At 37.4% G+C, this 144,179-nt stretch overlaps 1 protein-coding gene and 1 pseudogene across 2 annotated transcripts; one reads left to right on the forward strand and one right to left on the reverse strand.

Annotated features, from left to right (window-relative positions):
* Positions 1-6,596: 6,596 nt before the first annotated feature.
* On the forward strand, positions 6,597-104,433 carry BARD1 (BRCA1 associated RING domain 1). Of its 2 annotated transcripts, XM_058300177.2 has the most exons (11): positions 6,597-6,876; positions 34,938-34,994; positions 38,686-38,834; positions 57,561-58,513; positions 67,767-67,847; positions 69,782-69,954; positions 80,415-80,523; positions 86,420-86,552; positions 87,116-87,208; positions 100,967-101,064; positions 102,089-104,433. In XM_058300177.2, the coding sequence occupies exons 1-11, from the start codon at positions 6,734-6,736 to the stop codon at positions 102,419-102,421; spliced, it is 2,322 nt and encodes a 773-aa protein (XP_058156160.1). In that variant the 5' UTR covers positions 6,597-6,733; the 3' UTR covers positions 102,422-104,433. The 2 variants fall into 2 exon arrangements, with proteins under 2 accessions (XP_058156160.1, XP_058156161.1); XM_058300178.1 differs by lacking the exons at positions 6,597-6,876; positions 34,938-34,994 and adding an exon at positions 41,501-41,577 and having other exon boundaries at positions 38,743-38,834.
* A 37,811-nt stretch (positions 104,434-142,244) lies between these two features.
* Positions 142,245-144,179, reverse strand: part of LOC101431305 (guanine nucleotide-binding protein G(i) subunit alpha-2-like) — a 5,265-nt pseudogene continuing 3,330 nt past the window's right edge.

Genomic DNA, 144,179 nt, shown 5'->3' on the forward strand with positions numbered 1-144,179 from the left:
CAAGATAAGGTTAAGCAACTGGCCCATGGATGCAATCCTAGAAAATGGCAGGGTTGGGTTTATAACCCAGTTCTGCTTGACTCCAGAGCTCTGTGCTATTAATCATTATGCCACATTGGATTCTAGAAAAATAACCCAAAGCAGATGAGTGTAACTTAGGTTAATAGCATTTTCACATAGGAAGGGCATCACAGTTAAATGCAGAGAGCAGAAACCACACTCTTAAAGGAAGTTATGGCTTGTTCCACTCCACCAATTGTCATATTCAATTGCTCCATAACATTGGTTTTCAAGTTACATTTTGGGGAGGAAACCCAAGGCTTCACAGAGGTGCTTGAAAATAAAATTATAATCTGAAAAAGAGAGAGGACTCAAAAAGAGTCAAAGTCGTTGATCCACCTGCATGTGAGAGAGAAGCATGCATTAGGAAAAAAGGTTATCACCTCTATTTCCATTGGCCCTGAAATAAGTTTAAGATGAGAAGACTACTATTGGGGACTGAACCCTGTCCCCAACAAGACACATCCTAACTCCCCTCAGTACTGTATGTGTGAACTCATTTGTAAATGGGTAATTTGAGGATCCTATTAAGATGAGATCAAACAGAATCAGAGTTGGCCTTAATCCAACATGGCTGGAGTCTTTATAAGCAAAGGAAATTTGGACACTTCAGTAGAAGCAACAGGAGACAGGAGGAGACAGATTGACATATGATGGAGGCAGAGACTGCTTGCCAGCAAGCCACCACCAGACCCCTAGCAGTGTCAGAGAGCGCTTGCCTGCTGATACCTTGATTTTGACTTCTAGCCTCCAAAACTGTGAGATAATCAATTTCTGTTGTTTTAGCCAATCAGTTTGCCATATTTATTAGGGCAGCCCTGGCAAACTAAGTCGACTGCTATGCAAGTACAGTTAGTTATCCTTATCTTAGACTAATATAAGAATTGCTGTAAAAGTCTAAATTTTGAGATATCTTCACATTTCCAAGGAGGAGGGTCTGGATATTGTGGATCTCTCCTTTTGCTTGTTATAAATGTTTATCCAAGTAAATATGAGGAAAAATTACTATTTTGTATAGCACTTCATGACACAATAGAAGAAAAAAAGATTTTCAACACACCATTACACTAGGTCTGAAATGAGGAAAGAGGTCTAGTCTAGAGATGTCTTTGGAGTGTAGTAGCAAAAAGACAGCAATTAGGGTAATGGGGGAAGGGGTCATGGAGAGAGGCTGGGTAAGTTGGTTAAAGCAAACTAATTTATATGCCTCAAAATCCCCCGAGGCCTAGTGTTATACTGGGATAGGACTAAGAATTTTGAAGTCCTACAACATTTGGGAAGATTGCTTAGTTGGAAGAGGAGAGTAGACTAGGAATGAAATGGAGCAAAACACCAATTTTTATGTTACAAAGGAGGTCCTTGCATGGGAATTCTGAAAGGGAATTAAGATACCATTTAGCCTTTTTTTAAAGTGTGGAGAGGATATTGCTAATGCTGTGAGAGTTGGTCAAGTCCTATTGGTGGACTGGATTTCCCTAGATACATATTTCTCTGGGAGCAGAGGTCCATGATTTTATACATTGTTGTTTTCCAGGTTGTCCATTTTTCTCTCACACACACAGAGATATGGGAGAAGGATATAGCTCTTGAAATTCAGGAACCAGGGCTGAAAGGAGGAGTTGGTTCAAAAACACATGTTCCTTCTTCACTGAAAGCAAGGTACTAGTGATGTGGGCTATGGGTGGAAGGCTCTTTGTCTCTTCAGAGATAACTAAGTTGTTTGACTTGTGGGTGTGAAACGGTAAGAGGCTGCAGTCCTGCTCTTAGGGACCAGCAGGCTCCAGTCCCAGGAAATGTTTAACAAAGCAAGGGCTATAAACTTTAAGTATTTAGGGGAAATGCAAAAACCAAGGCTTATCTAAAATGTCTGGAGTCCTTGCTAAAAGCTTACCTAAGATGTGGAAGAGATATATGCTAATTGAAGCCTATTGAGAACTGAAACAAAGGGACGATTTGGCCTTTCCTCTCTGTATAAAAGACGTTTGAAAATCTTGTTCCGGGCTCGGGATTCAAACAGAAAGCTCCCGAGTCCGGCTGGCCGTCAATAAACCATTTTTCCTTCTCAAAATCATTCCTGAGTCCTGGCCTCTCTATACTCAAATAATTGAACTTCTCTTAAATTCCACAACACTAGCAACTTAAGGTATGGCAGAGCTGGAATGGGTGGAAGGAAATGGAATGGGAAGTTGTAGATGGCTGAGTAACCTTGCTAATTCTCTTTATGAACGTACTATGGCCACCATGAAATGAGAATTTCATGAGGTTTGGAGAGTTTATTAGTCAGCCAAAGAGGTGCTGTTGTAGAATTTGAGAGAGGTTTAATTATTTGCATATAGAGAGGCCAGGACCCAGGAGTGATTTTGAGAAGGAAAAATGGTTTATTGACGGCTGGCCCGACTCGGGAGCTTTCTATTTCAATCCGGAGCCTGGAACAAGATTTTTGAGTCCCTTTTATACAGAGAGGAAAGGCCAAATGGTCCTTTTGTTTCAGTTCTCAATAGGCTTGAATTAGCATATATATTTTCCACATCTTAGGTAAGCTTTTAGCATGGACCTCAGGCATTCTAGATTAGGTTTTAGCATATTTTGTTTGCATTTCCCCTGAATACTTAGAGTTTATAGACCTTGCATTGTTAAACTGTTTCCTGGGACTGGAGTCCTTGCCGTGGTCACCAAGGGCAGGACTGCAGCCTTTTATCACCCCACACCCACAAGTCACGAATAGTTTAGGTTATCTCTGAAGAGACAAAGACCCTCACACCCATAGCCTACATCAGTGCTGATGCAAAATACCAGAAGTTGGTTGGTTTTCATAAAGGGTATTTATTTGGGGTAGGAGCTTACAAATACCAGGCCATAAAGCATAAGTTACTTCCTTTACCAAAGTCTATTTTCACGTGTTGGAGCAAGATGGCTGCCAGCGTCTGCTACGGTTCAGGCTTCCTGGGTTCCTCTGGGCTCAGCTCCTCTGGTTTCTCCACAAGGTCAGCTGTGGACTATGAGGCTCTCTAGACTTTGCCTTTCTCCACAAGGTCAGCTGTAGACTATCAGGCAAGCGGCTCTGTTTATCTCCCTGGGGCTCCAGCTTCAGCATCAAACTCCAACATCAGAATTCCAACATTAAAAGCCCTCAGTTCTGTCCTTTGCCATGCCTTTTATCTGTGAGTCCACCCACCAAAGGGCAGGGACTCAATGCCCTACTGACACAAGAGGTTTACTTGATTAAGTAATCTATCCAATATAATCTCATATGCCCAGAAGAAAAGATCAGTTTACAAACATTAGCCAATATTTCTTTTTGGAATTCATCAATAATATCAAACTGCTAAGAGGTACTTGGGTAATAGCAGAAACATGGAAAAGAGGAAACTAATAAGAGAAAGAATTAATTGTACTTTTATAATTCATTTAATAGCACTGCATAAATAGGCCAATAAAGTTTTTTTTAGTTCTCAAAACATTGTACCAAGTGAAATTATCATTTCCTTTGATCATAGTTAAATTGTGTTCTCATAAAAAAGCATCTGATAAAAATGTTCAATGTTATTCTTTGCTAAGTAAAGCCCTAACAGTACTGCTACATGCATATTCAATCTATCCATCCATCCATATCCATATACATATACAATTATCATCTTCATATTAGTCACAATTTATTGCATGATTACAATAGCAGGTTATTTTACATTTACCTCATTTAATAATCTCCCAAGCCTAAAAGATAAAATTATTACCCTCACTTTGCAGACAAGGAAACTAAGGCTCAGAAAGTTTATGACTTGACTTCAATCACCATGGAGGAAATAGGATTAGAGTAGGACTCTGGCTCTGGAATCCCTATCTTACGCCATAACACAACACAGAACCTCTCACAGTTTAGTTTAACATAATTCAATTTTTCAAGAATTTGATTTCTCTGAGGCTTTGAAAAGAGTAAATAATGGCTTAATGGAGTTAATATTCCATGACTAACTTATTGGCTCCCCCTGAGTTTTAAAAAAATTTTTGATTTGTTTAAAGTGTTATCAAGTTAAAACACATTGTAAGACCTTTTTCATTTTTACTCATTCTCTTTTTGCTAACCAAGTGTTTGATTTTGGACAAGTTCACAAACTTCTTGAGTCTCCACAATTTAGAACAGCCTTTAAGAATTAAAATTCTGCCTTTCATTATCTGTACCTTCAGACCTTTGGCAAGTAAATTAATTCTGAACCACAGCTGCTTCCTCTTGTAAAGGATACTAATACCCATTTCAAAGGGAACAAGGCTTAGAGAAGGTAATGTAGAAAAGCACTATGAGCAAGGCCTGGCATGAATTGTAAGAAAGAAATCTTCTGGAAGAAAATAAGGCTCACCCAATTGTGGAGAAGAAAAAAAATTTTTCTCAATCTTGCAAGAAGGGGCACACAACCAGAAAACATGGCTGGCGCCGTGAACAAAGAATGACAATTTATACCCCTAAGCCTATCACACAAGCCCTTCCTCTGTTTCTTCATAGATTGGATACTTCAGAGGTTATAACCTATCCGAGAAGATCTAACTTTCCTGCTCAAAAGTTTGTGATTGACGGCTTCCCCCATCACATTCCAACCATTTTAGTTTTTACCTGCTCCCCTTTGCCAAATAAGGAATGGAATTTAGTGCTGAATTGGTATTGACTTAGCTCATTCTTGGACATCTTTTTTTACTGCCTGTAGGACTGGCTTAAGCTGGTTTCCTTTGCTCCTGCTTACCCTGGGAGTAGAAGACTGAGGCAGTAGGCTGCCAGGTTACATTAATTAATATTTTCTTCCTTTATGTGAAAACTAAACTAATCTTCGTTTCTTACAGAATGCAGTCCAATCAGTCAACCAACGTTGAGCACCTGCTTGGGGACAGGCACTGCATGTGTCCCATGCAGGTGCTGCTATAGAGAGTGAGACAGAGGCAGTCTCTAGCCTTGCTGGCTTTTGGTCTTGAGGAGGAAACACATTACTTGTATCCTTATGTATTGTATTTATATGCATATGCACACAAACATATATGTGCATTTACCAACTGTGGTACTATGGCACATTTGGAAAGCCATTATGGGACCAGGAAAACCTTCCCCGAAGGATTTGTGCTGAGATCTGAAGAATGAGTCTTGGTTACAGTGAGGAAGAGGCGATTCCAGTTTCCAAAGGGAACCAACCTTTATACAAAAGCCCTGAGGCAGAAAGATAGAGGCGTTTTGAATAACTGAGAAAGCCTGCGGGGCTTGGGGGAGTGATGACTTAGTCACGCTTTTACAACAGGTTGATGAACATTTTGTAGGCCTAGTTAATCTTTTAGTACTTTATCCCAGAGCAGTGAAAAAGTATAAAAGGGTTTTCGGAGTGCCGTGATGAGTTTTGTTTGAAATATTTTAGACGGCTGTGGAACAGCCTGAAGTTTGCGGGGGAGGGATCCCCGGCGGACACAGGGTAGGAAGGTTACAACAGCAATCCCCGTAAGGATGAGGGCGGCCGGGACTGTGGGGACAGAGAGAAGTGGGCAGATGTGCGAAGAAGTTGGGGCGGAGCGGGGAGGAAACGAAGGATTTGGCAAAGGATGGGAATGGGGTTGAGCGGATGAAGGGGTACAAAATATAGCGATCAGTGAATGATCCTTACGAGGAAAGTAGACACTCTTCAATATTTTTTTTTGTACTTTTATTACAGGCTTATCTTAAAAGTAAACCAGGACTTTAAGATGCCTTTAGGCAGGGATTTGTTAAAATTAGCTAGAAACCTTACTCATTTTTACTAGGCTTTTATACTCCAGAGCTGGAAAACAAAGCAAAGAAAAAACTTTCTTAGGAACGAAGAGCGTGGCACCTTTAAGTGCTTACAATCCGAAGTGACTTGCAAGTCCTGATCGATGCTTTCCCAGGCTTATCAGTAGTCAAGACAGCACTCTTTATAGAAAACGCTCAACTCAAAATTTCTCGGCTTGAGGATTACCGGTCGGTTACGCTCGGCTTCGCTCCTCAAAGCAACCACTGGCTTTTGTCCTTGGCTTTACACCCCGAGGCTACTCCTTGCCGCGACCCCGCGGGCGGGAAGAGGCAAGTCTGAGACCCTCCCCGCTGGCGGCTAGCTGTGAGCTAGCGGCCAAGGCCGCGCCCCGCCCCTAGGCCCGCCCCTAGGCCGCGCCCCGCCCCGCCCCTAGGCCGCGCCCCGCCCCGCCCCTAAGCCCCCGCCCCGCCCCTAGGCCCCCGCCCCCTTCCCAGGCCCGGCGGCCTGGCTCTGCCTAGTGGGCGTGATTCCGCGGCCCCGCCCCGCCCCTAGGCCCGCCCCGCCCCTAGGCCGCGCCCCGCCCCGCCCCTAGGCCGCGCCCCGCCCCGCCCCTAGGCCCCCGCCCCCTTCCCAGGCCCGGCGGCCTGGCTCTGCCTAGTGGGCGCGATTCCGCGGCCCCGCCCCGTCCGGTCCCGCGCGCGGGGATTTGACCGCGCTTCTACGGCTCTGCTCCGCCTATCCAGACCCTCTCCCCGCGGGGCCCGCCCACCCCTTCCCGCGCCCCGTCCGGCGCGCCCTGCCCCCTAAAAGTCCCGCGGGCTGAGAGGCTGGAACCGCTCGGTCCGGGGTCCGGTCGCAGGCCCGCGGCGTCTCGATCGTTGCCGAGCCCACCTGGCCTCTAGTCTCCGAAGAGCCTTTCCCGCGGAGGCGGGGCGATGCCGGGGGACCGGCGGCCGAGGGTCCGCTCGGGCAACCAGCCTGGTCCCGCGCCCGCCATGGAGCCGGCGGGAGGCGGGGCCTGGGCCCACAGCCGCGTTGCCCTGGATCGGCTGGAGAAGCTCCTGCGCTGCTCGCGTTGGTAACGATGGACCCTTGAAGGGGGCTGCCGTGAGGGTAGAGGCGGGGGGCGGAGATCGCCCTGTCTCGGGTGTCGGGGACCCCTTCAAACCTCACGTTTCCTCTTCCCACTCCCACCTCGCAGTCGGCCTGCTTGCAGAGTTAGTTCCTGCCCAGGGGTCTCGTCTAAGTTGTCCCCTTCCTGCCCAGCTTTCTAGTCTCATCTTGCACCATAACCACCTAAAGTGATGTTCTCGAACTTTAGCGGGCAGAAGAATCTCTTAGAAGTATGATTCAAAATACGCCTTCCCGGCACCGCCTCCGGAGTTTGAATCTGTAGGACCAGGTGGGGTTGAGGCATCTGCACTTTTTACTGGGCCCCCGGTAGTTTTGATGAAGGCAATCTCTGAACCCCACGCTGACGGCTACGGTGCTGTCCCAGAGACCATCTTAAGTTTGAGCCCGTTGTCACTCTTTGCTTAGCTGACCCACTATGACCCTGTCCCCGTTTCAGCTTTTTTTGTTGTTGTTGCGAGTTTTGGGTAACTTTGTTGAGTGATTTGTAGGTGTGATGGGCACAGCTATTCTATTTCTCATTCAATTTTTTTATTTTCTGAGTTTGGTCAAAAGACTGTAGGGCCTGGCGTAACAGCTTTGATGAAGAATGTAGGTCTCTGAGAGATGCCATTTATTTTCATATTTTGCTTATTTTCCTCCTTGTTGTTACATCCTGGAAGTCTTCCCAGTTCTGGATTTTCATTTCATCCAGAAAATCTTATTTTCATGACTGTTGTTCCCAAACTTTCCCTGTAGCTCTTATTTCTTTTATAGCTTTCTTGGGCATTTCTTCCAAAAGCATTTATTGAGCAACTTATGTATGCACAACTCAGTATTTCTGCATCAAGATCACTCTGGCAGGTTTTCTCTCTCACAATTATATCTCTTTTCGACTGTGAGTGTGTTTTCTCAGATTTATGATTTTTGCTAAACGTGCATATTTCCCTTTTCAGCTTTTTCTTTAAAAATCAAAAGGACTTAGTGCCACAGAAAGTTTTTTCTTTTTCTTTTGTGTCTTAATTTGCCACGCTACAATGACAGATACCACATAATGATTTGGCCTAACAACAGAAATATATTCACCCATGGCTTGAAAGACTTGAAGTCCAGAATCAAGGTGTGGGCAAGACTGTGTGCTCTCACTCTGAAGTCTGTAACATCCTGGTGCTGGCTTGCTGCAATCCTTGGGGTTTCTGGGCTTGCATCTCTGCCTCCCAACAAATGGCGATGTCCTTGATCTCCTCCTGTGCCTGCTCTTCCCACTTCTGCTGATTTCTGGCTCTTCTCCCTGTGGCTTCCTGGCTATAAAGTCTCCAGTAATGAAGATTAAAGCCCTCCCTACTAGATCAATTGGGCTATACCTAAATAGGATCTTAGAAGACCCTAGGCACAAATGAGTCTACACCTTGACTCGCCTAATTCAAAGAGACTCTTTACAAGTGGTGTTACTGGAACGTGCCCTTTCTTGGGGTACATAATTCAATCCACCACATTATTTGTTTTACAAAAATTTTAAAAGATGTATCAAAACGATGTCACTACACACCTTAGAAAAGTGATGCTTTGCTAGAATGAGTAAATTCTTGAGTGGTATTTTTTTTCCCCTGTAAAATATGGGTCATCCATCTGAAAATATGAACTTTAAACACCTTGCACTGCTAGATGCAATAATAGGAGTGATTATAGCCACACCTTAATAGTCAATTCAGTAAAAGTTAGAAATTCAGGCAGCACACTTCATATGGAAGACACAGCAGCAGCGGGGTAGTGCTTCGCTTCACTGTAGAGTCAGGCAGCTTGAGTACAAGTTCCAGCTCTGACTCTACTGGTTAAGTAATTCAACCTCTCCGTGCTCAGTTTTCCCATCTGTAGAATAGAGGGATAATAGTGTTCAGCTCATCCTTCTGTGCGGATTTATTCATAAACAGAAATTTATTGAGCAATTACAAAATGCTAGGCATTCTTTTAGGCATTTGAGATTCATTAATGAACAAGCAGAAAGAAATCCTAGCTTTTCAGGATCTTATATTCCAGGAGAGGCTTCCCTCTATGTAAAATTATATCTGTAAACTGTTCAGTGTTGTGATTGTCATAGAACAAACATTTATTCTATGATACTTATTCTATGATAAATAATAAAAAAATACAAAAGGTGTAGTCTTTGTTTTCCTCATAGGGAGAGACAAAATGAATAATCGGATGTTCATGTGATGTTAGCAGTGCTGTAAAAATCACATATAGAAAGTGTTAGAGGAATGCAGAGGAGGGTAGCTTGAATAATTGAACTCTAGGTTGTCCTGAAATCTAATAAAGCCTCTTCATTTTTTACCCCCTACCAAATAGTTTTGCTCGTTTCCAGCTGGAGTGAGCAGACAATAAAGGCCAAAGGACTTAAGGTAGACATCAGTAACTAGGCTTGGTATTATTCTAGGTTATCCACTTTGCTATTGAACTCCAGTGATTTTTTTTAAAAGTAAGTACATGAACCAGTGATGGATAAACTAACTTTTTTAAAAAAGATTTATTTATTTATTTTTCTTCCCTCTCCTCCCACCCCGGTTGTCTGTTCTCTGTGTCTATGTGCTGCGTAGTCTTCTTTGTCCGCTTCTGTTGTCAGCAGCACGGGAATCTGTGTTTCTTTCTGTTGTGTCATCTTGTTGTGTCAGTTTCTCCGTGTGTGCGGCGCCATTCCTGGGCAGGCTGCACTTTCTTTCGCGCTGGGCGGCTCGCCTTATGGGGCGCACTCCTTGCGCGTGGGGCTCCCCTACGCAGGGGACACCCCTTCGTGGCCCGGCACTCCTTGCGTGCATCAGCACTGTGCATGGGCCAGCCGCACATGGGTCAAGGAAGCCCGGGGTTTGAACTGCGGACCTCCTATGTGTTAGACTGACGCCCTAACCCCTGGGAGTAATCCGCCTTAAACTAACTCTTAACTGTCTCTTTGAATGCTTATTTTAACAGCTCTGCACTATATCTGTAAAGGTTAAGATAGTAAATACCTTAAGTTGGCCACTGTCTCTGTGTCACATATTCTTTCTGTTTTTAAGCAACACTTTTGATACTTAAAAAACGTGGAAAAAAATTCCTAATAAGGGCCCTACAAAAACACAAAAACAGGCTGTTGACCTGATTTGTTCCCCAGGTTGGAGTTCAACAATTCTCTCTCTCTTTTTTAAAAATTTTTTTGCCAGGTACCCTGGGCCAGGAATTGAACCTGGGATCTTGTATGTGGGTAGCTGGTACTCAACCACTGGCTTCCTTGAGTTGGTTTCATTGTTTGTTTTGCTTCTTTGTTTTTTTAGGAGGCACTGGGAACAGAACCCTCCAATTTGGTAGGACTGTGCCCAGCTCCATCCGCTCCAAACAATTCTCCCTCTTTTTTCCCCCAAACAATTCTCTTTTAATAGGTAAAAGGTCTTATGTTTAAAAAATTCTGGGGAGTGGATGTTTATCAGTGGTCAGTGGTTGAGTGCCTGCTTCCCATATATCAGGTCCTTCATTCAATCCCCTGTACCTCCAAAAAAAAATCCTGTGTGAAATTTTATATTTTATATTACATAGTGTTTAATGTTTAGAAATAATGCTGCTTTCCTCTCTTGGTGTCTCTGCAAGTTTCTCTGCAGTGTCTGTAGTGAATAAGGCATTGCCAGCTATACATTATTCATGGCAAGAAGACCCTTCTTCTAGTAATTGCCTGACATTATTGTTCGAAAGGAGCAACTTGGGATGGCCTGCTTCTTGCTTTTGCTACCTACCATTTAAAGCAATGTCATATTATTTTCAAGTATGTGTCAGTATGTCCTTTTACAAGTTTCAGAGTTCTACCCAGTGGGCTAGTGATTACTCGGATTACCCTCACATTCAGCTTGCAGCTGTCATCTGTCTAGTTTCCCAGCTGTCATCTATCTTGGGTAGCACATTGGATCTATTTTGCAGCAAGTGTTACTTGCTGGTGAGGATGATTGGCTACATTACAAGGCATCCCTTTTGACTTTTAAGATGAGTATGGCTTCAAGGTGAACCTGATGAAACTGTTGAAGAAGTCAGATATGATATTTGTGTTAGGTCTAAGCATCACAACCCCGTAGAAGTGATTTAAAGATTTGGAAAAATGAGACAGGAAGACTGTATCCTTTGAAAGGCTGGCAGAAAGCACAGTAATGTGTTGCTAGAGGAAGCAGGAAATGATAGTAGGAGCTGCCGTGTACAAACCCAGGTGTCATATGACACTGTTTTGTGAATTAAAATGATTAGATACATCTTGGCATAATTTTAGGGGGCTGGGGTTGGCATCTATAGACAGTTGTAACTTGGAGTCACATTGATTGGATGTGTAGTTTTTAGAGATTTCCACGTTGAGTGGTTGATTTGTTTGTGTGTATGTATGTGTGCATGGCTTTGCCTCCTGTAGAAGAAAACCAAATTTTGCATTTCATAGGGTTTTCTTGTAGAGAGCTTAATTCTTTGGCAGAGTTTCCTCTTCAGTGTCCGGTAGCCTATTTTACTGTTAATGTCATGAGAGTGTTAGTGATCTTAGTGCTTAAAGTAAGGCAGGATGTTAACCTTCCAACAAATTGTTGCGGAATCAAGTGATGTTGGTCTTAATATTTCGTTTTTTAGCTTCGACATTGCTTTCCAAAGCTATTTTGAACAAAATGTGTGCCAAATAAACATTTACTTTTGAAGTATTTTCTTCTTCTAAAGAGATAGTAGGATGGGTTAAGGATTAGCTTAAAATTAATAACTTTTTAAAAAAGATTTATTTATTTATTTCTCTCCCCCCACCGCCACCCTGGTTGTCTGTTCTCTGTGTCTGTTTGCTGCGTTGTCTTTGTCCACTTCTGTTGTTGTCAGCGGCATGGGAATCTGTGTTTGTTTTTGTTGCATCACCTTGTTGTGTCAGCTCTCTGTGTGTGTGGCGCCATTTCTTGGCAGGCTGCACTTTCTTTAGCACTGGGCAGCTCTCCTTGTGGGGTGCGCTCCTTGCACGTGGGGCTCCCCTACGCCGGGACACCCCTGCGTGGCCCTGCACTCCTTGCGCGCATTAGCACTGCGCATGGGCCAGCTCCACATGGGCCAAGGAAGCCGGGGGTTTTGAACCGCGGACCTCCTATGTGTTAGACCGATTCCCTAACCACTGGGCCAAGTCCGCCACCAAAATTAATAACTTGTTAGACTTCTCAGTGGTATAATTGCTTGTAATCTGAGTTGCTGGCTCATTTATCCATGTTTTTTTTTTTTTAATTAGTAAACAAGTAAAAATTACAACCTTCTTCTCCCTTAAGACAGCTAGTTCATCCTTTAGAAAAGTATATAAGGGTTAAAGAGGGACAGCAGAATGCCTTTGCTTCTGTCAGAAAATGCAAGTAGCCAGGTAGATTTAGGTGAATAATGCTGTGTATGTAAAATTTTAAGCACTCAAAGGACTATTAGGCCAGAAAAGTATTTTAAACTATAACAGTTCATTGTCCTCATATGATATTGTTATTTTTAAGCTAAAAATCTATTCTCTCTTTACAGTTGCCATTTCTATATTGTTTTTTCTTTATTTTCCCATTTTTTATTTACTTGTAGTACTCGAGTTTCCTTATTCAGTTTACAGGAGGGGCGGGGAGCAATCTATTAGCAAGATAAGACTACTTACATTTTTCTCTTTCTTAGCTTTCATAGCACTCTTAACTGTAAATAACTATGAAAGGAGATAAAGGAAATGCATTTATTGTTTTAGTAAAATTGTTACTGCTTTTATGTTTATTCTCAAGAGAGGGAATAGATAGTGGAGATAAATACAGGGGACCATGCTTTAACAACAGGAGAAGTCTTAGAATTTGATGTTACTTTCACATGGCAGCTCATCATTTTATTTCCTTCAGGAAACTTTCCTTGACCTCAGGTTTTGGTCAATACTCTTGTTAAACTCTCTCATAGCACCACATATCTTACCTTCAAATTATCTGTGTGGTTTTTTATTCATGTGATTTGGGATTCTTTGATTAAGGTCTGTCTTCTTTAACTACACTAAAAATTTCATCATTTTTGTAGCCATGGTGCCAAACACATAGTTTATTAGTTAAATGCATTAGTATTAGCATGGTTAATTTAGGTTAAGTTAAGGGGTGTCTGCAACTGGAAATTTCAGGAGGACCTGGTTAAAAATGTCTCACCTCAATTGCCAAGAATCCTCCGTTGATTCCTAGGGTTAATTATCCATAGTACAAAGTGACTGAGATCTCAAGGCTGATGCAAAAGGTACAAGTCTTTCCCTTTGGGACTTAGAGCTAGAACCATGGCATGCACAGTGCTGTTGTAGACAAACACACTGCTGATGACTGCCAGAGCAGCTTACCGACCCATCAAATACCCGTCAATACTGTCCCCTGTAGAATAAAGGGTAGTGTGCTACACGTGGAATTATGGGTCTACAGGATTGGAGCTTAGAGGTAAGCTTTTAGGCTAGGGCTGGAAATTTGTGTATCAGCTGCTTATAGGTAGTAATTGAAGGCATACTTCTGGAAGGGAGAAGGGAAAAGGATATAAAGAAGAATGCCTAGTTAAGGAGCCTCAAAAGTCAACATTTGAAAGTCAGGTGGAAGAGGTGATACCTTAAAGACAGGAATATCAGCAGTTACATAGATACTGTTTTGCTTTGGAGGAAAGGGAATAGAAGACAGACTAACCAAAAGTCTTTGAGTCGGGTACATGATAATCTCTGGGGCATATCTGACTTATATGGGAGAGTCAATTATAGTCATTAATCAACAGTTCTGTTGCCCATTTGACTTTTATTCAACATTTATTGACCTTAAATAATTAGATGTAATTTCTTGTTTTACTCATGTAGTTTATTTGGATCTGGTACATAAAATAAGCAAATAAAGTGCTTCAAAGTTGTGATCCATTCCCCTCACTTTTTAAAAAATATATTTTTTATTGACATCATTTTTTTAACCTTTAATTTTTTTTATTTTATAAAGGGTATTTATTTGGGGTAGAATCTTACAGTTACCAGGCCATAATGTGTAAGTTCCTTCTCTCACCAAAGTCTGTTGGTATGTATTGGGGCAAGATGGCTGCCGACATCTGCAAGGATTCAGGCTTCCTCTTCCTTTTAAGGCTCCGTGGCCCCAGCTTCTTTCAATAATCAGTGGTAGGCTGGGATAAGTCTTGTCTCTCTTCCAGGGCTCATTTCTCTCTGGGCTCACCTGCTTTACTCGTTCCATAAGGCCAGCTGTAAACTATCAGGCGAATAACTTGATGTTCTTCCTGGGGCCCCTGCTATGTCTGTGGAGCTTTCTCTATTTCTCTGTGTTTTTCTCCTACATGTTTACATCCCAGGGCTCCAGCTCAAAACTCCAACCTCTTTTCTCTGCCATGTGGTTTTCTGTGAGGCCCTGCCCACCAAGGAGGTGGGGACCTGATGTCCTACTGATGTGGCCCAATCAAAGCTTTAATCATTTTATTTTATTTTTTATTTTTTGCCTTTATTTTTTTAATGTTACATTAAAAAAAATACGAGGTCCCCATATACCCCCTTCCCCCCCTCATCCCATTCCTCCCATAACAACAGCCTCCTCCATCATCATGGGACATTCATTGCACTTGGGAATACATCTCTGAGCATTATACATGAACATACAGAAGCAATAAGTGTATAGTAAAGGTTGTGAACTTACTGTGTCAACATGCATAATATCATACAGGAGTCCTATACATCACCGCTCCACCAACACCTTGCATTGTTGTGATACATTTGTGATAAACTTTGCAAGAGCATCATCAAAATATTACTACAATCTATAGTCCGTATCTTATATTTGGTTTATTTTTCCCCCAACCCGCTCTATTTTTTAAAATATATTTTTATAACAGAGATTGTGAACTCAATTGAGCACATGTATAGAATTACCATACACATCTCTTCAACACAACACACCGTGGTGGAACATTTGTTACAGATTATGAGATAATATCATCAAACTATTACCACTGATCATGGTCTGTAGCATAATTAGGCACACTTTTCCCCTACCACACCCATTATCAATGCAATACCTTTTTGGCATTGATGCAAGTACCACCCTGCAATAGTGATGTACATCTGCTCTAGCTCACAGAAGACACTTGAATCTGTACCATCAACCACAGTTCTCATCCACCTCTGGGCTTGCTGTCTTATTCAGTCCCTAGATTATTTAGCTTTTTTTCAATTGACATTTACTTCCAGAGATTACCCTTTTCAGCTACAAATCCCATTTATAAACCAACTGCTACTCACTATAATATGTTACCATTAATTCTCTCCATTTCCACACTTTTACAGTCAAGTTAATTATTACTTCTACATACATTAATCATCAGTAGCTCGTCTCAACCCTCTTTCTATCTCTTAATAACCTTTACTCTAGGTTTTAACCCTTTGTGTTTATTCATCATATTTAGTTCATATTAATGAAACCATGCAATATTTGTTCTTTTGTGTCTGGCTTACTTCACTTAGCATAATGTCTTTAGGATTCATCCATGTATCCCAATTTCATTTCTTCTTATTGCAGCATTGTATTCCGTCATAGGTATATACAACATTTTGTTTATCCATTCATTGGTTGATGGACACTCATTTCCATCTTTTGGCAATTGTGAATAACGTCTGTGTGAACATTGATGTGCAGATGTCTGTTCGTGTCCTAATTTTTAGTTCTTCGGGATATATTCCTAGTATAGAGGAATTGCTGGATCATATGGCAGTTCTATATTTAGCTTCCTGAGGAATCCTCAAACTGTCTTTCACAGAGACTGTTCTGTTTTACACTCCCACCAATAGTGAAGGAGAGTTCCTGTTTCTCCACATCCTCTCCAACACTTGTTTTCTGTCTTTTTTTATAATTGCCATTCTATGTGGTATGATACCTCATTGTTGTTTTGATTTGCATTTCCCTAAAAGCTAGTGATACGGAACATATTTTCATATGCTTTTTGGCCATTTTTATTTCATTTTTGGAGAAATGTCTATTTAAATCTTTTGTCCATTTTTTTATTGGATTGTTTGCTCTTTTATTGTTGAGTTGTGTGATCTCTTTATCCAGAATAGAAATCAAATGCTATCGGATATGTGGTTTCCAAATATTTTTACCCATTGAGTGGTCTGCCTTTTCATCTTCTTGATGTAGTCCTTTGAATCACAGAAGTGTTTGAGGAGTTCTCAGTTATCCGTGTTTTCTTTTGTTGCTTGTGCTTTTGGTATAAGGTTTAAGAATGCACCACCTACTGCCAGGTCTTGAAGATGTTTCTCTACATTTTCTTCAAGGAACTTAACGGTTTTTGCTTTTATATTTAGGTCTTTGATCCATTTTGAGTTAATTTTTAAAAAAAAATTTATCTCTCTCCCCTTCGTCTCCCCGCCATTTGTCTGTTCTCTGTGTCCATTTGCTGCGTGTTCTTCTGTGTCTGCCTTGTTCTTGTCAGCGGCACCTGGAATCTGTGTCTCTTTTTGTTGTGTCATCTTGCTCCGTCAGCTCTCCGTGTGTGTGTGGAGCCATTCCTGGGCAGGCTGCACTTTTTTCACTCTGGGCGGCTCTCCTTACGGGGCGCATTCCTTGTGCGTGGGGTTCCCCTATGCGGGGGACACCCCTGAGTGGCACAGCACTCCTTGCGTGCACCAGCACTGAGTGTGGGCCAGCTCATCACATGGGTCAGGAGGCCCTAGGTATGAACCTTGGACCATTTTGAGTTAATTTTTGTATAATGTATGAAATAGGGGTCCTCTTTCTTTCTTTGGCTATGGATAATCTGTTCTCCCAGTACCATTTGTTGAATAGATTGTTTGCCCCAGCTGGGTGGGTTTGACAGGCTTGTCAAAAATCTCTTGGCCATAGATGTGAGGATCTGTTTCTGAACCCTCAGTTTGGTTCCATTGGTCTATTTGTCTGTCTTTATGCCAAGACCATGCTGTTTTTACCATCGTAGCTAGGTAATATGATTTAAAGACCAGAAGTGAGAGTCCTCCAACTTCACTCTTCCTTTTTAAGATGTTTCTGGATATTGGGGGCCTCTTACCCTTCCAAATTGATAATTGTGTTGTCTGTTTAAAAAAATGCTAGTGAAATTTTTATTGGGATTGCATTGAATCTGTAAATCAGTTTGTGTAGAATTGACATCTTAATGATATTTATTTATTTTTTATAAAGATTTTTATTTTTGATTTCTCTCCCCTTCCCCCACCTCAGTTGTCTGCTCTCTGTGTCCATTTGCTGTGTGTTCTTCTGTAACCGCTTCTATCCTTATCAGTGGCACTGGGAATCTGTTTCTTTTTGTTGCGTCATTTTGTTGTGTCAGCTCTCCGTGTGTGTGGCACCATTCTTGGGCAGGCTGCACTTTCTTTCGTGCTGGGCGGCTCTCCTTACGGGGCGCACTCCTTGCGTGTGGGGCTCCCCTATGTGGGGGACACCTCTGTATGGCACGGCACTCCTTGCGTGCATCAGCACTGCACATGTGCCAGCTCCATACGGGTCAAGGAGGCCTGGAGTTTGAACCACGGACCTCCCATCTGGTACGCAGATGCCCTATCCATTGGGCCAAGTCTTCTTCTCTTAATGATATTTAATTTTCCAATCCATGAGCATGGAATGTTCTTCCAATTATTTAGATCTTTTTTTTTTTTTTTAATTTCTTTTAGCAATGCATTGTAGTTTTCTGAATACAAGTGCTTTACATCCTTGGTTAAGTTTATTCCTAAATTTTTGATTCTTTTAGTTGCTATTGTAAATGGAATTTTTCCCTTGACTTCCTCCTCAGATTGTGCATTACAATTGTATAGAAACACCACTGATTTTTGCATGTTGATCTTGTATCCTGATACTCTACTGAAATTATTAGCTCTAGCAGCTTCGTTGTAGATTTTTCAGGACTTTCTAGATATAGGATCATAATGTCTGAATAGTGAAAATTTCACTTCTTCCTTTCTGATTTGAATGCCTTCTTTTTCTTTTTCTTGCCTGATTGCTCTAGCTAGAACCCTAGCACTATAATGAACAACAGTGGTAATAGTGGGCATCCTTGGTCTTGTCCCTCATCTCAGCAGAAAAACTTTTTTTTAAAATTTTTTATTCATATCATATTTACTGAAACTGATGTACAGATATTGAGACAATAGCTTTCAAACAAGGTGACATTTGTGTTTACATTATGGTTTATACTTTAGGCTATACAGTTTTCTAAATTTTTTAGTTATCCTATGTTTTACATTATGGTTTACATTACTAGTCTGTTTTCCCCTATATGTTTTTGATGTAATATTACATGTTTTATATCCATCCTTGTGTACTCTTGTGAAACATTTCTTTTGCCCTCACATTTACTTTGGTTCCATCTATTCAATATCTATTTCCCCCTCCCCTTGGGGCCCACAGTGACAGTCAATCTTCATTTTTTGAGGAGCCATGTTAAAAGATATTTGCAACAGTGTTGAGGGCTTGACTTGCTCAACTGCCCTAATGCCCTGGGAGCCACCCTTTCTCTTGAGAGATACAGTTCCCTCTATTTGATGGCGTTAGTCCTCCCCAGGATGTGGGTCTACCTTCACTCTCATTATATGGGTCTCTACCCAATGGTATAACCCACTCTGGCAAAATGAGCATTCAGATATTCCCTAGGAGTCTGTCCTGCATCAGATTATCCCCTTTGAGTATCTTAAACAGGTAACTTTCCTAATTATATTTTGAAAAGGTTTTCTCAGCATTATACTCTTAACCAACACCTGAGACTCTCCTATGTTCGTATGTTGCCCCACCCTCCCCCCAATTTCTTGGGCAATATTACCCATCTGCCCATCCCTAGCCCCCCTCAAACCTGCAAAACCCCACCCAAAAGTAACCCTATTCCCCCATTTTATCTCTTCCTTGTGCACATACTTACCTCCAGCTTATCATAGATTTCACCCATGTAGATGTCAGCTTACATCATTCCTCTATCCCCCGATTTCCTATAAGCCTATCTTCCAGTCTCTAGCTCTCTGAGGCAGCTTGCTTATTTCATATCATTGAGGTCGTGCAGTATTTGTCCTTCAATGCCTGGGTTGCTTCACTCAACATAAGGTTCTCAAGATTCATCCATGTTATCACGTATGTTTGTAGTATTTGTTCTTAAAGCCGAGTAGTATTCCATTGTATGTATATACCACATTTTATTGATCCACTCATCTGTTGATGGGCATTTGGGTTGATTCCAACTTTTGGCGATAGTGAACAATGCTGCTATGAACATTGGTGTGCATATATCAGTTTGTGTCCTTATTTTCAGTTCTGCTGGGTATATACCCAGCAGTGGAATTGCTGGGTCATATGGCAAATCTATGGATAGTTTTTTGAGAAACCGCCAAACTGTCCTCCAGAATGGTTGGATCCTTCTGCATTCAGAAAAGCTTTCAATCTTTCACCACTGAGTACAGTGTTAGCTGTGGGTTTTTCATATATGACCTTTATCATGTTGAGAAAGTTTCCTTCAATTCCTATCTTTTGTAGTATTTTTATCAAGAAAGGATGCTATATTTTGTCAAATGCCTATTCTGTGTCCATCTATAGGACCATGCAATTTTTATTCTTTGATTTATTAATTGATGTATTACGCTGATTGATTTTCTTGTGTTGAACTACTTTTGCATGTGTAGTATAAAATCCACTTGATTATGATGAATAATTCTTTTAATGTGTTGTTGAATTCAATTAGCAAGTATTTTATTGAGAACTTTTGCATCCGTATTTCATTAGAGAAATCAGTATGTAATTTTCTTTTTTTGTAATATCTTTATCTGGCTTTAGTGTGAGGGTGATATTGACTTCATAGAATGTGTTGGTAGAATTCCTTCTGTTCAGTTTTTTTGGAAGAGCTTGAGTAAGATTGTTATTAAATCTTTTTTGAGTGCTTGGTAGACTCACCTGTGAAACTGTCTGGTCTGGAGTTTTCATTTTGGGTAGTTAATGACTTTCAATTTCTTTACTTGTGATTGATTTGGTGAGGTCTTCTATTTCTTTTAGGGTCAGTGTAAGTTGTTTGTATGTTCCTAGGAGTTTTTCCATTTCATCTACATTGCCTAGTTTTTTGGCATAAAGTTTTTCATAGTATCCTCTTATAATCTCTTTTATCTCTGTGGGATCGGTAGTAATGTTCCCATTTTCATTTTTTATTTCATTTATTTGCATCTTCTCTCTTTTTTTCTTAGTCTAGGTAAGGGTTTGTTGAGTTTCTTAATCTTCTTGAAGAATCACCTTTTGGTTTGTTACTCTATTTTTATTCTCAATTTCATTTATTTCTGCTTTGATCTTTGTTATTTCATCCCTTTTACTTGCTTTTGGGTTAGTTTGCTGTTCTTTTTTTAGTTCTTCCAGGTGTGTAGTTAGGTTATTGGTTTTTGCTCTTTTTTTTTTAATGGAGTTGTTGAAGGCTATAAATTTTCCTCTCAGCACTGCCTCTGCTGCATCCCATAGGTTCTGATACGTTGTGTTCTTATCATTCGTCTCGAGATATTCATTGGTTTCTCTCTAAATTTCTTCTTTGACCCACTGAGTAAGAGTATGTTGTTTGCTCTCCATATATATGTAAATTTTCCTTTTTTTCTGCATCTTGTTGATTTCCAACTTTATTCTATTATGACCAGAGAAAGTGCTTTGTATAATTTTGATCTTGTTGATTTTATTGAGATTGGCTTTGTGACCCAGCATATGGTCTATTCTGAAGAAAGGTCTATGAGCACTTGAAAAGAATGTATATCCTGCTGTTGTGGGTACAGTGTTCTGCATATGTCTATTAGGTTTAGTCTATTTATCATATTATTCAGTCTCTCTGTTTTTTTGTTGATCCTCTGCCCAGATGTTCTGTCCAATGCTGAGAGTGGTGTATTGAAGTCTCCAATGATTACTGTAGAGAGATCATAACTACTGTCTTCTTGCCTCCATGGTTTGTGATGAGAATTGGGCACTCAGTCTTATTGGGTATCCCTTATATGTTATGCACTCCTTTTCTCTTGTTGCTCTCAGAATTCTCTCCTTGTCTTTGGTATTTGACATTCTGATTAGTGTGTGTCCCAGAGTTGGTCTATTTGGATTTATTTGGATGGGAGTATGATGTATTTCTTGGACATGGTTATCTGTGTCCTTCAATAGGGTTGGGAGATTTTCTATTATTATTTCCTCAGATATTCCTTCTGCCCCTTTTTCCTTCTCTTCTCCTTCTGGGACACCCTTTACACCCATGCTGTCACTTAGTTCCCTGAGATGCTGTTCAATTTTTTCCATTGTTTTCTTCATCTGTTCTTTTGAATGTTCACCTTTGGAGGCCATGCCTTCAAGCTCACTGATCCTTTCCTGTGCCTCCTTAAATCTACTGTTATGTGCCTCCAGTATGTTTTTAATTTCATTTATTGCACCTTTCATTCCCATAAGGTCTGCTCTTTTCCTGTGTTTCAAATCTTCTTTGTGTTCACCCAGTATCTTCTTAATACCCTTAATCTCTTTAGCCATCTCATTGAATTTATTAAGGAGATTTGTTTGAACATCTATGATTAGTTGTCTCAACTCCTTTATGTCATCTGGAGGCTTATCTTGTTCCTTTAACTGGGCTATAGCTTCTTGTTTCTTGGTATGGATTGTTTTTGGTGTTTTTGCATCTGGCTTACTAGATGTATTTATTCTGGGTGCAGTTTCTCCCTTTAGTTTAGGACTTTCTTGTCTTTTCTCCCTTGCTGGTTGTGTAGTAGGATCTGAGGATGGACTTGGCTGAAGCTGTCCATGTTGCTCCAGGAATTGATGAATCTTCTTGCACCCTTCTCCTCTGCCGGGGTAGGGACAGAGCCACAGCCATGTGTAATAATCCAGGTTGTGTAGGACAAGACTATCTGTAGTTGTCTGGAGACATTGATGAAGCTTCATGCCCTTTCCTCCCCTACCTGGGGCAGGGCTAGAGCTGCAATTGTGGGCAGCAGTCTATGCTGTGTGGGCTCAAAATGACCCAGGTAGACTGATGTAGCACCTGCACACACCCCCTGCTGGGGATTGGGATGGACCTTCTGGAGTGCCTAAAAATCTAATCCATGTGGGCTGAATATGCTTGCAGTTTCCTGGAGAGGCTGAGGGAGTACTGTCCCTTCTGCCCTTTAGGGGATGGGAACAGAACCACCAACGCCCAACAGTTCAGTCTGTGTTAGGCCAGAAGTACCTGCTCTTGCCTAGAGAGGCTGAGGGAACACCAGCCCCCTCCTGTCCTTTTAGGTGGTGGGGTTGGATCCACGGGCACCAAAGAGTTCAATCCCTTTAGGTTGAGAGACCCTGTTGTTGCCTGGAGAGGCTGTGAAGATACATACCTCTCCTATTCTGTTGGTGGTGGGGGTGGATTCACAGGTGTCCAGGAATTGAGTCCGTGCAGGCCAGAAGTGCCTGCTGTTACCCAGAAAGGCTGAGGAAACCCAGCTCCCCTCCTATTCTACTTAGGGGTGGGAATGGAGTCCCAGGTGTCCCACTATTCAGTTTGTGCCAGCCAAAAGTACCTGCAGTTTACTGGAGAGCCTGGTGTATATTCTGCCAGCTTCCTCCCTGCCTTAGGTGGGGCTAGAGCCTAGGCTATGGCTGCAATCCTATCTTGGTTGAAAGAAGCCAGTCCCTAACTTCACTGTGATTTTCAGTCAGCCCTGTTTCCCCTCATGCTGGGGGCGGAGTCAAAATGGTGACTACCGGCCCCTTTCCAACTTGGACAGGTTCAAACCCTACCTGTTCCTAGGATTATATTAATACTTTAGCCAGCTGAGCCCAACAGTCAGTAGCTGAAGTTGGTGGCCAACTGTGTCTTCCTCCCCACTTTATGGGAAATGAGCTTATAACCCAGCCATGGAATAGCTTGCACTGTTAGAGTTGGATGGGCACTGGCCTCTGTGGCATGGTTTGCAGTTTCTTGGAGAGGTTGGTGTGGATTCCTCCAGCTTCTTCCCTGTCAGAAGGTGGGACTGGGGTTTAGGCTTGAGCTGCAGTCTGATCTGAGTGGACAAAAGCTGGTCCCTACCAGTACTGTGATTTTTAATCAGCTCTGCCTCCCCTCATGCCTGGGGTGGAGTTAAAATGGCAGTTACTGGCCTCTTTCTGACACGGGCAGTTTGAATCTATAGCTGTTCTTAAGATTATACTTTAGCCAGCTGAATTTACTAATCAGTAGCTGAAGTGTTTGCCAAATCATGTCTTCCTCCCCCATTTTTGGGAAATGGAGTTTCCAGCTCTAGCCACAGACTAGCTCCTGGGGCGGTGGCACTGGCCTCTGTAGCCTGGAGTGCTGTACTCAGGAATCTTCTCTGCAGATGGGTGGTCTCCTCCTTCCATACTTTAAAGGATGTTACAGGATGTTCTTCTGGTCTCCTGAGGCCCCCAAACAGGTGCTTTAGATAACTCTGGGTGATTACTAACTTCCCTGTAGCGAGCTGACTCTTGGAGCTCCTTACTCTGCCACCATCCTGCCCCAGCTCCTCCCCAACAACTTTGTTTTTTTTCCCCTAAAGATAAACACAATAGATTGTTTAATTGAATTAGAGAGGCTTTGCATTTTGGGGATAAATGTGTTGGTCCACAACTTAAAAATACCTTAGGGATTCTCTAAAATGTAAGAGAACCATGATAACTTTCTTGCCTAATATTAAATTGCAGTTGTTGTCTCATAGAAGCTTAGAGCCATTCAGTTAAGAAATAGGGTCTGCTTCAGTATTGTAATCTCAATTGAATTTTCTTCCTTGCAAAGAAAGTTTTATATCAGTAGAACCTTTTAAAAAAAAAAATTGTTTGTTCTCACTACTTCTTCCTGAAATTATAATCCTTTGTACCAGTATTTCCAAATCAACTACATATGAAGTCACAGAAATGTGATTGCAGATAGAGGAAAAATAGTTGAATTTTCAAGGTACAGAAACCCTTTTATCTTGCAAATGTCTTATTCTTCTGGATCGTTTTTCTTTCTAACTGTATATATATCAAACTGAAAATAGGGTAAGGATGAAATGAAATTGTTAATACAAATGCATTTTAATATGTAATCTTCCATTTGATTCATTCATTAAAATTTATTGAAATCATGTTGCTCATATAGCACCATGTTAGGTAGGTAATGCTGATTTGGGAAGTTGAGAGAAAAGGAAATCTCTCACCTGTAGGGTTACAGTCTATTTGGAGACAAGAAAAATAGAGAACCAGGCAGTTAAGATATAAAATATTTATTTTTCACCATTGATTGCCAAAGCCCTGACTAGATGCCATCTCTTCTTCCTAAGAACCTTTAGTAGTTTGTACCTCTCTTAAATCATATGTAATTTCACTTATAAAACTACCCAGCTAGATTATAAACCCCTGAGGAAAGAGTATATATCAAAGTCAACCTTAGTTCCTTGCATATCTGGAGCATGGTACAGATTTTATTTAAGTCACAGCATGGAAGCTAGAATCAAGAATTCCCATACCTCTTTGTTTAGTGTCATTTTCACTATATCATCCTGAACAATATTTGGATAATGAGTTGGGCTTGAATAGTTGTTGGGGAAGAGGAAGTATATTGTAGGCTGGGGAGAATAGACTGAGCAAAGTTGTAGGATTGAAATTGGATATATCATATTTGAGAATCGTTAAAGATGCTGGCTTGACCACATCACAGAATTTGTGTGGAGGAGCAAGTAAGAGGAAAGGTTGCATAGCTTGGATGGTACCAGATTGTGAAGAACTCTTTGTGTTAACATAAAAAGAATTGAAGCTAATATCTGCATATGCCATAGAATTAATATAACACAGCATATGCTCATTAAATATTTGTTAAATGAATGATAAGGCTGAGTCTTTTTCAAGAACTCACTATTATCAATTTCATGTGTATCTTTTTATAGATGTTTATGTAGCATTATATGCCTCAGATGAGAGAATACTATATATCCGATAGATATTTCATAGTTTAACATTTTCTTCTTGGTAGAAATTTAGGTTATTTCCAGTTATTTGCTCTGACAAGCAGTGCTGGAGTGAATATCCTTGCCCGTGTGCTTTTAAATTTTTAATTTTTTAATTAAAATTCTACATGAGCATAAGTGACTAAATTAATAGGACAAAGATTATAATGGAAACATTTGTTTGCCCCATCCTTCATTACCCTTGAATTATAAACCCCAAATACAACCTATTTCTTCTTTTATAGTTACTCTGGCATTTCCAAATAATATGCTTATTTTGCTATTTCTTGAATTTTTTCCATTTTACATAATATTAACTTCCTAACTTCCTACTCTGAAAGATAAATTTTTTATTTTTTATTGCTCTTTAACTTTCTTCTGTGAAAGGTGACTGGAAATAGTAATTCTAAGTTAGAATGATTTTCAGTCATAATTGAAGGCCTTGCTCCACTGTTCTCTGTATTCCTTGTTACCCTTGAAAAGTTATTTGCCATTCTGACTTCTTTTTTTTTTTTAATGTGATATATTTTTATTTTACTTTTATTTGTTAGTATCTGGATTTTTGTCCACATATCCACATATCTTTGGTGTTTTGAAGTGTTACAGTGACATGCTTTTTTGCAAGTATTTGAATATATCTATAGGATGAATTCCTGGCATTGAAATAGTTGAGCTAGAGTATTAGGTGCATTTGAAATTTTGTTAGATGTTGTAATAAAATTCTTGTATTCCAGGGTATCTTGTCGTCTAAGATCTTGCTAGTCTTAGAAAGTATGGCTTTGACACAGATGCCACCCTCTATGTATTATATGTACCCTTTGAGCTGTCCTACTGAAATTCTAGTTGTCACTACCCTCTCCCAGCTTTCCCTATAATACTCTTTTCCTGCTTCCTCCCCCCATACACACACATGCATATGTTTCTCATTCACTTTCTTGTTCCAATATCTTTCCTCATCTGTTAACAACAAAAAATTCTAATTAGAATAGTCAACCAATCATTTATTCATAGATAGTAAATTGCTAATTACATGATAACATTTTATTGCTAGGATAAAGAATCATAACTATAGGTAAAGGGTTCAGTCATCTGAGGAAGGAAATTTAAGGTTGAGAAACAGAATCGAGGGATTCAAGAAATTGTATCTGTGCAAGAAATGTAAGAACTGGACAGGAGGTGTAGAGTGGGAGGAAGGATCAAAAGAAAGTATGTTTTATTGATGGAAGGAGAGATTGATTACCTGTGCATGTTTGGATGTAGTTAGAAGAAGACAACTGTTAACAATGGGAGTAGGATACTTTAGGAGAAAGGAAAGATGTGGGAACTAGGGAAAACCCAGCATCACATCTTGAGAAGGAAGAATGACTACTAGAGATTTTTTTCGTAGAGGGTGGGCTAAGAATATGGTGAAAAGGTAAGGTGTATTTAGTGGGAAAAAAACCTCATACTCTTTGGCTCTAGTTAGGGTAATGGGATTGAGGAACATGGAGACTTTTTTTAAATTAGAGAAGTTGGGTTTACAGAACAATCACGCATAAAATACAGGATTCCCACCAACACCTTGCATTGATGATGAACTTTTGTTACAATTGATGATAACACATTTTTATAATTGTACTATTAATTGAAGTCCATGTTGTTTTATTTTAAAGCAGATTTATTGAGATATATTCACATACTAAACCATCTATCCAATGTGTACAATCAGTGGCTTTTAGTATAATCACAATTGCTTCTCTTCCTTTTGGCTAAGATCAAGTGAAGTACAATCACAGTGTTGTGCAGTCATCATCACAAAAAATTTTAGAACAATTTCATTACTCCAAAAAGAAAAACTTCACGCCCCTTAGCAGTCACCTCTCAATGCCTTTATCCTTCCCCAGCCCTACATAACCAGTAACCTAATTCCATCTTTATAAATTGATGGATACTTACATTTTATATAATTGGAAAGATACACTATGTAGTACTTTGTGTTTGGTTTCTTTCACTTAGCATAATGTTTTGGGATTTTTTGTTTTTTAACCTGTATTAGTGTCTTATAACATTAACATACATTTGTTCAATTTCAAAGAAAAAGTCTTATATATTTAATATTACCCATATTCATATTTCCCATGAGATTTTGCTGTGCTATACAGTTCCATGTTACATTATTTAGCTTTCCTTCTAGTAATATACATGACCTTAGACTTGCCCTTTCAACCACTGTCATACCCATGTTACAGCACTGCTAGTTACAAACACTATGTTGTGATTTCACCTTTTCTATTCATTTCCAAAGATTTACAAACAGCCTTTTTACCAGTTCTGCACAGGTTATCCTCAGCTTTTCATTATTTAACCTCCTTATATTTTCTGGTGACCCATATTCAAGTTTTTAAGTACATGAGTTTACACAGTGTATTTAGTTCATAATAGTGCATAATAGTGTTGAGTGCTTCACTCAACATAATGTCCTTCAGGTTGGTCCATGTTGTCATATGCTTTACAACTTCTTGTCTTCTTACTGCTGCATAATATTCCATGGAGTATATGTACCATAATTTGTTTATCCATTCATCAGTTGATGGACACCTGGATTATTTCCAACTTTTGGGTTACTTCATCTTTTGGCAATTGTGAATAATGCTGCTGTGAACATGGTGTGCAAATATCCGTTCAAATCCCTGCTTTCAGTTCTTCTGGGTATATACCTAGGAGGGGGATTGCCAGGTCATCTGGTAGTTCTATGCTTACCTTTCTGAGGAACTGCGAAAATGTCTTCCACAGTGGTTATACCATTTTATGTGGTTACCAGCAACGAATGAGTGCTCCTGTTTCTCCACATCTTCTCTAACACTTATTTTCCATTTTTTAAATAGCAGCCATTCTAAGGGTTTAAAAATGGTAAATCATTGTGTTTTGCATTTCCCTGATGGTTAATGATGTTTAGCATCTTTTCATGTGCTTTCTAGTCATTTGTTTATCTTCTTTGGAGAGAAGTCTGTTCAAGTCTTTTGCCCATTTTTTCATTGGGTCATTTGTCTTTTTGTTAAGTTGAAGGATTTCTTTTTATATACTGAATATTAACCTTTTATCAGATATGTTTCCAAATATTTTCTCCTATTGTGTAGTTTTTTCTTTTTTACTTTCACGATAAAGTCCTTTGAAGCACAAAAGTTAATACTTTTGATGAAATCCCATTATTTCTTTTGTTGCTTCTGCTTTGGGTGTAAAGTCTAGGAAACCATTGCCAGGGTCCTTTAAAATGCTTCCCTTTGTTTTTTCTAGGAGTTTTATAGTTCTAGCTCTTAAATATTTAGGTCTTTGATCTATTCTGAGTTTATTTATTTATTTTTTTGGAGGTACTGGGGATTGAACCTAGGACCTTGTACTTGGAAAGCAGATGCTTCACCACTGAACTACATCTGCTTCCCAATGAGAGGTGATTTTTTTCATTTGTTGGTTGGTTGGTTGGTTTTTAGGACGTACTGGGGATCGAATCCAGGACCTCCTAAGTGGTAAGCAGGTTCTCAACTACTTGAGTTACATCCACTCCCCTTGAGTAAGGTAATAATCTTCACTTGGAATTGTTTTGTTGAGTTCTTTTTCTTCTTGTGTCAGTGTAGGTAGTTTGTGTATTTCTAAGAGTTTGTCCATTTCTTCAAGGTTATCTAATTTATTGGCATATAGTTGTTCATAGTAAACACTTATAATCCTTTTTCTTTCAGTGGGGTTCATAGTTATGCCCCCTTCTCATTTCTTGTTTACATTGTATTCTCTCTCTCTGTCTTTTTTTGGTCAGTCTAGCTAAAGCTTTGTCCATTTTATTGATCTTTTCAAAGAACCAACTTTTGGTTTTGTTGATTCTCTTTTTTAATATTTCATTTTTCTCTGCTCTAATCTTTGTTATTTCCTTCCTTCTGCTCGTTTTAGGTTTAGTTTGGTCTTCTTTTTCTAGTTCTTCCAGTTAGATCTCTGATTTGAAGCCTTTCTTTTTTTAATGTAAGCATTTGGAGCTAAAATTTCCCTCTCAGTAACACACCCTAGCAGCATCCGTAACTTTTGGTTGTATTTTCACTTTAATTCACCTCAAATTATTTCCTAATTGCACTTCTGATTCCCTCTTAGTTATTTAATTTCCCCATATTTGTGAATTTCCTCTTTCTCCTTCTGTTACTGATTTCTAGCTTCTTTCCTTTGTGGTCTGGAATGTACTTTGAATGATTTCAGTATTTTTGTATTTATTGATACTTGTTTTGTCATCCCACATATGGTCTATCTGGAGAATGATCCATGTGCATGCAAGAGGAATGCGTATTCTATTTTTATTGGGTGCAGTGCTCTATATATGCCAGTTAGCTCTAGCTGGTTTAGTATATTATTCGTGTCTTGTATTTCCTTATTGATCTCTGACTAGATGTTCTATCCATTATTGAGTATGATATGTTAAAATCTCCTACTATTAGCATAGAATTGTAACTTTCTCCTTCAAATTTGTCAGTATTTGCTTCATATATTTTAGGGCTCTGATGTTAGGTGCATATATATTTATAATTTTTATATCTTGCTTTTGAATGGTCCCCTTTATTAGTATGTACTAACCACCTTCCTCTTGTAACTGTTTTGGACTTAAAGTCTATTTTATCTGATATTAGTATAGCCACCCCAGCTGTCTTTTGGTTACTACTTGCATGGTATGTTTTTTTCCATCCCTTCATCCTCAGCCTATTGGTATTTTTGTCTTTGAGATCTCTTGCAGATGGCATATAGTTAAGTCATGCCTTTCTATCCATTCTTCCAATCTCTGCCTTTTGACTGGAGAGTTAATCCATTTACATTTAAAATCACTATTTATAATACAGGACTTTCTTCTGCCATTTTGCTTTTTGGCCTTTGTAAGTCCTATACAGTTTTTGTCTCTCATTTCTATTGAAGTCCACTCTTATATTAGTTGCTTTCTAGTGTTATATCTTATTGTGTGCTTTCTCATATCTATCTAGATATAATTTTCATCTGTTTTCCTTGTAGTTACCATGGAGTTAAAATTTAACATCCTAAATACATAACAATTATATTTGGTTTGATACCAGCCTTACTTCAATAGCAGGCACATATACCTTTCCTATCCTCCTTTTCTTCTCCACCAGTTTTTGGTACTTGTTTCCACTTGTATCTTTGTACGTTGGATGTCCAGAAACCTAGATTTATCATTATTTTTTATGCTTTTGCTGTTAAACTCCCTTTAGCATTGCTTGTAGGGCAGGTCTAGTGGTGATTAAGTCCCTCAGGTTTTGTTTATCTGAGAATGTCTTAATCTCCTTCATTTTTGAAAGAGAGTCTCTCTGGTTATGAATTTCTTAGCTAGTAGTTGTTTCCTTCAGATCTTTATATATTTCAACCCACCACCTTCTTGCCTCCATAGTTTCTGATGAGAAATCAGCACTCAAATCTAATTTATAACTAACTTATAACTCCCTTATAACTAACACATTGCTTTTCTCTTGCAGCTTTCAGAACTCTCTTCTTGTCCAGTGCATTATATAGTATTATCAATATATGATGGGGTGTATTTTTCTTCATTTTTATCCTGTTTCGTGTTCTCTGGGCTTCTTGGATATGCATATTTACTTTTTTTTTTCTCATTTTAGTAGTTTTTAATGGAAGTTGTACATAAGATTCTTTTATTTCTGCATCTTCTCAATTGTTTCTTCCTTATATTTGCCCTTTTCCTTTCCTACTTGGCTAGATTTGGCTTTACATTCAAGGATCTTTTTGCGGTCTTTATCCAATTTTAGCCTAGTGATAACCACCTTGCTGAGGTGAATGCCCACATGGACAGTGGTGCCATTAGCCTTCTACCGCTGCACCCATTCAAGGTAGATGACATATTTCTTGCTGTAAACCTAGACTACTTTGCCAATTTGCTGACCTTTGTAGTGTCCTCGCACATCCTGAACTTCATGATCTTTTCAGATAGGCATGAATCAAACATTATAGTTCTGTCTCAGCTTCTTGGAAAGAGGGGAAGACATAATCTTCCTCTGAATGTGGGAAGGTGCATTGAAATGCCTCTTACGGTTCTTGCTCCGATCACAAGTCAGAAAGGGATTGAACTACATTTTGGCTGCTGCCACTTAAGCGATGGCCGCAAAAGGGAAAAAAAAGCCGTATTTACTTCTTTTGCTATATTTGTGAAGTTCTCTGTCATTATTTCTTTGAATATTCTTTCTGCCCCATTCTGTCTTTCTTTTGCTTCTGGGACTCCCATAATGTGTGCACTGGTGTGCTTGATAGTATCCAGAGGTGTCTTAGGCTCTTTTTGCTTTTAATATTTCTTTTGTCTTTCTGCTCTTCAGTCTGACTTATTTCAAGTGTCTTGTCTTTCAAGTTCACTGATTCTTTCTTCTACCAGCTCTAATCTGCTCTTGAAAGAATTCCTGGATATTTTTCATACCAGTTATTATGGTCTTCAAATCCAGTAGTTCTGTTTAGTTCCTTTTAAAATTTCTCTTATTCAGTCATTATCTTCCTGGTAGCCTTTACTTCTTTCTCTCTGCTTTCCTTCATCTCCTTTGGACATTTTAAAGATCATTTTTTTAAAAAACTTTGTTTGGTATGTCCATATTCTTGTCTTCTTTGAATTTTCTTTACTTGTATCCTCTTCCTTTGGATGGGCCGTCCTTTCCTGTTTGTCTTGTACTCTTTGTTGCACACTGTATATTTTAGTATTCTTAAATGTTAACTCTGGGATTTTCTCCCTGGGATGTCTGTTTATTAGTTTTGTAATCAGCCAGTGATGAGACGAGTTTTTCTTGCGCTTTAGCCCTTCCACGAGGAAGGGTGTGCAGGGTTTTCCCTGTCTTTCTGGGCCTCTGACTTATTCTGGGCTTTTGTTTGTTAGTTGTTTTGGAGACCCTCTTTTTATAGGAGTTTGGTTTTCCCCTGTTTCCCAGGGAACAAACCTTCCTCTCTCAGGTATGTGAAGTCTGCACACTTTTGTCTTAGACCATCTATTTCTGTAGTTTTTACACTTCTTTCATTATCTGAAACTGCTTTTGCCTGGAGGGCAAATTCCAGGAGGAGGGTCACCCCAGGGAGTGCTTTTCCAAGTCGGTCCTTTCCTGCCATAACAGGACCAGGGATCCACAAAGTTTGCACAGAGCAGTTCTAAATTGCCCTGTGGAGGGTCAGGAGGGCTCTCCAAAGTTCTACGACAGTTCCCCAATGCTGAGCTTTCCTGGCCTGCCCTCAAATGCAGCCCTTCAGGTAATTGTACCCTTACATCCATGAGGAAGTGCTGTGTCTTTAAATCTCTACTGCTTTGCCCCTTGTCTGGGGCGAGTTGAAATAATGGCTGCCGCAGACTTTGTCAGGGACAGGTTGAAACAGTAGCTGCCCTCAGCTGGGACCCAGTGATCTGAATTCACTAATCAAAAGCCATGATCAGTGATCAACTGTGCCCACTCCTCTTCTTGGGGAGGAGGATTCTTATGTCCCTTTTTGTAATCATCAGCAAGCCAGGGATGGAGTCCCATGGCAGCCTATTGTGAGAGTAGGGGATGGGTGCTGGTAGCTGCCACTGGGAGACAGCAGTTCCCATTTCTTCACTGTGATTTATCAACTTCTTCCTCCTGCTGTTGCCTGGATGCTATACAGTGTTCTTCTGGCCTCTGGAGTTTTAAAATAGTCTGGAGTTTTAAAATAGTTGTTTCATGTACTTGACTGGTGGAAGGACTGAATCTTCAAGCTGCCTCCTCCATCATCTTCCCCTGAAGTCTACCAGTATCTTCTAGAGATTGTTTGAATAGCCATGTATTCATTTGATCTAATATAGAGATTGTTTGAATAGCCATGTATTCATTTGATCTAATATATCACTTTTGGTAGAGATACAAGTCCGAAGAAGCTACCAAATATATACACAGAGAAATGTTTGTACATCTTGTGTCTATGATGGTTATTCATAGCCTGAGAGCAGGCAAGGAGGAAGTGGACTGTGGAATTTATCTAGGATTATAGATTGGCATCCACAAGTATCTTGGGAGGTCACTGGAATTAGGGTAGTGGTGACTTTATGGTCTGGGGTGGGCAGGGAATCGTAGAAACTGAGGGACTGAATGTAGTACACGCAATGTAGATAGCAGCCTCAAGGAGGAACCTTAGCCTTGGTGATGGAATGGAAGAGACGGAGGAAGCATTATTGTGACAGAAGGAGGAGAAGGCAAGATAACACTACTGTGGGGATCTTAGAGGCACAGTTTGTACTGAAGTAAAATTCAACACATTTGATTGGGAAAGATGAAGTTAAGTTTGGTAGCTCATATAATAAACAAAAATTATAGGAGTAACATCAGCACTGTGAAAGAGATCATCTTATGTAATTGCCAGAATTACAAATGTGCCTGGCACATCAAGAGTCGTAATTTTATAAGTGTGTTTTATGTAGTGTGATAGAAAAATCAGACATTGTGAGTTTTTAAAAACTAATGGTTTTTATAATGTCAGTGAGCAACATTTTCCATATCTTGAGAATAACATTGTAGGTGTGTACTCTGTTATAGCATGCTTTCTGTAAGCTCAATTTCACTTTAATGTTCATATCTATTAAATTGTATGGTGTGATATTTTTGATCTTTCAGGAAATGCAGAAAACTGGTTTTATTGACATATGTAGTATGTGTGCAGAGGTAATTGGATAATAATGGTTTAAATACCTAAAGGTCCTGAGGTTAGTGTAATAAACCAAGCATAAAAAATGTTTATCTTTAAAAGCTGTACTTCTCTTTGCTCTTCCCACATTACTCCCTCTGAGTGTAATGAATTGATGTATTTTTTTTGTTTTTACTAAGTACCATTACTTTCTTAGGATTATCAAATGTTGCAGGTATTTTGATGGACAAAGTTGGGAATATTTGTTTTTATTTTCTTCTACCCCAAGTCAGTGTCTCTTTTAGTCTGCAGGCTGCTAACCTGATGATTGGTTCCTTTTAGCATTTGCTTAAACAACACAGGAGCCAGCTTTCTGTGAACTGAAAGAATGGCTGCATTTTTGACAAGATACCTATAGAAAAATAGATGATAACTTCACGATAGCCAGAAGCAAATGTTTCCTTATGGGAAACCATAAATTCTTTGGGCACAGGGAACAAATGTCCACGTTTGCTTGGGTCCATCCTGGTTTATGTCTCTTGTCCCAGCATCCTATCCAGTTATCACTCCCATCACTCTGAGAAGTGCCCTCATTTGGATGATTAGGTATATTTTCATTCTCCCTGTGACTCTCATTTTGAGATATATGGTCTACACGTGGAAACATTAGGTAAAAATAAACTTTAGGGCTTGAAAGGAGGAATGAATTGTTGGTTTTGGCTATAAGTGGTTTAGAGATACTTGAACAAAATTGCTCTTTTCTCTGACTTCACAGTATATGCATTCTGAAAGTGTTAAAACTTGTATTGAGTTTGATAGTTGTCATTTGAATTCAGCAGGAGTGTTGTGATACAATATTTGATGAGGGAATAACAACCTTTCAAATTACCAGATATTTACTACCTTGTTTTTTCGTGTTTTTTTTTTAAGATTTTTTATTTATCTCCCCCCCCCCACCGGTTGTCTGCTTACTGTGTCCATTCGCTGTGTGATCTTCTGTGTCTGCTTGTATTCTTGTCAGTGGTACCCTAAATCTGTGTCATCATGCTGTGGCAGCTCTCCATGTGTGCGGTGCCATTCTTGGGCAGGCTGCACTTTTTTCGTGCTGGGCGGCTCTCCTTATGGGGCGCACTCCTTGTGCTTGGGGCTCCCCTACGTGGGGGACACCCCTGTATGGCAGGGCACTCCTTGCACGCATCAGCACTGTGCATGGGCCAGCTCATCACAGGGTCAGGAAGCCCTGGGTTTGAACCTTGGACCTCCCATGTGTGGTATAGGTGGATGCCCTAACCTTTGGGCCAAATCCGCTTCCCCACTATCTTGTTTTTTAAGAAAGAGAGAAGGATGGTAGTATTGGGCTTGGGATTTTTGAAGTGTAGAACATGGAATGTTTATCTAACAGTGACCTAACTATTGATTATTTCCCTTTCTTCAAACAGCACCAATATTCTAAAGGAGCCAGTGTGCTTAGGAGGATGTGAGCACATCTTCTGTAGGTAGGTAATTATGGCTTGATAGAAATAGTGTAACTGTATTTTTTATTAGACAATAATCATGTAATCATGTTGATGATAATACCTTATGTTCATATAACTTTCATAGTGTACAAGGTAAATTAGTGTACATTACCTCATTTTGGTCCTTACAACCATCTTAATTTACAATTAAAATTAAAGCTCAAAGGGGTTGACTTGTCAAAAGTTATAAAGCTTAGTAATTAGCTTTGCTAAGCTTGGGGAAAATTCTTCAGTTAGTTTTGAATCTATACTTTCAAAATTGTGAAAGTCTATTTCTTATGGTTACTATGAAATTATATCCATGTTCTAATATGAAAGTCCACGCTTATATGTTAGAAGATTAAATTTTTATCCATTCTATTTCTTGTTCAGGAGAAATCAACTGAGAGACTGAATGTCTTAGTTTAATTGTCTGTAAAACAGGGTTAACAGAGCCTCCTTTCACTCAATCTTTTAGTTCTTTCAGGATATGAGTATGTGACTATCTAGCATCAACAAACGACATTCAGAAGTTTGAGCATACATGAAAATGCTGTAGTATGTGACTTGAATGGGCTGAGGATGCTTGAGTCCCAATCTTATTGATAGAAACATAGTTCTGTTATATGGGGCATATCCAGCAGGAGAATCAGCATAGCTCTTATTTCTTCCTCTTAACCTGTTCCTCCTCCCATAATCTTCATTACCATAAACAGTACTACCAACTGCAAAGTTGCAAGGCAAAACAAAAAACAACAAACAGAAAACAAAACACAAGTCATACCAGATTGCTCCTTTTCTTCCCTATCCCAAATCATTAAGTTGTGTCAGTTCCACCCCATAATCTTGAATTTTCCCACTTTTCTCCATATTGACTGTTGTTTACACTTTTTTCCAAGCAACTATCCTATTATCTCTCCCTGGACTGATGTAATAGCTTCATAACCCATCTCCTGGCTTACCTTTTTGCCATCATCACCCCCATTTTTCACAGTACTGTCAGTGATCTTTTAAAAATGTGAGTCACATCCACATCATTCCCCTATTGAAAATCCTTCAGTGGCCTTCTGCTGTGACTAGAATAACATCCAGACCCTATCCCAAAGGCCACAAGGTCTGGCATAGGACCTCGTGCCTGCTTTTCAGGCCTTCCTGCCTGCTTTTCAGACCTTCCTCTCCCTTGGTGCACACTGTTGCTACATGCTGCCTGTTCAGTTCATTAAACATACAAAGTTAACTCTTGCGTCAGCACTTTTGCACTTGCTCTTTTTATTCTGCATGGAATGTCCTTTTGCGAAATTTTTGTGAGGCTTACTTTACATCAGCTAAGTTTTAGCTCAAATATCACATTCTCATAAAAGCCTTTCTTGACTTGACCCCATTATGAAATGATAATCCATTACCTGCCCCTCTGAAGCCAGCACATTTATCCTATTTCACTTGATACACAGTGGGCTTAATCACTGTGTATAATTGGTCAGTGACAGAGCTGTTAGAGAATAATGAGCCCCTTGAAATTGTTTGCAAAGTATATGTATGGGGCTCATACCTTTAAGTTAGATTTTAAAGGACACTGTGCCTTAAAAAGGCCAAATAATGATTGAGAGGCGTGAGAACATCTTAGAAGAGAAAATGTTCTGTTTATGACATGAGCATAAGAAAGAAATAATGATTCAGGGCCATTTTGGTTCATTTTGGTTTTATGATGCCAGGAATTTGGGTAGCTGATTGTGTTCTTTGTAGATTTGGAATTACCTAAAACTGCTGGGCAGGGCTTCACAGATATCATGCAGCTTTTAAAGATGGTTTTGACATATACCAGTCCAGCTGAAAGATAGGGGAGGCACAGATTTTAATATCATTGACTGTTGTTGTAGTTTCAAGGTACTTTCCTGTCATCCCTGATGAAAGTAGTTCATATACTCTCTCAAAGATGTAATTCATTTAAGATATGGTAGCAGTCTTTTAGTCTCAGATCCCTTTATATACTTAAAAAAATTGAGAATCACAAAGAACTTTTGTTTTAATATAAATATAAGTAAATACTAATGTGTGTGTATAATTGTATTTACCATATATAACTGGGAAATTTAAGAAATATGAGTTCATTTAAAAACAACAGTATTAAACCTATTATGTATCAACATAAAAGAGCATTTTTAAGGAAAAATAACTATTTTAGTTTATTAGTCAGCCAAAGAGGTGCTGATGCAAAATATCAGAACTCTGTTGTCTTTTATAAAGGGTTTTTATTTGGGGTAGAAGCTTACAGTCACAAGAGCCTGAAGAGTCCAACTCAAGGTACCATAAGAGGTACTTGTTCACCCCAAGTCATCAGCCATGTGTCAGAGCAAGATGGTGGGTGGTGTCTGCGAGGGTTCAGACTTCCTTCCTCTTAAGGCTCTGTGGTCCCAGCTTCTTCCTTTCTCATCATAGGTCAGCCTAAGGCTCGTTTCTTTCCCTGGGGTTTCTCTCCGGGCTGCTCTGCTCCCTCTACAAGGCCAGCTATAAACTATCAGGCAAATGTCTCATCGTACTTCTTGGGGCCTCAACCGTGTCTAATGGAGCCTTTTCTCTTTCCTCATGTATCTGCTTCCCTGTATATTTACTTCCTGGGGCTCCAGCATCAAAACTTGAACCCTCTCCTCTGCCATGTCATTTCTCTGTGAGTCCCCTCCCATCAAGGGGGCAGGGACTCAACGTACTACTGACATGGCCCAATCAAAGCCCTAATTATAATTTAATTATGTAAAACCTCTGAAGATGGTACAATCTAATATTCCCAGAGGAAAAGACCAGTTTACAAACATAATCCAGTATCTATTTTTGGAATTCATATACAATATCGAACTGCTACATTTAGCAACCAAAGAAAAAATAAGAGTGGTATTGATTCATGGTTTTGCAAATCTCTTCAATGTCTTGCTGTATTAAAGACAGCGGCATTCTCATATGTGGTTATGTATTCAAGTCTATTGTCATATATTGTTTCGGTTGAACTATATGAAGAAAATTTGGTCTCACAAATATCTATGGTTAGAACAAGAAGGAATATTTTTGGTAAAGGAGTTGGTGTTTGTAACCCCTAAAATTAGGAAATCTCTAGTCCAGCCGTGAGTATATAACACTTGGACAGATAAACTGAGGTAATGGCGGCTACAGGCTTTAAAACTTTCTGAAAGAACCTAAGATCTTTTCTCAAAAATTACTTTAAAGCCTTTAGACACTTGTCCAAATGCAAAAATAAAAGCAACTTTCTTAAGTCACTTTGCAGTAATTTTAGGTATTTCCATGAAGGTAGGGTGTTTAGGTTTAAGGTAGGAAAGGTTGACATACATGTTTGCTATGCATTAGGTACTAATGTATTAGGTACTATTGTTTACACCTCCCCCCCCCCTTAGAAACTATAAACTTATTTGCAGGAGAAAATTGTGCAATCTTATTTCAGCCTAAGTAAAATCTCTTCATATCAAAATCTGTAAGTAAGCTTAAATTTGATTTAGATTTTTTGTGTGTATCAAACTTTCTCAAAAACACTATTTTAAATATTATTTTACAGTTGAACATTGTTTGTTAGAACAGCCTTGCTTCATTTACTTAATGATCAAATGCTGATTGTTTATTGTTAGTATTTTGGATTCAGATCCTGTTGAATGTGTCTTAATTTTTTTTTTTTCCAATCTTTTATAAGTGATTGTGTAAGTGACTGCATTGGAACTGAATGTCCGGTGTGTTTTACCCCAGCCTGGATACAAGATGTGAAAATAAATAGACAATTGGACAGCATGATCCAACTTTGTAGTAAGCTTCGAAATTTGCTACAAGACAATAAGCTTTCAGGTAAGAAATACTACTGTCTTTCTCTTGGTTAAATAACTTATGAGTTCATACTGATTACGTAAAGTACGAAAAAGGAACTATCAGGAATTCTGAATGCCATATTTCAGACTTTAAGAGCTATAGTGTTTAAAACCCTTTTGAGAAATGGCAGGCATCTTAGAGATAATTAACTGTAACTCCCTTTTTTTATCAATGGGAGACCAAGGTCCAGAGAAGTTAAGTGATCTTGCCTAAAGTTATACATGTAGTTACTATCAGAATCAAGAGAAATCTCATGCATTTCTTAAGATGGTCAATCCAGAGACTTTTTTCCCTACTCTATGCTGCCTACTTTTTATGGCTATCATAATTTATGCTTAATATATATGGAATAGTGATTTTGTTCTTAATATATTGTACTCAACATGCTTAAATACATTTTAAAAAGATAGAATACAACAATCCTCCAAGGATTACTTTCTCTATTGAATTAATTAGATGAGCACATTTTGAAAGAGGAAGTCTAATATTCATTTTCTTCTTTTCTACTTAGTGGGGGTTAATGTTTTTCAAATTGTTCTTAGACTATGTATTAACTATATCTTCCCATTGTGCTTTCTGCTGAGAACTAATTAGCTGTGGAAAGAAAGTAAAGTGATTTGAATCTTCCTAATTGGATATTGAAATTGTCTTTTTTATTGACCAGATTGGGTTATTTTAGCTTGTGTTTATAGGAGAACTTTCTCTTGACTGACAGGATGCCAAGAATGAGTGATACTAATGTAAAATTGTTAGATTGCTGTTTTGCTGTTCTGAGATTTCCGACATGGAGTGTTATTGTCAACTAATAAAGATGAAGTTGATTAGACAAAAATAAAGACACAAGGCAAATACTGTCCTATTGATCAGATGTCTATTTCTCAGTCTACCTGTTGAAAGCTTTCTTCATGTAGTTGTCTGGATCATTATATTAGACTCCATTCTTTTATGACAAAATGTGCTATGGTGACAATTGTTTTAATCTTTGTTTTATAATAGTCTGACCACTGACAATAGATTGAATGCATGGGTGCAAGTTTTACCTATTTCAGATGATATATAAAGGCACTTTTTTTACCTTACCATTTTTAAACAAATAATATTGTGGTTGTGAACCTCTTTAGGAGCACGATAAGGAAAATTTTATCATTACTTTATCGTATTCTCTTCCTTCTAATTCAAAGACAATGCTAATAGTGTTTATTTTCTAGTTGTAAAGATTGGAATACTGCCTGGTTTACCCCACCCCCACCCTCCATAGGGGTTCTTAATCAAGAGTCCATACATCTTTGGCAGGGTAGAGTGGTGGAAGATTAGCAAATCTTTGACTCAGTGTGCAGTATGAAAATGTTTATTTCTGCGAGAAAGTGGCCTTCATCAGATTCTTTAAGGTGTGTAGTCTTTAAAGTTAGAATTATTGGCTACGCATTGACATTTGGAACTATTTTGAGATTTGTGATTATCATATTTTGATTTGATCTTCTATTGCTGTAGTTATAGTAAGTAATGTGATATTTTTAATGGTGATAAAGGGGAGCAGAGTAGCCCTTGATAAGTTTACTATAGCCAATTATGGCATATTGGATTGCTGAGTACTGTTGTCTACGTAGGAGAGTAAGATAGAATTCGCCTCAAGACATTTTACTGTAGTTGGTGACTTAGGAAACATTGTGGTTTACATGGAATATGAATTGTCTATTATTTCATCATTAAAAGAGTTTATTTATAAAAATTGAGGTTAGAATAAGTTTCTCTGTAGGACCTGAGGTCTTTTTGAGACTGTCTCATTCAAAAGTAGACATGGAGATTGGGAGAGAATTATGGTAATTCATTTTCCAAAGGCCATTGTGTATTTCTTTTCCTTATTATTATGAAAGAATAACTTTATTCCTTACCATATTTTAGCAGTGCTGGCCTTAGGGTACTTAATTTAAGATGAGTGAAGTTTCCTTGTTTGGATAATCAGAATTTTAAGTGCTGGAAGGTCATCTTTAATCCTTTTATTTTGAAGGTGAGGTTATTGAGGACCTAAGTTACTTAAGGTAGACATATAGTAAGTTCCATGTTTAGTGTTTTGTCATTTAGCACAGAGCTGTGGTTAGGAGTATAGGTATTATATGCTTGTTGAATTGAGTTGATGAAAATTGGCAGGGCTAAGACTAATTCATATCCCAAAGACTAAAGAAAATAATTTAAAAGAAAATTCTTGGCTTTTGGTTTCAACAACTCTTTTATAACGGTAACATCCTACTTTGCTACTTGATAGAAGGTGATAATAAATCCAAAGTATAAACATACAAAAATATAAATTTCTACCCAGATCTGTAACCTTCATGGTACAAAACTTTATTTTTTTTTAAAGATTTATTTTATTTATTTGCCCCTCCATTTCCGCCCTCCTCCACATCCCCCACCTCATTGTTTGAGGTTGCTCTCAGTTTGAGGTTGCTGTCTGTTCTCTTTGTCCATTTGCTCTGTGCTTTTCTGTGTCTGCTCATCTTCTCTTCAGTAAGCACTGGGAACCAACCTGGGACCTCCCATGTGGGAGAGAGGCACCCAATGGCTTGAGCCACCTTAGCTTCCTGGTTTGTCGTGTCTCATTGTCTTTCCTCTTTGTATCTCTCTGTTGCATCATCTTGTTGTATCAGCTTGCCGCGCCTGCCCATTGTGCCAGCTCACCTTCTCCAAGAGGTGCCAGGAATGGAAACCGGGACCTCCCATATGGGTAGGTGGAAGCCCAATTGCTTGAGCCACATCCACTCCCAACATTCTCTGTTTTAATGTAAATTGCAGTGTCACCAATCTTTCTTCCAAAGCCCTCCAAAACAAATTAATCCCAAAGACATTTTAGATTGTTTTTCTAGAGCATTTCCCTTGGTTTCTTTATAGCTTCTTATTTAATATGTGCAGTAACTGTATGCTAGTTTATTGTCTACTAAGTACTTTTGAAATTAAAGGGGTTAAAAGGAAGGTGACCTATATAATAAATAGGTAGAGAGAACCAATATTTGGGGACAAATAATGGTTTACCCTTTTTATAAAGAGAAAATAGGAAAATTTATAAAATAAGCGTATTAGATTAAGTGATATCTAAGGACTAGCCTTAGAACTGTATGATTCTGTTAAATGGTCAGGTGTTGAAGATGATAAATTAAGCAGAATGGTTGAACATCTCCCACATTTCAACATCCATTTTAAAAACCCTGCAGTTCACAATTTATCTTCCAAATGAACCTTGATACTTGCATTTACTATAAAATATATAATTACTGTAATTAAGGTGGGTAATTGGAAAGAACTTGTCAAATCATGGACATAGTATATGGTATACTAGAGATAAAGAAGCCTGATTTATAGTAATACTTTCTAAAATGAGCTTCTAAATACTTGAACAGATTTTTCTCGGTTCAGTGTGCTTTAAAGAGAAGAGACTGTCTATCATAAATTTTCTGACAACCATTTATGGATAATTTTACTTTATTCTTTATAACATAATGTGCTTTCTACTAATGGAGTTAAAACGAAAAGTTTTTATTTTCTCTTAAGATTCCATAATATTAAATCAGACCTTGCAGGTGCTGGTCATGTTCTGTGACGCATATGTTAGTGTTAGTGACAATTAAAAAAACACTTTGATTTTGCTTTCATAGGATCACAATTTCCTTTTCTGTTTTCTGGTATAGGGAGAGAGGATGGACTTTCTCTAGTGATTTACATAGTGTTTCATATATACTGTGACATTTTTTATAATAGATGGAGATGAGTGTTTGAATAGCTGTGTTGCTGTTGTGTATATGTGTGTGTGTGTGTTAAATAGAACTGAGTACTTCTTAACATACAAAATAATCATTCTCCAGTGAAGGCGTTAATGTTGCACAGATGGTAGCAAAGTACTTTCCTTTGATTTCTAATAAGGGACTAGTTTGTCAAAGAGATTTCTCAACTTCTGTTGTGAAACCTATAATAGAGAATAATTTGAAAGGCACACAATGTACATCATTATAATTCTTTGATGTAGATTAATGATGGCTAAATCACATTTTCTAATTGCCTCTGTTTTATAGAAAAACCTGGCTAGGCAGCTCCTTAGCAACATGTGCAGCTCTATTCTTTGATATTTTGGAATCAACTCTAAAATATTTAAATTCAGAGAATTCTTTTAAATGCTATCATTAAGAAATTTACTATGCAGAGGAAGGATCAATATTTTTCCGCATGAAATGAATGAGATAATTTATCATACTTAGAAGCATTCACCTAAAAAAAAACCTGTTGTAGGTGTTAATAGTATGATTTATGTTCCAGCAGCATTGTTTCTGCTTTTTTACAGTCTTATCTTAGAAATGCTGTATAAAATCCCAAATGTTCACTCATGTGTGTTGTTGTGGTCTTTGCTTATTTATGCCAAGATGAATAATTAAAATCTTCTTGAGTAAAGTTATTATTACTAGATGATAAGTGAAAATATTGTGTATGCAAAAATTACTTAAATACGTACTCTTCATTTACTCCTTTATAAGTTAGGGAATATGTACACCTGAGCATGAAATTTGTTGTCCTTTTAGATTTAGTGTTGTTTTTTTTTTAATGGATTGAGTATTTTGCTACCATTCATAGGCCTTAATTTTCCTTCAGTGGCTAATTCTGCATTTTGTAAACATTATAAGCATTTAGGACTTAAGGATTTGACTTGTTTTTAATTGAAAATGTCATCCTCTGTGTTTAAAATAAATAAAAAAAGAAATATCAGTTTTTACAGACTACCAGAGGATTAACCTTTAAGTCTTTGTAATCCTGAGTCTTTCTTAAAAGAGTAATCCTGGTAACATTTTATTTTGACCTTTCCTTTAGATTTGAGATTATATCGGAAATGGCTTAGTTTTGAAATCTACTTACTGCAGAGAAAAGACCTTGTTGAATTTAGACATAAAGTCTCTGAGTGAATAGATACCTCATTCTGGTTATTTGTATTTCTTAGATCTTTTCTTAATAACACTTTGTGGATCAGGTAATGTTTTCCAGTATGGCCTAAAAAGGATGTATGCCCTTATTTAGGTACATTTTCCTGCTCCCAACCAAGTTTATCACTTTACTGTCTTTCCAATGTGGTGCCTTCATTTCCACCAGGAGGAAGTAATGGTTTCTTTGGAATTGAATGTAATTGGACTGATTTCTTTTGATAGGCCAGGTTCATATTTCTGAAATTTCTACTCTGTTAAATACTAATTATTTATTTCTCAAATTCCACTATTTTTCATTTCTTACCTGCTTAAGGTGCAGTCTTTTTTATTTTTCAGTGGCTTAAAACAACAGCTATTTAATTATGTTTGTGGATTTTGTGGGTCAGGAATTGGGAAAGGGCTTAGCAGAGATGGTTTTTCTCTACTGTGTAAGGTCTGGTGCTTCAGTTGGTAAGACCAGAGGCTAGGTGGTGGGTGGTAACTTGACAGTTGGGGCAGGAATCATCTGAAGCCTTGCTTACCCACATGTCTGACAGTTGATGGTGGCTATTGGTTGGGACTTCAGTTGGAACTGTCGGCTAGAACACCTACACATGGCCCCACCTTGTGGTTTCATGGGCTTAACAGCCTGGTGGCTGGATTCCAAATGTGTGGCCCAAGAGAAGCAGGTGAGAGCTGTGTCATTTTTTTTTTACATGAAAAGTTACACAGCATCCCTACCATTGTCATCATAAGCATGCCCACGTTTTGGGGGAGCATAGAAGCCCATCTCTCAATTGGTGGAGTATTAAAAGTCACATTGTAAGAAAAGTATGTGACTTGAAAGATTTTATTGAAAACACAATCTGACATGGTACTTTCGCCAATGGCATATTTGCTCCACTTTCATTTCCAATGTGCCATCTTTGTTTTGTACTCAGGAAACATGAGGTAAAGGAAGAGTAAAGAGAAAGGATTTTAGACGTTAGAGAAGATTTGAGATTTTAGTATGCTAATCCTCTGGTGCATTAATAGTTTTAAGCTGGTAAAGTAATAAAACAAAATGTTCATTGGAATAAAAATTTTTAAAAAGAAATTAAAAAATATTTCATAACTTCCTTTTTTTCTTGCTAATATTTTAAGACATGAGAATGTTGAAAAGAAATTTGGGTGGACCAGAAAGACACGGCACTCTCTTCTCTTCCAGAATAGCTAGAGGAAAGGCCTAAACAGCTCGGAAAAAAATCTTTTAGGGTCTAGGACAGCAGGCAAAGGCTAGACACTGCCCAGAAGAGAGAGGCTCAAAGGAAAAGAATCACAATGGCAAAACTGTGTGTTAAAAGCTGCAGCTGCTACTGCCAGCAGCTTTCTCCACAGTAAAGACAGTTTTGATTTCTCAGGCCAGTGGCCCAGTGGCTACATACAAAGGGGACCCCAGGGATCCAATTCCCAGGAAAGGGGAGAGAGAGGGACACAGTCTAAGGCTGACCCAGCCTTTGACCCACAAATTTGGCTTGTATCTCATCAGCCCTTCTAGGCCGGGTAGAACCATGCCATTGTTTGCCCTGGGAGATCCAACCCTTTCAATCTCCCTCTCTACTAAACCAGACTGGTTGTTTAGGACGCAGAGGGGAATGGAATTATTTCCTACCTGGGAAAAGGGAAGGGCCTGCCAGCAAAGGTTGGAGAACTGTCTCTGAGGAAGTTTGAATAGCAAGGCTTTTATCCTCTAGGCAGGACCCTATATAACATTGATCCAGTCCTTGTAGCAGCAAAAACACTCTGACCAGGCTGCCAAAGAGCACCATCTGCTGGCAGAACAAGGAAGTACATTGAGGAAATTAAAAGTAAATAAATAAGAGAGGCTTTTACTGACCTTTACAGCCTCCCTTCCCAAGGCCTTTGGAAGCAGGTCCACAACCCATTGGTCCAGAGAGCCCAGTTTTAAGCAGCTAACAGGGACAATCCTCAAGACCCAGGCTGAATGAAGAATCAAAGAGCAGCAGTAACATACAGCCTCCCACCACTAAATCCCTATGAAGGAGAGAGAAATTGGGCATCTGAGTAAACTCAACAACCTAATCAGATGCCTAGACATCAGCAAAAAATTATGAGCCATACTAGGAAAATAGAAGACGTGACCCAAGAAAAGGAATATATCAAAGCCCCAGAAGAGACAAGGATTTGCGGCAACTAATAAACAAAATGCTCATAAATTTCCTAAATCAGATTAATGAGTTGAAAGACAATATGGCTGAAGAAATGAAATCAAGAAAACATTGAATGAACACAAAGAATTTGAAACCTGAATAGAAAAGTAACGAGCTCATGTGAATGAAAGACTTGAGAGGTGAGCTCAAAAACACATTAGAAGCATACTATGGCAGGCTTGAAATGATAGAAGAAATAATAACCAATACTGAATAAAACAGCTGAAATAGAAGAGACAAAAGAACAGAGAGGAAATAATGGAAAAATATTGAGCAGGAGTCAAAGAGTTGAATGATAACACAAAACATACCAACGTTATGTATCATGGGAATTCCAGAAGGAGAAGAGAAGGGAAAGGGGTAGAAAAAGTAGATGAGGAAATAATACCTGAAAAATTCCCAATTCTCAGAAAAGAAATGAACTTACATGTCCCAGAAGCACTGTGAACCCCAATCAGAATAAATACGAAGAGAGCTATTCTAAGACACTTACTACTCAGAATGTCAAATGTCAAAAGATAAAGAGAAAATTCTGAGAGCACCAAGGTAGAAGCAAATCATCACATACAAGGGATGCCCTGTAGGACTTAGTATGGATTTCTCATCAGAAATTATGGAGGTGAGAAGGCAGTGGTATGATATAATTAGGATACTGAAAGAGAAAAACTGCCAGCTGAGGATTCTTTATCCAGCAAAATAGTCCATCAAATATGAAGGTGGGTTTAAAATAATCACAAACAGAAACTAAGAGTTCATAAAAAAGAATCCACCTTTGCAGGAAATATTAAAGGAAGCCTTAGAGCCTGAAATAAAAAGACAGGAGAGAGAGGCTTGGAGATTATAGAAGAAAGAATAGCAGAAAGGCTAGCCAAAAGAATAAAAAGACAGGTAAAAATAAGGTATGGTATATGAAAACCAAAGAATAAAATGGCAGAAGTAAATACTACATTTATAATAATATCATTGAATGAGAATGGCTTAAACTCCCTAATCAAAAGATTTAGGCTGACAGAATGGGTAAAAAAACACGAGTCATCCATATGCTATTTACAAGAGATGCATCTTAGACCCAGGAATACACTGATGCTACAAGAAGTACAAGAACTTAATAATCCAGTCACATTTTAAGAAATTGAATCTGTCCTCAGAAATCTTCCAACAAAGATAAGTCCGGTGAATTCTACCAAACATTTTGAGAAGAATTAACAAAATCCTGTTTAAACTCTTACAACAAAATCGAAGAGGAGGGAAAATTACCCAAAACATTTACTGAAGCCAACATCACCCTAATACCAAAGCCAGATAAAGACACTTCAAGAAAAGAAAATTGCAGGCCAATCTCTCTAATCAACATAGAAGCAAAAATTGTCAAAAAATAATTGCAAATTGAATCTAACAGCATGATAAAAGACTTGGAGAAGCAGACTTGGCCCAGTGGATAGGGTGTCAGTCTACCACATGGGAGGTCCATGGTTCAAACCCCAGGCCTCCTTGACCCGTGTGGAGCTGGCCCATGCACAGTGCTGATGCGCGCAAGGAGTGCCCTGCCACGAAGGGTTGTCCCCCGTGTAGGGGAGCCCCATGCACAAGGAGTGCACCCCATAAGGAGAGCCGCCCAGTGCGAAAGAAAGTGCAGCCTGCCCAGGAATGGCGCCAAACACACGGAGAGCTGACACAAGATAACGTAACAGAAAGAGACACAAATTCCTGTGCCGCTGACAATAGCAGAAGCGGACAAAAGGAACAAGCAGCAAATGGACACAGAGAACAGACAACTGGGGCAGGCGTGAGGGGGTGGGAGGAGAGGGGAGAAGGGGAGAGAAATAAATAAAATAAATCTTTAAAAAAAATTAAAAAATAAAAGACTTGGGAAACGGACTTTGGCCCAGTGGTTAGGGTGTCCGTCTACCATATGGGAGGTCCGCGGTTCAAACCCCGGGCCTCCTTGACCCGTGTGGAGCTGGCCATGCACAGTGATGATGTGGCAAGGAGTGCCGTTCCACGCAAGGGTGTCCCCCGCGTGGGGGAGCCCCACGCGCAAGGAGTGCGCCCGTGAGGAAAGCCGCCCAGCGTGAAAAGAAAGAGCAGCCTGCCCAGGAATGGCGCCGCCCACACTTCCCGTGCTGCTGATGACAACAGAAGCGGACAAAGAAACAAGACGCACCAAATAGACACCAAGAACAGACAACCAGGGGAGGGTGGGAAATTAAATAAATAAATCTTTAAAAAAAAAAAAAGACTTGTACCTCACAACTTTTTTTTTTTAAAGATTTCTTTCTTTCTTTCTCTCCCCTTCCCCCCCACCCTGGTTGTCTGTTCTCTGTGTCTGTTTGCTGTGTCTTCTTTGTCCGCTTCTGCTGTTGTCAGCGGCACAGGAATCTGTTTCTTTTTGGTTGCATCATCTTGCTGTGTCAGTTCTCCTTGTTTGTGGCGCCATTCCTTGGCAGGCTGCACTTTCTTTCGTGCTGAGCGGCTCTCCTTATGGGGCGCGCTCTTTGCGCTTGGGGCTCTCCTACGCGGGGGACACCCCTGTGTGGCACGGCACTCCTTGCGTGCATCAGCACTGTGCATGGGCCAGCTCCTCACGGGTCAAGGAGGCCCCGGGTTTGAACCGTGGACCTTCCATGTGGTAGACGGACGCCCTAACCACTGGGCCAAGTCCAACTACAATGTACCTCACAATTTGGTATGCAAGGCTGGTTTAACATAAGAAAATAAGAAAATCAAACTTAATATACCACATTAACAAATTGAAGGGAAGAAACCCCACATAATCTCAATCAATGCAGAAAAAGCATTTGAGAAAATCCAGCATCCTTTCTTGATATCCTCCGAAGGATAGGAATAGAAGGAAAATTCCTTAATACGATAAATGGCATATATGAAAAACCCTCAGCCAACATTGTACTCAATGGGGAAAGATTGAAAGCTTTCCCTCTAAAGTTGGGAATAAGACAAGGATGCCTAGTGTCACTGTTGTTATTTAACATTGTACTGGAAATTCTAGCTAGACCAATTAGACAAAGGAAAAAAAATAAAAGCATCTAAATAGGAAAAGAAGAAATATTTCACTATATGCAGATGACATGATGCTGTATTTAAAAATTTCTGAAATGTCTACTACAGCAAAGCTACTTGTGCTAATGAGTTCAGCAGAGTGGCAGGATACAAGATCAACATGCAAAAATCAGTAATGTTTTTGTACACTAGTATTGAACAATCTAAGGAAGAAATCGGTAAAGAATTCCATTTACAATAACAAAAAGACTCAAATACCTAAGAAGCAATTTAACCCAAGAAATACAGGACCTGTATGCAGAAAACTACAGAACAATCATAAAGGAAATCAATGAAGACCTAAACAAAGGGAAAACATTCCATGTTCATGTTTAGAAGACTAAATTTTGTGATAATGTCAATTTTACCCAAACCGATTTGTAGATTCAGCATGTTACCAATCAAAATTCCAACAGCCTACTTTACAGAAATAGAAAAGGCAACTACCAAGTTCGTTTGGAAGAGAAAGTGCACATAAACAGCCAAAAGCGTTTTAAAAAAGAAGAGCAATATGGGAGGAATTTCACTGCCTGTCCTTGAAACATATTACAGAGTTCTAGTGGTCAAAACAGCATGGTTCTTGCATAAAGACAGACATATAGATAGTGGAATATAATTGACAATCCAGAAATAAAACCTCACCTCTACAACCAACTGGTTTGACAAACCTACCAAGTCCATGTTAATGTGACAAAGCAGTGCCTTCAACAAATAATGCTGGGAGAACTAGACATCTATAACCAAAAGAATGAAAGAGGGCCCCTATTTCACTCCCTATACAAGATCAACACAAAATGTATCAAAGAACTAAATATAAAAGCAGGACCATAAAACTACTAGAGGAAAATGTAGGAAGACATCTTTAAGACCTTATGGTAGGTGGTGGTTTCTTGGATCTTACACCTGAAACACATACCTGAAACACACACCACAAAAGAAAAAATAGATAAATGGGAACTCCTCAAATTAAACCTCACAGTGCTTTGTTAAAAATGTGAAAAGGCAGCCCACTCAATGGGAGAAAATATTTGGAAACCACATGTCTGGTAAGTGTTTAATGCTCTTAATAAAGAGATGTTATAACTCAACACTAAAAAGACAAATGACCTGATTAAAAAAATGGGCAAAAGGGGGAGTGGTTGTGGCTCAAGCAATTGGGTGCCAGCCTCCCACATGAGAGGTTCCAGTTTCACTTCCTGGTGCCTCCTGGGAAAGACAAGTGGACAGGTAAGGGAGCCATCTTGGAGGGGAGGGGTGGGGATAAATATATCTTTTTAAATGGGCAAAAGACTTGAACATTATTCACTGTTGGTAAGAATGTAGAACATAGTAAAAGCCATTGATTACACACTTCGGATAGATCGTGTGTTGTGTGATTAAACCTCAATAAAAGTGCTAAATAAATAAATAAATAATAAATGTGCAAGAATAGCAAGAAATAGCTAGGTACAGCCGGGGAAACAGAGATTGAGAGGTGAAGAATTTTCTTGTTTGTTTATCTGTCTTTTGTCTATTATTATTACTATGGAAATAATGAAAATGCTCTAATAATGATTGAAGTGATGAATACACAACTATGTGATTATACCTAAAACTGCTTATTGTATACTTTGAATGAATTGTATGCTTTATTAATGTATATCAATAAGATTGATTTGTTTTAAAAAAAAGTTTATTCCCCAAAACAATAAAAAAGTGAAATTAAATTCATGCTGTATTTCTTAAGTATTACAACTGATCAAGAATAAGCACAATTGAAAATTTAATTTAAAAGTCATTAGACACTATTGTTTCCTACACATCAGATGTTACAGTCCTTAGGAGTAAGATTCACCAAGATCTTTGGGTTTTTTTCTTGAAGTACCTTAAGTTTAGAATTAACTAAATTCTTTTTAAAATTCTTTTTTAGGTTCTATAATGTAAGAAAAGTTTACACAGAGTTCTCTTCTGCTTGATTGAGGAGTGACTTCTCAGGAGGAAAGCAATTCAGGCAGTTTCCCTTTTCTTTCCCTTTTTTAAATAGGACAAATAAAACATGTTCCAGGTGGTCTGGTTGATCAGAGCTGATGGCTAACTTTGTACTAATTTGGAGAATGATTGTCATGCAGTAGGAAATCGTTTGTTAATCTTCATTGTTAATCTTGTCTTGTTTTTCAAGTTTTCCTGCCTTTTGTATGTTCATTTTTATGCCAAAATGACCTCTTGATCGGGTGTGGAGAGAAGACCCCAGGCTGAGTGTGAGGAGACTCCTTCCTCACCGCTCTTTCCCTTTGCCCTGTCCTTCCTCGCCCTCTTCACTTTAGTTCCTTATCTTTAGAATAAGAGAATTGGATTCAAGTATCAAGTATCAAGTTTTTTTAGCCCTTCAAATTAATTCTCACATTCCTTGTATAAATAACTGTCAAGATTTGAAGGAGAATATGGAGGAATTAATTCATCAGTACTTCTGTGTACCTTTTATGTGCTCAGTGCTGTACTGGGCTCATCTAGATTGGTTTTACCTGTGTGTGTATAGTCTTGGAGAAGAGAGAAAAGAACATTTTAAGAGACCACTCTTTTAAGAAAATGAAAGAATTAAAAAGCAAAAACAAGGTAAGACAGCTTGAAGAGAGTTGTGTCAGAAAAGTACAGTTCATTCAGTGACTATTTCTTTTTCCTTTTTTTTCTTTTTAAAAGATTTATTTATTCCCCATCCCCCACTGTCTGCTCTCTGTGTTCATTTGCTCTGTGTTCTTCTGTGCGTGCTTGTCTTCTCATTAGGCGGCACTGGGGATCTGTTCTCTTTTTGTTGCGTCATCTCTCCGTGTGTGTGGCACCACTCCTAGGTGGGCTGAGGTTTTGCTCAAGGCGGCTCTCTCTGCACAGGGGCACCCTTAACATGGGGGAATCCCTGGGTGGGTCGGCACTCTTTGTGCGCAGCAGCACTGCATGTGGGCCAGCTCACCACATGAGCCGGGAGGCCCTGGGTATTGAACCCTTGGACCTCCTATATGGTGGGCGGACGATCTATTTGTTGAGCAATGTCCGCTTCCCCAGTGACTATTTCTTGAGCATCTGTTAATGAGCAAGATTGTTAGGTCTACAAAGTATAACACTTGCAAAGATTATACTATATATCATGTTTAATTACTTTAGTGAAAAGTTTTATTGTTTACTTAGTGAAAGGAGACTTGAGTTCATATATCACTCTATCAGCAGCTATGTATATAATCTTATACAACATTTGCTTTTTTGTTTAATTTACACAAGAAATAAGAGAACATTCTCTTTGCAGATGATTGAACTGAATAAAAATGAGTATGTATAGTAAAATGTGAAAATCTCCCTTTATCCTTTTCACCCAAGATAAAGGAAAAAAAAAAAAACAACTTTGTTTTTGATAATGATATATACTCTTCTTTTTTAACCTTCTAGTCCCTTTTTTATGAATTTATGAAGCTATTTGGACATATACCCAATAAAATTTTAGGCACATTAATGGGATCGCTACCCTTGCATGTGTCTTGAAGATCTTTGCATTTAGATGAGATGTTTAATAAGATTCCATAATATAAATGTTCCATAGTTAACAGGTCCCCAGTTGATGAACATTGATCTTTTATTTCATTTTATCCATTACAGATCTTGAGGTAAGTAATATTCTTTTACATCAATGCTTGCATGTACGTGTGCAAGCATTTCGTATGTTTTGTAAGATAGATTATTAGAGCTGAAATTGCTTTGTGGAAGGGTATAAACGTTTAAAACTTGCAAATATTTTGTTATATTGCCTTCAAAATTTGTGGATTTTATTTACAACGTTTTGTTGAGCATTTTTGTATCTTTAATGATTGGCCATTATGGTTCTACATGTTACACAAATTGAGGTGAGAAACTTTCCATCTTTTTCTGAGAGTTTGCATAATAATCATCTTTTCTTAAAGGTTTGATAGAACTTTCCTACTAAAGCATTGGGCCTGTTTGTAATGATCTTTAATTTTTCCTGTGGTCATTTATCTCTTTTGGTTGTTTACCTTTTTTTAAGTTCGTTTTGGCAATTCATTTTTACAAGATTTTGAAATTAATTCTTATTCATTTTTACTAGACTTTATATTCTCATAGTTATTTAGTCTGTCAGATTGTGAGGTTTAGAAAATGTATGTGTTTAGTTTTATTCTTTCTTATTCTTAATGTTGTTTAATTGGGCTTTAAATTTGTGTTATTCTTGTTTAGACTTGTTTAGTCTTGCTCAAATTTGGTATACTGATTGTTTTTTCCCCCAAAGAATCAGTTTTTGGTGTTATTGATAATCTCATCCTGAATGTGGTTTTTTTAAATTTATTTTTATTTTTACTTTTTGAAATTTCATTCCTAGTTTATTTTTTATCCTTACCCCAACCCTGCTGTTTTGCTGTCTGTCTGTCTGTGTCCATTCACTGTGTGATCTTATGTGTCTGTTTTTTTTTTTTGTCTTCCCTTCTCATTTTTCTCTTCTAGGCTTTACCAGGATTCAATCTCAGGGACCTCCGATGTGAGAGAGAGGCTCCCTGTCGCTTGTGCCACCTCAGTTCCTGGTTTCAGTTGCATCTTGCCTTGAGTCCCCCTGATGTATCTCTTTTGTTGTGTCGCAGGCATGCCTTTACCAGGGGGCCCAGGGGATCGAATCCCAGTCCTCCTGTATGGTAGATGGAAGCCTCATCACTTGAGCGGCATCTGCTTCCCTCTTATTTCTTTAATAATGACTTTTTTTTTTTCCCAAGCTAAAGAATGTTTATTGCAAAATACTCTGGTTCAAGAAAAATTATATCACCATGGAATTGCATAGTTTGGGTACAATTTATGGTGTAGTTTCCCTTCATTAATCACATCTCAGAGAATTTTCAAAGCATGAGCTTGAATATTATTATCATGTACCTAAAATGACAAAATCTAAAGCTTTAGGATTAAAATAAAGGTTAAATATAAATTGTAGGGCTCTTTATGTGTGTCTGTACACTCAAAATTCCTTAGAAATTAAGCTTTTTTTTAATCAAAGGGAACTAGACCTTACGTAGACCAGCTAGATTAATAAGTATCTCAATCTACTATAACTATTCCCTATTAAAATCAGGTGGAATCCATTTTGCAAGAAAAAGATAGTATTTATTAACTGCATTTTATCATCAAATTTTCCTTCTATTTCCATAGGTTTGTTTTATACCTTTACCAGCTTCTTGAATGGAGAGCTTGGTTTGTTTTCAGTCTTTTTCTAAAGCATTTATGTTTTCCTTTGACTACTGTTTTACCACTTTCAGCAGGTTAGCAGGTTTTGAGATACAGTGCTTGCATTGCCATTTATTTAAAAATAACATAATTTCTACTTCAGTTTAGTTTGTAATCTAAGACTTAGGAGGGCTTTAAATTTTTCAGATAAGTGGGAGGAAGCTAGGGGAACTGGTACTGTAATTCCTAATGTAATTGCATTACATGAAAGAATGTAGCTTCTATGATTTCTGCATTTTGGAATATGAGGCTTTCCTTATGGTGTGATGCTCAGTCACTTAGTTTGGTCCTCTTCTGATTTGTCAAAGACTGTGCAGAGGCTACGATTTTACTCTAACTACAAGTTATCCTGTTTCTGATTAATGTATGCTAGCAGGAGGTAAGACTCCTGGGTTGGAAGAAAAGGATTTCATTATTCAGGGCAAAAGCTTCATATGGGTTTCCGTTGTCCCATGGGGGCAATGCAAAGGGCCTGCCATGGATTCCTTTAGACATAGTGGCTTGCATCACATGAAAGGAACTCTTAACCTTGGGAATTCACTGCTCTTATAATAAGTGGAAAGAAGCCTGCTCTTTGTCCAGAGGAGACACTCCTTAAATCCTCAGAGTTGCTCTTTCTAAATACAGTCCTGGGAAATGGCCTAGGTAAAGAGTCACTGGAGCCTTGTATTTTTAACATACCCTGCAAGAACATGCAGGGATGCTCAGGGCCCCTGGCAGATTGTCTGTCCCAACACAAGTGTTCCTCTAGGTGAATTCAGTGGTAAGTCCAGAAACATGAATTATCCATGTCACCTCCTCTTCCTCTCTTTTTGTATTTGTTGCATCTACAAGTCCCATCATTTTTCCCTCTTAAATACTTTTCAAATCATTGTACTTCTTTTCTTTTTCTTCCACTACCACCTCAGTCTATCATCTGCTTACCTTGGCCTCTGTCTTCGTTTGTTGTGGCTACTTTAAGAAAGTGCCACAATCTGGGTGACTCAGAACAACAGAAATTTATTTTCCCACAGTTCAGGGGAGAGATTTCCAAAACTAAGGTGTTGGTAAGGTCATGCTTCCTTTGGAATTTTTAAGGAAGAATCTGTTCAATAGTCTTTGTCCTACATTTTGGTGGTGGATTGCTGGCAACTCATGGTGTCCTCTGCTTCAGTTGTCACTTGGCTTTCTCCCCTGGATCTGTCTACTTTTCTCTTCTTAAAAGATTCCGGTCTTACCGGATTAGGGCTCATCATAATCCAGTTTGGCCTTATTTTAACTAATGACATCTTCAAATATGCATTTTCCAAATAGAGTCACATTTATGGGACAGGGACTTATGGTTTTAACATATCTTTTTGGGGGACACAATTCAGTCCAGTATAGCCTCTTAACAATTTTTCTTCCATTCTCTCCTGCCTCCTCCAATCTCTTCTCTTACACTGCTTCCAGAGTGATCTTTTACAACAGATCTAGTTATGCCATCTGACTTATCTAAAGCACTTTAGAGGTTTTCTGTTGCTCTTAGCATAATTTTCAAAGTCCTTAACATTGCCCGCAAGATGTTTCATAGTCTGGCTAGTGCCTGTTTTTATAGTTTCATCTTTATACCACTTTCTTCCTTGGGCTTTGCAAGCCAGGTGTACTGGATGATTCTCAGTTTCCTAAATATATATCTTCCTGCTACTGTAACTCTTGGCCTTGTTAGCATACAATCCTTCAGGTTTCATATCTTAACTCTACCCACCGTTTCCACTGCTGCAGTTCTCCTTGAAACTACTTGGAAGGCAGTGGATGTGGCTCAAATGGTTAAGCACCTGCTTCCCACATGGGAGGTCCTGGATTTTGTTCCCGGTGCCTCCTAAAAACAAACAACAAGCAGACAGGTGAAAGAACCAATCCAGGGGAGCTGATGTGGCTCAGTGGTTGAGCACCAGCTTCCCGCATACCAGGTCTTGGGTTCAATCCCTGACCCTGGTACCTCAAAAACAAACAAATATACAAAAACCCAACAAAAAACAAACCAAAAAAACCCCACCGTGATCTTTCTCTTGGATGATAGCCCATAATTGGTCTCACTGTGTCTACTCTTATCTTTCCGATGTTCCTCTTCTGCATAGCAGCCAGAGTGATCATTCTAAAGCATAAAATCTGAGTAAGATACAGGTTTCTTTACCTGAATTATAAGATCCTATTCATTCATTCATTTATTTGTTCATTCATTCAGTTAATATTACTTGAGCATCTGTGTATCAGATACTATTCTGGGCACTGGGGATTCAGCCATATGGGATGGTAGAGGAAAAAAAAGAATTCTTGCTTTCTTAGAGCTTATGTTCTAATGGGGAGAGAAACAGTTTGGAAATTTAAATACAGTGTCAGGGATGGTCTCACAAAATTTGGGCATTCTCCTGAAGTTGGTGCGAGAGTGAGCCATGCAGTTATTTGGGGAAAAGTTTTCTAGGGAAAGAGTCAGCAGGTGCCAAGGCTTTGAGGCCGAAGCTTGCTATATGGCTGGAGTAGAATGAATAAGGAGCAGAGAATAGGAGATGAGATGGGGAAGGTAAAGGAGGATCAGGGGGCTTCTGACCGTGTAGGCAACTGTTAAGATTTTGGATTTTATTCAGAGTCTGGATGGTTTTAAGGGACAAATTGTAGATGTCTTTTGCTAAGTGATAAAGTTCTCTTTTATTTCTTATTGTTGATTTTTTTTCAGTTGTTATTTAATCATGAATGGTTAATAGATTTTGTCAAATGTTTTTTCTATGTCTGTTGAGATAATATGGTTTTTCTTTAGTTTGTTGATATAGTGAATAGCATTGATTTTCAAATATTTTAAAAATTAAGAATCAATGGACTATTATTAGTTTTTTCACTACCGCTTATTAAATCCCATATCTACCTTTTCTTTTTTATTTCTTGGCATTTTTTTTTTCTTTTTTGAGTATATCTTTTCTCTGTAGCTATCACCATATGACATATATTTTTCTTCTTTTTTTGTATATTCTTTGTCTACCTTAACTGGAATATAGCTCTCATATTTTGTTCTCTCCTGTATCCCTGGTCCTTAGAACATTGTGTGGCATAAAGTTGGATTTGGTAAATATTTGTTGAATGGGTGGCTTTCTGCTCAAAGGAGTTCACAGTCTAGGAGGGGACAAATTGGTATACAAACAAAAGGTGATATACCTTTGAAGAACTATAATAAAATTTCTTTGGGAGATCAAAGATGGAAGAGAGTTAAATTCACATACTGTATTTCTTTTCCTTTTTCCTTTCAGATTTGAAAGAAGATACACCTAAGACAAGTTTATTTAGTGATGCAGAAAGCAAGAAGAATTCAATAAAAATGTGGTTTAGTCCTCGAAGTAAGAAGGTCAGATATGTTGTGAGTAAAGTTTCTGTGCAGACTCAGCCTCAAATGATAAATGATGAAAATACTCAGCAGGCCTCAGCATATGAATTCATTTCCACGAATCCTCCAGCAGATTTTCCTGAAAGAGCTAAAAAGACTTCTAAAAGGTCTGGCAAAAAGCATAAAAAGAAAACTTTAGTTAAGATCAACCAAAAATGGAATTTAGAAAAGAAAAAAGAAGACAGTGAACTTGACTCCAAAGGGGAATTTAGAGAAAAGCTGGTATCCTTCTGTAGCCAACCATCAGTTATTACTAGCCCTCAGGTTAATAATGAAATAGACTTACTAGCAAGCGACTCTGTAACAGAATCAGAATGTTTTGGAAGCCTAAGTGAAGTCTGTTTACCACTGGCTGAGCAAATAGTGTCTCCAGAAACTGAGAACAGGGATGAAGTAGTGACTCCTGAGGAGAATCACTGTGAAAATTATCTTATATCTAAGAAATCCTTGCCAGTGGGTCGTGATAGAAAACGTGGGCAAAGCAACAGTCTTTCCAGTCCCATTTCTAAGAGATGTAGAAGCAGCATTCTGAGTACCGGTGGAGATTCTGTCGAGCAAATGGTGCTCTCAGAAAATGTACCATTGCCTGAGTGTTCATCCCCACCTTCAAGCAAACAAAAACGTGGTGACACATTAAGGAGAAAAAATAGTAATATACCAGATGAATCCATTAGTCTTTCACCAGGTACACCACCTTCTGCACTGACTAGTCCAAGTTATAGACGAATGATGTCTAGCCCCTCAGCAATGAAGCTGTCACCCATGGCTGGAAAAAGAAATCATAGAGGAGAAACATTGCTCCATATTGCTTCTATTAAGGTAGGATGCTTGCTTGGGAATACAATTTTGGAATGAGACCAGCTGTGAAGCACTTTTTTTGCGTGTATGAATAATGGCATAAGACTACTAAGATAATTAACCCACTGTAGATGTGATACCTCAGAACCAGGGAAGCAAAATTCACAGGGGCTCTAACCCTTCCTCAGTTAGAACTTTGGTCCCTGGGCCCAAGGAGCAAGTTCTTGCAGGAAAAAAATCAATATTTCAATAACATTTCACTTTTACATTTGTCTATTTCAGCATAGTTTTGTTCAGTTTTCATCATTTTGTTAACCTGTTCTTCACTTGCTTTATGGATATAAATTGTCAAGTTACTGCTAACACATTTTTATCTAGTAATGGAGTTGAGGGAATTTGCTATCTTAGTCCTGCTATGTTATGTGAGAGAAGACAAGCTTCTGTGTATGCTTGACACTCCTAGTGCACTTGCAGAAATTGGAAGGTTGAAAAATGTGGTCTTGAATTTTCCGAATTGGCCTGGTTACATTTTAGTTTTATTTCTGCAAAGCATGACTTACAACATCAAACTATTTTTTGACATCTTTGTTATTTTATATATATGTGTGTGTGTGTGTGTGTATGCATAATATATGCACACATATATACATACATGTACACGTATATATACAAGCTGTTATCTTTTTTTTTTAAAGATTTATTTATTTCTCTCCCCTTCCCTTCCCCCACCCCAGTTGTCTGTTCTCTGTGTCTATTTGCTGCGTCTTCTTTGTCTGCTTCTGTTTTTGTCAGCAGCATGGGAATCTGTGCTTCTTTCAGTTGCGTCATCTTGTTGTGTCAGCTCTCCATGTGTGCGGCACCATTCCTGGGCAGCCTGCACTTTCTTTTGCACTGGGCGGCTCTCCTTACGGGAGTGGCGCGTGGGGCTCCCCTACGCGGGGACACCCCTGCGTGGCATGGCACTCCTTGCGCACATCAGCACTGCGCATGGGCCAGCTCCACATGGGTCAAGGAGGCCCAGGGTTTGAACTGCGGACCTCCCATGTGGTAGACGGACGCCCTAACCACTGGGCCAAGTCTGCTGCCAGTTATAATCTTAATATTTTATTGATATAGGTAGTTAGTGGAATAATTATTGTATTTTGTTGATTTTTCTAACTAATCCATAAGAATGTAGGTTGTTTTAGTTTCTGTGTTTGCATTCTGGGTATTATTTTCATGCTACCAGGCAAGTATCCCCTGAATTTTTCTTCCAACCATAGGGTAATTTATCTTTATTAATGAAGCTCTCTAAGGCTTAGAGTCTAGGCTGGGGTTTGGCAAATTTTTCATGAAGTGCTGAATACAGTAAATATTTTTCAGCTTTGCAGGCTATAAGGTTTGTTCCGCAACTGCTCAACTCTCCCAATAGCACAGGAGCTGGCCACAGACAATATGTAATGAATAGGTGTGGCTGCGCGCCAGTAAGATGGCATAGGAAAACAGGTGGCTAACCCACAGGGCTTAGTTTGCTGATCTATAGTCTAGGCCCTGGGAAAAAGTCAAAATAGAATATTAACACAGGAAAAATACAGTGGCATGATGCTGCCTTGGTGAATTTTCTCCACTCTTAATTTCAAAATTGCTTTCAAACAAGTTTTATCAGATTTTCAGTTTTCTTAGAAAGAGTTTTACCAGGATTAGAATGATCTATTTTGATTCTCTTGAACTTAATTACCAAATAGTATTATTGTCATTAGTTGGTAGATTCTGACACAGTTTTAAGAAAAGTTAATTGATTTTTATTGTCTTATAAGTTACTAATTAATGATAGTGTTTTCTTTTAAGCATTTATTTTGAGTTGAATATATGCCATTCTCCACACATAGCTTAATTTTAATAGAACATTTGCTTTAAAAAAGATCAATGGATTTATCAGGATATGTATCCTTTTAGGAATAATTTTCATTTCATTTCTGCTCTGGTTTTCTTTTTATAGCCAAGAGTGTATAATCCATGTGTACTAGAAAACTAAATATCCCAAGTCTACTTTCTTATTTACATTTTGTACCATTCGACATGAGAAAAGGGTAACTCCAAAATTTAAACTACTATAAAATGGAGTAGGGATCAGGGAAAGAGGAAGAGTTACTGCCACTGAATAATGAATTTAGATTTGATGACATTTAAGACAGCCAAAGCAAATAAGGGGAAGTGCCAGATTTTTTGTTGGTTTTGCTTTGCCGTCAAGGATATATTGTTGTTTTCCTAAAACATATTGATAGATTTTCAGTTTCCATGTTTCCATTTTGCTCCTCTCAGGTTTTAAAGTACATATATTTTCACTGTGTGTGGTTGGTTTATGTCTGAGGGCAGAGAACCCACCAGTAATTTTACTTTCTCTTGGACTAGTTAGCTTTCCTTGCTGCAGTTAGAAAAATCTGGGAACTTGTTAACATTATTAATTACGTCTTTAACATCTTGCCTCAAACCTACCTCTAGTCATCATTGTTGGCCATAACCTCTCCATTACTACCACTCTACCAGAAGCCACCTGTCTTCTCTTGTCATGACCACTTGTATTAGTATTCTCTTGCTGCCATAACAAAATGCCACAAATTTTGTGGTGAAAACAACAGATGTTTTTTATCTTTTAGATTTTTAGGTCAGAAGTCTGGTAGAGATCTTACCAGACTAAAATCAGAGTGGTGACTGTGTTACTTTCTGAAGGTTCTCTGGCAGATCCGATTCCTTGCTAATGTGGATTGTTGGCAGGATCCGAAGAGTTGTAGGTTGTAGGGCTGAGATCCTGCTTCCTTGCTAGCTGTCTGCAGCCACCATTGTTACCAACTTCTAAAGGATGCACATTCCTTAGTTTGTGGTCTTTGGCCTCCATTTTCACAGCAAGCACAGCAGGCTGAGTCCTTCTCAAAACCGTCTCTGATATAGGTTGAAAAGATTCTCTGCTTTTAAGGGCTCATGGATTAGATTGTGCCCGCCTGTAAAATGCATGATAATTTCCCCATCTTCAAGCCCATACATAAGTACATTGCAAAATCCCTTTTGCCATCAAGTTAACACAGTCACAGGTTCTGGGGTTCTTTAGGGGGCCATTATTCTCCCCACCACCACTGTAGAACCTTCCTAATTCCTTGCCCTGCTTCCCCTCTTTACCTCCAGCAGTCATTTCTCTACATTGCAGCCAGAGTGATCTGACCTAAGTCAGAATCTGTCACTTCCCTAGTTTCCTTCCAAGAACTTGGTGACCTACAAGGCCCTCCATGCTCAAGGCTCAAATGTTGTCTCTTCAGAGACCTTTCTTAACCTAACTAAAATAGCAGTCCCTGCCATACCCTTAGCTGTTTTTTTTCTTCCTATTATCATTTATTCAGTGATACCAATTGATATAAACATAATTATCCATCTCTTTGTTTCTTGTCTCTCTCTTTAGAATGAGCCCAGAAACTCTGCTTTGTTCACTGGTATATCTAGAGCTTTGCTTGGCACATAATAGATTGGATACTTGTTGAATTTTCCACTAGGCTACTATCTGAACACTATTCTTACATCACACTGAACTTTAGTCAACCTTCTAAGTGCATCAGGTCCATCTATTGATACTGACAGTACTTTGTGTATGTTCTTTCTGTCTAGTAAATTTCCTTCCTTTACATCTTTTTTTTTCAACCTTCAAAATCTAACTCTCATCCTACCTCCTTAATGAAGTATTTTCAGAAATCCCAGAGTTGGTTTCTTCTCTATGGTCACAATTTGTTTGCATTGATATTCGCTTTCTGTTTGCAGATGGTGCCTTACTTTGTATGTTCATGTATGGTATATTCATTACTCAAAAATTAATTTCAAAATATGAGTCGGTGATAAATTTACCAGTTACAAAAATAAAAGCATTTCCAGTGGAAATCCTCACTCCCATTTCTGCTCCATCTACCCTTTATGCAAATAGAAGCAAATGCTTTCCATGTTAGTATATAAGAAGCATACTTATACATTTTTATAGCAGTATAGCCTTCCATGTATGAATTTTCATTATTTAACTATTCTCTTAGTGATGAATGCCATGTTGTTTTTAGTTTTTTACTATTATAAACAGTGCTGTTGTGAACAATCTTTGTTTTGTATGTGAGGAGGTATATATACCTTTTGGATAAATTCCTAGAAATGAGATTTCTGGGTTAGTGTAAAGCATTTGTGATCTTATTCATCTTGATAACCACCCTAATTGGTACTAGATGGTCCTTATTAAACATCCAGACAGTATCCTGAAGATAGTCACTATACCGTCAGCAAATACTGTTTGGACTATCATATTTTAAGTCTTTTTTTTCTTCTGGAGGATCTTGGAGTTAGAGGTTAGCTGGCTAATTTTTGGACATTCAGCACCATGAGAGCAAATCCTATACAGGATTATTATTGAGTTCCTTATTTGCATGCTTACATTATTGTACTGTGGAACTTCAAGCAGACTTGTTCATTAGTATGATGCTTGGAATATTCTAAATGTTCTCAGTGAAGCAGTACAAAAGTTCAGCTCCACCAGGCCTTCTTTTATACCCGTGTTCCTATTTGAATATCTGTTATCTGTGGTAAAAATGCTATCGAGAACATTATAAATGAGGGATTTTGTAAGGAAGTGTTAATACTAAGTAGAAACTAAAATGAAATATTCATATCGTTTTTTCTTCTGATTTAATGTAAACTACTAAGGACATGGAGAAAAATTTGATTTGTTGTTATATATGTCACCTTTTGCTTAAGAATTTGTAAGAGCTAGAATAAACCCCCCCAAAGCTCCCTAGCACAAATTCTTAAATGGTAATGATTACTCATAATTCATGCCATGTTGATAAATTTGGTATGAAATAGAAGAATGACTTGAAACTGGCATGTCATGCTGTATTAGTGATGCAGAAATAATAGATAATATTTTGAAGGCAAGTGACAAGACTTAAAACTTAACACAGGTGATGAGAACCTCCAGGGTAAAGAGAGGGTCCCTTGTGTCCTCACAAGGTTCCTTCAGAGCTTGACTTTGTAATTCTTTGTACTTTAAGGCAGTCATATTATCTGTAAGGTCTTGTTATTATATTTCCTTCTTGCTGATTTTACGAGTTAGACACACAGGATTTACAAGCAAACTATCATCTGTGATATTTTCTAGATTTTAGTATATAGAATGACTCTTTCCTTATGTCATCTACTACCTATGTATAGACCTGCCTCTGTAATGCCAGTAATAAAAAAACATGTTGAATTATCTCATTCAGTAAACTCCAAATAAAAGCCATGGGGAAGTATTTGATGTATGTTAGAGCTATGTTCCAGGTAACTAAAGTTTTTTTCAACATCTAGTTCCTTAAAAGGAAAGCTTTAGGTGCCTTGTCAGTACACTGTTGTGGAAAAGCTTATCCATACTGGGTAAATAATTATTATTGTACTTACGTGTCTTGTCCTCTACTGTTTTTATAAAGATGTTTATTATTAATGGCATTTTAGAAGAGGTAAGCTTTATAATAAGGAAAAAGAATTTCTGTTTATTTGTGTATGTGCTCTACTGTTGAGAAAGTTAAAAATTTTTGTTGGAATATGTACATATCTAATATACACATTTGTGTGAAAATCTTTGCTTTGAATAAAAAATTAGCAGTAAGAAAATTCAATGCTCATACATATGCTCTTATTTTTGGGCTTTAAGTATCACTTGAACATACCAAATCCATTCAAAATTTCTCATAAATCTTGGTAAATATTTTTCTTACATTTTTGTTTTTTGCTATGATTTAAGAAAATCTCAAAAAAAAAAAAAAAGAAAGAAAACTTCAGTTATGCCTTTTAAGTTAAGAAGCCTGAAAGTGAATACTCATTATTCAGAAAATATTCCATGAAAGAGGAAAGTAATTAAAGAAATTGGAAGCAGGAAAATTTAATTTATTTCCAGGAAAATTCATATTGATTCCAGCTTGCCCAGTTAATGTGGACCCTATCTAATTATCATAATTTTATTTATGTGCATAACATTAACTTTGCATAAGGTAGGAAGAAGAAAATATGACATACTTTTTTAAGTTGAGAGGAAATTGGGTATAAAAAGCAAACAATTTTCTAATCAGTTATACATTGAGGGAAGACTAGGGATGGAATAGTAGTAGAAGACAGCCTGGATGATATGACGAGGTGACATGAAAAAAAAAAATCAACAGTCTAGCAACTTTAAAAAGGATTGTTTTTCCTCCAAATTGTCATTCTTTTCCTATGTGACTCTTCATTTCACAACTATGTTTATAATATTTCATGGGATCCTTAGGTTAATAGGTTTTTTTGTGATTGTCATATAGAATTAGAATGGAGAAATTTTTGACAAAGGATTTAATGTATTTTCTTTTGATACTTTCGTGTTGAAGGTTGGAAATATGTGTGGTTCCTGAAGTTCATCTGCAGAATGTTCGTGAAATTACTTTTAAAATTTAAAATTTCCATCTTGACAGATATTCCTGAGCTCACTTAGAACTGACTTGAATATGGAGCAGAAGTTACTGAATACATGTAAATTTGTACCCCTAGAAATCTTGGACAAATGTTTTTCTATTGGAATTGGGGCAATTGATATAAAACAAATATAATGCTTATTTTTAGGCCCCTTAAATATTTAAAGTCATTTTGTTAATTTAGGAATATAAAAATATATATTGCATGAAGATTTATTTTTTTAGAAAACCTTAAGTAAACCACCATCTAAAGTTTTGCTTTTTTGGAGAAGTAAACCAAAGCATGGCAGTAGAAGAAACAGTCATATAAAAGCAAATGTTAAAATATTTAGGGACTTCGTGATTCTATATTATCATACCAACATACCAACAGAAGAAAAACTCATTTCAGAAAAGATTATTGGGACTGGGGGTGAAGAGGAGAGATTTCCTTCTTCCTAAAAAAGTACTTTAAAAACTCATTGATTACAACATTTGTCATTTGAAACTTTTATTTATTTTGACTTTTTCAGAGTAAGCTCTGTCAGTGGATTTTGCTTTGTTTTTATCTTCATGGACTTAGGTACCCCCTCATATGTTATCCTAAAATAATTGAACTAGTTTTAGTCACAGTGACTGCCTTGGTAATAATACTAGTGCAATTTCAAGGGAATTTTACCTTCATCCCACTGCATAAATCCACTCTTCTTCCTGAAGCTGACATTATTTTAAAAGGGGACAGTATCTTTTAGTTAACCATATTAAAAGTTGACTGACACGTAAACTTAAAAAGTAATCAAATATGAAAGATAGATGTCAGTTAGACCTTTCCACCTTAAACTGAAGGAAAAGATGGCAAGACTACTGTATTAGATAATGGGGGGATATTTCTTTCCTCAGGGAAAAGGAACAGAAAGAAGAGTGAGAGACTACTTGAGACCAGTTCTCCAGACTTCACTCCTTTGCCAGGTTCACATTCATTGGACATTAGCAGCAGAGGACTTTGCTTCCAAAGCTAGTTCCTTCTTTTATTCCTTCAAAAGATAGCATCTAGGGTCCAGTCACTATTAGAATTTAGTTAGATCATGAGAAACAAGATACAGAAAATGCAAAATTGGGAGAAGACTTTAATTTTATTGCCACTTAATAATTGAATTGAAAGTGGTGTTAATATGGACATAGAATTGATCTTGTCTGCCTTTAGTTTGTTTTCTTACCTGATGTCTCATTTTAATTCACTTATCCCCTAAATTATGTTCACCTCCTTCAAAAGAAGGTTGTGAGTTCTAAAATAAAGTTATATTTCTTAGTTCTTTCCATCACCTTTCACTACATCAGTGAGCTGCAATTGTGGAATTATTACATCTTAATATCCAGACTGTTGGAGTAGGAAAAAAAAAGTGAGAGAGATTGAAAACCATCTAGGATTTCTAAGAGTGTAGCATGGATTTTACAGAAACTCCATTTCCTATAATTGTTAGTTGATAAAAGGTGGTGGTTTTAGTCTTGAATCAGAAGGGGAAAAAATTAAATGCTTATTCCAAGGGGCATTTGAAATAGGTTTCTACTGATCTTTTTCCTACCATTTTAAACAAAGAATGACTTCTTCCTAAAAAATACCATAAGTAGATAAGGTGAATATTAACTAAATAAACTAATGTATTAGAGTACACAGGGCAACTGTCAATACAAAAAGTTTTCAGCAGTTTTTTTTTGTTTTTGTTTTTGAAGTACCTGGTCTAGGGATTGAACCTGGAACCTTGTATGTGGGAAGTGGGCTCTCAACCACTGAGCCACATTGGCTCCCCAGAGTTGTTTTTTTATTTGTGTGCTTGTTGTTTTTGTTATTGTTGTTTGTTTTTAGGAGGCACCAGGGACTGAACTTGGGACCTCCCATGTAGGAAGCAGACACTCAACTGCTTAAGCCACACCTGATCCCCAGCAGTTTTAATATTGAGTTTCATTGAGCATCCTTCTTGACTTTAATTTTGTTTTAAATAATGCTCCTAAACCATTTTCATGTATGCTTAGAAAGGATTTTTCCACAAATGTAATCATGACTTTAAAAAGTTCATTATGTTCAGGTGAACTTCAGCGTAATATCCCTTAATTGATAACTTGAGGGAAGCGGGCTTGGCCCAGTGGTTAGGGCGTCCGTCTACCACATGGGAGGTCTGTGATTCAACCCTGGGCCTCCTTGACCCGTGTGGAGCTGGCCGTGCGCAGTGCTGATGCACGCAAGGAGTGCCCTGCCACGCAGGGGTGTCCCCGCATAGGGGAGCCCCACGTGCAAGGAGTGCGCCCCGTAAGGAGAGCTGCCCAGCACGAAAGAAAGAGCAGCCTGCCCAGGAATGGCGCCACACACACGGAGAGCTGACACAACAAGATGACACAACAGAAAGAAATACAGATTCCCGTGCTGCTGACAACAACAGAAGAGGACAAAGAAGAAGATGCAGCAAAAACACACAGAGAAGAGACAACTGGGGTGGGGGTGGGGAGAGAAATAAATAAATAAATATTTTTAAAAAATTGATAACTTGGACTGAATTTTGAATATGTATTGCTATTGACAGTGATTCTGTATTCTGTATTCAGCATATGGCCTATATGACTTACTGACTTGGTACCTGAGAATAATTCATGCATGCATAACTTTTTATTGGCTCATGAGCATTAGGCATAAGGGAAAAGATTTAAGTTTTATTTTATCTTGAAGAAGACAGTCTTAAAAAATAACCTCAGTATCTTTTCTTGATGCTACTCATGTGTACCTATTTTAATTTCTTTTTATTTTTCTCTTGTTCTATTAGGGAGACACAGCTTCTGTTGAATACCTCTTACAAAATGGAAGTGACCCAAACGTTAAAGATCATGCTGGATGGACACCATTGGTACTTTTTTGTTTGTTTGTTTTTATTCTTATTCTGTTTATGTTTTATAGTTTTTTGACCTTAATAGTTATGTAGTTGTCTATATACTTCCTCTGCCACACACACACTCTTTTTAACTTGAAGAATTTATGTTTTCACCAAGAATGCCTAGCTTTTCACATTTCTGTCCAGCTTTTCACATTTTTGTTTTTTAGGAGGTATTGGAAATTGAACGCAGGACCTCATACATGGGAAGCAGGCGCTCAACCACTGAGCTACATCAGCTCCCCAATGAGCATTGGTTTTTTCATTTGTTTTGTTTGTTTGTTTTTAGGAGGTACTGGGGATTGAATCCAGGGCTTCATATGTGAACAGCAGGTGCTCAACCATTACATTTGCTCCCCTAGCTTTTCACTTTTGACAGGCAAGAAATTGGCTATATTGACTGACAACCTTTGAATTTAGGAATACAGTTGCATTATTTTGCTGAATTTACCTAATACACCATGGTAACTGCCACAGTCAACATTAGACTCCATTCTGCAGTGTTGTATGTCATTGAAACCAGATTTCCTGGAACAAAGTGAGGTCAGAGGAACTTGGTATAAGGTGTGTGACAAGGGAGTGATTCTACCATAGGCTCACTTGCATCTTTATCCATTTGCCAAATATATAGAGGCAGTAGAAATTTTATGTTCAACAGATGATATTTCATCCTAATAAAACAATGAAAAATAAAAATTTCGTTATATTAAACATTTTTAAATATCTTTATTATTACTAAAAATGCAGTGTGAAGAATACGCTGGAAAAAGAATGACTTGGAAACAATTGCTATTTGGGCTAATTACATTACAATAATAAGCCTGAGATTTGAATGCAGGTACAGAAGTGTCAACAAATGAGCTAGATGCCTTTATTCTGTAAACTAGAAACTGAGCACAAGAATTAGGAGACTCTCATTAGGCCAGGTGCAGAAAAAGTTTAAAATATATAATGACGTGTCCTTGCCAAATTCTTGTGCTGAGAGGATTTAGTCTGAATCTGAGTGTGTCGTTCCCCCCCCACCTTTCTTTTTTAGCCACTAAGACACATTGTAGTAAAGGCTGTTGAGTGATTTAGAGGACCTGATACCTATTTTGGATTACTTTTCTTCTAGAAAAAGACCCACAGAATGAACACAATGAACATTGTAATAATGCTTATTGTGAATTTAAATAGGTATGCTTTAAAAAATACAATATGCCAGAGAGTTATTAGAATTCAGCAAAGTGACATTATTAGTTCACTAGACATAAGAAAGATTTGCATGTGAGACATCTTTGAATATTCCTTTATCACTTGTGTCATTCATTAAATCTCTTTTTGAATGCCTGCTTCTTGTTACTTCTGTTGTCACTGATACCAGCCATACAGTAATCTGTAGCTTCAGCAAATAGAGAGATTGTCTTATAAAGTCTCTTTTCCATTCTTGGATCTCTAGTTTGTTGTGTGGCAATATATATGTGTGCTGATGCACCACTTAATGCATGGCAAAGTACCTGATTTAGTGATTTCCATTTAGCCCTGGACAGTTTTGGATATTATGCAAGTTAAGATTGCTAAAGACTTTATAAGTTTTTGTTTTGTTTTTTGTTTTACTTTCTTATTGTAGAACAATTTAAGAGCTATAATAGGTACAAAGCTACTAAAAAAATAACACTTGACCCAGTACTCAAATGAATAGCCTCATCTTTTCTATGAATTGTGTAGATCTTGAGCACATGTATCTTATCACAAAAACTATTAATAATGGCTTTTACTCTGTCAACAACTTATTGTCTGAATGAGTATTTAGGTAAGAATAAATTTACTGACTGAGGGCTACATTTTTTTTTTTAGTCGTGTTTTATTATAATATTACTGATTGTCCTTCCCCATCCCTCTTCTCACTTCTCTCTTTTTTTTTAATTTAGCATGAAGCCTGCAATCATGGGCATCTGAAGGTAGTGGAATTACTGCTCCAGCACAAGGCATTGGTGAATACCACTGGGTATCAGAATGACTCACCACTTCACGATGCAGCCAAGAATGGGCATGTGGACATAGTCAAGCTGTTACTTTCTTATGGAGCCTCCAGGAATGCTGTGTAAGTAGTTTAAAACATTTTTAAAAATTGTATTCCTGAATCAAGGTGTGTGATGAAGCCAAGACTTTATTACCCAAATTGATAACTTACTCTCTTCTCTTGCAAAATTAAAATTAGAAGTGACCATTATGTACTGATTTAATATCAGGATTCATGACCTTTTCTTTATGATATGTACATAGTTGGGGAGATTTGCTCTTTTAATTCCGGAACAATTGTCAAATTAATTTTGGATACTTTGATTTTTCTGGACAAATTAATTCACTTAGTTTTTATATTCCATAGATGGATTAATATTTATTAACAAGAAAAGAATTAAAAATAGAGAAATACTAATTTTTTTATGATTCTTAATTCTTTAGAATTACTTGAAATATTCCATCCCTTTTCTACTTTTGTTGCTTAGTTAGTGTAACAATTCTGATGTTGGGCAAATGAAGTGAAATTATTTCTTAGAGTTTTCAAATCATTCAAATGAGGCTGTGGGTAAATTGTTTTGCAGTGTCAGAGTACAGAGAGACATTAGCGAGTGCTGGCGGCTCCATTTTAAAATTGTTAAGAGTGTCAAAAGAAAATGCCATATGTGGATGGCATATTTTTAATCTGTAACTTGATTCCTGTCTCTCTTTTTCTCTTTTCAGCAAATAAGGTGGTTGAAATGAAAATGCAAGAATTGCCTTTCTGTGCCCACATTGTTCCTATAGGTCTGAAAAGGCATACACAAGTCAGCCTTACCCTGGTTTCAGAGGCAAATAAGAATTACAAAATGCATAGTGTCTAGGTTGTAATTTTTTATAGGTAACCATGTAACATAACTGAGAAACAAATTAAAGTGTAAGAGTGTACTTTGGTTACTTTTGGTAAATGTGTCTAAAAGCCTTTATTTTGATTACATAGTTATGGCAAGTTCAGAGGATATCTATTCTTACAATTTTTATTATTCTCTTTTTCTATGGACTTAACAGATATGACCCTCCTTTGGGTGTAGCAAGCCATTTGATAAAGTAGGTCGTTGACTTGGGTCAGGTGAAACTGAATAGTTTCCGCCATAGGGTTCTTAAATCAGCCATGACTACTTTAATGAATGGAGCACTGGTCAGGGTGTAAGGGAATCCAGCTTTTATTTGTGACTCCATTATTGACTTTATAGCCTCGGGCAGGTTAATTTCTGTGCTTTGGTGTCCTCACCTATAAAACATGGGTGATGCCTGCTCCTTTTCTATTTCTTCAGAGTATAGTGAGAATTAATGAGCCAAAACACAGGGGCCTGTCTTGCGGTTTGTACACCATGATTCTTCATGGCACAGTAAGTGCTTATTAATACACAAGGTGTGGCCATAAAATAGGGAACAAGTCTACCTTCACAGGAACCTTTGCAGATGCTTCAGCATTTAGAAAAAAAAAATAGGCTTGCCTAGTGAGGTGGCAGATTTAGGTATATCTGCAGTCCAATACTGTCCAGTAGACCTCTCTGTGATGATGGGAATATTCTCTATCTGTGCTGTGCTTTACAGTAGCCGCTAACCATTTGTAGCTACTGAACACTTGAAATACAGCTAGTGCTACTGGTGAACTATATTTTAAATTTTATTTTATTTTAATAAATGTAAATTGTCACAGATAGTGAGTGACTACCTATATGGGACAGATGGTTGATGGAGTTAGGATAGTGGAAAGGGGCATTTATTTGGCAAAAGAGGAATGACGGATGAAGGTGATTAAACCAGCTGTTGGACAAATGAAGTTTAACCAGGGGTATAGCAGTGTGGTAGCCATTTCTAAACATTGTTGTTCCTTCTTTTCCAGACTGCTGGTCATCACACTTAAGTATTTCTCTGTATTTTTTGCTCGTTACTTGTTTTATTTTGTAGTCGTTGTTGTTATTCAACTGATTAGCCTCAGCAGCTTCCCTATATTGCATGCAGCCTGAGAGCTTTAAAAAAAATTCTCATCTGGCCATCTCACTAAGTTGCTTAAAACCCTTCAATGCCTTTCTGTTATTGTTTGAAAGATAAAGGTCAAACTCCTAAACATGGCTAGTGCGGCCCAGGGTGGCCTGGCACTACTTAGCTCTGCAACTTCCTCTTGCTACAGGTCCTCCAATTTTGTTATTAGCAGCTATCACTCTGAAATATTAAGGTATTGGTAGTAGAATAAAAGTACTGGAAAGAATATGGACATTTTGTTACCCTATTACCTTTATCTAACTGGACTGTAAGAACAAACTTTGCTTATTTTGCAGTTTTATCTGAGGCTGTTAATTTTAGGCAGATATGCATGAAGGGCATAACAATGAAAAAGGGTCTGAGGGAAAATACTGTTCCTGCTATTTCTCAGCATCTGTATTGTATATCAAAGTATTTCAAGCCTATATAACTTCAAATCTTCCTTTATATATTTTTAAATAAAATGCTGTGATAGTTCTTGTGTCCTGAATGATTAAAACTGTTGTCTTTGTTTTCATCTACTTAGGGCCTTGTGAGCTAAAGTTGGCCTATAGTTCTACAGACCAGCATTATATCCATTGATTTTCATTGCACTACAGACATAAGAAAGTGATGGTTCATGGAGTTTCTGTTGAAAGCATATTTTATACAAAACCTATCTCATAGCAAATGCAGATTCCTCTTATTCAGCATTTGGTGTATTTTGTCTTTATATCTTTTCTGCTACTGTAAGAATTTTAGTTTGAATTATTTCAATTGGGAGTAAAGTGCTATATAGAGATATTAGTTGGGGATAAAGATAAATAGAGGGAGGAGTAAAGATTTTTGTAATGAAGACTTGAGAGATAGAAGAAAATATGGCAAAAAGAAAATCCACTGTAGAGCTATGTTTGGATGTCTTTAGTAGAGAAGGAAGCTTGTATAAGAGGGCTTAGGCATCTAGGTTGGAGATTTCTATATTCTGGTATGTTCTGGTATTAAGCCGTCATGAATAGGACCACATAAACTTAAATATTAGAGAGAAGGTTTAAGAACTATCTTTTAAGTAGTAATTGGTAAAATTCAAAATTACAGAACTTTTTTTGTTCCATATGAATTAAGGACAGTCAACCAAGTCACTTAATTAGACCATAAATGTTATGGAAGAGCGAATATAGGAAAAGAAAGAGCCGAGTGTCATCTACTGCAAAGTCAAGTGACTTTAAAAGCATCTTACTGAATACATGTGAGGGGAAATCATGACACCTTAAAAGGCAAGGCATGATAACTAGAAATTAACCACATACTATACTAATTTAAAATACTGTGGATATGCTTTTTTTGCCCTTTTCATTATTTAACTTTTAAAATATGACTTTTGGAGGTTCGCCAATGAAGTCTCCTAACCCTATTTTTTTTTCTGATAAAGGCTATGTTCTCCAACTATCAGTTTCCTTACTGCAAGGTTTTTTGGACCCTAAATCTTTAGAGTTGTGGAAAGAATCATATATGTACTTCATACTTTATCTTTTGTTTTGAATTAATTTTAATATTCTAACACTTTATTATTTTTAAGTCACATTTTACTTAGGATACTGTATATTACATGCTCTAAGCCTTTGCTATGCAAACTCTGGCATTTTAAAAATGCATCTTGTATTTAAATGCAGCATTAATTCATTCAATTCTGAATTTACTTATTTTTGCATGAGAAATTTACCTCCTGTGAGCTAAAAATAGGAATCCATTACTGAAGGGAGAAATTAGTTCTATTTTAACCTCAGATATTGAGAAAAAGGTTTGTGTGTGCCATAATTTTTAGTTGCCTGAGAATATTTGTATTAACTATTAGAAACTTCACTGGCTATCCCTCTCCCCCTACCTTTTGTGCATTCCAGTGGGAACCAAGGCACCGCTTGGTATCAAATACAACAGGATCATTTTTTGTGTGTATATAGAATATTATAGGTTTTTTGGGTAGATATGTAGGGTTTAGGATTTTGTACTAGGTGTGCCATTCGCAGAGTTTTCCTTGAAAGGACAAAGACTGTAAAGTCAAAAACATTTATAGACCATTAGACCTATTAATTGTCCTATTGATTTCATTGATCTTTAAAAATCAATCTCCTACAACAAAGATAATTTATGTTTTATAGCTTTAAAAAGATGTGTTGCATCTCAAGTTCTGTGCTTTTTCCTGCTATACACCAAGCCGAGTGGCTTGAAATATTAAATACATGTGTTTGCAATTTCATTGTTTGTAAAGAATTTCATCCATGAACTATCTTGGTATCCTGTCATGCATGATAGGTTTAGCATTAGTTAAAAAAAATAAAAGCTGTTTTGTACATCTTTGGTTTTGGATGATCTGTATGTGCAAATGAAAATTTAAATTTGTCTATTTCTCTTTCCCCACCCTCCTTTTACTAATGATGCAACTCATTTGGGGTACTCTCTAGCAAGTATCAATCATAACATTCTTGAGGGGAAAAGAACAGTTATCCTATACTGGAACACAGCCATAGTGGTGAAGGTAAACATTTAAATACCACTTCTTAACTGTTTGATAAATATTTTCTTTTCAACTTAGTGATCAAAAAGAGTCCTTTTGAGGCAAAGGATTTTTGGAGTCATCTGGTTGCTACTTTTTATCTTTAGATCGGATCATACAGGAAAATGAAAACCTGCTTCCATTTTATATAAGTTAAGAAAGCAGACTTATGTACTTTCTCTTAGTAAGCTTCCAGATTATCACTCAAAGCCTGTATGAATTATGTCATAAAATTGGGAGGAATAAAGGTAAGAGGTTAACACTGTCTTCAGATTATGTGCCCTCATCTTCATTCCTCATTTTTCTTCCAAAAAATGCAAATCTAATAATACTAATAGCTAACAATTACTGAGCTGTTACTGTATAAGTAATAATTATTGTGCTGTTACTCTCTTCCAGACACTCTTTTAAGTGCTTTTGATTTACCAGTTCATTTATTCCTTGCAACAATCCTATGAAATAGGTTATATCTTTATTTTACGCATGAGGAAACGGGCATGGGAAGGTTAAGTAACTTGTTTAAAGTCATACAACTCTTGAGTGGCAGACCTAGAATTCAAACTTTGGCAGTCTGATTCCATAACCCTTGCTCTTAAAGAACCATGCTATCCTGATACCATCTCCTGCTTACAACCATTACAGAGCCGTCCAGGCTTCTTGTTGCCCTTAGAAGAAAGTCCAGCTCTTGAACATGGCCTACTAGTTCCCACATGATCTACACATAGCTTTACATCTCCCCTCCCCATGCACCCCCCTTACCCGACTCTGGTGTTTCTAATTTGCCGTGATGCTGTCTCACTTCAAGGCCTTCATAAAAACTTTTCTTTCTTCTGACTCATACTTTATTTCTATAGCCCTTCTCCTCTTTCCCCCTTTGGAGACTAGTAGACTTTGCCAGACTTTTAAGTCCTTCCTATGTGCTTCCCTCTGCTTTGTCTCACTGAACTCTCTTAGGACAGAAACTACCTTTATCCCATTGGTTCTTTAGTGTCTAAAGAGAGTGCCTAGTTTGTTAAAAAATAAAAAATAAAAACTTGTTGAATGAATATTTGCCAAAACTGATTACCAAGTGCTGTTTGTAACTTTTCCATTGCATCTATATATACATATTCTGTGTTTGTTTTTTATCTATGTGAATTCAGTGATTATCGCTAGTTTTGATGTATGAATGTTTTGTTTATATATGTTAATGCATATATCCTATTTATATAGAAATGTAGCAACCCATGTCAGTAGCAACAATTCACCAAGGTTTCTCTGTATCTTTTAATTAGCAAAAAAGCAATAATTTATGAACACTTAGATCTTCGGTAATTATTCATTTAAAAGTTTTATGTAACTCATTTTCAAAATTATAATTTAAAATCACAGGTAAAGGAATAATAGGGCAGGAACATGTTAGAGGGGGAAACCTGGTAAAATTTCCTGATAATACACTGTTGTGGAGCAACAGGAGAAAAATCATAATGAAATGTATCCTCTTGGTCAGTGATGACTAAAAGTTTCAGTGATAAATATAAAGTTTTTAAGATTCAGTATAGATAAAATATCTCTATCATTTGGAATTCACTGAATTATTAGAGAATTTCCTTGATAGGTGTTATAGCAGTTTGATATAATTGATGAATTCCAAAAAGAAATATTGGATTATTCTTGTAATCGGATCTGTACCTGGGCATGACTGACTTATGATTAGGGCATTGCTTCCCCACCCCTTGGTAGGTGGGGACTCACAGTTAAAAGGCAAGGTTTATACTTACCTTAAAAAAAAATAAAAAATAAAAAATAAATAAAAAAAAATAAAAGGCAAGGTTGAAGAACAGAGTTGGGGGTTTTTAATGTTGGAGTTTTGATTTTGGAGTTTGATCCTGAAGATTTAAACTGGAGCCATGGGGAAGTAAGCTCACAGAGCAAAGAGAAGCCAGCCCCAGGACGGAAGGAACCTTGAACCCAGAGAAAAGCAAGCCCCAGGAACATAGGAACCCAGGAAGCCTGAACCCTCGCAGACGTCAGCAGCCATCTTGCTCCAAATAGACTTTGGTGAGGGAAGTAACTTATGCTTTATGGCCTGTTATCTGTAAGCTCCTACTCCAGATAAATACCCTTTATAAAACCAACCAGTTTCTGATATTTTGCATCAGCACCTCTTTGGCTGACTAATACAGGTGTTAAGAAACCTGAACTCTCAAGACTATGTATGTGAAAGATGTTAATATATTAATACTGTCATGCACTGTATGTAGATTTAGCAGTTAAAATGTTGATGTTTTCTCTTATAGCCTGAAAATAGCTTTAATGATATTGGTGTTTCATTGACCCATATAAATTAACTGGTAGACACATGTGCCTTTCTCTTTTCACAGCTGTATCCTGTCTTTGTCCCTGATGTCCATTGCTTTATGCCTGATTATTTCATCAATTTTCAGTCTCTGAAATACTCTATACTTTATCATAGTAATCTTCTTAAGACATTAGATTTTATTTGGCTCCTGTTTATGAGCATAGAGTGTTTAGACTCTTCAGCCTTCATAGAAGGCTTTCTTCCATTAGTTCCATCCATTTTAACCATCATTATGCTCATTTACTCCACAGCCCCTCCACATTCCAATTTCTAGTCCTGGGCTCAAGCCCATGTTGTTTGCCGGTATCTGTTCTTTATTCTTTTGAAACCCATCTCACATTTCACCTCATTACTTACACTGTGGTATACTTTGTCAGTTTGGTACTTCTTAGTTAATGAGCATTTGTACTCAATAAGATTGCAGACAGGGATAATGTTTTTGTCTTACATATCTCCTCCAAAATACCCACTTTAAGTGTTGTGCCTTTAGATTAAATCACACTAAAAAATAGAGAACATCTATATTTAAGTCCACTCCAATAAAATTCCACATAAAATTATTATTAATGTCTATCCTGCTGATTGCATGATGTTGCAGTAAAACTTTAAAAAACATCTATCCTTGCCATGGTAGTGATGGAGAATAACTGACTAATCACTATCTTCAATTAGTAATCAGTCACATTGATCGTCCCTGAACTGTTTGACACCTGACTTTTCCCCATGTTTCATTTATTTTTTTAAAAGGAAATAGATGCAACTTATGTGCATTTTAACTGATTTTTCAAGCTATTAGTTAAGTCTGTTAAGAAAAGTGATAGTCCATTCAAATTTATATCATGGAAGAGAAAGTTTTATTATGTGACTTTTTTGCCTAAATAATAAAGAAAAATATTACATATGCCTCATTCTCTCTTGCTCTGGTTTTTTATAGGTATCACATTTAAGCTTGTGTCTTGTTTCAAATTCCAGCAGTCCACAATAAAGCAGAAACAACATGACAAGACTTAATAGGCTCCATCTCCCATGAAGCAGGACTGAGGTTTAATGGATTATCTTTCAATCTGTAGCATTTGCAATGTGCCATTCTCCATTTCATTAGCAGTACAGAAGGGCTCAGAATTCAGTGGGATTATGTATGATCAGAAAGCCATCCATAATCCAAGTGGATGGAATCACATGTTTAAAGGCCATATGAAATAGTAAATTTGGCACAAGGACTCTAAATAGTAAATTGGAATCCTGCTAGTCATTTTATGATTTTAGAGGGTTAATACATTTTACTGGTTCAGAACATTGTTTTATTAGTTATTTCTGGTTTAAAGTCCATATTGGCTGGTATTAGTACCTTAAAAATTGCTTTCATTTAACATGTTTTCATGTTGCCATAGTGGTATTTTATTTGTATTGGTGTAAATAACTGTTTTAGATTCCTGGCTGCTAAAACAAATACCCTATGATGGACTGACTGGCTTAACAATGGGAATTTATTGGGTCCCAGTTTCAGAGACCAGATGGCTTGCCTCCTTCCAGGATCGGTATCTTCTCCTTGGCCAGTCTTTGGGGTTTCTTGGCTTTTCTGTCACATGGCAGTGCACATGGTGGCATCTTCTCTTGTTTCTTTTGACTTGCAGCTTGTGTCTGCTCCCCATGACTTCTCCCAGATCTGAGTTCCTTGGTTTATAAGGACTTCAGCCCTCTTGTATTAATGCCCATCCTTATTCAGTTTGGGCATACCTTAACTAATACCATTCTCAAAGGTCCAATTTACAAATGAGTCTAACCCAAAGGATCAGTGTTGGAGATATGAACATGCCTTTTGTAGGGTACAAAATTCAGTCCCTAATAACAAGTGTGCTGAGTAATCCAATTAAAAGTTCATACGTGTGAAGAGTTTTTTTGGTGGTATAGTAGTGTGATAGTTCTTTTATTAGCTTATTTTGTGCTTGGTGGTTTAAAGCTTAGAATATTAGCTTTGCAACTCCAATTTTTTTTGTTTTTGGTTTTTTTGATTGTCATACCTATACCATCTGTGTGGGAGGAGATTATGTGGTTGGTACCTGGTCATAATAGCTTAAAGAATGAAATTGGGAGGTATCAGGTATAGCAGATATATGCTCAGCTACCTTTTGAAATAACTTGCCTGCTCTGAACGTATAGGGATTTGGCAAGACCCAAATTGTGGCATAATGACTTGGGTCACTTTGTTGTAAATCAGAATGCTGAAATGCAATCAATTGTATTATATCTTGGCTGAAGAAAGATTTATTGCCGAAGGAAGGTTGTCTGTTATTGAGCCTGGCATAGATGGAAATCTGAGACTACAAACTTGTCAGTGTTTATTATCCAGCACTGTTCAAAGAAGAGAGAGAGAGACTGAATCTGATCATCATGAAGAGCAGTCATTAGAGAAACATTTTCTGTGGTTCATTTCTTATCCCAGTCCTCTAGGCTTCACTATGCCATCAAAACCGCCTTTTCACCAAGATCACTATGACCCTGTCTCTAGACCCAGTCAGTGCTCGTGGCCCCCATCTTCTAAACAACCTCAAATAGAGCCAGCATCTTCCTCCTCCTTCCCCCAAGTTCCCCTTGATTTCCTTCCAGATCTTTTTCTGGATGCAACACAGTTTACAAAATTGGTATCAATACCATGTATATAATTTTATATCCTATTTAAACACATTGCTTTTACACATGAACTTTAATGAACAATTGTTTGGATATACCATAGTTTAAAAAAAAATTATAAAACATTATAAAAGAAATAGGCTCATTTTAGAAAGCTGACTGCCATAATTAAATTTATTATAGGTCATATTTTTGAATTTATGTAAGGAAATAAGAAAGTAGTAGACAAGAGTTATAGTTTTAAAAATTTCTTAAAATTGAAAGGCTAATGGTGGCCAGTAATTGAATATTATTGAATGAAAAAGAAAAATGCAATCTTAGTCAAGTCTTTGGGACCCCTCTGTTTTCTCATCTAGAAAACAATGGGATTGTTCTTTGTTCTCCAAAGTCTCTTCTGGTGTAATGTTCTGTGGCTTATTAATTAGTACATGCTGAGAAGCTGTATCAAATTTATTCATTGAACCATATTAACTTCTGCTGTGGTAGCTGTGATTAGTTTAGATATGTGTGTAGATACACATATTATATTTTAAAAGCCGACTACTTTAGTATATTGTTTGTCCTGTGGCATAGTTTTCCTTCTGGTGGGTCAAATGCCCTTCTTGTGAATTATCTATGCATTTGTTTATATAGACTTATCAAGCCTATAATAGTTACAGTGAATGGTTTTTATTTACAGTTGAAAGCACCTCACCCACAGAGATTAATTCTTATGAAACCACATTTTAAAATATAAGTATAGAAGAATACAAAATTGTGAAAAATTTTTGTATAAGTAATAAGATATTCAATTAAAAATACTCTATTTTGGTTTGATGTCAAATTGAAATTTAATATCTTTTCTTTACTGAATTCAGAAGCTTGTAATACATGGTCTTAATGCCTTACATGAATTGAGATGTTTCTTCTAGTTAAAATTGTATATTATTAAGGATGTTGAAAAATTATTCCATTTAGTTAACAAACAAGTTATATTGTATTTACTTAGACCCATCTGTACTTAATTTCCCAGTAACATATTTGGTCTGCGGCCTGTGGATTATACAGATGATGAAAATATGAAATCGCTATTGCTCCTACCAGAGAAGAATGAATCTTCGTCAACTAGCCATTGCTCAGTAGTAAGTATGGATTTAGCTTTGGAAAATTTGTATCTTTTATTGGAATTGATTATGAAAGGTACATAATAGAAAATTTCCAGTTAGCAAATTGCTTTCGTTCACCAATTATTGAGCCACTATGCATTCAGAGGACAATAAGGATAAGTCTGTCAGCAAATATTTACTCTATTCCCTCTATTTTAGGCAGCATCCTCGGCGCTGGGGATTCAGCAATGATAGGACTTTTAGAAATCTTTTTCTTGAGGAGCTTATAGTTTATTGAGAGGTAGGAAAGAGACTGTAAATATGTAACCTAATATAAATAAAATAATTCAGGCACTTATATAAATGAGTGCTTTGAAGATAGTTTTGTAGAATGTAATTGGGTGGGGGCAGGGGATGCCTGAAGGGACATGGTTTTAGCTGGAGTTGTTGGAAACTGATACTTGAGGGGAAGTGTGAATGATGAGGGGGAGCTGGCCATGTGAAACTCTGGAGGACAAGTGTTCCAAGCAGAAGAAACAGGAAGTGTATATTTGCTTCACTGTGTGAGCTTTGCGTGTTTGAAGGTTGAAGGAAGAGTGTTATTGCTAGAAACCATTGGAAAGATTTAAAGTAAGAGTGATTTGATTTCCACTTTTGGAAGTTCTCTCTTGCTGCTTTGTGAAAGTGGTTCATGGAGTGGGGGCAAGAGTGGAAGCACAGGTGATTGCTTAGGGCTGTTTCAGTGTCACAGGATAGAGATATGATGATTATGTGGATTAGGGTAAGAGCAGTGGAAATGATTAGAAGTATTAGGTTTCATATACATGAGGTGTTGGTAATGAGTAGAAGTAGCATGATCGTTGCACTGGAGAGGATTTGCTGCCATGGGGAAAGAAATCAATAGTTCTGTTTGCCAATGTTACGCCTATTAGTTATCAGTTGGAAATGTTGAATACACAGTTGGTTTTGTGAGCCTAGGCCTTAAGAGAGAAGTACAAGCTAGAGATATGAGTGTCTATACCTTAGGAACCTAAGACCTTAGCCATAAAAAAGTAAATAAATTCTATTTTACATTGTAATAAATATGCAGTAGAAACTGTTAAAAGTACCATAGAAACTTAGAGAAGGAAGAAGCTAATTTCAGAAGGTATCACGATAATCTAAGCTAAAAAATTTTTATCAGGGTATCTAATAGTATGCTTTTGGCTGCATATAATAGAAAACCTTTATTCAAATGCCTAAAGACAATTTATCTTATTATAACAAGTAATTCCACTGAAGGTACCTTTGAATTGGGTTAATTTACCAGTTAAATGGCTAAATCAAGAGCCAGATTCTTTCTTTCTGTTTTGCCATTCTCAGTTTGGTAGTTGTGTCCTCATTATTCTCCCCTTGTAATTATAGGATGTTTGCCACAATTCCAGATGTGACTGTTCCCAGTTGAAAAAGAGGGGCCAAAACCTTTCCCAGAAACCTTTCAGTAGGTTTCCCCTTATTTGTCAGAACTGGGTCACACAATTGGTTTTGATATACTTCTAAACTGGGAATAGGACCAGACCTTTAAAGATGGATATCTGGACAAAATTGGAATTCTGCTAATATGGAAGAAGTAAAGAATGGATTTTGAGTGGGTGCAACATTCCCCTCTGAAACTAGGTATCCAAGATGGAGATGGCATCCTAGATCTAGGGAACAGCCATTCAGAGACAAGGAAGCATAAAGGACTTTCAAAATTTGAAAAACTGTAGAGGTTGGCATTACACATGTTAAAGAGGAATTATACTAGGTTGGAATCAGATTGTCAAAGGCCTTGAACTCTCTGATAAGAAGTTTGGAATTTATTTCCCTAGTGAGTAGGGTAACCTTTTAGTGTTTTTAAATGGACCAGGACTGTGACCTTTGACAGTCCTGTGAGAGGAGACTTAAGGCTGGTTAAGAGACTGTTGTTGTCATATCCAGTTGAGAAATGGTGAGGACTAGAACTACACAGGTAGTGATAGTGATGTGAGCATGCAGAGAAGAGGGGTTTTAGAGAGATACATACGGAGGGCTCATATCTTAGTAACTGCTCTGATGGGGGCAAATAGGAGAAAGGGATAAATTGAGAAAGAAAGAGAAAGGGTCTAGATCCTTCCACAGGCAAGGTCAGTAGAGTAGTGACTGATGCCATTGTTTAAAATAAGGAGGCAACCTAAGGAATTTGCAGGTTATTGCGGTCATAGGTGCCATCATGGGCTAGTTACCTTTATATTTTAAAAACTTTTTGTCTCCTATCCTAGACTTCAGCCTGATATGGGTACCCTAGAATGTAGGTTTGATAATGAACTCTAAGAGAACATAGAATCACCAACCAGTTCATTTGTCCTCAGTGTACAAATAAGGCCTAGTGAGGCTGTGATTTGCCCATGGTGAATCATCCATAGAGAAAAAATGATGGGCCATTTAAAACTCAGATTTCTTATGTCTTATGTCGATACTCATTCAGTCTCACCGTACTTAATAACTGTAAACCAACATTTTATTCTTTTGAATTTGAACTCTCCTGGCAGGACATAGCATAGCTAAATTGTCTTTTGCCAACGTTCCTTTTGTGGTAAAAACTGGAGAAGGATTATGTTAAAGTGCTTCAAAAATAAAGACATCTTTGGTATTCTTGGAGATCTGAAGATGACAATGCCTTTCAGCAGAGAGGAAAGTTATTATCCTCCTTGATACAACTATCCAACTACTATTGTGTTTTTATAAAACATGGCATGGACATGGCATGGAGTATCATTTACTTTCTTAATAGTAGTTACTTAGCTAAAGAAAAGACAAGGGGAATCCTTAAAATGTAAGCTCTGGACTCTGCCTTCCTCCAACAGTTATCAAACTCCTCCTCCACCTACCCTTTTCCAGCCACAGGCCACCTTGCTGCTTTTTGAGTCTGCCGTACCTGCTCCCATCTCAGGGCCGCTGTACTAGCTATTTGTTCTGCCAACAACACATTAGGGAGCCAGATGTCCATGTGAACACTTCCTTACTTCTGTCAGATCCAGTATCATTTTATCAGAGGCCTCTGTACCATCATATATTAAATAGCAATCCAATGCTTGTTATTCCCCTAACCTTGCGTTATTCTTATCATAGCAGTGATCCACTGACATAATAAGTTTTTACTTTTCTTGCTTTGCCCTCTAACTAGAATATAAACTCTGAGAGCAGTGGCTTGACTTTGATTTAGTATTGTAGCCCTAGCATCAATCACGGTGTCTGGCTAATAGCAGGTGCTCATGAGCGTATATTGAATGCACAGATGAGAGCTGTGGTGCCCTTTATAGTATGCTTGCTCCAGAAACAAGCACTAGTGCTTCATAGTTGAGTCTGAAATCCTTCAATCAATGATTCCTAAGCTATTCTGAGGAGCAGCTTCAGGGACCATCATGTAGAAGGAAGGATGATAAGTGGGTGGAGTTTTAATTCCCTACTCCCCATTTCCTTTTTTTTTTTGGTTTTTATGTTTCAAGTAAAGACTAATTGTGGTTGAAAAGCACTGGTTTAAATTTGAGAAGCAATTTCTAAGCCTCAAGACTTAAAAAACTGCTTACCATTTTCATTTTGGGACTTCTTTACACATTATCCCATCTGAGTAGCTTATTCATCCCCTTTATTCTTTCCAGAAATTTTTCACTCTTATTTTTGTTTGGTAAACTCCTTCATTAAGGATAACTAATAATTTTATTTAGGAAAAAGTACCATATGGAATTGTTCTTTAATTTAGAGTTTGTTTCATGCCACTATACATAACATCTAATATTTTGTTACAAAATCAGGATGTGGAACCCTTGGGATGTTTTTTGAACCTCTTTTGAGCCTCATAATTCTGAGAGCTCTGCTGCTTATTTAAGTCAAATGCTACCCCTCCCCCAAAATCAGACATGTGGCTTTGGCAGCTGTTTGCTTTATGTTTTATTATAGCATTCCTTAACTATGAGAAATTAGTACCAGTTCCTATTTTTTACGCATATTAAAAAACTATGATAGAAAAATGCCTGACCCACTTTGATGCTTTCCTTGGGTTGATGCAAATAGTATCATATGCTATATTTAAAATTGTTATCTTTATACTCTTGCACTTTGTGCAGAGAACTAATTTAGCTCAAGTGGAGTTACATAAATTGAAAAATATGTGTTTCATTTAGAGCTATTTTTATGACACCTCTTTGTATTTAGGACTTTAAAAATACTGTTTTTTCATATTGTTATATAGTAATTGAATGACCCATAAGGCACAGTGAACTATTTTCATGTTATGGAATGCTTATAAAGTGTAGGTTAGACATGGTTATAGCATCTTATAATTCAGTGAATAGGAAAGATATTGATAAAGAAATGTGATGGTGTATATCATATCAAGTAAAACCTGTGCTAGTTGAACCTTGAGGGGTGAGGTGAGAGTAGGATTTCCAGCACTTAAAAGTTTGGAAATCACTTTTAAGTGCTGGAAATCCTACCATTTAAAAAATTTTTAATGGGAATTTTTAAAACATGTTTTATGTACTCTTACTACATAGTAGAAATTCATGTAATTTAATTTGAGTGAATGAATTATTGCCAATTTATCTGTTTATAGATGTAGGAAAAGATTTAGATGTAATATATATAGTGTATCCAAATGAATTAGTTAAATGATCACTATTCTGGTATGTGAAGTGAACATTTCATTATTATCTCTCTCACATCTAGCTGCTGAACTATACTGTCACTGTACCTTCAGTGTTTCAGTTTTGTTCTTCAGAACTTTGGAAAGCCCAGATGTCCAGTATACATTCATATACATAGGAAGGCCCTATGTCTTGTCTTGCCTTTGAGAATTACAATATTGTGTTTGACTTTTTAATCCTTTAAAATGATAATACTGATTTCCCTTTTCTTCTTTGCTGGGTTATTTCATCTCTTTTATGAGGTAACTCTGCTAGCTCCCATTCCAATTCCATTTTAAAAATTTCTGTTGACTGCTATTACAGCCACTAATCCCATTGTCTATTTGACTCCTGTGCTTCTAATCTCTGTGGTTGATGCCTCCCATTGTTTCCTTCTGTTACATATGTCTCTTGTCGCCTGTAAGTCTGAGTCTTGATATTAAAGTGAAAAAATTAATCTTTGTTAGAGCATTTCCTTCTTTTCCATGAGCTGCATTGATCTATTACTGTTTATCCATATCGTCTCCTAACCTTTGAATTCTCTTGCCTGTTTTCATTCTGTCTTGATTTTGAGGAGTAACTGCTTTGATGTGAAAAATTTGTTTTCTTTAGGTCAGTACTGTTCTAGAAGCCTCAGTGTTCTAATAGACTGATTTTTTTTTAGATACGCTCAGCTTAAACTATAAACAGGAGGAAGTTAAATTTAACTCCATTGGTGTAAGTTAATGAAGGATGATAGGAAATTGGTAATTTCAAGTGAGTATTTTTGGGTACTGGAAAAAAAAAAACAGACTTGCTGATGATGGAATGAATTTGTAAAACACTAGAGTAGGGGTTCTTAACTTGTTTGTTCCATGGACCCCTTTGCCAGCCAGGTGAAAACCATGAACGCCTTACTAAGTCCACGCTCTGCTGTGTATTATTTAATAAATATATCACACCTGCACAAACACTTTGCCACAAGTTTTTTTTAATATCAGTTCAAGCTCATGACCCCTTGTTAAGAACCCCTGTCCTCGAGAGACCCAATTTAGTGTCAAGGAAGCAAAATGCCCTGGGTTTAGAGGGCTATCACAAGTAGTGTTTTATTGTGGTAATATAGAGAAATATTCAGATGTTATTAGGAATTATTAGATAGAGTAAGCTAAGTAAGGAAATGTCAGCTTATAGCAAGTGAAGGTCAGGCTAGTGTCTTTTCTTCTAGTCTTTAAATGTTTTTAACATGCTGGCATCTCCTTTTTCATTAACAGATGAACACTGGTCAGCGTAGGGATGGGCCTCTTGTACTTATAGGCAGTGGGCTTTCTTCAGAACAACAGAAAATGCTCGGGGAATTGGCAGCAATCCTTAAGGTGAAAAAATGTGCTGAGTTTGACAGTACAGGTGAGGATTTTTATTTTATTTTATTTTGTTGAAAGAAAAATAATTTTCTTTAAATAGATAATCCCTTTGGAGAACTCCTTTAGAAAGTTTTATATATATTTTAGCCATTGGGATTTGACTAGATAATTTGTGCCTTATAATACACTTAAATTATTTCTTACAGTTATAAATTACTTATAACTACTTATAGGCATCATGTAGTTAGGGAGTGTAAAGTTTAAAGCTTTGCACATATTTTAGTATAGAACAATATGTCAGAAGAACAAAAAAAAATTAAGAGATTGCCAGTGACAAGTTGTAGTACAATGTAAAATGCTGTGATTCTTTAGTTATAATTTCAAAATAAAAGAAAAATTTGTGGTTATTAATGTGGCTTTAAGATACATGGTTTAAATCTGACTTTTCTATTCATGGCCAGCATACAGAATAATACTGCATAAAAGAAGTCACATACTTAAGTGTAAAAATTGTGGCCTTTGAAGACAATTCTAGTTGGTTATAATGTGTGAGCTAGTTAAAGAATTATTTTGTTTCATATCTGTTTCTCTTCTTTTTGTTTCTAGTAACTCATGTTATTGTTCCTGGTGACACAGTCCAAAGTACCTTGAAATGTATGCTTGGGATTCTCAATGGATGCTGGATCCTAAAATTTGAATGTAAGTATTGGATCTGGGAGTTTTACAAAATGAATTAAATAGATGAATTTCATTTTTTCATAGTGCATTACTGCTAATTTTTCTTTCCTCTGATTAGTTATTGCATTTTGAAAAAGCTTATCATTAATGGTATCATTTAGTTGTTCTTAGTAACTGTCCACAAATATGTTCTGGTTTTAAAGCTTTTTTTTTTTTTCTCTTGTAACAACTATTTTAGTACGGGCAAACAGTAGTTATGTAGTAGACTTTAAAGCCTAAGCATTCCAGGTTCCTCTTAAAGGAAATATTTGAGATCATAATAAATACACAATTTAAAGATTATGTAGGATAGGTCTATGAAATTAGTTTATTGCTTCTCCTTTAATTATTTTTAAACAATTATATAGCACCCTTTTACTTTCTCAGCTAATCCAGTATACTTTAGGAAGTTGTTGGGAAATTTTGACTGCCTTATATCACCTGAATTGGTGTGAACACAACTACTGCTATCTAAGTCTCCATGGAGATTTTATTCCATCACTCCTGCCTTCATGGTAATCAAGCACCACCAACTTCAGAGCTGCAGACTTTTACCTTCCCTACTGTCCTTTGTTTGCCTTTCTTAACCTTGGGTTCACTTTTTTCTAGGATTAAAAGTAAAATAAAAAGAAGCTCATACAATTATTTTCTACTCCTCAATAGCTACAGGATCTTTTGATAGGATGTCTAAAATAGAATAGTGAATTGGCCTTTTTTCATTAACCAATTTTTTAGAAAAGAACACTGACTACAAGGTGGTAGCACAAGGAAGTCTTGTGATGCTGTACTTGATGATCTTGGTGGGGGGACGGGTTACATTACACAAGGCTACACATATGGTAAAATACGGAGAGCTACACACACACACAAATGAGTGCCTGTGTTATGGGTGAAATCCGCATAAGCTCTATGGACTGTACCAACTTTAATTTCTTGGTATTGATATTATGTTATAGTTGTGTAAGATGATAACATTGGGAGCCCCTGGGGAAAAGGTTTATAGGACGTATCTGTACATTTCTTAGCAACCTCCTATGAATCTATAATTATTTCAAAATAAAAAGTTTTAAAAAGTAGGTCAATGAAACTTCCCTTTGAAGAAGGAAATGGTGCATTAGAATTAGTTTTTAATAAAAATTTTGTTTTTTATGGCTGTGCTTTGAAGGCTTTATGGTAGAAATGCTTGATTTATCAAGATCTTAATTATGTTATTAATTTAATCTCTAGTTGGAAGTTCATTTGGTTTGTAAAACAGTTTCTTTGCAGCAGTTGGTATTCACATCCCGTTTAAATGCGGCTACCATGTCTTATTACTAGTCCCCACGGATGTGGTCTGAGCTGGTCAAGTGGCCATGACTAGGAATGCCACTCCATCTGTTGTCATCAGTCTCTGTTAGTGGCCCTTCCCAGTCATTACCAGTTTAAGAAGTATGATAATTGGACCAAGTGACTGTTTATATAGGAAAAAAAACATTTCTCTTTAGGTCTCATTATCTTATTTTTATACCTTTCCCTTTGAAATCTGTGGCAAGCCTTATTTATTTAGCTTTGATGTTCAAAAATATTTAAAATGGTTCCATGATTATAGATGCTTCTGTACTGAACCTGTGTCAGAAACCGTTCATGTGGCCATAAGAAGGAATAGTTTCATAATAAAGAAGCCTGTGAAATTTTGAGTATGAGATCATTTTCCATTTGAGTCTAGTTCTTGGGAATATGCTGAACTTACATTTTATTACATGCACAGACTACATGATTGATTTCTGTAAAGTCTACCTTCTTTAAAAAAATTTAAGTTTTGTCACTTTAATGCCTTTCATGGCTTTTTTTTTTTAAAGGAGGCACCAGAGATTGAACTTGGGGCCTCGTGCATGGGAAGCAGGCGTGAACCACTGAGCTGTGCCTGCTCCCCTGGCTATGTCATTTTTAAGGACTACCTGATAGACTCAAGCGGGCTTAATAGTGATTTTCACAGTAGTGAATATTATATGCTAATATGAGTGGTTCTTTTAAGATAAAGGATGGATGGAATTTCTAAAGTCCATATCCCATATATTCTAATATGGAGATCTCAGCAAAATAGATTCAAAGTTTGAGACAATTACTTTAAATAGTCACTGAGAATTACAAAAGGAAGACAAAATCCCTTCAAATAACTTCTTTCCTAATTATTGTTCTCAGTGCCAGGCATCTCAGTTTGCTAAAAAAAAAATGTTTCAGAGCTATTCAAAAACTATCTGAAAACATATCTATGAAGTGGACCAAAGCTTTCAAAGTTAATTGTAAAGATTTATGACTTATTAAAACAAGGTCATGTATTTGAGGATATCCATTAACTTGCTGGTAGACAAAACCTTGCTGGCTTAGTTACCTATATAAAAACTTTTCTTGGGATTTTTCAGCAACCCAATTAGGTTCAAGAGGAAATTATAATGTAAAATTTCTCTGTACTTGTATTGGAGAATTGGCTCATTCAAACAAATTAAAAGAATTATACAAAAGAATTTGCATCCACTTGATCCACAGTTTTCTGTTTAAAAGTGCTTTGTCTTCTCACTTTTCTATATTATATATGTAGAGTATCTTATCATGGCCTACTTAATGGATATCAAATGAAGATTCTGAGAATAGGCTATAATTATTCTATTGTACCAGCCATCCTGACTTAACCATATTTATTTTACAAATATTTTATAGAATGGTATTTGTCTTATAGTCATTTATAGAAATAGGAGATATAGATAGGAAAAGTTCCTTTCTCAACATCCAATTTGTGACTGAGACTCTGTTTTCACTATGGTTTTTGGTGCTAATTCCTTACAGGCAACTAATAAAATCCTTGTACAAGGGTGAATTTTTGTAATTAAGATATGACCAGAATGAAGGGCTAGAAGAATTAAAAATATCATTTTATTAATTTCTTAGAGAGGGTGTAAATAAGATGAAATTGCATTGTCAAGATGCAAACTTGCCTTCAAAAAGATAAGTATCTCTTACTGACCATTTTTTTTCAGTACTGTACTCTGCTTTCAAAATTTCCTCTAACTAACCTTTTTTTCTTTTTTTTCAAACTTAATTCTGCTTCCTCATTTTGAAGGGGAGAGCAGCTAGCTGTCATCTTCTCTTTAATAATCTCTCCCTCTTCCCCACTCCCATCTAAGTTCAGATAAAACTGCAGCTGTAGAAGTTTTTAAAGCCCTCAGAACTAGGGCCAAATGCTGGAGGAATGTGCTAGACATTTTACTTTGGACTTGTCTCTATGGGTTATGTGGGTTTTGTTGTTGTGGTTGTCATTGTTTTAATTGAGAAGGAATAAACCCTAAAAAACAATAATTACATTATCAGTTTATAAATTGCCTCATATCCTAGTTAGCAACTCATACATTTTTTTTCAAGAAAACTCCTTTTTAATTAAAATTTGTTCCTTTAAATTAATTTTGAGAGTGCTGTGATTTCTTAGAAATAAATGTAATTTTTATAATATTCAAACTTTGCTAATTATTAAAAAAATAAATAATGCCAAGAGCATTTCTGTGTACTAGGATTGATTAGGCAACTTCATGCTTATAGAAGTCCCCTGCCAAAGGTTTTCTAACATTAAAAAATGAATAAATACCTTCTGAGCAATAATACGGATGAAAGAAAAAAATATATTTTCAGAGTTATTTCTAATAGCAGGAAGTAGGAGGATTATATTAAAGTTGAGAGAATTAAGAAAATTCTGAAATGTTTCAAGATAGTCCCTGAAAAAAAATCCTATTTCTGTATGTTAAATATTAAGAATGAAGTATTACGAAAAGCTGAACTCTTTAAATTTAAAAAAAGTAGCATAAAAGAATTATAATTTCACTTTCAACATATATAAATGTGTGACTACATATGAGCAAGGAGTAAATAAAAACTATTGTATGGGAAGGTTACAGAAGAGACCTATTTCTCTGTACCAGTTTAAAAACAATGAGTGCCTTTTAGATCAAATTTAAGTTCTTAAAAAAGGAATTCAATTTCTGAACTTCAAACTACAGTTAAAAAGGCATATCTTCTTTGTAGCCTTTTCAAAGACTAGTTGTATAATCTGTCTTAATCAGGGAAATTAGACTGCAAGTGTGTATTTTTTTAGTCTGATAGAATAGATAGACACTTTATACCTGGTAATTAGGCCTAGCAAATACATTCTAATGTGATGATTGTCCTAATCAAAATGGAAGTTTTCACATAATTGTTTGAACTTTAAATGTACAAGTAAAAAACAATACCCAAGCATAAATATTCTAATTGCTTAAAAAAAGTTGTGACCATCAAAAAGAGTTTGATCTTTATTCACATCCAAAAGAGATAGACTATTTTGATACTATTCGGAATGCAGCAGATTCTTAGAATTAATACCCAAGTTTTGCCTAACAAAATTTTATGGTATACTAATATATTGCTACAGAATTTGAGTTATCAGTGTGTTATATAAATAATTCAACATAGCATCCTATGAATAAAGTTTTTATATATAAATATGCTTATAAGTAGAATGTTTGGTTAAAAAGTGGTGTAAATATACATAATCATTAAACGGTTTTTATTAGGAATCATAAAATCAAATGATCTTACTGAATTTTCTGATAACCAAAACCTATTAGATGTTTATGTTAGAATGAGTGGACCATATAGCATTTATTTATTTATTTCTCCCCATCCCCTCATTGTTTTACACTAGCTGTGTCTGTCTTCCTTGTTTCTTTGGGAGGCACCGGGAACCAGACCCGGGGACCTCCAATGTGGCAGGGGGTGCCTAATTGCTTGAGCCATCTTTGCTCCCTCATTTAGCTTTTGATTTACACTTTCAGCCTTTATTTCATTGTCCTTTCACTCTTTATTGTAGAATTTCATAATTCCAGGCTTTCTTCTCTGTCCTTTTACTTGCCATCATATTTTTCAAAAATTGTCATGATACTATAAGTTGTTGTTTTTCCATTTTTGTCATTGTTTTGTGGAAGGTTTCCTCTTGTGATATTCCTTCTTATCTAAAGTTTAGTGCTATCATAATCTACTTAGCTAAAATGCCTCATATAAAGCATTTCCAAATAAATTCTTTCCCTGCTCTTACAACCTGGGTGTTGGTTTTTAGTAGAATCAGAAAGGAACTTCCTCTGTTTTTTCTGTTTATATGCTGTTATCTTGAGTGACATAAATGCTTAGTTTGAATCGAAGCACAAATATATTAGGACTTTTGGTTTTGGCGTAGAATGATATTTGCATCTGGATTTTTAAAATTAATTAACTTTTTAACAAATTAATTTTATTAATACATATTAGTAAAACATATTATCCATCCAAAGTGTACAATCAGTGGTATTTGGCATAATCACTTAGTTGTGCATTCAACATTGCAATTATTATTCGTGAATCTGGATTTTGATCCTTTTAGGACATCTAGTGTGGTTTGAGAGTGATATTTAATTCAGATTGAGTACTATTGCAGTTAGAAATGGCTAATAGCTCCAGAAGAATCATAGCTCTTAAAAATGGAGATTTACTGCTCTGGCTTTTGAAAAGTGAGGGAGGAAATTCTTTGGCCTTCCAGGAAGGGGTAATCCCCACCCTTAACCCCTTTTGACTTTTGACAAAACTCCATTTTGAAGCTTTATTCCATCTTTTTTTTTGTATTCTCCAATCATTTGTTTGCACCTATGGACTCAAGGATTTTTTTTTCCTCCCTTCCATTTGTATGTTTTTTTCCTTCTAAAACTTTTTTTTGTTGTTTTTGTTTTTTTCTTCTAAACTAGGAGAGGTGACTAAGCTCAGTATAAATCCATGAATATTTATTAGTGGTTCATACCGCTCAAAAATGAAAACACACATTCATTGATAAATATGCTTTTATGAGGTAGGAGGCAAGAGTGGTTATTAGTGATTTAGAATAAAGGAACATCTTACTGAATAGTAAAAGCTTCTTTTTAAAAATTGTTGTAGCCCTGGAATTCATAAGCTGCATTAGTATGCAAATATTCTAGGCTTTGCTAAGGTAGCCAGAGCTACCTAATGACTTTCGGTTAAGCAGTTCTTTGGGAATTGGACTGCTTTCCTATAAAAAAGTAATAAGATCAGGGCAAAAGGAAGCTTATATTAAATGGTAGACATGATCAGGAATACATCTGTGCTAAAAGGATCTCTTGGTTTTAATGAGACAGGTAGTTCATCCCTATATTAAAATGATAGTTTTAATCAAAATTCTTAAAATATAGTAGAAAATATAAAAGTAAGAAAAATAAAATAAAACCTGCATTTTTATATCATTATGGTTTGGTGCATTTTAAAATGTATATCCTGGCATGTGCAGAAATCTATGTTCACTTAAATAACAAAATTTATTTATGTGAAGTCATTTCAGTTTGGAAATTATTAGCTGAGAAAGCTAACAAGTCAGAGAATGGATTTGTATTTGCCTTTTGTTTCTTCAAAAGGAAAATGAGATTATCTTTCTGCTGGACTATTTTAGTGGCAGGTGACAGAATATTAATTCTAGTAAACCTGTATATACTACAAATATAAACTATTGGTTAAATTGTGTAAGAATTATCTTTAAATTGATTGAAGATAGTCTATCAGATTTTAAATCTTGGTGCATATGACAAAGATTAAGGATTATAGTATATTTTATACTTTAGATGAGTTTGTGACTAAAAAATGTTATGTAAGTTGTGATACTTTGATTTAAATGGAAATTATGTTAAAAATTCTTAGAGTTTGCTTAACTTTTTTGAGTAAATGAATCTTAAAATATCATATTATTTAGACTTATTAATTAGGTCCTGCTTGGACTGGTAGTTTCTTCCAGTTCATTGATGATGTTAATATATCAACATTTTAATTGCAGAAAGTTTGTTTTAAAATATTTCATTCTTGGTTTTGTTGTTACTGCTTCTTAGTAAATTAGCTCAGTTGATTTATCTCAAAAGTAGTTCACTAAGAAGATGATATAGATTTGTAATCATTGTAATTGTCTATTGAAAAGTAAGTCTTCATTCTGAAACTTGTCGGATACAAGTTAGAGAGTAAGTAATAACTTTGGCATCAGTCAGGTTTAATAATTTTATTGACTCTCTGCAAAGCCAAACGTATTGTTCCTCCCCTGCTCCCCATCAAGGTAGTCAGCAGTTTTTGCCATTTGGTGTACTTTTTGGCTGTTTTTTAGAGAAATAACAATCCTCCTATTTAGTCATCTGTTCTGTGATTGTGTTATATTAAATATAGGGAAAAGATGCCTGGCATTTCTTTAAGTGATTCATTTTTTTACGGCTAACAATAAAATTTCTTTTGAAAAGTGATTTAGGAGTTAGGATATCAGCGTTCTCATCCTAAATGTATCATTGCAAAAGCTGCTTAAATCTCTCAGGACTTAAGTTTCCTTACTTATAAAATGAAGAGGTTGCTCAGACCAAAGCAGCTGTATTTTATGTGGTTTCGCCTGGTAAAAACCTTTAGTTTTTAAGTCTTTGCTTTTGATGTACTTTTTTTGTTGTTTTTCAGTCTCCACAACCACTTCACTCCAGGTTCCTCACACATTAATGTAATCTGACTGACCCTTGTAGGCATTCCACATGGAACTCTTTGGCCAGATGTCACTCCCAACATTAAAAAAATTATAGATATTTTCTATACAATGACAACCAACAAAACTGTTTACCAAAATCCAAATGTATTGTTAAAGTCTTAGAAGTTGTTCCTTGGATTTTGGAAAAACAGCTCCTTTTATTCATTTTTGATTAGTTGAAATTAGGTGAAACAGGGATGTCTTGAGTCTTTTGTGGGCCCCAGAAAATTATGTTCTTAAACTAAGCCATTCGTTTGCCTGTAAACCTGTTGTATGTGGTGGGATCTTTTGGTTAGATTCAGTTAAGGGACCTTTTGATTAGATTGTGGGACCCTTTGATTGAGTTGGATTCATTTGGGGACCTTTGATAGGAGTAATTACAATGAGGCATGACCCAGAATAGGTCTTGGCCTTCTTGCTGGAGTCCTGTATAAACAGGAGAAACAGGAAGAGACACAGACAGAACAAAGCTGTCATTTTACCCTGCCATGTGAGAGAGGACTCCAGGATTGCCTATAGCCACAGAAAGAGAAACCCCAAGAGGCTGAGAGAGGGCCAGAGGCTGGAATCAGCAGAGTATCCTGAAGCTGAGGAAGTGAGGCCCATGTCTGACAGCCTGCAGCTGAGCTCTGGGAGAGAGTGAGCCTGGGAGGAGAAGGCAAAGTCCAGCTGCCATTTTGCCTTGCCATGCGACAGGAGTCTAGGGTCTGCTAGCAGCTGACCTTTGGTGAGACAGCATGTCTGAGGATGCATTGATTTGGACATTTTCACAGCCTTAAAACTGTAAGGTTTCACCCTAATAAATTCCCATTATAAAAGCCAGTCCATTTCTGGTATTTTTGCCTTGATAGCCTTTAGCATACTAAAACAGGAGACTTGGCAAATTGTTATTGGAATAAGAGGGTATCAAAGGAATGTATTCTCTTTTAACTCGGTAGTTGTAATCAAAGGGTAGGATTTCTGAAAGTCATATGAATTGAAGTATTATCACTATAAAAGCACTGGCATTGTTCGTGGACATACTACGCTGCCATCTTAGTGGCTACCATCTCATTTCTTTTGATGCCATGCTTATCTCAGTATACTATCTGCTAAGGCTCAATTCTTCAGTTGACTAATGCTAGCACATTGTCAGGATCATTAGATAGCATTTTATGTGTTTTTTGCAGCTTGCATAGGTGTAGTTCATTTATTTCTATAATTTGGAATTAGCCACTCACTAGACATCTTAGGAGTATTTATTGGACAGTTCAGTCCTTGACTTTATATGCTGGCAATATTCTCTCATTTAAAGATACTGTTATGAATGCTTTGCATATATTATAAGGAGATTTGGAAAGGGGCCTATATATATAAGTGTTGGGAAAAAGTGAAAATAATTTACATGTAAAATTTGAGTTTGAATTAAGTCAGAGGTTTAGTGAGATGCTTGTTTTTTTGGATCAGTGCTTAATATGGAAACAGTGTATGACATTATACGAGCATACTAGCAGCAGTTCTGGTGTGATACTTTGGCATAGTCAAACATTCTATTTTGAGACTCATTTTCAATATATAGTAAAATTAATATTTTAATATTAGTTTCATTAGAAATATAGTTTTTACTGAACCAGTATTAAAATTATGCTATTTTAAAATATCTTAATTTATGTGCAACAAAGCAACAATTTTTATAGAATTATTACGTTTATAATAAGTTAGAATAATAGGACTCAGATTCAGCATAGCAAACACAGATAAATATGGTTCTTATATTAAAAGCATAAAGGATAAGGGCATTAAAGCATCGCAGAACTAATGTAAATTAAAAATCACGTTATGGGATTAACACTAGGTTGAGTGTTAAATATGCAATAACAGTCCCAAAGTAGGCAAAAATTTTCTTGACAAGCTCTGCTCTGGGAAAAATGAGAGTATTCAGTTGTTAAAATCTTTTCTTCTGATTTTAAATCTATTAAGTGGCAATTAAAGTAGCCTTAAAGTATTTTAAATATTCACATCATGCCTTTTAGGGCCCAGGGTTTTATCTTGTGAACTAGAAAGATATATTTTAGTGTAAAAATACATAGACTTTAGAAAACTAAGCAGGTTTGGGTTCAAAATCCTGTTCTGCTACTTATAGCTGAATAAACTTAACTGTTTTGCATTTTAGTTCCCTCCCCTGAAATGGGACTAATATACAGTTTTGCTGGATTTGAGAAATAATATAAGTACCTACAACATAAATAGTAGTTATTAATGTATTAATATTTATTAGGGTCCCATAGAACAAATGATTATATCTTTGGTCATTTAAAGGTAGAAAGAGAGAAAGAAAATGGAATGGAATAAATTGAGCTTTCAGGAATTCCATTTTTGTTTATTCCTTTTAAATTCCTTTGGAATGGCCCTATGATTATGAGTATTTAATTTTAAATTATAGAAAATTAATGTTTTCAAAGCACTGGCCACCATTTATATATTCAGATTATAATGGTGCCTTCTGCTCCTAGGATGGGCAAGGTGTAACACAGAATTCATGTCTTTTTAGTTAAATTATGTTACTAGAGATATTCTCAACTAATAAAAATTATACGGTGAGACTTTGGTCTTAAAGGATTTATAAGTATAAAAATAATAAACTTAGATACAGCCAACATACACTTAACAATTTTTGGTAGATACATTCTACTCATATTCTACTCATTTGTGCTCATGGAAATAAAGTAAGCTGTTGGTGTTCCATATTTTCTTAATGATCCCCTACTTCAAAAAAATTTATACTTCCATTTTATATTTGTTCAATGCCAGAAATATAAGCAACTGAAGAAAGCATTTCCTGCTTTACTTGTATTTGTAAATCCTGCTTCATTAATACATCTGAATCACTAATATATCCAGTATATTTGCCAGCTTTTTTGATATATAAGATATATTGCTCCTACCCTATTTTCAGAAACAGCTTAGCAGATATTTTCACTCAAGGAAATAATCGGTTTTTTGCTTTTAACATATTTGAAGGAAATGTGAAGTGTGAAAGATTAATTTTCTGTTTTCTATCTTTTCCAATCAAATCTACTCCCATGTTTGCTATTCTTCTAAAAGGTTAGCCATCCTAAATTGGAAGATAGGTAAAACCTGAATCTGAAAACCACAAATCTTCTCATGTTTGTAACTCTTAGCCTCTGTTCTCTAGTTGATTGTATAACAGAAATTCAAGTCATAAAGTTCCTTAAATTACTGGACATGGATTTGGGAGGATTTCTTTTTCTATACCATTATTTGGGATTAAAAGTCCTTAAAACAAGGGTATAATTATAAAATGTGCTTGAAAAAATTGAATTTTGTAATGAATTGTTTTTAAATTGATAGGAAAATAGAGCAAAATTTTGTTTAAAATTAGGCACTCAGGCAAAACTTTTCTCAAAATGTACCAGTTTTTTCCATTCTGTCTCCTCTCTCCCTCCTGGTTCTGTAGATTGACTCATGTAGATAGAGGTTAAGTTTTATCATTTTTTTGTCAGTATGGAGTGATAAAGAAGAAAGTTTAAAAATGATATCTCACAAAGTCTGGATCAGTTTAAAGTAAATCATTATATGGAAGCTTTTGGAAAGTCTTGAGTTTCTTTGTCTTACCTGATGATGTTTCACTGGCAAGATAATGTTTATAGATGAAGAGAACATGTTTTACTCATACACAAACGGATCTAATTTCATTTCAAATGCAATTCTTTTTTTTTTAAGATTTATTCATTTTTATTTATTTCTCTCCCCTTCCCCTCCCCCCCAGTTGTCTTCTCTCTATGTCCATTTGCTGTGTGTTCTTCTGTGACCGCCTCTATCCTTATGAGCAGCACCAGGAATCTGTGTTTCTTTTTATTGCATCATCTTGTTGTGTCAGCTCTCCATGTATGCGGCGCCATTCTTGGGCAGGCTGCACTTTCGCGCTGGGCAGCTCTCCTTATGGGGTGCACTCCTTGCGCATGGGGTTCCCCTATGCAGGGGATACCCCTGTGTGGTACACCACTCCTTGTGCTCATCAGTGCTGCGCATGGCCGAGCTCCACACTGGTCAAGGAGGCCGGGGGTTTGAACTGCAGACCTCCCATGTGGTAGGCGGACGCCCTATCCACTGGGTCAAGTCCACTTCCCTTCAAATGCAATTCTAACAGTTCTGGTACCCGGAACAGATTGTTGGTTCTGGGCCATATTTCAATTCATAAAGGAGGCCTTTTATAGGCACTTGACTAATTTACAGGCCTTGTAGTGGTTCTCCTTCTCCAGCATTGGAGTCATTCCACTCTTGAATAAAGTAGGTATCAACTAGATAGAATTTTATTACCAGCATCTTTTGAGAGTTTTTCAAAATATTGTTATTTCAGTATATTTCTAGCATGTATTTCTATTCTCAACCTAAAGTGAATATTCATGCAACTGTAAATTCTTTCTGATTAATTTTCATGCTATTAGCTATCAAAGTGATACAGGATGAAACATTTTCATGTCCCAAAACAGTTTACCATAGTTACAAATTTGGACTCTACCTCTGTACTCTTAATATGTGTTGTGTAATTATTTTGTTTGTTTTTTTAAAGCAATATTATTGAGACATATTCACATACCATATAATACATCTAGAGTGTACATTCACTAGTTTTTAGTATAATCACAGAGTTGTCTGTGTATTTTTTGTTATTTATATTGATAGAATTCTTTAATATTTATGTCATTCTTGAATTTTATAAAACTTTTTCCTTTATATTAACAACACTAGACGTGAGTGAGGAGACCCATTTGTGTTCCAGCTTTGCTAGTGACCTCTGTGCTGTTAGGCTCCTTTTCCATGGAAGAGCAGATTAAGTGCTAGGGGAATGCCAAAGTGAATAATGCATGATTCTTACCCTCATGGAGTTTCCTCAGTGATAACACTTAGGTTATTGAACAGAGTAATCTCAAATATGAATAGCAAATTGTGTGAAGGGTTTGTTTTTATAATGAAGAGAATTTACGGAAGTTTCAAATTTCCAGAAAGCTTTTCTCATTTTGACCATAGCAGCCCTATCAAGTAGATGGTATTATTACCTTCTTTGTGTATCATTTTGTTTAATAGCAAGGAAACTGAGGCTAAAGGGTTTAAAATAAGTATCTTAGAGCAATTAATTGGGGTAAAGTCATTTGACTCCAAGTCCCAAATTCAGTTTAGTTATATGCTACCAAAACAGGGCTTGCTATATGCATAGGTAAATAGATATAGGGCATGAATTCCTCCCCTTGATGATGACAGGCATTTTCTGAAGGACTGGCCTTTAGATAAGCTGACTGTCCTCCCTTCTGATAGATCCTAGGCATGCCTGAGGGCTCACTGTATTTCTAGGGCTGCCAGCTAATGGCCCTACTCAGGGCTTCCCAACCCAGGAGGCAGCTAATGGAATGACTCTAAACTGTACCAGGCCAGGCTATCGCTATTGTGCTTGCTTTTAAACCTGGAATTGTGAGCACACTTACCCAAGCCATCAGAAGAATGCTGTTTTTCCCATAAGGCCCACCTCATCTCTAGATTGGTGGCATCTATACCTGTCAAATATCAAACTGGTTCCCAGGCTCTGCTTATTGTTTATTTCAACCAGTATTGTTGAACCCCAGCTAAGCTAGGTGCTGTGGAGTAAATAAAGTACTTCCCTTAAATGTCAAATCATTTATAGTCTTACAGGAGATTAGACATATGATTGCCAAAATGAGTGGTGCAGACAGTAAGTGTGCAAGTTCAAATTACTGTGGACTAGAGTAAATGATTGACTTTTTATTCACTTTAATTTTGAGAATTGCTGCATGTAAAAATGTAGATTTCTTATGTTTGAAATAATGGGTTGGGTTTATGTTTTTCGGAAAAGAGATTAAGATTACAGTTAATGTTCAGTACTACTTCATTGTCCACTCCTCCAAAAGAAAGATTTCTTATATTTTCTCTACATGGAAAGCCAGTTCTATTATAGTTTACCTTTGCATGGGTAAGATTTGTTTCTATTTCAGAACAATACTTAACCATAAAGAAGAAAACAGTATTCTGTTTTAACACACTTCAGATGAGTAGTTTAATTTCAAGGAGAAAGAAATAATGCCCACTTGATATCTATTTTGCTTTTATCCTTTTTAAAATTTAATTTAATTTTTTTGCAGGGGTGAAAGCATGTCTACAAAAAAAAGTATGTGAGCAGGAGGAAAAGTATGAAATTCCTGAAGGTCCACAGAGAAGCAGACTGAACAGAGAACAGCTGGTATTTTTCTTTTGATACTACATTTATTGTCTTATTATAACTTATTATCACCCTCAGCAAAAACTGCTCCTGCCCTTTCAACAAGTACAGGTGACTGATTAAAATTTTAATTGTGCTTATTTCAAGCACTTGATTCTGAAAGATGATCATGATGAGCAGTAAAATCCAGAAGGCAATAATTTCATACTGTTAATGGATTTTTGGCATCTTGAACATTCCCATAAACCTTTCAGAATCGGAGGTAAGTCTAAGATACAGGAAGTAGCTTGAAAGAAGACTTACAGCTGCTGCTCGGATTTAGTTTCCATATGTCTTCTTTGCCACATATTGCAGTTTTAATGGATAATATTCCATTATCCCGTTGATATGTAAGTACAAGTGATGAAGAAAAATTTTCATAGAAAGGGAATCTAAATTTTTTTTTTCTTCATAAAGCATACAGAACTGTTGGCTTCATGATCTTTTGTACCCTAACCAATATAACTCTGCAACCCCGAAGGCCACATTCCCACTGTGGCTACTCTGAAGACCTTTAGTTGGTGAAATACAGGGCTGTGAATATATGTGGGCAGCATTGGGTAAAGGTCCATGGAAAGATGTTACTCTTGTAAATTAATTCAATGTAGCCAGGTGCTCCTAAAGTATATTTCAGATACCCTAAGAATTATTTTGACTTAAAGTCCCACCAAATATGAGTAAACATCTTGATCAAAGAAGTGACGAATTTTGCCTGTGTGTATGTGTGTGTGTATGTATCTATAAAGCATACCTGAAATCTTGGGAGAGTAGAAAGGACGTGAGATGACCGAATCTTGGGGGTAGGAAGGATGGCAAATAGGAAGCCCCTTATTTACCTAAGTAGTTTTCTTGACCCAAAGTAGTATACTTCAAATACAACTTATCCCGGTACCTCATTAAATAGTTTAATTGCTCATGATTATTGTTTTTATTTCCATTATTTATATGCAACGTTTTTAGATATTTTGACCTACTTCTTAACAACTTTTTTCCCTTGTTATTTCAGTTGCCAAAGCTGTTTGATGGGTGTTACTTCTATTTTGGTGGAACCTTCAAACACCATCCGAAGGATAACCTTATTAAGCTCGTCACTGCAGCTGGGGGGCAGATCCTCAGTAGAAAGCCAAAGCCAGACAGTGATGTAACTCAAACCATCAATACAGTTGCATACCATGCTAAACCTGATTCTGATCAGCGCTTCTGTACACAGTATATCATCTATGAGGATTTGTCTAATTATCACCCAGAGAAGGTTCGACAGGGCAAAGTCTGGATGGCTCCGTCTAGCTGGTTTATAGACTGTGTGATGTCATTTGAGTTGCTCCCTCTTGACACCTGAATACTTCACCAGATGAACATTTCAAATTTGACTTAAGACAGTTTGTGAGAACCTAGCCATTGTGCTGTTTTTGATTATTCACATTTTTAAAATAGGTAGCCATTCATTTATTCTTCTTTTAAATTAAAAAAAACAAAAACAAAAAAGACTTCTGCCAGATTAGGAATTCATTTTGTGTTTATCATTTAGATGGTGGGATTGCTTGCAGGATTTTTCTCTTTAGAACTGACGTATGGCTTGATTCATCATGTCTTTCTGTTCAAATTATCAGCTATCAAAGATTAGTGGGAGGGTAGCAGAACTTTGGTTAGATATGCAAGTGGTATTATTACTGTCTCAGGTTTTTAATGTTCTTTGATGAAAAAAGTCGACACCTGCTACCAGAAAAACTACTAACCATTCTTTACTAAACAGAATACTGTCAAATAATTTATTCTCACCTTTTTGTAATGAAAATAGAGTACCTGGTTTCAATGTGCCACCACAAGTGTTAAATTCTTCTCTTGTATACAGTTGTCTTTATTTTGCATTGTATTTATTTAGCTTCTTATAAATTATTTGGATGCTTGTTCCTGAATTTTAAAAACTCTTTTTAAAACCTTGCCCATTATTCAGAAAATCATGAATAGAACCTCAACATCATTGTTTGGTGGTGAAAATCAATATTGAGTTTATGGTACATATTTTTATTATATACCCTTGTTTATTGTTAACTATTAATGTATAACTGTTTATCTAAAATGTATATATACATAGAGCATTTTTTCCAACATATTTGCTCTAATGTGTCAGTGTTTCTCTATTAGAAGATCTCCCTGAACTAGCCAGTTGTCAATCGAATGTCAGTGTTTAACTAAGGAAGTCTTTTTCTGTTTGACTTTATTAGATATTGCTAAAATAATTTTTGAAGGTCTTAATTTCTTTGTCAAGTTTAAAAAGAATTTTTTTTAAGTTGGCATAAAGACATTAGTTGAGGATTACTTGATTTAGAGCAGATTTTCCCAGATCATTCAGAAGGCCTTAGCCCTCAGTAAGTCCAGGTGTAGGAGTTGTAACGGCTTACCTGTTATACCAAGACAGACAAAGCAGTCTACTAGTAGAAAGGACAGCATCCTGAGAATGGGGAGACCAGTCTAAGTGTTCTCATTTGTGAATTACAAGATTAGATGAGTTCTTTTTAAAATACTTTGTAAGAAGCAGAAGTCTAATAAATCTTTCCTAGAAGTTGATTGTACTTCTAATATTAAGGTGGGGGAGGGAACACTGTTAAGATTTACCAGTTTGGTGTACCATGGACTAAAGAGGATAGTTTGATAACCACTGGGTTAGAATATCAATACTGAGATTCTGTGAAGTTAATCAACTGTAAGACCCATTTGTTTGTTTGGAAATTGGGATTCTGCTGACCATTTGAAAATGCATTTTACTTTAAGTCCTTTTGATTTATTACTTTCCATATCAGGACATATATAAAGTGAACAAAATGAATACTACTGACCCTGACCTTCGAGGGGGAATTAGTTCTGAAACATTATCTATAACTAGTAATGTGTTTGTCTCACATTTTTCCAATAGATAATGGTCAAAATTGTAACACCAAACAAATATGAAGGGTTAGGTAATGTCTGGATTAAATAATTTAAGACTCATTGGGATTTTGGGTGTCATTTCTGATTTATAACTGACTTTCTGTTGCTTCATAGGTCACATTCTTAGACTGGTTTATGTCTGTTTCTCTGATCTGAATTCCCATTTGGGTATCCTTGTTTTCCTTCACTTATTTTTCTTAGTTTAACCCCCTTCCCTCTTTTTTTTTTTTCCTCACTATTAACTAGTTTCATTTTGGTTTTCTTTAAATACTTTTATTTTGACAGCAATTTGTTTGTGTTAAACTCTTGAAACTTGTGATTGTATTTTCTTTATAGATATACCTGTAATTGTTTTCATTTCTCATAGATTTAAGCTTCCTTTTTATTTATTGCAATCATTAAAGTTATTTGTTTTTCCATAAATGCACATCTTCTCTTGGCTTATTCTGCACAATTGAAGAATGAGACGCAAGGAGAAAACTTTTTAGATAGCAAGAGCTTATCTCTTTGGACACTTTACACTTTTTAATTATATAATTTTGGTAAATATTTCTAAAGTATAGTAGATATAGTTCATTATTCTGAATACAGTGTAACCTTGATAGTGTGGAATTAATTAAGAGTGTGAATTATTATACAGTTATCCCTTTATGGTTCTGTTGAAGTCAGAATTGGTACCTTCTCCACAATGTCATTTCACATGACTCTTTTCTCATTCTGCCTGCATTCTGGTTTTTTCCCTTTTTCTCTGACAGCTGCTACCTTATAAATATCTCTGCTGATACTTAATCCTATCTAATTTGTCAATTTTCTATTCCTTTTGACTTGCTGAGGAATGGAAGCCAGATAGCAAGTGTATTAGAATTATAACTGAAATAATAATAAATAAGCAATGTGTGAGAGTTTACCTGATTCATATAGTGTTAAATACTTGAATTTTCATAGCTAGAATTTACTATTTTTTCATCTCTTTGGGTTTCCTTTGTGCCTGTTCTATTAGTCAGCCAAAGGGGTGTTGATGCAAAATACCAGAAATTTGTTGGTATTTATAAAAGGTATTTATTTGGGGTAGAAACTTAGTCACAAGGCCCTAAGGAATCCAAGTCAAGGTACCATAAGAGGTACTTTCTCACCCAAAGTCTTTAGCCACATGTTGGAGTAAGATGGCGGGAGATGTCTGTGAGGGTTCAGCCTTTCTTCCTCTTAAGACTCCGTGGCTTCTTCCATTGTCAGCTGTAGACTGGGATAAGTCTTATCTCTCTCCTGGGGCTCGTTCCTATCCAGGCTGAGCTGCTCTGGTCTCTCCACAGGGCCAGCTGTAAACTATTAGATGAACAGCTTGGTCTCTCACCCCAGGACTTGATTCTTTCCAGACTCAGCAGCTCTGGTCTCTCCACAAGGTCAGCTGTAGACTAGCAGGCTCTCTCTCTTCCTGGGGCCTCTGCTGTGTCAATGGAGCCATCTCTATTCCTCTGTGTTCTGTGTGTTTACTTCCTGGGGCTCCAGCTCAAAACTCAAACTTTCTCCTCTGTCAAGGGGATGGGAACTCAACATCCTACTGACATAGCCCAATCAAAGCCTTAATCATAATTTAATCAAGTAAAAGTGAAACCTCTGAATCAATACAATCTAATCTGCCTGGAGGAACAGACCAGTTTACAAACATAATCCAATATCTATTTTTGGAATTCATAAATAATATCAGACTGCTATACCTGTTTCCTGAATTTGACAGTTAAATCACCTCTGCATAGATGATGATTATGTTTTAGGAGGTTTGATATTTCCAGTGGTAGTAAGAAGATGGGGAGGGGGTCACATTAGTTGTTATGGCTTCCATAGGTCAGGGTGATAGAGTGAATTTTATTCTAAAGAGTCTGTAGACCTCATTATGGTCACAAATGTCTATTCTTTCCCCTAACCAGAACACATTAAAATGGCATGACATAATGCTTATTTTATTAAAACATTAAAGGCCATTATTTCAATTGAAGATGAACTGAACTACAAATTGTGAACTTAATCTATTCTTTGTAAGTCAGTCCTTTTCAAAGATATGCACATCAAACCACCTAATAGGTGAAGACAGAGCAGTTGCTCTGTTGAGAGTTTTAATTTTTTTCAGTCTGTTACTAAGTATTATGCTTGGCCTTGCTGCTTGAGCTGCATTCACTCTTAAGAATTAGGAATTGTTGAAGCCCAGAATGCACCTTTTTGATACTTTCTATTGATAAGTTTCTATTATGATGATATGAGAGAAGTGGGAGAAAATGTGCTAGACTGTTGTGACTTTGATCTGATTTAAAGGATTAGTGACTGACATCTCAGCTCAATGCTCATCAGTGTCCCTGTCCAATCCACTCAGCTTCCCCATGGAGGCCACCTCGAGAAGGTCAGTTAGCCTACTGGATGGCTTGGAGTTTGGGTTAAAGACCCAGGGAGTGCCTGATGCTTCCAGAGGCTTTCAAGTCTGCCAGACCTGGATTGATATATTGTCTTTTCACTAGTTTACCTAACGTGTGCCTTCAGGTATAAAGAGGGAAAATGATATCCCTTTCACACAGAGGTAAAGATATACTAATGCATTGAACATATTGTAGCTCCTTCTAGGATAACCTCCTTTCAATCCCACTGTAAGCAGATAGTTCAGAGACATCTTGCAAAGAAGCTCATTAAAAGGTGACTTTTGCTAGCACAACTCATCTCAGTCATGGCTAGTCTCTCACCCCAGCTCAACTGCTGACTGTCCTTTTTTCTGTTTTTGCTCTATTAGTACTGGCCTGAACAACCAACAGGACTGGCCTCATTTCTCATCCCTGACATTGTCCATCCCATCTGCATGCCTAAGTTTCCCCAACTGTGCAGCCTTTCCTGCCCATCACCTAAAATTGTGTTTAACGTTGATCCCATGAATGCATTTACTTTGAATAGCAAGATTGCTTGAAGTCCTGCATGTTGGAGTTAACACACCTCGGAAAGCTCAGGCCAAGCATCTCTACCTGTCAGCATTGTGTCATTAACCCTGCCTGCCTCTTCAGCTCAGGCCCCTCTTGCCCTATAATCTTGGTAGCCTTATTTTACACTTTCATCTTTTTTTTAAAACCCTTCAATTCATTCTTGGTGAGGCTTTTTTATTTTCATTATTAATGCTGCAACTTTGTCAAAGACCCTCTCCATTTTCCTGCTAGCTAAAACGTTATCTGAATATTCTGCCATGAATGAAATACAAACATCCTTTTCTGAAGTTTACTAGTGTAGCCACCTTTTGATACAAAAGTATCACAATGTTAGGAAATGGATTTGGCTCAATGGATAGGGCATCCGCCTACCACATGGGAGGTCCAAGGTTCAAACCCAGGGCCTCCTGACCTGTGTGATGACCTGGCCCACGCCCAGTGCTGATGGGTGCAAGGAGTGCCATGCCATGCAGGAGTGTCCCCCATGTAGGAAAGCCCCACATGCAAGGAGCGGACCCTGTAAGGAGAGCTGCCCAGAGTGAAAAAAGTGCAGCCTGCCCAGGAATAGCGCTGCACACATGAAGAGCTGACGCAGCAAGATGACACAATAAAAAGAGACAGATTCCCGGTGCCACTGACAAGAATGCAAGCAGACACAGAAGAACACACAGTGAATGGACACAGCAGACAACTGTGGGAGGAGGGGGGTGGCAGGGAAGGGGAGAGAAATAAATAAAAAATAAACCTTTAAAAAAAAATTATCACAACATTGATATAGAAAATTTGCAAAAATACAAAAACACCGAAAAGAAAATAATCCCCCAAATCCAGGCTCTGTAAGCTAACAAAAAATTGTTTTGTTTGGCCTTCATGCATTTTAAAAAAAGGACATGTAATCCAGTTCTCCAGTCTCCACCACACCTAACTCTTACTCTCTTGCATTGGAGAAATTGAGGTAAAAAACCCGCAACCCAGGAATACCAACTATTAACATTCTTGTCTCTTAATTTCTATTCAGGAATATGCATATATAGCTTTTATAACTAAGGGATTAAATCATGTATATTATACTTCCTATATTTTTCCATGTAATTAAATATCATTATCCATACTTATAAATACTTGTATCATCAAGATGTATTATAATTTATTTAAATTCCTGTTACTTGAATATTTGGATTTTTTCCATTATAGATAAAGCTGCACAAACATCTTTAAATTTTGATGTCCTGGTTGGGTTGGAGAGAGGAGGTATCTTTAAAATGTTAAGTCACCAGCTGTCATTACCATCTACTGAATGCTGTGTATACCCGATACATTTAAATTAAGACCTGTAGTTAGGCTTAAAATATAAACATTAGAAAATGATTGCTATGATTCTTATGAGTTGGTGAGACTTCTATATGTAAGGTTCAAAACACTAGCTCTTACGGGTAGAAACTAACCAGAGAGGTGAGAGGGGTGATAGTGGTGTAATACTAGGCTTTTCTTGTAGAAATATCAGAGCTCATCTTGGCCATGAGGAGTGCTTGTGTGTAGGCCCAGAGAACTCAAGTGACTTACTCAAGATTTGGCACTTGCCAATGGCAAGGCCTCAGATTAGATGCCATATTCCTTTTCCTTATGCTATACCACCTTCCAGTAAGCACGTTGCATCTTTACATTAAGAGTAATTGAGGGGAAGCAGATTTGGCTCAACTGATTGAGTGTCTACCTACCAAATGGGAGGCCCAGGGTTCAAACCCAAGGCCTCCTGACCTGTGTGGTGAGCTGGCGCGTGAGTGGTGCTGATGTGCACAAGGAGTGCAGTGCCACGCAGGGGTATCCCCCACGTAGGGGAACCCCATGTGCAAGGGGTGTGCCCCTGTAAGGAGAGCCACCCTGTGCAAAAAAAAAACGCAGCTGGCCCAGGAGTGGCGCCTCACACTTGGAGAGCTGACGCAGCAAAATGACGAACAAAAAGAGACACAGATTCCCGGTGCCACTGACAAGAATGCAAGTGGACACAGAAGAACACACAGTGAATGGACACAAAGAGCAGACAACGGGGGGGGGGGGGCGGGGGGGGATAAAAAATGTTAAAAAACAAAAAAAGAATACTTGGGTATAGGTCTGGTGTAGAGGGATTTGTATACTTAACATGTCTAATGTTACTGCAACCTATCATCTGGCTTTTACCTGAATGAGCCTATTTGGCTGGTCTAGGACATCCAGAAGGGGAGATGGCATCAATCCCACAAGTTCTGCAACCCCCATCCCTACCTCAACAAATTGCTAATCACTGTACTCTGGGTCTCATAGTCATGCTTCACTCGTGTTTCAAGCAGTCATGACCAATTGGTACATTGATTCATTGAATATTTGTAGAGAGCCTACTGGACATCAGTTTCTGTTCCTCACTTGCAACAACCAAGTGCCATAAAATGTGGCCCCAGCTTTTAAAGGGCTTATGCTCGAGTAGGAGAACCAAATAAGTAAACAGATGATTTATGGATACTCTCGGGTTTTGTTTCTGTTTTGTTCCTTGTTTTTACAAGGGAGGTCCCTGTTATCTTGTCCAAGAGAAACACATGGGTGGAAAACTGCACAGCAGTGGGGGTATTTCTATGTCAGAATATACTTCAAAGAAGTTTTCCTCACTACACAGGATGCAGTTGTTAGAACCAACCAGTGTTTGCTCTGGACGTAATCAAGGATTTCTTGAAAAGGTATCTAGGACTAAAAATTAGGACCAGGTGAATTAATATTCACCATGGATTTTTAACTTTATTTTGAAATGCAGCTTTGCAAGACAATTGCAAAAATAACACAAACACCATACAGAGAACGGCAGCAACCTCCCAGATACCCAGATCCACCAATTTTAAACATTTTTACATTTGCCAAATTATTCTATTCATCTTGTCTATCTCCTCTCTCTCCCCCCTCTTTTCTTCCTTTCCTGGACATTTGAAAGCAGGTTTCACACATCATACTCCTTGAACACATAATACTTCCATGTACATATGAAAGCAGATTTCACACATCATACTTCTTGAACACATACTTCCATGTACATTTCCTACAAAATTCACTTATGTAATTACCTTAAGTGCAATGATCAAGTTAAAGAAACTTAACACTGATGTAAAGCTTGCATTCTATGTTCCTTTTTTTTTCTTGTATCCCAGTATTTTAAAAAAAAAAGTCTATTTTATATTTACATATTAATAAAACAAAATCCAGCCAAACAGTACAATAAATGGTATACAGTGTAATCACATATTTGTGCATTCATCACCCCAATCATTCCCAAACACTTTCATTATTCCAATAATAATAAACAAAAACCAACACTCATCACCTCTCAATCTCTACACCTCACCTGCCATATATAACTGCTATTCTTTTTCCTTCTCTCTAGTATATTTGAATTTACAGTTTGTAAAAAGTCATATATGCAATATCCCCCATATTCGTGTTTTGCATGTGGTTTTACTATCTTATACAGGTCCATGTTACAGTTTTTAGCTTTCCTTCTAGTAATATACATAACCTTAGAATTTCCCTTTCAACCACTGTCATACCTGTACAATAGCAATGCTAGTTACAAACACCCTGATATGCTTTAACCATTTCTAGTAATGTCCTTTTGAGTTTTTTCTCCTTCATTCCTAGATCACATTTAGTATCATATATTGCATTTAATTGTCATTATCTCTTTAGCTTCTCCTCTTTTTCAATTGTGGATATATATATATATATATATACACACACAACATAAATCTTCCCATCCCTACACCTTACAGCCTACCATTCAGTGGGATTAATCATATTCACAGTGCTACAGTACCCTCACCACCATCCATTAATAAAACTTTCCCTTCATCCCAAACAGAAAACCCACACTCATTTTACATTAACTATTTCTCCTCCCCCCACCCCTAGTAACATGCACTCTACTTTCTGTCTCTATGAGTTTGCATTTTCTCTGATATTTTCTTTGTGGTTACCTTGGGGCTTAAATTTAGCATCCTATATCTACCAATCATATTTGCTTTGATACCAGTGTAACTTCAGTAGCATTCATAAACTATGCGCCTATATGCCTCTGTCTCCATGCCTTTATTTCTTGTCACAAATTACATATTTATACATTATGAGTCCAAAACCACTGATTTATCATTACATTTTATGCATTTACCTTTTTGATTCTGTAGAAAGTCAAATGTGGAGTTACAAATCAAGAGTACAATAGTATTGGCATTTATATTTACCCATGTCATTATCTCTACAAGAGATCTTTATTTCTTCATGTGGCTTCAGTCAATTGTATAGTGTCCTTTCCTTCATCCTGCAGAACTCCCCTTAGCATTGCTTGTAGGGCTTGTCTAGTAGTAACAAAGTCCCTAAGTTTTCATTTCTCTAGGCCTACATTAATCCCTTCATTTTTGAAAGACAGTTGTCAGATATACAATTCTTGGTTGGCAGTTTTTGCTTTCAACACTTTAAATGTGTCATCCCACTGCCTTCTTGCCTCCATGATTTCCAATAAGAAATTGCCACTTAATTTTATTGAGGCTCCCTTGTATATAAAAGTTTCTCTCGTAGCTTTCAGAATTCCCTTTCTTATCTTTGGCATTTGGCACTTTGATAGTAATATGGTGCTATGTGGTTCTATTTGTTTTTACCCTGTTTGAAGTTTGTTAAGCATCTTGGATGTGTATATTTATGTCCATTAAATTTGGGAAGTCCTCAGCCATTTTTAAAAAATACCATTTCTGCCTCTTTCTCTCTTTTGTCTCCTTTTGGGACTTCCGCAATGCATATATTGGTTTGCTTGATGGTGTGCCTCAAGCTCCTTAGGCTCTATTCACTGTTCTTCATTCTTTCCTCTTTCTGCTCCTTAAATGGGATGATTTCAATTGTCTTATTGTCCAAGTTCACTGATTGTTTCTTCTGCCACCTCCAATCTGCTGTTGAACTCCTCTAGGGAATTTTTAGTTTCTGTTACTGTGGTCTTCAGCTCTGTTTGGTTTCTTTTCAGAATGTCCATCTCTCCATGATACTCTTTGTGTTTATCTATTATTTCCTGATTTCCTTTAGTTCTTTGTACATATTTTCCTTTAGCCCTTTGAGCCAGTTTAGGACCATTCTTTTAAATTCTGTGTCTAGATTGTCCCAGATCTGGTCCTCCTCACTGATGGTTTTTTAATTCTTTAATCTCTTTTGCCTGGGCTGTTCCTTCCTGTTTCTTTGGATGTTTTTTAGACTTTCGCTGAAACCAACCTGGACGTTTTGATATTTGAATGTGTTATTCCTGAAATTTATACTCTGATGTGTCTGTTTCCTAAAGGTATATCCAGATAGTGTTGTGACATGAATGCCAAGAGCTAACAACAACAAAAAAGAAAGAGAGGGAGGGAGGGAGGGAGGGAGGGAGAGAAGGAGGGAGGAGGAAGGAAGGAAAGCAAACACCTTTCCTAGACTTTGCAGATTCATCTCTACAAACACCCTTCTTCAGAGCTTATCCCTACAATGAGTTTAGAAAAATAGCTCCAGGTCAAAGAGGTGGGGCCTCCCTCATCCTTTCTACCTATAGATCTTGTCTATCTTATCTTGGGCATGCAAGTTTGATGCTTGGAATTCCCCTGTTTACATGCGTATGAATTTCTCTCTTTCCTAGGAAGCGATTTCCTCACAGTCCTGGGCACTGCAGTGTGTGTCCTGTAGCCAGCAATCCTTTGCCTGAGGCATCCACTAGACTGTTCTTCAGTGTTCTCTAGGAGGGTTCTGTGAGCTGACTTCTACACTCAGGCCACCATCAGACCGATTGAGCCAAGACATACATGATCTCAGTATGTGTTCAAGGGTTACTCTGCTGATACCACTGGAAGTGCAGACTGGCTCTGGGCCAAGCCGGTTAGGGGAGGGGTTTTTACTGCTTTTAAGCAGCCTTCTTCTTGACTTAGAGCCCACCCTGTTACTGCACTCCTTTACCTGTTTTCTGGAGCTTTGAGAACTATTCTGCCCATCTTGCTGGTTGTTGAGTTTCTGTGTGGGGGTGGAGGTGAGGATGGAGCCCTGAAGCTTCTCACCCCTCCACCTTGATTGGAACCACAAAACATTTTTTGATCCTCCTCAAGTGACATTTCTGGTGTTTTGCAGAAAGGAATGACATTTTATCAATATTTTATTACAGGGTGTTTTTCTTTAATTAGAGAGTTGAATCAGAAATAGGAAATGCAGCTTACTGAAGTCATGAATGAGAAATGAGTTTCTTACCAACAGTGTTTAATTTGCTAAGTTAGCAAATTTAATCTCAAGATAATTTAAGTGGTGTTTTAATCTCTTCATGTTTTTTTAAAAATATTCATGCTGGTTTTCTGTGCATTCAGATGTGGCCATTAGAAGGGAGGTTTTTTTATGTCAGAAAGGTTTCTAAAATGTAACGTTGACTTTTAAAAAAAGTTTTGTAACAGTAATTTGTATGCATAATTTAAAAATTTAAATAGTTCTAAAGGATTTAGAATAAAAAGTATCAGTCACCTATACTGTACCCTCTCTTAAACTCTACTCAGAAATAATCACTTTGTACTCTTGTAGTTATGTGGTATTTACCTTCTAGATTAGTGTGTATCTGTGTACTGCATTCATTTGATTTGTTCATTTTAGACATCTATTGATTTCCTATTATGGTGCTCTCAGATTCTTTCTCTTTCCCTCTCCCCATCTTCCCAATAGGTAATTCAAATTTATTTCCAGGTTTTCCAGTATGGTGACTATGTAAATATTCATGCTGTTTCAGGTTATTTACAATGATTACATTGCTTTTAGTGTATCTTTTTGTTTTCCTTGTCTTTTCTTATGTTTTCTTTAAATCTATAAATTTTTTTTGAACCCATGTCTAAACCATCCACTACTTTCCAACATCTCTGTAAAAGATCTCATAATAAAATTTTCCTCTAAAGCATATCTGGTCAAATAATAGATTGGTTCCAATTTTTCCTGGAGACAACACAACTCAAATCCTCTGCCTTCCTGCCCCAATCTGGATGGTTGCCAGTGAGATCTGCTACATAGCCATCATCCCGTGACTTCCCCTCTTTTCCTTTCTCCTGGAGAATCCCTTTGCATCTTTCTCTATTGGGTTCCCTGTTTGCTTTGTATCTACAATTTGGTGGAGTATAACCTCCATTAAGTTCCTGAGAAAGAATCCAGTATGTAAATATTTTGAAATGTGGCATGTTTGAATTATGTTTTTATTTTGACATCATACTTGATTGTTTGGCTTAGGTACATAGCTCGGAGTTGGCAATTTTCCCCCAGATTGGGGTTTTGAGGGATGATTCAGCTTTTTTCTTGTCTATGTCCCCTCTGCACAACTTGGTTTTGACTTTTCTCCCACTTACTAAGTCATTTTCATCCATATTTTGTGGTTTCAGGTTATACTGGGTTGTTTGGGTTGTTTCAGCATCATTTTCAAGCAGAGAAAGAAGCAGGCAATGGAGCAATGCTTTTAATATCTGTACTTTTTGTCCTAAAAACTAGACTACATATATAAACATACACATGCACACACACACACACAGAGAATGTTACTTTAGATTACTTGTGCCATTTGGAAATAAGTGAACATACTCTGTTTAAAATGATGTAATGTGGCCTTCGAGAGAAATGTTTGACAAAATAAGACAGGGTAGTCACTTGGGGTTTGGAGTAACTTGCTAACAGCACTTAACATTTCTCTTCTGAATAAGATTTGGGTCCATGAATGATGATTTAAAACAACTGACTCATTTCCTGCCCAGAAAGAAAAAATTTATTCTTTCTGTAGTCTTCTATATACAAAATAGTGGTACCATCACAATAAATGTCTTTTGCAACAAGCCTTTCTAATTAATGTTTTCTAGCAAGCTGTTTTCTTTTAGTTAATACTATAGAGATTTATAAATCTTTTAACTCTAAAGTAAAAGCAGTATTGACAGATCTGCTATAATGCAAATGAAAATCATCTTAGTGTAGGGGAGGTGATAAGGATTGTAAGAAGGCGTAAGAAGAGAAAGAACTTTACATTCAGAAAAGGATAAGGCTATCATTTGATGGTGACCAATTCGAAATTTGGGGGGATGGAATGAATATTAAGTAGAAAGCCAATCAATGTCTTTTAACTATGGTTGAGAAAAGAGGAAAAAAGAATAAACAAATGAAGTATATATAATATTTGCTTTCTATCTTTTTATTTTACATGATACTTTGTTAAGAAATGGCTCCTTACTATAACATAAGCTTTATGATTTTGTGTTTTTTCATCATTAAGCAAATATAGTTATTCAATAGTGTTGATTATATCTGTACATTGTGGGAGTCAGAAACAAAAAAAAACACTTAACCAAGTTTGGGCTGTGAATAGTACATAGAAGTACCCTATTCAGGTGGTTATCTCTGGGGAATATCTCAAATATTCTGTAATAATTTTTGAAGAGAAAAAATCATAATAAAAATAGGAATTTAAGGATTGAACATTTACTTGATGATATCAACCCCATTAAAACTATCAGACTGTGCTTACTATTAGGAAATAGTGGATTAAGCAATTTATCTTGTGCTTGTTCCTTCTCTGGCTTTCAACCATTTTCAAAATTTTGGTCATTTATAAATCATTTTCATTTGTAAGTGATGTCAGAATCACTAAAAATAACCACTGTTTCAGTTGTCATCTTGTTAAAAATGTTTCAAATGTAACCTGAAAGGCTCCAGAATTGGAATTCAAAGCTTTTCTCCCTGGGTTATTAGATTGCTTATTTTTTCTCCATTTTATACTTGGGTGTTTTCTTCTTGCTAATTCTATTGCTAGATATTTTTCAGTAGGGTCTTCATTAATAGAAAGGTCTCTGCCCTGATTCCTGCCCTACATCTTGAGCAGAAGACACTGTTGTCTTTATCTTATGTGAATCAGTTTGGCCAAATGATCATAAAAGGATCTTCAAAGATCCTAGCTATAAACGAGTTTAACCTAGAAGACTGGGGGTTAGGACTTAAACATGTCTTTTTTGGGAACATGATTTAATCCATAAAAGCTCTGACCATCACATCCTGGCCAGAAAATCAAAGCATGACCCTATCTGCAATATGTCAAGTCTAACAACAACAAACACGGAAGTTAGCAGGGAAGAAGGATTACGGTTATCATATGTGCATGTGCATGTGTGTTTATACATGGTGATTTATATATATATTAATTCCAGCAGCCACAGAAAGAACAAACAAATGCAAAATTAGGGAAGAAGAGTAGAGTATACAACCAGTAGCAAACTTAAGTAGTAGCTGGTAGCTGAGGCTGGGGGGAGTAAGTTGGGAGGGAATTAGAAGATATTCCTGGTACATACATTAAAATATGATTAAGACAAACAACAACAACAACAACAAAACGAGCTTGGCCCTTGAAAAAGAATGACCTGCAAATACTTTAGAAAGGTCACATTCAGGTCTTGAGAAGTAACCTTAATTTGCAAGTCATATGAAACCAAAGCCTCTATTGGGCTAAAACTCAATGGGGGTTAATCACCTGCCCCCTTATCCTCTATCCTTGGCCAATTTTCTAAAATGGGTGTAACTCAAAAATAACATTGACTTTTTTCCAGTCTACCCCTACTCCTAAAGGAAAAGCAAAACGAAACCCACAAAACACTCATTTCATTGATAATGGGTTTATAACATTGTCTATGCTATAAAAGGCAGGAGGTAGTATATGATGATGGACCTTACATGGTTGTCTTAGGATGTGGGGGCCACCTTAAGGGGCACATTTGTCATCAGCACACTGATCTTCTTCTGGGGTTATTCTGAGACAGTCCAGTGGATTACAAGACTTTGCCCTGCAAATGGTTGATATCATTACACTTACTGATCTGTAAGTGAAAAATAAAGACTTCCAATGCCCAGGCTCCATTGTTCAAACCAAGTGTATAATCAAAACTTGGATGCAAAACCAGATTATACTGAGATAGAATTAGGTATCATTTTGTTTGATGAAGATTGAATTCATCTCAGGACAAATACAGGTATGTCAAGCAAATTTCTTTGGTTGAGATAAAAAAAGGAAATAGCAACTCTATAGAGCAGAGTAGACGCATTTAATAGCTAAGATTATAAACAAACAGATATAATATGAAATATTTGTTTTACCATATAATTAATCAAGTAAAAGGAGCTTCAAGAATCCCAATGAATGATGAATGAAGCAAACAGAAAATATAATACGTGAAGGATAATGTCCAGGTTCATTGCTAATGGCAATTTTTTTTTATAATACTGGGAAATAGCTTTACTGAAAAAAATGTAACTATTATTTCCCCCATTTCTTTTAAAATATGAAAGTAATGTGATTTTAATATTCCTGAGTTTGGAAGGAGACAATGTCCTGTACACAATTCTTTTGCCTCTAATCTGATAAAATTTGTTGTTACCCTTTTACAAAATAGTTCAGAAAAGATTTTCACTTATTGGGTGAAATGTACCAGTAACAAAATAACTCAGAACAGAGGTGAAATTTGTTCCATCTGGTGAAAAAGGAATACTGAAAAATCTGGAGTAATATTTAAATGTGGGGCTGCCTTTGGTGTTTACTAAAAGCCCAGAATTGAACCTTTAGTACTCAGGTTTAAAAGTCATCACGGCCCTTGGAAGAAGGTGGCATGCTTGTGTCCTGCAGTGAAGAGCTGAACCAGGTTCTCTGTGGCATTGATGGAGTTTGCCAGCTTTAGCTGCTGAGTTTTTGCCCTTGTGAAGATAAGAGTTGATGTGATCGTGCAGAGGCCACCCTGATACTTATGTAGATGTGCTCTCTATGGTTTGAAGAATTCTGCTTTACTTAATTTCAAATTGCTGCTAGGCATGATTGAGCCAGCACAATGTTTCTCAATTTCTTGGAGATTTACTACATATTTCTGCCAAATATAAGTCAAGGATTTATTAAATTAAATTGCTGCTTCCTGTTAATGACATCTGTAAAGGCCATATCCCGATTTGAGAGGCCATGCATTTCTATTTTAGAAAAAAATTCAAGTATTTCTAAAGCAGGGTTTAAATATAACATTTTGCCAGTTATTTATGCTTATTTTATATATTAAGAATGTGGCTTTGAAAATATGTATTTTTTAACCAAAAAGAGTTTCTTTTATCTTGTATATCATTGCCAACAATGATGACTCAAATCAGAATGTAGTCAGCAATATTTTTGATTCATGAGGCAGAATAGCATAGCATGCATTTCACTCCTCTGTAGCAATATTGGTTCTGCAGGGGAAGTGGTAGTAAAAAATTTATTTTTCTGAGTAAACTAAACAGACATGAATCAGAAGACACATGGGAAGGAAATATATGTTCTTCTGAGATGTCGTTTATACAAAGGCTCTTTTAGACAGTAGCTACACTTTATATCCCTGTCCTTAACAATATTCTATAATTTCCTAATGCAACATAAATAAATTCACACTTTCCTTTTTAAGTCAGCAGTTGTAGTTTCTACTGTCAAGTCCTCGAGTTAAAGTATATTATATGATCTGAAGCAGCATGATAGAGTAGGAAGTACATTAGCTTGGGAGTAAAAAGTTCTGGCTTAATACCCCTCTGGGCCATTTACTAATTGTTGCCTTGGGCTAGGCCTTTTGGAATTATGTTTTCTTAACTTATATTACCAAAATAATTATCTTTCCTATTCCTTGGAGTTGCTTTGAACAGCAAGTAAGATGATGCATGGGTAAATTGTTACATCTTCCAAGATCTAAGGAATTATAATTTAGGTTTTTGTCACTGTCTTAGTTTGCCTGAGCTGCTATCACAAATACTATAGAATGAGTGGGCTTAAACAATGATAATTCACTGGCTCCCACTTTTGAAGTTAGGAGAAGTCCAAAATCTAAATATTGGTAAGGTTGGCTTTCTCCCTGAAGCCTGCAAAGTTCTGGTGCTAGCTGCAGCAATACTTGGGTTTCCTTGGCTTTCCCATCACATGGTGACGGCCTCTCCTTTCTCTTCTGGGTTCCTCCTCACTGTGACCTTCTTTGACTCTGCCTTCCAGTTTCTTCTCGTTATAAAACCACCAGTAATCAGATTAAGGCTCACCTTGATTTAGTTGGCCACACCATAATGAAAAATAACATCTTCATGTGGTCCTATTTGCAATGAGTTCATACCCACAGGAAAGGTGGATTAAGATTAAGAACATTCCTAAATTGGGGTGCTTAATTCAAACTACCGTAGAAACCATACTACCCATTATAAATTCAGTGCTTTCTATGCCTAAGAAAAAATATAGTTGATATATATACTTTACCCAGGCAAAAAAATATATTGGCATCATGAAAAATGAGAACATTTAACATCAAATGTGTCTTTTAGATGCTACATAACAGAAGACAAACACAATCCATGATGTCTTTAATAAATGTCTTAAGCTATTAAAATCATGAGCTATTTTGTTATATACCAACATACAACTGTTATGTAGTTCAGATAATAGTTCAAATGCTTTATTATCCTTACTTTATGTGATTTCAAAGTAGTGAGTGACTTCTTTAATGAAGCAATTTACACTCTTAAATGAGGAGACATTCCTAGATGAAAATTCTTTTTTTAAATTTTTGTCTCAAAATTTTTTAACTTCATAGAATATAAAGAATATATTCTTGAACTATTCTTCATAATTAAATAATCATAGTAGTATAGGAGAGTAATAAAGTGAAATCAAGATTAATCTTTGCATTAGATTCTCAGTCATGCATGATTCGATGTCACCTCCAAGAATTAGAAAGAGGGACTTTAAATGGCATAGACTGTTAAATTCACAAAGTCATCAGACAAGAGGGATCTAAAGAAAATGTCTGTAGTCTGAAAAGTTATTTTCTTTACAGTGTAGTAAATATGTATGGAATCCAAATTTGCCTCTCAATTAAAAAACTTGCAAACCTCTACATGACAGAAAACAAAATATGTTTTAAAAACTAGTCAGGTATCAAAGTCCAATTCAATATGACTAACAAAACGAGAGCTTATTAAAAGTGGCTTTCCCTCCCATTCCTCTCTCTCTCCTTTCCTTCCTTCCTTTTTCTCTCTCCCTATTATCAAAGGAAAGCATTTCATCTGTGTCAGTCTCCTCAAAATGCTCAAAATAATTTCCAAAAGAATAAACCGTTTATTGAAATTTTTACATTGCTTATCAAAAAGTCTTCATTATTCATACTACATTTACTTTCAACATTATACATGTATATCTCTTGAAAAGCATCCATTTCTTCAATAAATATTTATATGACAGCCATATCTATTACTAGTCAAAGCCATGTGGATTTAAAGATGAGAAGATGTGATGATTCACGAGGAGAAATCAGAATTTTTGGACGTTTTAAAAAGTTTAAGAATCATTATTTTAAGAAGACAGCAAATATTTAATCTATGTCAAAAGAAAACAAATCGCATTTTGTCACAAATCTAATATGGGGGAGTATGTGTGTGTCAGTTAACTATTACTGCATAATGAAGGTTAGTGGCTTCTAAGAATGCATGTATTATATTTCACAATTCTGTCCTTGATTGGGCTCAGCAAGATGGTTCTGCTCTGCAAGTATCAATGGAGGGAAGTGGATGGGGCTCAAGGGATTGGGTTCCCATCCGCCATATGGGAGGTCCAGGGTTCAATTCCCGGGGCCTCCTGGTGAAGGCAAGCTGGCCCATGTGGCAAACCAGCCCAAGCAGAGTGCTGGTTCATGAGGCGAGCTGGCCTGAGCAGAGTGCTGACCCGTGCAGGAGTGCTGACCAATGTATGAGTGTTGCCCGTGCGGCCAGCTGGCCAGAGTGGAGAGCAGGCACAGCAAGACAACACAACAAAAAGAGACACAGAGGAGAGACAATAAGAGGCACAGCAGACCAGGGAGCTGAGGTGGCACAAGAGATTGAGCACCTCTCTCCCACTCCAGAAGGTTCCAGGATCCGTTCCCAGTGCCACCTAAAGAGAAGACAGACAGACACAGAAGAACGCACAGCAAATGGACAGAAAACAGACAATGGTGGTGGTGGTGGGGGTTAAATTTTTTAAAAAGTGTCAGTGGGGCTACATGTTTATCAGTAGATTTGATTGGACTGGGTCATCTAATATGGCTCACTGACATGGCTAACAGTCGACACTGGTTGTCCAATGGTGTATCTTGATTCTTCTCCACATAGCCTCTCAAATTTGGTTAGACTTCTCAGAGTATGACAGCTGGGTTCCAAAAGGGAGTATTTCAAATAGTAAAGGAAGAAACTACAAATCTCTTGAGGCCTAGCCTCAGAAGTTACACAGAAACACTTCTCCTGCATTCTATTGATCAAAGCATAACACAGACCAACCTAAATTCAGGTGAGGGGAAATAGTTTCCATGTCTCAATAAAAGCAGAGTTGAAGAATTTACAACCACCTTCAATCCACCACAGGGGTTAAAATCTCTGTGTTTGGTAAGAAATTGTCATTGCATTCTAGCAATTGTTTTAGACTCTGGCCATTATTTAGATGATTTCTTGCTTTTTCTAAACTTTTCCTTGTTGCATAATGACTCAAATGATTCATTAGAAATAGAGGACATTATGACTTTTTGATATGGCATTTGGCTATGGAAAAATATATGCATCAAAAATGGTAGAGTACCATTAACACATAAAAGCAGGAGAAAAAAACTTAAAAATGTACCTTTAATTCTTGGGAGCTCATCACCTATATCTAAGTGCAGTTTATAAATATAAATTGTTTGAACTTATTGGTAGGTTAGACTTGAACTGATAGAAATTTTAATGATTGTTGCACATACACATAGTAATGGAGATGTCTAATTGTTACCTCCTATTTTTCTCCTTCTCCCTAAAGACATTTAGCCTAAGTATAAGACTGCATTTCCCAGTGTCAATTGCTGATAATTATATGACTATTTGCCAATGACCTGTGAGAAGTGTTGAATGAGACCTTCTTTCTTTGTTCATTTGGCTGCTTAAAGTAGATGGAATTGTTGGACCAGGATTATATCCAGATATTGTAGAGTGGAAAGCTGAAAAGAGTCTTGTTCCCGAATGACTCTGTGGTGCTTCTATATGAACCCTAGACCTCCAAACTCTGGATTTCTTTTATATGTGAGATTAACTTCTGTATAAACTCCATTTTATTTTGAATTTTTCTGTTTTGAGGAGCCAGACCTAATCTGAAATGATTTCCCAGCTAAGCAGATCCCCCAACCTGGATTTAAACTTAATGAAAACATAGGAAATGCGGATAGATATTTTCTCTATGTGTGATATGTTAGACATGTTTCTTGTTTTTATTTATTTATTTTCTCTCTTTTGACCTGGCATTTATTCTTTGTGACTCCAGTGAAAGAAACATTTTGCTCATTTACATGCAAAGGACATTATGGAATCTTTTAAACTGGCCTCAGTTAATATTCTGGTTGTTTGCCAAGTCATAATTAGTCAGACTATACCAAAGAAAGTCACTCTTTTATATTTGGTGCCTTAGTTATCAAAGTACTACTGAGAATCCCAAGCAGGAAATGATTAAGACTAATTAAAATCAAGTAGAAAGTTAAATATTTTAGCATCAGTATGATTAACATATAATCAAGGGTTGATACAAAGGAAATTATGCAACATCTTATTGAAATAGGAATATTTAAATAAGGATCCTTATTTCTTCATTTCTTTATTTGCTTTATTCATTTAATTGTTTCTTGCTTAAGGATCATTTCTTCATTTGAACTGAATGTGTTTTATGTTTATGGTGTTTACTATTTTAGAAAATAACAGATTTTTTGAGATGTTATTCACATATCATAAAATTTACCCTTTTACTGTATGCTGTTCAGTGGTTTTAAGTATTTTCACAGAGATGTGCAAAAATCACCACTATCTAATTTCAGAACATTTTCATCACCCAGAGAGAAACCTCATAACCATTAGCAGTCACTTGCCACTCACACCTCTCCCCAGCCCCTGGCAAATACCTAACTGACAGTTTCTATTGATTTACCTATTCTGAACATTTTATTTAAATGGAATCATACAATATGTGGCCTTTAGTGACCTGCTCTCTTTCATTTGGCACAATCCTTTCAAGATATGTAGCATGTATCAGTACTTAATTTATTTTTATTGCAAAATAATATTCTATTTATGAATATACTGATGTGGGCTATGGGTGGAAGGCTCTTTGTCTCTTCAGAAATAACTAAGCTGTTTGACTTGTGTCTCTTCAGAAATAACTAAGTTGTTTGACTTGTGGGTGTGGAACGGTAAGAGGCTGCAGTCCTGCCCTTAGGGACGGTGACAGCAGGCTCCAGTCCCAGGAAATGTTTAACAAAGCAAGGGCTATAAACTTTAAGTATTTAGGGGAAATGCAAAACCAAGGCTTATCTAGAATGTCTGGAGTCCTTGCTAAAAGTTTACCTAAGATGTGGAAGAGATATATGCTAATTGAAGCCTATTGAGAACTGAAACAAAGGGACCATTTGGCCTTTCCTCTCTATACTCAAATAATTGAACTTCTCTTAAATTCCACAACAATACCACATTTTGTCCATTCATCAGTTGATGGATATTTGGGTTGTTTTCACTTTTGGGCTATTATGAATAATGCTGCTATGAATATTCATATCCAGGTTTTTGTGTGAACATATGTTTTCAGTTATCTTGTGTCCATACCAAGGAGTGGGATTATTGGGTCACATGGTAATTCCATGTTCAGTATTTTGAGGAACCCCCAAAGTGTTTTCCAAAGTGACTGCACTATTTTTATAATCACCCTCCCACCCCGCATACACAAAGATATATTGTTGTGGAAGCAGAGAGATTCATTGATCATGTATTGAAGGCCAGGACTCAGGCATATTCTTGAGAAAGAAAAAAGATTTATTACAACCGGCCAGGTTCAGGGACTCCTGTCTAAAACCTTGAGCCCTGTGCCTTTTTTTTTTCCCCCATTCTTCTTTTTTTGTCTTTATTCATTTTTTTAAATATTACATTAAAAAAAATATGAGGTCCCCATATACCCCCCACCCCCCTCACCCCACTACTCCCCCCATAGCAACATTCTTTTTTTTTTTAAGATTTATTTATTTTTATTTATTTCTCTCCCTTCCCCCCCCCACCAGTTGTCTGCTCTCTGTGTCCATTTGCTGTGTGTTCATTCTTCTGTGACCACTTCTATCCTTATCAGTGGCAACGGGAATCTGTGTGTCTTTTTGTTGTGTCATCTTGTTGTGTCAGCTCTCCACGTGTGCAGCGCCATTCTTGGGCTTTCTTTTCCACTGGGCAGCTCTCATGCATGGGTCTTCCCTACACGGGGGACACACCTGCATGGCAGGGCACTCCCTGGGTGCATCAGCACTGTGCAGGGGCCAGCTCCACACAGATCAAGGAAGCCCAGGGTTTGAACCACAGACCTCCCATGTGGTAGGCGGACGCCGTATCCATTGGGCCAAGTCTGCTTCCTCTGTGCCTTTCTTGTAGGTTCCTTTTATACAGAGAGCATAAGGGATTGGAATTAAGAAGAATTTGGCACAAAGTTAGGTTTTGGTTTTAGTTTTTGGCTTGGCTTTCTGGGAGCTAGGCAGACTGGAGTGGTTGGCGTGGTTATAAGAGGCGGGGCTGCAGTTCTTATTGTTTGCATGCCCACATGGCCTGTCCTGGAATCTCGAGTTTAGCAAGTTTACACACAGTCCAGGTTATTCATGGAGAAACACACAGCCTATATCAATATGAGGGTTTAAATTTCTTTACATTCTTATCAACACTTGTTATCTTTTTTATTGTAGTCATCCTAGTGATGTATTATCTCATTGTGGTTTTGATTTATATTTCTCTTATGACTGATGATTTTGAATTTCTTTTCATGTACTTATTGGCCATCTGTATATCTTTGGAGAAATGTTTATTCAAATCCTTTGTCCATTTTCAACTGGGCTATTTGCCTTTTTATTTTTGAGTTGTTAGAGTACTTTATGTGTTCCAATATAAGAACCTTTTCAGATTCATGATTTTCAAATATTTTCTCCCATTCCATGCGTTGTATTTTCATTTTCTTGATAGCGTACTTTGAAGCACAAATATTTTTAATTTTGATCAAATCCAATTTACCTATTTTTTTTCTTTTGTTACTTGTGTTTTTGGAGTCATATTTGGAAAACTATTGCCTAATCCAAGGTCTTGAAAATTTTCTCCTAGGTTACCTTCTAAGAGTGTTATAGATTTAGCTCTTACATTTAGGTGCATTATCCATTTTGAGTTAATTTTTATATATGGTGTGAGGAATCTGACAACTTAATTCTTTTGCATGTGGATATCCAATTGTCTCATTTGTTGAAAAGATTATTCTTTTCCCAATGAATGGTCTTAGCACCCTGTCCCAAGTGACCCTATAAATGAAAGTGTTTATTTCTGGAGTCTCAGTTCTATTCCTTGATCTATATGTTTAGTCTTTTGTCAGTACCCCACTGTTATTATTACTATAGTTTTGCATAAGTTTTATAATTGGGAAATATAAGTTCTCTAAATTTTGTTCTTTATCTTCAAGATAGTTTTGGCTATTCTGGGTTCATCACTATTCCATATGAATTTTAGACTCAGCTGTCCCATTTATGCAGAAACAGCTTTTGAGATTTTGATAGAAATTGCATTGAATCTGCTGATCACTTTGGGGAATATTGCCATCTTAACAATATTAAGTCTTCCAATTCATGAACTTGGGATGTCTTTCCATTTATTTAGTTCTTTAATTTATTTCAATAATGTCTTATGGCTTTTGGTGTGCAAGCCTTACACACCTTTTGTTAAATTTATTCCTAATTATGTTATTCTTTTTGATGCTAGCCTAAGTGAAATTGTTTTCTTAATATCATTTTTGCAAAATTCATCTTTAGAGTATAGAAATATCAGTGTGTTTTGTATATTGATCATGTATCCCACAAATTTTCTGAACTCAGTTATTAGTTCTAATAGGATTTTTTGTGTGTGGATTCCGTAGGATTTTCTGTAGGCAAGATCGTGTCAAATGCAAAGAGAGATAGCTTTACTTCTTCCATTCTAATTTGGATGCATTTTATTTTATTTTCTTGCCCAATTGCCTTGGCTAGAGCCTCCAGTACAATGTTGAGTAGACGTGGTGAGAGAGGACATCCTGGCTTGCTCCTGTACTTAGGGGAAATGAATCCCATCTTTTGACATTAAGTATGATATTGAAGCAAGCTAGTAAGATAGGGAACTAATAGATGGATCTGGAACCTGGCAGAGAGTCCACATGGACATCAGAAACCCCCAAGATGGCTGCTGGAAGACCCCCACCCCCAGGATTCTGTTATCCAGAACAAAGGAAGACTTCTTCTGGAAGTCAGAAAATGCCCTGGATATTCCCCAAGGACTTTATCATTGGGTCCTCACTAGGGGATTGATGGGTGGAGTAATCAATCAAAATAGCAAACAGCTGGAACCCCTTCCCTACCATTAACAAAGGGGTGGAATAATTAATAGTTTATAAAGCAGAACATGAGGTCTGAGTGCACACACTCTGCTCTCTTGCCTCTGGACTCGTTCCTGCCCTCTGCGCTGCTCTTGCCATTTTCCCTCTGTCATGTGGCCATGCAAGTAAAATCTGGGGATTTATAACCTATAATGGGGAATTGTAGTTTGTAAATAACCTGCTTTATTGCTTTTCACCCCCTTTCTCTCTACCCTAGAACCCTGCTCTGTTATTTTCTCCCATTTCTCTTCCCTCCCCTACCTGAATAAATTACTGACCTAACTCACCTGATGTGCTCTTGAAATTCATTTCTGCAGCATAGCCAAGAACCTAAACAAAATCTGGTAACAGTATTAGCTGTGGGTTTTTTTTTTAACAGATGCCCTTTATCAGATTGAGGAATTTCCCTTGCATTTTTATTTTGTTGAGTGCTTTTTTTTTTTAATCACGAAAGCATATTGAATTTTGTCAAATGCTTTTTCTATGCCTATTGAGATGATCATGTATTTTTTGTCCTTTATTCTATTAATGTGGTTTATCACATAGATTGACTTCCATATGTTGAACCAATCTTTCATCACTTGAGCATCATTTGAGTTAGATAGTATTTTGGTAATGATCTTTTGTCTATGTTCATAAGGGATGTCATTTCTTGTGGATGTCTTTGTCTCCTTTCAGTATCAGGATAACACTGGTCTCACGGAACAATTTGGAAAGTTTTCCCTCTTCTATTTTTTTTTGGAAGAGTTTGTGAAGTATTGATGTTAATTCTAATTTAAACGTCTGGTAGAATTCACCGGTGAAGACATCTAGGCCCAGAAATTTTCTTTGTGGAATGTTTTTTGATTACTAATTCAATCTGTTTTCTAGTTATATTTTTAATTTCTTCTTGTCCATATTTTTTATTTCTTCTAGAGTCATTTTCAGTAGTTTGTGTCTTTCTAGGGATTTGTCCATTTCATATAGGTTAATTTGTTGGTATACTAATTTTCCTTGTATTTTCTAATAATCCTTTTTATTTCTGTAAAGACAGTAATAATGTCCTCTCATTCCCGAATTTAGTAATTTGGGTCTTCTCCTTTTTCCTTGGTCCATTTAGCAAAGGGATTGCCAATTTTGTTGATCACTTTAACAACCCAGCTTTTGGTTTCATTGATAATCTCTTTTGCTTTTCTAGTTGCTATTTCATTTATATCTACTCTAATACTTACAAGTCCTTTCTTCTGCTTGATTTTGATTTAATTTGCTTTTCTTTGTCTAGTTTCTTAAGGTGCAAGTTCAAGTTATTGATTTGAGATTTTTTTTCCTTTTTAATGTAGTCATTTATAGCTACAAATTTCCTTTAAATACTGATTTAGCTGCATCCCCTATATTTTGATACATTGTGCTTTTGTTTTCATTAATCTCTAAATGTTTCCTAACTTCTCTGTGATTTCTGCTCTAATCCATTTGTTATTTAGCAGTGTTCCCATTCTTGTTGCCAAATTCTGGCATAAGGGAAGAAGAAAGAAATAAGGAAAGACAATTTCAAGTAGGTCATACTTTAAAAATACATTGCTTGCATTTAATAGCACATGCTTGGGGAGTAAATGTAGCTCAAGTGGTTGAGCACCTGCTTCCCCTATATGAGGTCCCAGTTTTGATCCCCAGTACCTCCAAAAGACAAAAACAAATAAACATGAAAAAGTCAACCTTTGGGGATTGGATGTAGCTCAGTGGTTGAGTGCCTGCTTTCCTTGGGTTCAATTTGTGGTACCTCTTAAAATAATAGTAATAATAAATTTTAAAAATAGCACGTCACAGCTTATTTTCATCTTACAGATGTGTTCCTTTATTATTTACATATTGAAGATGGCATAGTTCTTACCAATGTTTTCATCACATACAATATTCTGAATTGTTCAGAAATCAGTGCAAGGTAGCAGGTTTTTTCCCTCTACATTTTGAGGGGGTAATGTGGTCAATCAAAAAGTCAAGTGGTTATTAAAACTTCTCCTTTCAGAAGAACAAGAGTTCCAGCAGAAAAGAACTGACATTTAGTTTGTTTGCTATATTTTCCATGGATTATTTAATTAATCTTTTCAATACCATATGATAAGGCAGATGATCCTATTTTCCAGATGAAATCCTATTTTGAGTTTCATTTCTCCATGAAGAATCACTCTGGTGAATGATGTACCTGAGATTTGAACCCAATTATGTCCCATATCAGAGTTAACCCTTTTTCTACTGCATCTTCTTCCCAAGAGGTAAAAAATATAGTCCATTATGACTGCATTTTGGGAGTTTTGTAACAAGCATTAGGAATATTAGGAATATACTAATCATAGCCAAGCAGTACAATCTGTCCTCTACTCTCTTAATGCTCTCACTTGTTTCTTTTTCTTTTGATTCTCACCTAAATAGTGTTCATCAAATGATCTATTCTCAAATGTATTGCCTTCAAAAGTTTTGAATACCTTCTATACATGTATTCTCTTTCAGTTAGATCTGCTTGTTGCATCATCCACATTCCAGCCATGATTTCCATGCCACCAAATCATGCTAGATATCTAAATTAACCCCCATAATTTTGCATTAAAATTCCATATTATACTTTTTAATATTACATGTCATGTCCCAGTATATTTGAAGTCCAGATTATTGTTCCTATCATTTTACCCTGTTATTTTTCCATTGACAATTCTGTTTGTCAAAGCTATTGGCCTCCTACTATCTCATCATGTTTTTAAGGTATTTTCTCTGTTTCCATTGTCAGTTTAAAGTTTATAAGTTTAGTGGTTAAGTGGGTGGATTCTGAAGCCAACCTGTTAGATTAAAATTCCTTTTCTGCCAACTTTAAGAAACTGGGGAAGTTAGTTAACTTCTCAAAACCCACCTCACAACGTTGCTGTGAGCTTAAATAAGGGATCACATGTAAAATACTTGAACAATGCTGGACACAGATGACCAGCAGTGTTAACTGATATTTTTGTTATTATTTATTAAGTCAGTCACAGTTGATTCAAATATACATGTTTTTTTTCAATGAGAGCTTAAACTAGACCCTAACTTTCTAATACTTAAAAAAACTTCTGCATGGTCAGCCATTCATTTCCAACAATCTCCTTTCTTTTTCATTGTTGAATTCACAGCTTTTCTTGAAGAAATTTAACCAGGAAACTATTAATTTGTAAAAGGCTGTCAATGCAGAGTACCAGGAATCTGCTGGATTTTATAATGGGGATTTATTTGGAGTAAAAGCTTACAGTTCCAAGGCTGTGAAAAGCCTAACTCGGGGCACAATAAGAGGTGCTTTCTTACCAAAATCAGCTGCCTTGTGTTGAAGCAAGGTGTTGGGCAATCTCTGCCTTCCCCTCTGAGCTTTCTCTCTCAGGCTCGGCTACTCTGCTTTCTCCCCAATTTCAGCTGGAAGTTGGTTGGCATAGGACTTTTCTCCTTCTGAGCCTTCTATATCAGTTTTCAAGTATTCTGCTCTTGTCCCAAATTCAGCTATAAGCTATCATTCAAATGGCTCCTCTCTCCCTGAGGCCTCAACTGGTTGAGACTTCTCCTTTCCCTCATAATGCAGTATAAAAAACGACAGAGCTCTCTCTCCCTGTGTCTGTCTAAGTGTCCATTTATATCAATTCAGCAAGGGGGAAGGGATATAACTTGAGTCCTGCCTCACAGACATAGTCCAATAAAAATCCCTACAGCAATCTTAACTGGTAATCTAACCAAAGGCCCTTCAACTGAATTTAATGCAATCAAAGGGAATCACATTCAGAGGAATAGGTTAGTTTACAACACAGTATTTATCTTTTTGGGATTCATAAAATAATCTCAAACTGCCACAGAAACCTTCTGGATTTCTTTCATGAGGCAGCATTCCATTGTAGAAAAAGCTATAATTTTGGGCTTGGAAAGAGTTTCGTAAATTTGATAAAGCCTGATTCCCCCTTGTTCCCTCAAGTACAGAGCAATCATTGGTCCTTCAAAAGGTCTGGGTTGCCTTTAATGAAAGGAATGCATCCATGTATAGCTCCAGAAAGACACACTTCCTCCTGATTTCCATTAGCCACTTCTTCACAATATTGTTCATTTTCCAGTTGTTTTCTTGCAACCTTTTCTAGGAACTCTGCATCTTCTCTAACAAGATGCATTTCTCAAGCCTTGTCCTTTTGCAGGGACAACTTTGTTAGAAATATAAGGCATAAACTGCAGGATTTTGGACTACCTCCTTTCATGTAAGCTTTTATGTCTCCCCACACATACAACTCTTATACGATGTAGGGTGAATGATGGGAGGAGAAATGATTTTGGGGTATTTGTTAGCTTTCATTTTTTATCAATTTCCTTCTCTCTCTACACTTCAATCCAACCTTTCAATGAAGGTAATTTCAACTGACAATAGCTTTCTACAGTAATTACACTAGTTAGAGTCAAAATCATATGAGGAACTTATAAAATTACCAGTCAAGGTCTTTCCTCAATCTCCTGACTTAGAATCTCTGAAAATGAGGTGAAACAGATATATATAGATGAACAGATATTTTATCTATATTTTAAGTAAATATATATATTTTATTTTATTTATTTTATTTTTTTCAAGATTTATTTTATTTCTCTCCCCTTTCTCCCATTGTCTGCTCTCTCTCTGCATTCGCTGTGTGTTTTTCTGTGTCTGCTTGCATTATCTGGTGGCACTGGGAAACTGTGTCTCTTTTTTGTCACATCATCTTGTTGCGTCAGTTCTCCATATGTGCGGCGCCACTCCTGGGTGGGCTGCACTTTTTTCACGTGGGGCGGCTCTCCTTGTGGGGTACACTCCTTGCGCATGGGGCACACCTATTTGGGAGCGCCCCTGTATGGCAGAACACTCCTTGTGTGAGGCAGCACCGCACATGTGCTAGCTTACCACATTGGTCAGGAGGCTCTGGGGATCGAACCCTGGACCCTTCGTGTGGTAGATGGACGTTCTGTCAGTTGAGCCACATCTACTTCCCTATATTTTAAATAGGAGTCAGAATATTCACATTTTCTTTATTTTTTTTCTCCCTGATATTCCTGATAGTCAAAGTTTGAACTTCTTGGTATTTCCTTCCTTCCTTCCTTCCTTCCTTCCTTCCTTCCTTCCTTCCTCCCTCCCTCCCTCCCTCCCTCCCTCCCTCCCTCCCTCCCTCCCTTCCTTCCTTCCTTCCTTCCTTCCTTCCTTCCTTCCTTCCTTCCTTCCAATATTCCTGTGTTTGTGTGTGTAAAACACATTTTATTTATCCATTCATTAGTTGATGGACACTTGGGTGGCTTTCATCTTTTCACAATTGTGCATAATGCTGTTGTGGACATTGGTGTGCAGTTACCTGTTTTGAGCTCCTGCTTTCAATTTTTGAGTACACGCCTAGTAGTGAGAATGCCACATCATATGGCAATTCTCTACTTAGCATTTTAAAGGAATTGTCAAACTGTCTTCCACAGCAGTCACACCATTTTATGTTGCCACCAGCAATGAATAAATATTCCTATTTTTCTGTATCCTCTCCCTCACTTGTTGCTTTCCTGTTTTATTTTGTTTTGTTTTTTAATAGCAGCCGTTCTAGTGGATCTCATTGTGGTTTTGATTTGAAGTTCCCTGATGACTAACAATGTTGAGCATCTTTTCATGTGCTTTCTGACCAATTGCATATCTTCTTTGGAGATATGTGTGTTCAAGTCTTTTGTCCATTTTGTAATTGGGTCGTTTGTCTTTTTGCTGTTTTTAGTTGAAGGATTTCTTTATATATTCTGTATATTAAAACTTTATCTAGTATATGGTTTCCAAATACTTTCTCCCATTGTATATGTTGTCTTTTTACTTTCATGATAAAGCCCTTTGAGGCAGAAAAGTTATTTAATTTTGATGAGGTCCCATTTATCTATTATTTCTTTTATTGCTTGTGCTTTGGGTGTAAAGTTTTAGAAACCTCTGACTAACACAAAATCCAGAAGATGCTTCCCTAGATTTTCTTCTAGGAGTTTGATTGTTTTGGTTCTTATATTTAGAACTTTGGTCTATTTTTGTGTTGATTTTTGTATATGGTGTGAGGTAGGGGTCCTCTTTTTTTTAAATAAATGGTGATCCAGTTTTCCCAGCACCATTTGTTGAAGAGACTGTTCTTTCCCAATTGATAGGTTCTGTCCCAATGTCAAAAATCATTTGCCCATAAATGTAAGGTTTGATTTCTGAGCTATCAAACTGATTGATTGATATGTCTTTCCTTGTCCCATTACCATGGTGTTTTGATTACTCTAGTTTTTTAATAAGTTTTAGATCAAGAAGTATGAGTCCTCCAACTTCATTCTTCTTTTTCAAGAAAGCTTTAGCTAGTCAGGGCTCCTTACCCTCCCATATAAATTTGATGATTGGCTGTTCCATTTCTGTAAAGAAGGTTCTAGAATTTTTATTGGGGTTGCAGTAAATCTATAAATCACTTTTGGTAGGATTGATAGCTTAATAATATTTAGTCTTCAATCCATGAACATGAAATATCCTTCAATTTATTTAGGTCTTCTTTGATTTCTTTTTAGCAATATTTTGAAGTTTTCTGTGTACAAGTTCTTTGCACCCTTGGCTAGATTTATACCTAGATATTTGAATTTCAGTTCCTTTTGTGAATGGAATTTTTTCTTGATTTATTCTTCCAGTTTACTGCCTGTGTATACAAACAATGCTGATTTAAAGGAGTTATTCTTGTACTCACCACTTTGCTGAACTCATTTATTAACTCTTGGATCTTTGTATTTGATTTTTCATTATTTTCTTTATAGGATCATGTCATCTGCAAATAATGAAGGTTTTACATCCTTCTTTCTAATTTTGATGCCTTTTATTTACTTTTCTTGTCTAATTGCTCTGGCAAGAACTTCCAATAAAAATGTTGAACAACTGTGGTGACAGTGGGTGTCCTTGTCTTATTCCTGAGCTTAGAGAGAAAGATTTCAATCTTTCACCATTAAGTATGATAAGATGTTAGCTATCGGCTTTTCACATATGCCATTTATCATGCTGAGGAACTTTCCTTCTATTCCTCTTGTTCTAAGTGTTTTCTTTTTTTTATTATCAAGAATGGCTGCTGGATGTGGTGTTCTCTGGGCTTCTTGAATGTGTATATTTAAACTTTTTCTAAGTTTGGGAAGTTCTTTGTCATTATTTCTTTGAATATTCCTTCTGTCCCCTTCTCTCTTCTCCTTCTGGAAGTCCCACAATGTGTATATTGGTACACTTTATGGTATTCCATTGGTTTCTTAGGCTATTTTTGATTTTCATAATTCTTTTTTCTTTCTGCTCCTCAGCCTGACTCATTTCAAGTGTCTCATCTTTGCCTTCACTGACTCTTTCTTCTACCAGGTCCAGTCTGCTCTATAAAGCCTCCTGGGAACTTTTCACTTCAGTATTGTGGCCTTCAACTCCTGTAGTTCTGTTTCATGCCTTTATAAAATTTCCACCTCTTTATTAAGATTCTCTTATTGCTCATTCATTGTTTTACTGAGATCTTTAGGTTTTTCTCTGTATTTTCCTTCATTTCCTTGAGGACTTTTATGGTCATTTTAAAAAAGGCATTGTTTGGTATGTTCGCCTTCTAGTCTTCATTGTTGTTTTCTGGATTTTTATCCTCTTTCTTTAGGCTGGGCCATAATTTCCCGTTTCTTTGTTTGTCTTGCTCTTGTTGTATACTGCACATTTCAATATTTTAAAATGTTAACTCTGGGATTTATTCCCTGAGATGTGTGTTTCTTGATTTTGTAAAAGGCTGGTGATAAGACAGATTTTCTTGAGCTTAGGCTCTCCTATCCAGAATGTCTCCCCAAGGTGAATGCAATATCCAGTAATTTCCCTGCCTTTTTTGGCCTCTATCTTGTCATGGGCTTTTGCTTGTTAGTTGTTTTGGGGTCCCCTTGTTTACAGGAGTTTGGTTGTCCCCTCTGTTTCATGGGAGACAGATTTTCTTTCCAAGGTGTTGAAGCCAGCCAGCCGTTGCCCCAGATGATATATCTGCCTCTATAGTTTCTTATACTACTTTCATTATCTCAATTTTCTTTTCCTTGTAGGGTAAATTCTGGGAAGAAGGGCATGCCAAAGAGGACTTTTGCAAGTCTGTCTTTCTCAGCCTAAACAGGGACAGGGACCCATGAAGGCGGCACACACAGACTTAAAGTGCCCTGGAGTAGGGACCAGGAAGGGCATCAAGAACCTCCTCCACAGCTCCCAAAGCTAAGCTCTTTCTTGGCCTGCTCAGCAAATGCAACCCTTCAACTAACTGTCCCCCATGACTCTGTGTCCCTAAAGCTACTCCACTGTGGCTCTTGTTTGGTGTGGACCAAAACAATATCTGCTCCTGGGTTAAAACAATGGCTGCCCTCAGAGCCAGGCCCAGCAAAACAAAGTCACTAATCAAAACATCAGTGATAAGCCATGACCACTCCTGGTCTTGGGGAGGAGGATTTTTATCGTCTTTTCTGTCACCAGTGAGCAGGTCATGGGCTGGACCCCATGGCAGCCTGCTGCAAGAGTGGGGGATGAGCATCGGTAGCTTCCAGAGAGAGAGAGAGCAATTACTGGTTTTTACTGCTTTTCCCTGGATGCTGTACCATGTTCTTCTGGCCTCCAGGGTTCCAAAATACTTGTTTCAGATAGTTCCTGTCTGTTTAATTGTTATTCTCATAGAAGTACTGAGTCTTGGAAGTCCCTACTCTGCCATTTTCCCATCCACTATGTCCCAAAATCTCTTCATTTCTTTAGTAACTTATTTTACCATGGGATTTCAAGGCCCACACTATCCCAGTCATTTTTCTTGGAATCTTTTCCTGTTTGTCTCAAGAGTGTGGGGGTCAGAACAGCACATAACAGCACATAATCCAGGTATTATCTAGAGGCAGAGAAGAGAATTCAATCTGTATATTATATTTCTAAGTAAAACATGAAAATGTTTCATGCTACTCTTGGCTCATAATGAGTTTTACCATCAACTTAAACCCATGTGTTCTTTAAGCCACTTCTTCCCCACATTGTGTATCACCAGGCACAAGAAACATTATGAATTATATATTAAGGTCCTAATGAAATTGAAACACCTGTATCATACCTGTATGAAGAATGAATTTTTTAATGCAGTTTCGTCTATAATAACAGTCATGTTTCCATTAAACTCTGGTCCATATGAAGAGTCAAAATGCAGTAACTTTGGGAGATAGAAAATAAGAAAAAATTTTTACACCAATGCTGCTCCCCAAAATTGCTATTCTGAGTACACTTTTTTCCACTTGAAAGCACAAGCATGTGAAATTGAATACTTTTTTTCTCTTGCAGATGTGCTTAGTTTGCATTTAATAGGCTAGCTGTTCTCCAGAAATGATGTCAGGCACACTCCGGTATCTGTGATAAAATGGGTTGTGAGCTTATGTACAGATCATTTGTTACTAACAGCAGTACCAAAGTTTGTAATCTTTAGTTAAAAATTAAGGTGAACTGAAGACTATCTCTATTACTTGCTTTCTGGTATGGGAGAAAAAGGGGTTGAAAAGTAATTTGTGAGCTTGTTGGAAATTGTACATAATTCAGAGCCTTATCCTTGGAATGAAACAGTTATTAATGTACTGATAATACTTGAGGGATTATGAATCATTTAAATTCTTGTAAGTTGCAATTTTAATTATTTTTTTCTTTTTAATTTCACCTAAGGGGAAACTTTATAATAAAGAAGGAAGGAAGGATAAAGAAAGTGAATAGGAATGAGAATCTTGCCTCTATATTACATTTGTGGGGCTGTGGAAAGATGCTTTAGGTTTCCAACTATTTTCTTCACTGTTTCAGCAAAATCTGTGTAGTCATGGGAATATGAATATGTGAACCTTGCCCATCATATATGTTAAAACAGGAAAAATAATGTTAACCACTAATAAAGGTGGTGAATAAGAGGACATCTGGGAATTCAAAAGGAATGTAATGTTCTATATTATAAAAAGTCTTATACACATACAAGGTTTTATTTTATGAGATGCCTAAAGTATTTAGGCAAACAATCACAGTCTACTCAAATTCCTTAAGAATGTAATTCATTGGCCCCTGCTAGGGTACACATTTGTGAAAGTGTCATTAAAATGGATTGCATTTTAATCTATGAAATGTTTGTTTTACGTTAATAACTAATTAAGTTCATCTTTGAAGTTGTGAAATCGTTCAGCAGTGCCATAATTTGTTGATAGTTTCCCCCCTAAATATATGTATCTTCTTAAAGCTACATGGGACTTAAAAACAATAGTGGCTCTTTCAGAAAATAGAAATAATACATTTGCTAGTAATATATTTGCTTATAAAAATTAACTCATATATTTATCAATAAATAAGACTCAGAATTATCCTATACTTTTAGTGGAAATCACGTATAAAAACTGTAGTCAAGATGCTTAAATTGGGAGCAGATGTGGCTCAAGCAGCTGAGTGCCTCCTTCCTCACGTGGGAAGTCCTGGGTTCTGTTTCTGGTGCCTCCTAAAAACAAACAACAAGCAAACAAGCGAAATAACCAACTCAGGGGAGCTGATGCGGCTCAGTGGTTGAGCACTGGCTTCCCACATCCAAGGTCCGGGGTTCAATCCCTGGCTTCAGTCCTCATAAAAAAAGTTTAAATTGTATTTTTAATAGAGCATTTGTTTATTAGCCTTACTTGGTCAGAATTTTCAGAATTTGACTAGCTATTTTTTTTCTCTGAGATTTAGGTCATACTTGAATGGTGTCGTATATTGTTAATAAAAGTTTTTTTTTCCAGTTAAATTATTCTATTTAAATTGTGTCTACCAATGTCAATTTTCTCTTTTAAGATGAATATAGCTTTTCTGCCTCTTCTTGTCTCTTCCTTCTTTGTGAAAACCCTTGTGTACTCAACCGATTTATCCCACTCTATTACCATTTAATGTATCACCATGGCTGGCTTATTTGGCCTCCATAAACTCACTTATTTCATAGTTTGAGATGATAGGATTTAGTTCACTACTGAATGAATAGTAGTATGATGCCTGCAACTGCTGCAGCCATCTAACTTGGCCATTCATTAAATGTCTCCACATTTTACTACTGTGTAGGAGGGTTTCAGTATGATACTACTCGAGGTTCTCTAGGCACTTACTGAAATTTTTAAAAATAATAATCTTTCCCTTTTTGCTAAACACTCTCCAGATTGCTGACCTGGCTGGACTGTGTATTCTCGGTGGTATCCTCAGGGCCTGAGGCAGGAGTTGTTTGCCCCTTTCCTTTGCTGATGCGGTTGGTGTTGTCCTGCTGTCATGCTGCCAATATTACTACCTCCAACCTCTATAGTCAATTTTGCTCTTAATTGCTCCCTTGACATTTTATTGTGCTTCTCTGTTTCCTTATTTATTTTTCTTGCTGTCCTTCCTATCAAACTGTGTTTGTGCTGAAAGACCCAAGGTTTATAATCATTGCTATAAAGTCAAAATATTTCCTTCCTTATGGTTATGTCACCAACCAACTGTATGTCACCTTGACAGCACTGCCATGCAAACTTTTAACAGCTAACATCAGCATTGACACAGGCTCATGCCATCTTTTTTTTTTTTAAGATTTATTTATTTATTTATTTATTTTTCTCCCCTTACCCCCCCACCCCGGTTGTCTGTTTTCTGTGCCTATTTGCTGCGTCTTCTTTGTCCGCTCCTGTTGTTGTCAGCGGCACGGGAATCTATGGTTCTTTTTGTTGCATCATCTTGTTGTGTCAGCTCTCCATGTGTGGCGCCATTCCTGGGCAGGCTGCACTTTCTTTTGCCCTGGGCGGCTCTCCTTATGGGGCGTACTCCTTGCGCATAGGGCTCCCCTACGTGGGGGACACCCCTGTGTAGGACGGCACTCCTTGCGCGCATCAGCACTGTGCATGGGCCAGCTCCACACAGGTCAAGGAGGCCCGGGGTTTGAACTGCAGACCTCCCATGTGGTAGACGGACGCCCTAACCCCTGGACCAAGTCCGCCGCCTCATGCCATCTTTTGATCATGCTATTTTCAATATGTTAGATCTTGTCTGCACACTTGCCTCTTCATGGAGCCTAGATGGCTGCAGCAGTTGCGGGCATCACACAACCCCCTCCCTATGCCTGGAAGGGTGTCTTTCCCTCCATAAAAGCAAAGAAAAGTCAGCTATAACTATTCCAGTTAACTTGCCTTTACATCTCAATGGTCAAAAGTATATTGTTGGGCCAATTCCAAAACCAGTCACTAGGGAGGGGAATGTAATTGCGCCATTTGACTTGTATTAAACAAGATTTATCCCCAAAGTTGGGAAGTGGCCTGGCTTCCCATGAAACCCATGGACACTGATTCTTGCTCAGACTCAAGGTTCTGTTAGCAAAAAGATACTGGGAATGAGTTTGGCTTATTGAGTAGGCCACAGTTACACCTACTGCAGGAATGAGAGAGTTTTATTGTAGTATGAACCAGGCTCACAGGACTAAGATCAAACTTGTTGAAATATGCTACCCAAAGTGTCCTTTTCATTCCTATAGCAATTGTTATAACACTCACTGACACTTAGCATACCTGACCTTTTGGAGTTAATCATCCTTTCATGTCTGTGTTCTGTTTCCCCAACTCAGTGACAGTGGTGGATAATATTTTGGCAGGGGAACGCAATGAAACAGCATTTTAAGGACTAGGCCCATAACTATGTCCCTAATCTCAGCCACACTTCCTTATACAGGACAGAACCTTGTCCTGAGCGCTGGAAGAGGACTTCTGACTGGTCTTTCCATCTCCTAATCCAGATGATTGCCTGGCTGTGAGCTGTGTCACATCCACAGACAGGTATGCTGTGAATATGCTACCTTATATGGCAAAAGGGACTTTGCAAATATGATTAAGTTGAGGATATTGAGATGGAGAGAGTATCCTGAATTATCTGGATGGGCCTGATACAACCATAGAAGTCCTTGTGAAGATTGGAGTGATATGGCTACAAGCCAGGGAAACCAAGGCAATGTCTAGAAGCTGGAAGAGGCAAGGAATCAATTCTTCCCTGGAACCTCTGGAACACTTTCTGCCAACACTTTGATTTTAGCCTCCTATAAATAATTGTACTCTTCTGACCTCCCAAACTATAAGAGAATAAATTTATGTTGTTTTTAGCTGCTAAGTTTATGGAAATTTGATACAGTAGAAGAAGAAAGTTAACACAAACTCCTCTACTATCTTGGCTAATAAATGTTGCATTCTCCCTGAAACCCTTCTGAATCATCCAAGTATGACACAGTCTGTCACTGATTTATGTATATATGTGTGTGTCTTAGTTCCTCTACTAGACTGCTAGCTCATAGACAACAGGACCTTTGTGATTCAGTGTTGTGTTTTTCCCAGGACTACTAACTACTGGTAAAGAATTAAGAACTATTTGTTGAATGAAAAGAAGGGGTAGAAGGAAAGATGAGGGATACTGATGGCCAAAATGACCATGGGGACCAATTGTAGGTGAGCAAACATAAGAGGATGCATAAGTAATGATAGCTTATATGTCCTGGATATGATTAAAATTTGTGTCTTGGTATTATAGTGTTCTGGATTATTTGCATTGGCCTGTTGAGTCTGCAGGAGAGCAGAAGGGATGCTTGATTAAAATGGAAAGATTGGACTTCCTCTGTTTGATCATCAGTTTGGGTGTGATCTGGCCTCTGGAAAGCCTACATTGCCTACTGGAGCCCCAGAGGAAGCAATTTTGCTCAATGAGTTTCAAGTTCTGTTTATATTGAGGGCTTCTCCAAGATGATGTGAATTAATGGAATTCTAAAGGAATCCTATAGAACTTTCCTTTTGGTCCAGACTGCTTTCCTTAGCAAATAAGGTCAAAATAACTTTCTTTTCTGTTTGTTTGACACACATTAGAGTAGGTCACAGCTGTTTGAGTACAACTTAGACATTGACATCCAGGCAGAAAGTCTCTAGGGAAGGTTACACATTTGCATAATGTCCCCAAAGGTGCATGTTCCTGTACTAACTGACAGAGATGGGTAATCACAGAATGCCAGACAGCTGTGTTGATGACAAAGCCACTGAAAATAGGACACATTCTTTCAAGATGACATCAGCTTTCAATTATGGGAAAGTGGGAGGACACCCAAAGGAGGGAGAATGGGGAAATGTGGAAAAAGTGTTGCTGCAGAATTGGAGTGGTAGAAGGTAGGGTCTGATCACCAAAGGAAGGAGGGAAGCAGGTGTTTTCATTTGTTTACCTTTGAATAACAGATTGTGAAACTGGGCACAAGTGGGTTAAGCATTTTATTTAACTAAAAGGTTAATGAATGAGAAGGATAAATATATTTGGATTGGATGAATATCGTTACTGTTATTTTTTCCATTCCTTCTTGTTAATCACAACTCAATATATTGCCTTTTATATGTATAACTAAAGTCATTTAGTGTGCACTTGTAAAAGCAATCTCTGTTTATACTTCTTGCCCAAATTAATGCAGAACTCAGAATTTGGTTCAGTTCTTCAAAAGAACCCACTTACACCTAAATACTTTAGTGTGTGACAGATATTACTATTTCATAGAGGAGACAGTGTGTATATGTGTGGGTGTGGGGGAGTGATTATATCACACAAATCACAGCTGATATTTAAAAAATCTTTTATAGGTATTTAAGTTCTCTAACAACTTTGCTCAGCTCTCTGTCACCAGAGGGTGTGTGTTCTCATTATTTCTCATTTGTTGCCAAAATTAATTTGTACTTTCCTTCTTTGTAGTGTAAACCAGTTCTGTCTCAGCAATTGCTATTATACTGATATTCTCAAACCCTCTGAAACAAAATGCCCTAGAGTTAATAAACGGGAGATAGTGAGTACTTTTTGTCACTTCTGCATCCCTTTGAGGTTGGAGCCAACACCTCAGTGGCTCATTGCTTCAGGTTGATTTCCTCAGAAGGAGGCCCTGAGATGAGGATGCAAATGAAAGTTACTCCTGAGGTCGTGCTCCCAGGAAAAACCGGAAAGGTGTGTGGGAAGCAGAACAGGGAAGAAGCCAAGCCATGATGTAATCTCAGGCAAAGTTGTAATCTTGGCACAGTCCTTTGGAGTAGGAATTACACTCACAGTTTAGGATTTGAGAAGAAAGCTGAACTTTTCATATTCTGTTACCATCGATTATTACTGGCCAAGACTTGATCAGAGGGTTACAAGCTGTCATGTACTTGAAGTTCAGTGTACCTGCAGGCTAAAGGCCTCCAGTAGCCTGAGAGGAGTCCCTCTGAGGACAGGCACAGCTGTGGGCCCTGTGAGGCAAGGACACAGTGAAGCTGGGGAGAAGGGCATACAGAAACAGAGAGATCCAAAGGGAACTCAGCTCTACACTGAGTGACTGCTACCCTAATTAGGATATTTTTTCCACACAGTGCTCTCTCCAAGAGGAATTTTTTTCTCTACATTTTACTCTTGCAACCAGGTGAACAATTCCATAAAACGTGAAAAATGCAAGGAATCGTTCGATGCGGAAGGGCCTGGGCCTGGGGCGAGGGCACGAGGTGCACAGTTCCCCTGCTGGCAGCGGGGGTTCCTAGGCTACTGCTATAGAGCTATACCCAGGTTAATGGAGCCAGGGCCGGGGGCTGCTGGGGCAGGCCCTTGGTGACGTTCGCAGTTGTCTCGACAGCCCCTGGAACCCAGTTCTGGGATAGATAGGGCAGGGATGGGTGTAAACACGCAGACACACAAACACACAGGGCACGGAATCACTGGAGGTGTGGGAGGGGGCCGGTCAGGAGCCCACAATTTTAAATAGTTTTTCTCTACAATGTTCTCTCGGTTTGCAGCTTCCTTCCCTCCCTCCTCCTTCCCTTTCTTGAGCAACTGTTCCGTGGAGTCCAGGAATGGTGGTGTCCTTACGCTGGTTCAGGTCCTCAGACTTGCTATGGTGTAGCTGGCTGCCCCGGTGTACTCGGGGAAGATGGTCAGGGGGCTGTGGGGGGCATTCTCCTCGAGCATGTCCTTCTTGTTGAGGAAGACGGTGATGGACGTGTCTGTAAAGCACTTGCTGCAGATGCTGTCAAGCAGCTTCATGCTCTCGTGCATGCAGTTCATCTCCTCGCCCTCGGCCAGGTCGTAGGTGCTCAAGGCCACACGGAAGATGATGGCCGTGACCTCTCGAAAGAGCGGCTCCACTTCTTCCGCGCAGACGGCTGACCATCCACGTCAAGCATCTTGAAGTGCAGGTGCTTGAAGCGTGTCTCCGTGATGCCCCGAGTCCTCACGCGGGGCCGCAGCACACCCTGCCGCTTGCGGATGTGGTCGCCCGGCGCTCTGCGCCCCCGGTCGGTCGTTCAGGTGGCAGGCGGCCGAGTCGTTGAGCTGGAACTCCCTGGTACTCCCGCGAGCGGCCAAAGCTGGCCTGCTCCCCAGGGTCAGCCCAGAGCCTCCGGATGACGCCAGACAGGTCCTCAGGGAGCACACCCTGCCTCTCGGCCGAGCAAGGCAGTGCAGACAGCTGCCTGGCGTTGACGCCCGGGAGGGGTCGGCAAATCAAGCTGCAGGTTGCGGATGGCCTTGACAATGGCCGTGATGGACTGGATGGTGTTGCCGCAGACCACTGCCCGATACTGCCGTCACTCCTCCGAGCAGCAGTCCTCGTGCACGTCTCGTGCACATGCTCTATCCTGACTCCCCAGCACGCAGCAGCAGTAACTTAACCTCCCGCGCCGCCCTTTCGCGGTCCTCCCGCAGGTTCTTGTTGATCATCTTGCAGCTCACGGCCGCAGCCCTGTCCCCCGCGCTCCCGCTGCAGCCAATCCCGCCGCCCCAGGCCCCCAAACGGCCCGGTTCTGAGCCGTTTCAAGAGGAATTCCTGAAGACAAAACCTTTCCCTCCCATTTCATTTATATTGCCCTAAACCAAAAGGTTTCCCTGACCCTGATTCGTATAATGGGCAGATAAGGCATAACGCCCTTTAAATTTGCTTAGACAGTGGGATGGGCTAGAAAGCGGTCAAAAATACTCTGTCTACACAGGCTTTCCATCCTCCTACTACATTTAAATACTTGATCGAAATGACTTCCTGGATTCTGGTCTGGCGCCCCCAAGTGACTCATTTATGATATTGCTGGTGTTTTTCTAGTTAACCTTCATTTCAATTGTTTGGAGTTGACATCATGATAAAATGTTTTCTTTCCAGGATCTTTCTAGGTTTCATCCCGGTTCTGCATACTGAAATTCATTCTTATTTTCTTTAATGTTGTTAATAATAAAAGTGACAGCTATAATTTAAGCAGTCGTTGTATGTGCCGGATAATTCTCATGTACTTTCCACTAAATTCTCACATTGGCCTTGAGAATTGGGTATTCGCTCCCTCTTATGGATAAAGAAGCCGAGACTAAGAAAGTGAAAAAAAAGGGCAAAACTTCCCCAAGGACCCCTCCACTCTTTTCAATTTGCTATAGTGGGCTTACAACATGTACCAAGACTCCCTGGGCTTTCCTCCCTCACCATATCACTAAATGTACTCTCCGAGGGCAACTGACTTTTGAATTTTGCATAAGTAGGAAAAAGTAAAGGCAAATACATGTTTGTTTCTTCCCAAGGTCAGTAGTAGGTTGTCTTCTTTAGTGAGGCCTGCTGGTGATGACAACAGTCCATTTTTTTTGACTGTCAATTCACAGCAGAAAAAGATAGTTAGCTGTTCTTTCTGCAGCCTAATGT

This window comes from Dasypus novemcinctus, chromosome 7 (assembly GCF_030445035.2).
Source record: "Dasypus novemcinctus isolate mDasNov1 chromosome 7, mDasNov1.1.hap2, whole genome shotgun sequence".
Classification (NCBI taxonomy): Eukaryota; Metazoa; Chordata; class Mammalia; order Cingulata; family Dasypodidae; genus Dasypus; species Dasypus novemcinctus.

What these genes read in the sequence shown, in the direction of transcription:
- BARD1 (XM_058300177.2), top strand. Translation starts at nt 6,734, where the DNA reads ATGCCGGGGGACCGGCGGCCGAGGGTCCGCTCGGGCAACCAGCCTGGT. An exon ending in ATGCTGGATGGACACCATTG is followed by an intron (nt 67,848 to 69,781) that starts GTACTTTTTTGT and finishes TTTTTAATTTAG; the next exon opens with CATGAAGCCTGCAATCATGG. An exon ending in TGCTGAGTTTGACAGTACAG is followed by an intron (nt 86,553 to 87,115) that starts GTGAGGATTTTT and finishes TTTTGTTTCTAG; the next exon opens with TAACTCATGTTATTGTTCCT.